At 41.7% G+C, this 133012-nt stretch overlaps 3 protein-coding genes and 2 long non-coding RNA genes across 8 annotated transcripts; 2 read left to right on the forward strand and 3 right to left on the reverse strand.

Moving 5' to 3' along the window:
• Nucleotides 1-14041: 14041 nt before the first annotated feature.
• Nucleotides 14042-19422, reverse strand: ppic (peptidylprolyl isomerase C). Of its 2 annotated transcripts, XM_031830477.1 has the most exons (6): nt 18937-19422; nt 18770-18819; nt 17861-17974; nt 17407-17500; nt 16914-17098; nt 14888-16640 (listed from the first exon to the last, which is right to left on the reverse strand). In XM_031830477.1, exons 1-6 carry the CDS (start codon nt 18941-18943, stop codon nt 16512-16514), a joined length of 579 nt encoding a protein of 192 aa, XP_031686337.1. In that variant the 5' UTR covers nt 18944-19422; the 3' UTR covers nt 14888-16511. The 2 variants fall into 2 exon arrangements, with proteins under 2 accessions (XP_020345008.1, XP_031686337.1); XM_020489419.2 differs by having other exon boundaries at nt 14042-16640; nt 18770-19246.
• A 12397-nt stretch (nt 19423-31819) lies between these two features.
• LOC109895043 (uncharacterized) lies at nt 31820-33745 on the reverse strand. The gene is made up of 3 exons (XR_002255929.2): nt 33605-33745; nt 33242-33424; nt 31820-32768 (listed from the first exon to the last, which is right to left on the reverse strand). It is a non-coding gene; the product is annotated as an uncharacterized LOC109895043 (long non-coding RNA).
• Nucleotides 33746-57489: 23744 nt separating this feature from the next.
• LOC109895589 (spindlin-Z-like) lies at nt 57490-105175 on the forward strand. Of its 3 annotated transcripts, none has more exons than XM_020489415.2 (8): nt 57495-57580; nt 58157-58217; nt 59006-59109; nt 95169-95361; nt 97647-97695; nt 97816-98063; nt 99638-99871; nt 100051-105175. In XM_020489415.2, the coding sequence occupies exons 4-8, from the start codon at nt 95310-95312 to the stop codon at nt 100248-100250; spliced, it is 783 nt and encodes a 260-aa protein (XP_020345004.1). In that variant the 5' UTR covers nt 57495-57580; nt 58157-58217; nt 59006-59109; nt 95169-95309; the 3' UTR covers nt 100251-105175. The 3 variants fall into 3 exon arrangements, with proteins under 3 accessions (XP_020345002.1, XP_020345004.1, XP_020345005.1); XM_020489416.2 differs by having other exon boundaries at nt 95253-95361; XM_020489413.2 differs by lacking the exon at nt 59006-59109 and having other exon boundaries at nt 57490-57580.
• A 12850-nt stretch (nt 105176-118025) lies between these two features.
• Nucleotides 118026-120124, reverse strand: LOC116374768 (uncharacterized). The gene is made up of 3 exons (XR_004210709.1): nt 119607-120124; nt 119139-119174; nt 118026-119028 (listed from the first exon to the last, which is right to left on the reverse strand). It is a non-coding gene; the product is annotated as an uncharacterized LOC116374768 (long non-coding RNA).
• An 8114-nt stretch (nt 120125-128238) lies between these two features.
• Nucleotides 128239-129371, forward strand: LOC116374749 (2-oxoglutarate dehydrogenase, mitochondrial-like). Its single transcript, XM_031829441.1, has 3 exons — nt 128239-128298; nt 128477-128624; nt 128878-129371. The coding sequence occupies exons 1-3, from the start codon at nt 128239-128241 to the stop codon at nt 129030-129032; spliced, it is 363 nt and encodes a 120-aa protein (XP_031685301.1). The 3' UTR covers nt 129033-129371.
• Nucleotides 129372-133012: the final 3641 nt, after the last annotated feature.

Raw genomic sequence — 133012 nt, forward strand, 5'->3', positions numbered from 1 at the left:
ACTTTAACATTAGAATTATTCCACAATACTGACGAGAGCTCCTGGAGAGATATTATCACCTATGGCTACAAATATTGAGGTGGCTAATTGTAATGCTTACCCTGTAATAATGTACTAATCAAGACATCCTTTCACACTTTACACATCATGAAATTTGCTCAGTGGACAGTTTATTGGGTACACCCATCTAGTACCGGGTCAGACCCACTTTACTTCCAGAACAGCCTGAATTATTCTGGGCATTAATTCTGCAAAGTGTGATGTTCAAACGTTGCTCAATTGGTATCATGGGACCTAACGTGTGCCAGGAAAACATTCCCCACACCATGACATCACCGCCACCCGCCTGTACCGTTGACACCAGGCAAGATGGGGCCATGGACTTGTACTGCTTACACCAAATACTGACTCTGCCATGGGGCATGATGCAAAGGAAACAGGATTCATCGGACCAGGCAATGTTTTTCCACTCCTCAGTTGTCCGGTGTTGGTGATCACGTGCACACTGGAGCTGCTTCTTCTTGTTTGTAGCTGATAGAAGTGGAAGCCAGTTCGGTCGTCTGCTTCAATAGCACATCTGTGACAAGGGCCAATGAGTTGTGCATTCTGAGATGCCGTTCTGTACACCACTGTTGTACTGCTCTGTTATTTGCCTGTTTGTGGCCCACCTGTTAGCTTGCATGATTCTTGCCATTCCCCTTCAACCTCTCTCATCAACAAGCTGTTTTCGCCCACAGGATTGCCGCTGACTGGATGTTTTGTTTGTCTCACCATTTTTAGTAAACCATAGACACTGTCATGCGTGAAAAGCCCAGGAAGCCGGCCGTTTCTGAGACACTGGAACCAACGCGCATTGCACTGACGAGGAATACCTTGATGCCTGTCTGCCTGCTTTATATAGCAAGTCATGGCCATGTGACTCACTGTCTGCAGGAGTGAATCATTTTTGTGAACGGGGTGGTGTACCTAAGACACTGTGTACAGTATATTGAGGCAAAAATTAGACAATGTACAAAATGCTAAATAAAACGTATGTAGCCTATAATGTATTTACCTTAACAAAGTCATTTCGGTTTTCATTTGAAGCATCTTTATATCCTTGCAAAGAAATTTGTACTTTTTGTCTGTAGGCAGGTTTCCATTAACCGAGGTTTATTAGACAAAAGCAATGTTCGCAAAAAAAATCTATGTGACATGTGTAATGGAAATGAAACATTTTCTAAAGATCGACAAAATTTTCATCCGTTTCATAAATGTTCTTTATTGTGACAAATTATGGAAACTGTTTTCAAATGAATGATTATTGCAGAAAACTTATGAAGGTATGCAGGGCATGTGACATAACTATATGCTCCACTCAACATTGAATTCTAAATGCCTACTGCTTTTTTCAATAAAAATGTTTCTTTGCAGGACAAGGATTGTTCTGACTTTCAAATTTTTTTTGCTTCGCTTGCTTTTCTGGTTGGCTGGCAAGTTTCACCATCCAATTATTTCAGATCTACCGAGACAAGTTTCACCATGGCATGGACTAGCCTAGGCATAGTGCATGCCCATGGGCGCTAGATCCGTGGCGATACGTTGGCACATGAGAATTATTAGAATATGGTATTAGTCAATGATATTAGTCAATTATTGATTTCTATCCATGCTGGCTTTCACGGGCTACCTGAGACATGAAACAGATAGGTGGGAAGGCATACTGCATGTCGTCAATTTATTTATGCGTATATTTGACTAAATGGGTATTGGGAACACTTTAACAACTACATTTTTATTTGATACTAGGTCTTTCTGAGAACCTTTGCGTTGTTGTTGATGTGACGTCATTACGTCACATCAACAACATTACGTCGACACGCACCCTTAGCAGGCAATTGTTGCATACACTTTTTTTTAGGCCAACTTTCTAAATGTCGACAACAAAATCACTGGACAAGTTCATGTAAACATAGGTACTGTCACATTTTTTTTGAAGTTATCGGTGGACACAGACAGATTAACATCTTGATTTTGTGTTTAGCAGAGATCTTCAGTATATAAAGTGACTTGGAAGGGAAAAAATGCTTCTAAAGATGTACTTAGCTGTTCTACGAGTGTGAACTAGTCATTTAATATTGAGCGTTTTCGAAAGCAATTTTTGAAACAATGGTTTTGGGAAACAGCTTGGAGTTCTAACTATGCTCCTACGAATGTTCTAACGATGAACTTATCCTTAAGACGCTTTTGGGAAACCAGGCCCAGCTAGCGATATAGCTTGGCTTACTAGCTAGTTAGTTGTCTATGACCTAACGTTAGTTAGTTAGATAGCTAATTTGCTAGTTAACATGTCCACTAATATCGGCGATACGTCACTATCCAGCGACAAACAAACAACTTTTTACCTTAACATAATAGCTAGTTTTTTATGTCTGGACATTCAACACTGGTAAAATAATCCAATCTCTGATGACCATCTAAAGCTACTACTCAATGGTTACTACTTCTTCTATAGTATTATGGCGGTCCGCAACAAATGTTAGAGGTGCATGCCACCACCTACTGGGATAGGTGAAAACTGATCAACTTTAATGTAGAAATAATACGAATTACAAAGGGTAAAACAGCCATGTTGTGGACACTGACGTCTTGCTCCCGGACAAGCTAAACACCTTATTCGCCCTTTTTGAGGATAACACAATGCTGCAGACGCGGGCCGCTCCTGAGGACTGTGAGCTCTCGTTCTTCATGGCTGCACCTACAATTCCACAGCTGTACTTTCTCTTTTAACTATTTCCTGCACCACTCTGTAAGAGACCTGTTGTACATCTCGAATCCTTGCAACTTCAAACTCATTTAGTCTACTAGGGCACTCCAGGAACTCGCCTATGTGATTTACACTACAATTGCTACACCGGACATCATCAGATTCTTCAACTACATGTTGATTCCGTTGACACACACTTGATATATGGCCATACTTTTTGAAAATTTGCCACTGTAATGGTTTATTTATGAAAGCTCTTACTGTATATCTCACTTACCCAATCTTGTAGGCAGATACTCTTCATCAAACATCAGGAAAACGAACTGACTATCTTCCTTCTTTCCATCCAATGTGCTTCCACCACTCCTGGAATATTTTTCTCAAGACATGAAGCCTCATTGTCCAGCGATACTGCTGATATCACACCTTTAATCAGTACCCTGCTCCAAAAGTCATGGCTTTCCACTTTAGATGTCACAACCTATGATTCTTCCGATACTCATGAAATCAGAACAAATCCACTACTGGTAACTGACTGATTTGTACCTTTCCTAACACATCTTTTTATCATATTTGTGACCTCAGACAAACTAAACAACTTCTTTACTCGCTTTTGAAGACAATACAGTGCCACCAACACGGCCCACTACCAAAACCTGCGGGCTCTTATTCACCGCAGCCAATGTGAGTAAAACATTTAAACATGTTAACCCTGGCAAGGCTGCCGGCCCAGACGGCATCCCTAGCCGCGTCCTCAGAGCATGCGCAGACCAGCTGGCTGGTGTGTTTACGGAAATATTAAATCAATCCCTATCCAAGTCTGCTGTTCCCACATGCTTCAAGAGGGCCACCATTGTTCCTGTTCCCAAGAAAGCTAAGGTAACTGAGCTAAACGACTATTGCCCCCGTAGCACTCACTTCCGTCATCATGAAGTGCTTTGAGAGACTAGTCAAGAATCATATCACCTCCACCCTACCTGACACCCTAGACCCATTCCAATTTGCTTACCGCCCCAAAAGGTCCATAGATGACTTAATCGCAATCACACTGCACACTGACCTAACACACTGACCTCCTGTGCAACTGGGTCCTGGACTTTGACATGCCGCCCCCCGGTGGTGAGGGTAGGAAACAACATCTCCACCCTGCTGATCCTCAATACTCAGCCCTCTCCTGTACTCCCTGTTCACCCATGACTGCGTGGCCATGCACACCTCCAACTCAATCATCAAATCTGTAGACGACACTACAGTGGTAGGCTTGATTACCAACAACGATGAGACGGCCTACAGGGAGGAGGTGAAGGCCCTCAGAGTGTGGTGTCAGGAAAATAACCTCACACTCAACGACAACAAAACAAAGGAGATGATCGTGGACTTCAGGAAACAGCAGAGGTAGCACCCCCCTGGCCATATCGACGGGACAGTAGTGGAGAAGGTGGAAAGTTTTAAGTTCCTCGGCGTACACATCACGGACAAACTGAAATGGTTCACCCACACAGACAGCATGGTGAAGAAGGCACAACAGTGCCTCGTCAACCTCAGGAGGCTGAAGAAATTTGGCTTGTCACCAATTTGATGAGATGTATGCAATAGCATATCCAACCCATACTGCCTTGTATCTACAGGCGTTATACTGTCTTTACACTTAGTACCATTGGTCTTGGTTAGCTGATCCCTACTAGGAGAGGGAGGTGCGAAACCAGTGCAGGCAACCATTCCTTCTGCCTGAGTGTTAAATCTGTGACACTCTGGCCTTGCAGCTTATGTCTGAACTGGGCTGCAGTCCTCCTGATTTGCTGAATATCCCTCTGGTGTTGGAGTAGCATTTTCCTGTGCCTCCTTGTTGAATTTATTATGGATTTATTATGGATAAATGAATAAACAATATCCCCATTTTAAATAGAATTGTATCTAGGTAAACTTATACTCTGTTATATAAGTAATAGACAATATGAGTTCATAAGAAGGAATTGTGTGACAGGACAAGTTAATGAACACCATTCCAACTGGGCCGGAACAAATGGGTTGTGGACTGTGTAAACACATAAGGTCGTTAGCCTATGGTTGACCCAACTGAAACTTAGCTCTGGGGTTTTTAGATAAGGCAGTGAGTGCATTCCTAGGGTTTCTGTTAATTAAAACTTTCAGTTCAGTGGTGATCGATAATGTTGAGGGGTCAAAAGTTATTTGGGAGTGTGGTAGTAAGTTAGAATTAACTTTTCACCTTACTTTGTCCCGGTCGAGAGGAGGGGATTCGGTTAAGGCAGTGAAATTACGTATGACCTGTATATAAACTGATGCATGTGTTTAAGTGGTTGCGCGCTCCGAGAATAAATTCTATTACCTATTATTTAATATTACCTATCATAAAATAGATTAAGGGCTTTCAATTGATGAAAGCACATTGGCATAATTAAATTATACTAACAATTGGTCCTTCGAGCCGGATTCCAAAAACTTCTCTGTCGTCCGAAGGGAAAAGCCGAAAACCGTGCACGACGAGGCTGGACTCGTAATTTAAAGTCCTGGCCTCCAGCAGAGGTTTAATAACAGGCCGGTATATATATCTTAGGTCGACAGAGAACGTGACGGAATCGAACCGGCATTGCTTTTCCCAGTCTACAGGACAAAGGTAAATAGTCTTTATTCTCGAATTTGGGAGGAATTATTTAAGATATTTTTGATTGAAGGTGCTAAAGGAGTTTGGATTTAATCAATGATAGTTGCTTGAATATTTTGAACAAATACAATGGGTTTCTACTTTGTGTGTAACCAAAATCGATAGGAAGGAAACGAGTCTGAAATGACTCGTGGTAAGGTGCACTACCGAAAGTAAACTAGGACTTAATCAATCTTGGCCTTGCAAACCAAAATATTTTTTAAGGGTGGGATATAGTAAGTATTGTTTGATGGGACGGTCATTTTGTACAAATAGGATAGCCATTAATTCAATAAACATACCTAAATAAAGTTTTTACCTAATAGTCTATCTGTATATGGGAAATAGTCTGACTGTGAAAAATAGCAGATAGATATATTAAAACAGGTGAGGATAAATTAGGCTTGGTGAGAAGGCAGGGCAATTCTAGGCGAACATAATAACTGAACCCATTCAATACTGAAAGAGATTAATATCCAGGGAGGAGAGGAAAGCCAATTCTAAAGTAGTGAGATATGAGATATTAACGTTGAAAGTCCCAAGGAACAATAGTTTATAATGAGCTTATAATTGTATACGGGTGAAATGTAATGTCCAAATCAAAAGTAATCTATAGATGAGGTTTCCAGGAAGGAGAATACATACTGATGGTCATTAAAGAGTCACACACATAGTCAGACAGAAAAGCAACAAAAGTAACTAAGTAACGGTAAATAGCAGATTCATAGAAAACACGCACATAGGTAAGTGATCAAATACCATAGCTACATAACAGTAAGGATTAAAGATGGGTATAAATTCCTCAAAGGAGGTGTCGGAACTAACGGGAGACGAGAGTTATAAAGTCGAGAAAAGTGGATAAGGTGAGTCAAAAGAAAAAGAGAAAAAGTTTTAATTGTAACAAAATTTGACATTTCGCCCGGGAGTGTAACACTCCCTGCAAAAGACGTCACCACCAATATTGTAGTTTAACTGAGGGAAAGGTCAGAGGCGACAATCGGGTAAAGAAAAAGAAAAAGAGGGTCAGATACAAAGGGAGCGAGATTAATGATAATCCTAACTGAGGGAAAACTTTGGGCGTTTAAATTAGTGCTATTTTCTGTTGTTCAGATGCCGGAGTAACAAATACAGATAACTGTAAATTGGGTCTATTTGCGGAGAATCTCAGTTCTATAGCATTGGTGGTATAGTGGTGAGCGTAGCAGTCTCCCAATCTGCAGTGCAGGGTTCGGTTCCCAGCTGAGGTGTAAAATATATATATATATATATATAAATCTGAGTTTTTGGTTGTAATTGTTTTGCAGAGAAAGTTATAGTCACTAGTATTGGTATAAGATATAAACTGAACATTTTAAATAGTTTGTTTGGTTCAAATTGAAAGACTAATTCATTCAACTTAAAATAAGAACGAAGCGAATTTTGATGCAAGACGATGTCTGTTCACTAAATGATCTGTTGGGAATAATATATTGGGAATAGAGTCGTAAATAAAATGCTAAATCAAAGACGAGACAGTAACTTAAATCAAATTAATTCTGAATAATAACGGGGAAACAATTACGATAGATTTGGGTCCATCGAAATGTTTTTATAAAATTAGCGAATTGAGAGATGTTGATTGATGTTGTAAACTCTAATTCAGGATTCAACAGATGTGATAAATCAGGTTTGGTTTATCGAACCCGAAATACTGTTGCTGCAGACAGCCAACCATTATTTACAATTCATTGAAAATCGTTGCGAATTGAGTCGAGGTTGAGCGCTTGTTGATGACATCACTCGCGAGGCTTCCGTCGCCACGGAAATGATGTCGTGACTGGGGGTAACGGAGAAAATTGTTAGTGTCTTTTAGAAGGAAAATGCGTTACATTTTTATTAAATGTCTGGGATTATAATCTTGGGGAGAATGAGGCCATAAACGACCAAATTGGAAAAGGCCTGGAAGTTTTGATTAATCATTAAGGTTTGAAAATATATACACATAAAACATTTGTTAGGACTATTTGTTTTGGTGCAAAGGTATTTTAAAGAGGCACGCTCAAATATGGAACTTTATGAGTTTTTATTTTATGAGTTTTAATTACACAAGTGAATTTTTTACATTTTTACCTTGACCACCAATAGCCTTTGTTGTTGTTTTTGCACACTTTGTTCTGCCCATATCAGCCTCTTGAGTCCTCAATAAAGAAGGGAAAAGAAATTAGATTAATTATTTCTTTAAAAAAGCCGATCTCATTTCTAGTAGTAGTACAAGTACATTTATCTTAGTCAAGATTACTTATTTTAAGCACAATATGCTATTTTTCTGTAAATTCCTGGGAATATTGCCTTATTTCAAGACTATTGCAATAGCATTGGATTCTAAATTTAAGCACATTTTCCTACATATTGAGAAAATAATTCTTAAATCTTTCTTTTTATCCAGACAAATGTACCTGTTTTTAGTGTAGCTGTACTGGTTTTAAGATATATTTACTAAACATATAGCCTTATTTCAAGATGATGGCACTAGCATTTGCTAAATTTAAGCACATTTTCCTACCGAGAGAAAATTATTCTTAAATCTTTTCTCGTATGCAGACAAATTACTTGTTTTTACTCTGAACGCACTAGGTTTACGATATCTGTGCATTCTTTGAGACTAGATATTTGTACTTTAAAAGATTCTTAGCAAGTAAAATGTTCCTGTTCTGTTTGCAGATAACTTTTCTGATTTTAAGTCATATTTCCCTCATTTTATAGCTTTTTTTCTTGTTTTTGAGAGCTGACCTTTTGCAGTGCAGTTCAATGTCGGGGGTACAGAGTTTCTCTCTTACCAGGATAATAATCTAGACATAATTTAATGTTGTAGCGTTAAGATTTCCCTTCACTGGTATTAAGGGGCCTAGCCCGAACAATGAAAACAGCCCCAGTGTAACGGTTCTCTTGTGGCGAAGGAGAGTCGGACCAAAATGCGGCGTGTAGATTGCGATCCATGTTTAATAAACAAACGTAAAACACGAATCAATACAAACACTACAAAAACAAAGAACGTAATGAACGTAACGAAAACCGAAACAGCCCTATCTGGTGAAAACACAGAGACAGGAACAAGGACACTAAGGACAATCACCCACCCAAAAACTCAAAGAATATGGCTGCCTAAATATGGTTCCCAATCAGAGACAACGATAAACACCTGCCTCTGATTGAGAACCACTTCAGACAGCCATAGACTTAACTAAAACACCCCACTAGCTACAATCCCAATACATACACACCACATACAAAAACCCATGCCCACACCCTGGCCTGACCAAATACATGAAGATAAACACAAAATACTTCGACCAGGGCGTGACACCCAGACCATTATTATTACCATTATTATTATTATTATTCAGACCCTTTGCTATGAGACTCGAAATTGAGCTTAGGTGCGTCTTGTTTCCATTGATCATTATTGAGATGGTTCTACAACTTGATTGGAGTCCACCTGTGGTAATTTCAATTGATTGCACATGATTTGGAAAGGCACACACAGTTGACAGTGCATGTCAGAGCAAAAACCAAACAATGAGCTCGAAGCAATTGTCCGTAGAGCTCTGAGACAGGATTTTATCGAGGCACAGATTTGGGGAAGGTTACCAAAACATTTCTGCAGCATCGAAGGTCCCCAACAACACATTCTTTAATGGAAGAAGTTTGGAAGCATCAAGACTTCCTAGAGTTGGCTGCCTGATCAAACTGAGCAATCGGGGGAGAAGGGCCTTGGTCAGGGTGGTGACCAAGAACCCAATGGTCACTCTCACAGAGCTCCAGAGTTCCTCTGTGGAGATGGGAGAACCTTCCAGAAGGACAACCATCTCTGCAGCACTCCACCAATAAGGCCTTCATGGTAGAGTGGCCAGATGGAAGCCACCTCTCAGTAAAAGGCAAAAAACTGCCCTCTTGGAGTTTGCCAAAAGGCATCTAAAGGACTCTCAGACCATGAAAAAACAAGATTCTCTGGTCTGATGAAACCAAGATTTAACTATTTGGCCAAGCGGTCTGAATACTTCAGAACAAACTTCCTTTAGATTTATTTGGGGTCTATCTGTTGTTCCATGTTGTGAATCTGTTATTCAATGCATTTGTATGGGCTAATAGCAGTAAGGCTAAAACTATTATTATTTGATACTTCAAGGGGTCTTAAAATGTAAAATCAAATAGCTAAAAGAACCCCCCCATCCCCTGCCTTAGACACTTATGGGTAAATTAAATATTTTCTGATGTATTTTTAGGGGGAAAGGGATTGGAAAACTTGGAAGACTACGAAACTCAAGGTAGTCAAGATATTTTGAATGTACGACAATGTTTTACCATTATTATAAAGCACCGTTTGTCCCAATGATGAACCGTTATATTTTTGTAAGTTTAATGTTAGTTTTCCCCCCAATAAAAGCTCCATGAGATATTATACAACAGTCCTGTAATTGAACTTGAAAGGATGTGTGGATAGGTCTGGAGGAGGCAACGGTAAGATTACACATTCATTTATCCCAAATGCACCCTATTTCCTACCAAATGCACTACTTTTGATCTCTACGGACCCTGGTCATAAATGGGGCCACTGCAGAGGGAATAGGGTGTGAGCTGAGAGGAGCACCGTTTTTTCTTCATTCGTCTCTGTGAGAAGAGTGTTAAATAATATTCATGTCAGGGTTAGTCATTACTTACCTCCGTTTGTACTGGCTCAAGTGATTTTATCAATCAATAGGGAATGCAGAACAGTACAGAAGATGATTCTGCCTGACATAATCACAGGCTTAAATAAATTGATTAGCACACCCTCTATCTTTAAAAAGATCTAGATGATGATGTTGATTGGAAGAAGCAGAGCTCTATCCATCTTTTTGATCTGCTGCTGAAATCCATCTGTGTTTCTATCAGGCCCTGGCTCTCTCCCGAGACCACAGGTTTTGGGATGGGGCCCAGGAATGTAAGACAACTCAGACTGAACTATTATTGGTCAATGGGCTGTGAAAATATACTGAACAAAAATATAAAACGCAACACACAACAATTTCAATGATTTTACTGAGTTACAGTTTATATAAGCAAATCAGTCAGTTGAAATCAATTAATTAGGCCCTTATCTATGCATTTCACATTCCTGGGCATGGCCGCCACCACGGGTGGGCCTGGGAGGGCATAGGCCCACCCACTTAGGCTCTAGGCCCAACCAGTGGGGAACAGGGCCCAGCCAATCAACATTAGTTTTTCCCCACAAAAGGGCATTATTACAGACGTAAATTCTCCTCAGTTTCATCAGCTGTCCGGGTGGATGGTCTCATATGGTCCCTCAGCTGAAGAAGGTGGAGGTCCTGGCCTGGCGTGGTTACACGTGGTCTGCGGTTGTGAGGTCGGTTGGACGTACTGCCAAATTCTTTAAAACAGCTTTGGAGGCGACTTATGGTAGAGAAATAACATAAAATGATCTGCCAATAGCTATGGTGGACACTCCTGCAGTCACCATGCCAATTGCATGCTCCCTCAAAACTTGAGACATTTGTGGCATTGTGTTGTGTGACCAAATGGCACATTTGATTAGTATTGCCCAACACATGTATTAATATTTTGTGTCACTGAACCACAGGATTCTTTGTTCTGAACCAGAGGTTTTTGCTGCTAAGACAACTGAGAACAGTAGGCCTTGCTTTAATCTGATTAACACTTTGTTACTTGTAGCATTTAATGTAATGTTCTCCAGCTATGTTTTTCACAGCTTGCTGCATCTAATATGGCCAGCCCTGCTTGATTATGCACTTGTTAATTGGTCATTTTCATTGATGGTTGTTAATTGGTCATTTTCACTGGTGGTTGTTATTAGAAGGGTAATTTCACTCTGGACGTAAAATCTCTGCAGAGCATGGCCACTCACTAAAGTCCATTTATTCCCAGGCCAAGTCTAATTACTCTGCCTGGTGTGCTGCAGGAATGGGCCGCCTTGATCCAAGCCACAGCACAGCACTGATAAGAAAATATTCATTGTTTGCTTTGTCTCCCAAGGGACCCGAGTCACTTAATAAAGAAAAATGATTCCTTCTTCTTGATTCGCCTACTATTCTGAAATTATTTGAGTTGGGCAGGCAAGGCGGAAGGAAATCTTTGCTCCTGTTACCGGCTGGGCCATTAACTTGAAACTGGCCAAATACCCTGAAAACAAATCTAGTAAATAAAGGGGGAAATAGATGATGGTTGCAGGACATTGTTCACTGAGAGTTGTATTTGTATTTGAAATGGATCCCAGTGGAGGCTGGTGACTTGAAAAAATGAGGAAGATGGGAGACCCACAGTACAGGCGCGTAACGCAAGGAGACGACAAAGTGTGTTTCATAAATCGTCAAAGAATAATTATTTTAACCTAAATCGTTTAATAAAGACATTTATAGTATATTATGGGGAATGGGAATGAGAGGGATACTTACACCGTGTTGGAAAGGGATCACAGCAGTGATTGAATGAGGGTATGAGGCATGAGTTGAGGTGTTCAGAGGCTTGACCAGTGCAGGACAGGATTTGACAAGGCTTCAGTTCATGTCAGGAGAAAGTTAACAAAGGTAGTGGAGTGGAGTAGTCATCACCTCTTAATAATCAGGGAACAGGAGAGGACTTAGCTGTAAATACAAATAGCAGACACATTCCATTACAGCTGCGCCATCGTAGGGTTTGAAAAACGAGTTTCTCTATGAACTAAGTTCTTTATGAACTTAAACTCAGACATCACAAAATTCATAAAGTCAAACAAACTGCGCATCTCGCCCACTTGACACATCAAAGTATCCCAAGAAACGTTCATGAATAAAGCCCTGATCATCCACATACTTGATGATAACTGACAACTGCAAGGTCCCAATTTTTACCCACTGGGGCGTGGAGTTTTTCCTTATATGTTAACCTAACTAGGAAAACTCGGGACGCTATACGGTTTGACAGTGATTAATCAGTTGTGAAAAGGTTTTATATGGGCTATGATGGGACCCTGGGGGAGTGAAAACCCTGTCAAACTGCGGCTACCTTATATTTGTTCATGTAAATTATATTTAAACTAGATTAGGAGGGGGATTTCCTCTACCCATCAGACAACTGATAGACAATAGAGCTCACAGAGCTGAGCTTGCTTTATGCATGTTTGCATCATGCAGGCCTATGCAACTGTAGGCCTTACAAAACATTTACTCACGTCGTCATCACTATTATGTTGATTCATTCATTCCAGTTAATCATTATGGATTAAAACGTATAGGCAGCCTAGCCAACCCAATTTTGAATATAAACCAAATTTGATCACATTCACATTTTCTCCTGACACACAAATGGACTATAAATACATAACGTTACCAATTAGTTTACCCTGAACAGATGGACAGGGCGCATAGGCTGTATTTCTGCTGCTCTTATTAGTAGCCTACAGTTGATCAGACTGAAAAATAGTCTAGTTTTCATCCCATACAGCATGTCAGATTTCCAATGTTTAGGTGTAGCCTAGGCTGCTGCAACATTTATATAATCTTTGCTAAATAAATACCAGAGGAAAGTGGAAAGTCTACTTGAGCGCACGTGGAAAAATGCTCTGCATCAAACTCTCTTTAATCTTTTAATGGATGATGCAATGGAAGCTATCAAATCATTCGGCATTGTTTTCGACATCCCAGAAAAGACAGTCGAAAGTTTGATAAGTTCAGCAAGTAAAGCATCGTAACGTGCAATTACCCCTGCAAGCGCCTTGTAGTTGCCCTTGTCTGCGGAACTTTCCATCTCGCTGTGTCCTCTAAAAGCAAATTCTTGCCTGCCCAAAAACGCAGGCAAGTCCAGCAATACAGGTGGCTTGATGAAAGGCTCCCTGTTAATTAACCAGCTATACTTTTGATACCAGGTGGTATTGACCACCCTCACCTTTTCATCCTTCTTCATGAAACTGATCTTAGGCAGAGATCGACGCTCGCTTTTAATTCATACCTTTTCCGTGTACCCCAGAGAATGAAAGGGGTTCTTCAACAAAAATTCCACAACATTTTCGGCAGCATTGGCCATTCTACCATTCTGGCACAGAAAACTGCACACTCACGCTGGTACAGTAGCTAGCTAGCTACTGAAGTTTGCAAGGCAAATTGATATAATTTGCACTACCTGGACACAAAAATAAAGTTATAAAATCAAGAAAACTATTTATAATATACCTCCTCAGTCTCCTGTAATTTGAAAAAATTATAATTAATAGTTGAATAATATCCCAAAAATGCTCAATTATCACTCTTCACTCTAAATCTCTAACCAACAATGTCACCAAGCTTCTCAACACATAAAACCCCCATAATGCCCTGTGGCACAATCACAATACATCTCAATGGGATCATTCTCTGATCCTAATTCTATGATTGGATGGACAACATTCTCTGATCCTAATTCTATGATTGGACGTCCTCCGGAAGTGGTCATAATTACCATGTTTGTCTATGGAAGGGGGTGAGGCCTATGAGCGTCCTAGGTTTTGAATTAAAGTCAATGTAGCCAGAGGAGGAGGATGGAAGCTAGCATTTCCTCCGGCTACACCATGGTGCTACCCCAGAAAGTGCTGTTGAAGTTACTGTAGACCTTCATTGTAGACCTTCATTGCAAAACATTTTTATTTAATCAATTATTTGGTAACATATGAATATATTTAATATAGTTTAATCTAAAAAAGATAACTTTTTAAATGTTTCACAATTTTTATTTTTATGAAATTTCACTGAGGAGGATGGTCCTCCCTTCCTCTGAGGAGCTTCCCCTGATGGATCCCCATTCGCTGCTGACTCTTCCTTGTATCATCATTAGCAGAGCCTATTTCCTCTAGACTCATTAGAGACTAAATTAACACCACACTCCCAATAGTTCTTAAAGGGGAATTTCCCCCTGGGGTAATCTGGTCTTGTTTTCATAATTTCTGAGGCATTTCTAGGACAGTGAGATGTAAATTGCCCAGGAGGAAGGCAGGTCAGTGATCCAAAAAGGAATGTAGTCCTGCTTCGTGGCATTTCACGAAGGCTCTTTTTTATACTGATCGCACTATATGTTTTTGTGGGTGTTAATATGGTTGTCCTTGTTCGATAGATCTATTGGACGTATTTCAGAGGTGTTCCTATCGGCGGATTCATTGATAAGTATACAAGCAGACACAATTTTTCCAGTCTCTGAAAGACTACAACTTGTGTTGGGCTGTGCTTTATGCTCTGGCCCCCGTTTCTCCCCCAAGGCGAACATTAAAACCTCTTAGATGTAATGGCAAAATATAGATTTCCGTCTAAATAGACATATCCAAAGGTAACTTGCTATTCATGTGTAATTACATGATTCTGACATGCCAAAACTTGGTGTATTTGGAAAGAATACATCTGGAAGATTATGAGGAAATGATCAGAAGATAGGAGTTACATAGTTCAGAATACACAAGATCAAGCACATACAAAATAACATTGTTTTTTCTTTTTTATGTAATCTTTAATTGACAAGCTATAAGTGAGTGGTTGAAAAACAAGTTTTAATGACTCCAACCTAAGTGTATGTAAACTTCCGAGTTCAACTGTATATGATATGCTTGTGGATATCTCTGAAAGACGAGCTACTGTTTCTGATAAGATTGATGAATTGCTCGATTTTTAAAACAACTATCTATGGATGAAAATTTTTAAATAAAAGGATTCCTATTTAACAAAGGGCCTTTCCATTTAAAAGGATCCAAGAGCACCAACATGTGAAGTTTATAGGAGCATGTCAAATTGGGTGTCAAATTAAAGCTAAGAGTCTATATTTTTGAGAAATCATGGCATATATATATAAAAAATACATTATTCCATCCAAAAATGTTGGACTTTGATTTCTGGTCAAACAGATGGAAAATTGGTCTTTTACAACATCTACCAGAAAAAGTACATCAAAACACAATAATGTTGAAGAGTGCTGAACATATCTACTTACTGTATTCTACTCTACTGTGCTATACTGTACTGCACTCTGGTCCGTGCCAACCAAATGCTCTTACAATAATAGCCAGTGTGTAGAATAACTCAAATAAGCAAAATGAGGATATTGCATATTTCTACCTTTGTGTACCTATTCAGGATACATCACCATGATGAGCATGATATTCATATCCTTCATTATGCATTTCTGTATAGTACAGATCAGGGATCCATGATGCAATTTCATTACCGTAATTCCGTTACCAAATGTAAATCCACTTCACCTACTGTAGTTCAATAACCAAAATAAATGATTTAAAACTCAAGGTGTCATGTCATAACTGACACCCCATTCTTTTTGCATACATATTTGAATCTTAATTATTGGAAAATGTGTTTGCATAAGAAACTGAGGGAGATTTTACCGTAATTCTATTACCAAACTTTGCAACTGCACAGTTCTTTTAGTAAATGTACGTGTAAATTGTTCAAAGTAGTCATTGTGAATGGAGTTATATGGTTTGTTAAACTTAGAAATCAATGTTTTTGTTTGGCATACATTTTAAAGTGATATATCTGAGTCAAAGTGTAATTCGGTTAAAGTGGAATTGCCCTGAAGTAATCACTAGCAATTTTCTATGCAAATTGTGCAATAGTTTTTTAAATATTAACAACTTTGCAGCTTGCTACTACATCTTCCAGATTAATCCCCACAATTTAATTTTTCATAAATAATAAAACATACTCACCATAACAATGCAACATGTTCACAAATGGGAACCTCATTAACATTTCACAACATACAGCTGCTGTGATTACATTTGATATGTCAAAATAAGTGAAGTATTATATACTTTGTGTAATCTTTCAACATTGTAAAAAACTGAAAGTTGTTTCAACTTAGCATGACAAAGTGCTGAGTGGATAGTGCAAATGACATACTGATCATTTTGGCAGTTAATGAGTGTAGGTTAAATAACTAAATTACAATGGTTTTAAGATATTAATTGTAAATGACATCTTCTCATAATGACTGAATTCAACGTATTCATTTTGTTAAAAGTTAGTATACACATTAGAGAGCCATAAACAACAACTGCATAATACTTCTCTGAATACAGTAACACACATAGTGATAATCCTACCAACCCTCCACATCCACAATAAATGGCTCTTTGACTTCTATCTTCCCACTGTTGACAATGACACACTCTGTGTAGGGCAGGTTCCGGTCATTTGTGTCTTGGAGCTCGATGGTATGAACCACAGACTGAAAAAATAACATTAGAATATGTATTAGTGTTGAATTGGACCACTATGTATCACCTGTGTGTGTGTGTGTGTGTGTGTGTGTGTGTGTGTGTGTGTGTGTGTGTGTGTGTGTGTGTGTGTGTGTGTGTGTGTGTGTGTGTGTGTGTGTGTGTGTGTGTGTGTGCGTGCGTGTGTGTGTGAGTGACAGATGATTTTCCAATGTCTGTGGCCACAAAAACAATTCAAACTCTAACAGCAAATTGTGAGCCTCCAGTAGTGTGCCTCTACTTACCATGCCCTCCAAGATTTTCCCAAACACCACGTGCTTCCCATCCAGCCAAGGAGCCCTGGACGCAGTGATGAAGAACTGAGAGCCATTGGTGTCTGGGCCCGCGTTGGCCATGCTGACCCAACCTGCTCCCATGTGCTTCAGCTTGAAGTTCTCATCAGCAAATTGGTTCCCGTAAATGCTTCTACCTGTGCCAGCAAATGAGTAAACAGCATTTAGGGACTGTGTGACAGATGGAGACACTGGGACTGGAGACTATGGGCCCATGTCAAAAGTAGTGCAATCTATAGGGAATAGGGTGCCCTCTAGGATAGACCCACAGAGAACTTTAAGGGAGTGCACATAACCACCTTTTCTGCTCTGTTGATGCTCTATGAGAAAAACGCTTTACAAATTAAATGAATTATTATTATTGTTACTATTCCCAACATTCAACATGAGATCAAATGTCTAAGACAGGTCAAACTCTACGTGATCATACTTAAATCTTTCTTACCTCCATTTCCATCTCCAGCTGTGAAGTCACCTCCTTGGATCATGAAGTCCTTGATCACCCGGTGAAATGTACTTCCTTTGTAGCCGTATCCTTTCTGCAAAAACAACGATTTTGGAAATCGAAATGAGTATCGCTTATCCATTTGCAATTGTGCAAGAAATATGCTGGTGATCTATTAGCTAGCAACCGTGTGTTAGAATCAAATACTGTAAATTGCACCATATTCCCAACATAGTGGACTACTTTTGACAAGAGCCCCTATGGGCCCTGGTAAAAAGTACACCATTTAGGGAATAGGGTGCCATTTGAGATGAAGACGGCTTGTTCAGTTTACTCTGCCAACGCAACATCATGTCAGCTCTTAAGACCTATGATCTATGGATGGATATTGGTATTCAGATGCTTTCCTTTGTGTTGTTTACTCACACAACAATAACAGGTTTCACAGGCTTACCTCCCCTGTGGCAAGAGCCACAAAGTTATTCACAGTCAGGGGAACAACATCTCCAAACAGGCCAATCACAATCCGGCCAACTTCATGACCTGCCACAGTGATGTCAAAGAACACCTGTGATAGGGAGACAAACACAAAACATACCAGCTTCAATTATGTATTCATATACTGTAGACTGTAGAGTGATACAGTACAGTTTATAGATTAGAGTTTGTTGAGATGTAAAACAGAAGTGATCATATTTGTGTCCTATGATATTTGATATATTGATGAACTGGAGAAAATATCTCATCTAGTTGCACAGGCTTAAAGTCACTTTATCTTAATGGTGGTGGGCACTGGTGGCATTTGAGAGTAGAACAATCTGAACCTTTGACGTTTTCCTAAATAGTCCCAATTTTTATTTATACACTTATAGATTGTAATTACTTATTGTACAAATTTGAATAGCTAAGATATCCCATAAACATAGGCCTACAAGCTGCATTTCTAAAGGATATTTTACTAAATGGTGCAATGGGGAATGAGTGTAGCATATTATGTGGAATAGCTTAGCTTTTATAGTCCGACTCATTCCATTTAATGCCTTGCCGATTTGGCAGTAGCCAGGCTACTTGTATATAAAACAAATAGGCTATGTTGAGTTTAATCTCCGGTTAACTATTCCTAGTTCCCGAGGCTCCTATGTCGATATGTGTAGGCTACCAAGCCGTTTAACGTAAGAATGTGATAAATACCGTGTGCTGTTATTGCGCTATACCTGTTATGAACATGTAGGTTCTCGTGCTATGTATTCAACAATGCAGCTGTTTTTGAAGGCTTCCATCGAATTCCCCCGTGAGGCAAGCTTGTGTTTGTGTATTCTCCGACGTCACATAAAATAACATGATAGCACGATGCTCTACTAACCTTTTCGGTCACTTTAGGTCCAACCCTTCCTCTAATACATCCGACATTTTCTGAAAACGCAAAAGCCAAGAAAACGAAGCAGGACATCATTTGCGGCTCCATCTTGCAGAAACAAAACAAATAATAATCTCAGTGTATCAAAGATGTCAGAAAAAAAATATTTGTACCATCCATCCTTCCTGCATGATTACAACCCCACTCCAAATTGAGCCGTGTTTTAGCGGAGAGGTTGGCTTTAGAATGGAGCCCAACCTTTGCTTCAACTCAGTGAGAAATGAGATAGATGCACCGAGCGCTCCTCAAATAGCCTCCCTTCCGACAATGCATTCTCTATAATTTCGTGTTAAAACAGGTTTACCAATCCAACAAAACCGTAGAGGGTTTTGTGTCCCGATCAGAAACTGCGCCCTCTGGCAATTTGGGAGACATGACACATCCAGCATCTGAAGCCGACTGGGCTATATACTCTTGATGTCGTTGGCTATTGTTTTATTTCCCCGTATACAAACCAATGTGAATAGGTTACACCATTCAGGACAAGGGTAGGCAATTATTATACTTTTTTTTTTAAAGTAACCTTTATTTAACTATGGAAATCAGTTATGAACAAATTCTTATTTACAATGATGGCCTACCCTGTACAACGATGCAATGTCTTAGATGCAGAGTCTTAGATCACTACGCCACTCGGGAGCCCTTCAATTGACTGAGCCAAAAACGATTTTATTCCAGTGGCCAAGATTTCTGAATGACTATTTAATGTATTTAATGTATAGTTGAAGTCGGAAGTTTACATACACTTAGGTTGTGGTCATTAAAACTCGTTTTTCAACCACTCCACATATTTCTTGTGAACAAACCATAGTTTTGGCTAGTCAGTTAGGACATTACTTTGTGCATGACAGAAGTAATTTTTCCAACAATTCTTTACAGACAGATTATTTCACTTATAATTCACTGTATCACAATTCCAGTGGGTCAGAAGATTACATACACTAAGTTGAGTATGCCTTTAAACAGTTGGAAAAATCCAGAAAATGATGTTATGGCTTTAGAAACCTCTGATAGGCTAATTGACACCATTTGAGTCAATTCCTACCTTCAAACTCAGGGCCTCTTTGCTTGACATCAGCCAAGACCTCAGAAAAAAAATTGTAGACCTCCACAAGTCTGGTTCATCATTGGGAGCAATTTCCAAACGCCTGAAGGCACCATGTTCATCTGTACAAACAATAGTACTCAGGTATAAACACCATGGGACCACGCAGCCGTCATACCGCTCAGGAAGGAGATGCCCTCTGTCTCCTAGAGATGAACGTACTTTGGTGCAAAAAGTGCAAATTAATCCCAGAACAACTGCAAAGGATCTTGTGAAGATGCTGGAGGAAACCGGTCAAAAGTATCTATATCCACAGTAAAACGAGTCCTATATCGACATAACCTGAAAGGCCGCTCAGCAAGGAAGGAGCCACTGCTCCAAAACCGCCCAAAAAAAGCCAGACTACGGTTTGCAACTGCACATGGGGACAAAGATCGTACTTTTTGGAGAATATCCTCTGGTCTGATGAAACAAAATTTTAACTGTTTGGCCATAATGACCAAACATAACGTTTGGTGTAACAAGGGGGTGGCTTGCAAGCCGAAGAACACCATCCCAAACGTATCGTACGGGGGTGGAAGCATCATGTTTTGGAGGTGCTTTGCTGCAGGAGGGTCTGGTGCACTTCACAAAATAGATGGCATCATGAGGCAGGGAAAATACATATTATTTATTGTAAGTTTAAATTTGTCATTTTTATTTATTTTATATATTCAAAATATGATGGTGTGTATTGCCATCTCACTTTAAAAGGAATTGGTTTAAAATGTAATCAATTTTTTTTAATGACAAAACTCTAAACTGCATTTGCTGTAGGCTGCTTTTAGAGTAATTTGTGGATATATTGAGTGGCCATCACAAAGCCCTGACCTCCATCCTATAGAAGATTTTTGGGCAGAACTGAAAAAGTGTGTGCGAGCAAGGAGGCCTACACACCTGACTCAGTTACACCAGCTCTGTCAGGAGTAATGGGCCAAAATGTACCCAACTTATTGTGGGAAGCTTGTGGAAGGCTACCAGAAATGTTTGACCCAAGTTAAGCAATGTAAAAGGCAATGCTACCAAATACCAATTGAGTGTATGTAAACTTCTGACCCACTGGGAATGTGATGTAAGAATTAAAAGCTGAAACAAATCATTCTGTCTACTAGTATTCTGACATTTCACATTCTTAAAATGAAGTGATGATCCCAACTGACCTAAGACAGGGAATTTTTACTAGGATTAAACTTCAGGAATTGTGAAAAACTGAGCTTAAATGTATTTGGCTAAGGTGTATGTAAACTTCTGACTTGAACTGTAATTACAGAGCAGCAGTAAGATAACAATAGCGATGTTTATACAGGGGGTACCGGTACAGAGTCAATGTGCAGGGGCACCGGTTAGTCGAGGTAATTGAGGTAATATGTACATGCAGGTCGGTAGTCATTACGGATCGGTAGTCATTTAGGCAAGTTATCTTGATGTTCTTGGGCACATGGACTATGGTGGTCTGCTTGAAACATGTTGGTGTTACAGACTCAGACAGGTAGAGGTTGAAAATATCAGTGAAGACACTTGCCAGTTGGTCAGCGCATGCTCGGAGTACACGACCTGGTAATCCGTCTGGCCCTGCAGCATTGTGAATGTTGACCCGTTTAAAGGTCTTACTCCCACCGGCTGGGGAGAGCGTGATCACACAGTCGTCAGGAACAGCTGATGCTCTCATGCATGTTTCAGTGTTACTTGCCTCAAAGCGAGCATAGAAGTTATTTAGCTCATCTTGTAGGCTTGTGTCACTGGGCAGCTCTCGGCTTTGCTTCCCTTTGTACTCTTTATTAGTTTGCAAGCCCTGCCACATCCTACGAGGGTCGGAGCCTATGTATTCCAATTCGTTCTTAGTCCTGTATTGACACTTTGCCTGTTTGGTGGCTCGTCGGATGGCATAGCGAGATTTCTTATAGTCCCATTCCTTGAAAATGGCAGCTCTACCCTTTAACTCAGTGTAGATGTTTCCTGTAATCCATGGCTTCTGGTTAGGGTATGTACATACATAAACTGTGGGGATGATGCCAATGACTGATGTGGTGTAGTCCTCAAGAATCTTGGAACATATTCCAGTCTGTGCTAGCAAAACAGTCCTGTAGTTTAGCATCTGCTTCATCTGACAATTTTTTTATTGACCGAGTCACTGGCGCTTCCTGCTTTAATTTTAGCTTGTAAGCAGGAATCAGGAGGATAGAATTATGGTCAGATTTGCCAAGTGGAGGGCAAGGGAAGAGCTTTGTATGCATATCTGTGTGTGGAGTAAAGGTGGTCTAGAGTTTTTTTCCCTCTGGCTGCACATTTAACATGCTGATAGAAATTTGTTAAAACTAATGTAAGTTTCCCTGAATTAAAGTCCCCGGCCACTAGGAGCACCGCCTCTGGATGAGCGTTTTCCTATTTGCTTATGGCGGTATACAGCTCATTGAGTGCGATCTTAGTGCCGGTCTATGGTGGTATATAGACAGCTAGAAAAAATACAGATGAAAACTCTCTTGGTAGATAGTGTGGTCTACAGCTTATCATGAGATACTATACCTCAGGCAAGCAAAACCTCGAGACTTCCTTAGACATTGTGCACCAGCTGTTGTTTACAAATATACATAGACCCCCACCCTTTGTCTTCCCAGAGGCAGCTGTTCTAGTGTATAACCCGCCAGCTGTATGTTATCCATGTCGTCGTTCAGCTACGACTCGGTGAAACACAAGATATTACAGTTTTTAATGACAGTCCAATTCAAGGTGAGTAATTGCTGCTCTGATGTCCAGAAGCTCTTTTCGGTCTTTTCGGTCATAAGAGACGGTAGCAGCAACATTATGTACAAAATAAGTTACAAACAATGCAAAAAAACTAACATATAATAGCACTATTGGTTAAGAGCCAATAAAACGTCAGCCTTCCTCTCTGGCACCATCCACATGCATTCATGATGTTGAAGTTCAATAATGTAATACAATACTCAAAATATAATTCTGTAAATATTGAAAATATTGGGGATTTAAGATAGAGTTGGAGAGTTGGTGAAGTATTTAGGTATTTTATGATCTTGTTGTTTTCCCACCATTTCTTTCACCTGAAGGTACTAATGAGCTACTATGCTGCATTCCATCTGGGGCTAAAGATGGTGAGTTCATAGTGGCCCCTTCCACCAGCGTCTGGTCTGGCTATAGGGGGTGGTGGGCTGAGGCTCTGCAGAGCACAAGTTGTTGTTCATCATGGACTGAAGGGTCACCCTGTGAGTATTTATCTTTTAAGCTTAAACTAATTTGGACATGGGTTGTACACGACTCACTGGGGTTTACAATCTTTATTTATTTTTGATGTAGTGCTATGAAAATGTAATAATACACATATCGAAACTTATGTATGTTGCCTTGGTGGAGTCATTTACTGTTTCAATTTAATTGAATGCATGGGATAGCCTATCCTGATACAATAACATAAACCTATAATAATTTGATCTGAAGTTAATACCCTACTGTCATCACCCTAGACAGTTTACAATAGGAATTCTTATTGGAGATGTCCTTCTCACCTAACATCCCATGCTGTTGAAATACTCTACATAAGTTAATATTGTGAGAGTCATATTCGAGCCTGGTGAGAGGGGTACATACAGTATAGCCCAGGGGTTCCCAACCAGGGGTACTAGGACGCCTGAGGCTTCTTGGCCTAACCACAGGGGGTACTTGAAAAGACTCATGAGACCATAGGCCTACTGGTAAACTGCACGAGGGGGTACTTCAGGGGTATTACGGGCAGAGAAAAATTCAGTTGGTGGTACAGTAACCAAAAAAGTTGGAATCCACTGGTACAGCCTATGCGCACAGTTGACTGTCTCTCTGCCTGCCCCGATCCTCACTCTCCCTCGCCTGCTCCCTTTATGAAAAACACTAGTGTGCGTTTCTCTTCGGTCTGTTGCGTGTTAAATAGCTCAGCATACTCATTGATTGCCCTTACTTTAGTGAACTTGCACGAGACAGAGACATTGCAAGCCAAGAAATTGCACAAAACATAATTTCAATACCCTAATGTCTTGTTTTGCACACTTTGTACAAAATAATACAATGCAGTACTACAGGATATTTCTTAACATAGCTAGCTATAACTGGCATGTTCACGTATCTTTAAAAAAAAATATATATATATTATAAATGTATTTTATTCATAATACAAAAATCAACTTACATGGCTACATCAAACATGACTAGCAAACCAAACACAGGTATTAACAATGCTCAAACATACAAAAAATATAAATAAAAATACAATACAAAAAAGAAACAATTTAAGTACAATTATATTCACTCTGAAAATATCTTATTATAATGATTCATGAAGATTTTATTCTTGTTGTTGTTCACTAGGGTTAGTATTTTAATAAGATAATTAAATTCAATCAGAAAAAATCGGTAATTTTGGTATAGAACTTTGGAATTTTTGTTTGTGTATAAAGTATTTGGCAACAAGAATAAAAAAAATTAACAAGTGGTTTTGTTATCATTGCAATAGTAACATATTATATATTTTATGTTAAAATTATAGGCAGTGTTCATAATGGTAAATAAGTACTTTGCAAGGTTTTCCCAAAATTCTGACACAAATTTACATTCAAAGAACAAGTGAGACAGATTCTCACCTTCTTTTTCACAGAAAATGCAGATATCATCAAGAGCCACAAATTTGGAAATCATAGAATTACATGGATATACAGTGGGGCAAAAAAGTATTTAGTCAGCCACCAATTGTGCAAGTTCTCCCACTTAAAAATATGAGAGAGGTCTGTAATTTTCATCATAGGTACACTTCAACTATGACAGACAAAATGAAAAAAAAAATCAAATTGTAGGATTTTTTATGAATTTATTATTTAAAAAATACTACAATGTGATTTTCAGTTTTTTTTTTTTTTTCATTTTGTCTGTCATAGTTGAAGTGTACCTATGATGAAAATTACAGGCCTCTCTCATCTTTTTAAGTGGGAGAACTTGCACAATTGGTGGCTGACTAAATACTTTTTGGCCCCACTGTATACAGTGCCTTGCGAAAGTATTCGGCCCCCTTGAACTTTGCGACCTTTTGCCACATTTCAGGCTTCAAACATAAAGATATAAAACTGTATTTTTTTGTGAAGAATCAACAACAAGTGGAACACAATCATGACGTGGAACGACATTTATTGGATATTTCAAACTTTTTTAACAAATCAAAAACTGAAAAATTGGGCGTGCAAAATTATTCAGCCCCCTTAAGTTAATACTTTGTAGCGCCACCTTTTGCTGCGATTACAGCTGTAAGTCGCTTGGGGTATGTCTCTATCAGTTTTGCACATCGAGAGACTGACATTTTTTCCCATTCCTCCTTGCAAAACAGCTCGAGCTCAGTGAGGTTGGATGGAGAGCATTTGTGAACAGCACTTTTCAGTTCTTTCCACAGATTCTCGATTGGATTCAGGTCTGGACTTTGACTAGGCCATTCTAACACCTGGATATGTTTATTTTTTAACCATTCCATTGTAGATTTTGCTTTATGTTTTGGATCATTGTCTTGTTGGAAGACAAATCTCCATCCCAGTCTCAGGTCTTTTGCAGACTCCATCAGGTTTTATTCCAAAATTGTCCTGTATTTGGCTCCATCCATCTTCCCATCAATTTTAACAATCTTCCCTGTCCCTGCTGAAGAAAAGCAGGCCCAAACCATGATGCTGCCACCACCATGTTTGACACTGGGGATGGTGTGTTCAGGGTGATGAGCTGTGTTGCTTTTACGCCAAACATAACGTTTTGCATTGTTGCCAAAAAGTTCAATTTTGGTTTCATCTGACCAGAGCACAGTCTTCCACATGTTTGGTGTGTCTCCCAGGTGGCTTGTGGCAAACTTTAGATGACACTTTTTATGGATATCTTTAAGAAATGGCTTTCTTCTTGCCACTCTTCCATAAAGGCCAGATTTGTGCAATATACGACTGATTGTTGTCCTATGGACAGAGTCTCCCACCTCAGCTGTAGATCTCTGCAGTTCATCCAGAGTGATCATGGGCCTCTTGGCTGCATCTCTGATCAGTCTTCTCCTTGTATGAGCTGAAAGTTTAGAGGGACAGCCAGGTCTTGGTAGATTTGCAGTGGTCTGATACTCCTTCCATTTCAATATTATCGCTTGCACAGTGCTCCTTGGGATGTTTAAAGCTTGGGAAATCTTTTTGTATCCAAATCCGGCTTTAAACTTCTTCACAACAGTATCTCGGACCTGCATGGTGTGTTCCTTGTTCTTCATGATGCTCTCTGCGCTTTTAACAGACCTCTGAGACTATCACAGTGCTGGTGCATTTATACGGAGACTTGATTACACACAGGTGGATTGTATTTATCATCAATAGTCATTTAGGTCAACATTGAATCATTCAGAGATCCTCACTGAACTTCTGGAGAGAGTTTGCTGCACTGAAAGTAAAGGGGCTGAATAATTTTGCACGCCCAATTTTTCAGTTTTTGATTTGTTAAAAAAGTTTGAAATATCCAATAAATGTCGTTCCACTTCATGATTGTGTCCCACTTGTTGATTCTTCACAAAAAAATACAATTTTATATCTTCATGTTTGAAGCCTGAAATGTGGCAAAAGGTCGCAAAGTTCAACGGGGCCGAATACTTTCGCAAGGCACTGTATATATCAACCACTTGCGTGGAATCCGTAATATTTTGAAAATAAAATCTTTATTTTTGTGTTGTAAGGGTAAGAGTCATAAATTGAGTCATGAAGCAGATAATACAGGGAGATGGGTTAATCTATTGGTTGATGTCAACCATGTTCAATTCATTGTTGTAAATACTTATGCTTCCAATAACAAGTCAAGTAACTGTATTTTAGACATTGAGAAGAAAATTTGTAAAGTTGTCTAAATTTACATGGCCAAAGTAATATGGGGTGGAGATTTTAATACAGTATTACATGATAATATAGATAGATGGCCTCCTAAGGATAGCAATTATGTTTGTGAGATAAGGAATATATGTCTAAGGTTAGGTGTTCTAGATATTTGGAGACATAAGAACCCAGATAATATTGTTTACATGGGAGTACCAAAGATTTATCTATACAATCCCGTACTGATTTCTGGCTGATATCTGAAGATATGGCTGACAAGGTTGATACAGTCTCGATTGAACCTTCGATTTTAACAGACCTGTAATGCTCCGGGTGTCGTGGGTGTGGAGTCAAATGCAGGAGACAGAGAGTTCAATGCTGTGCGTCTTTTAATAGCACCAACGCACCACAGGGTGCTCACAAAAGTTACGTTCCCAAACACAGGGAATCAAAATGTACAATGGAACAAATCACGACCAGGCACAAACACGTACCTCTACAACAGAGCCGAAGGTTACATAGAAATAATCCCGCAAAACAACCAGGCGGGCCGGCTGTCTAATAACGACAAACTAATTAACCATACACAGGTGCTACCACTAAACATACAAGGAGGGGGAGGAAAAACAATCAGTGGCAGCTAATAGGCCGGTGACGACGACCGCCGAGCGCCACCCGCCCGGGAAGGGGAAACACCCTCGGTCGGACTCGTGACAAGACCACAAAGGGATCTCAATACAGAGAAATACGCATGGTTTGTCAAGAAAAAAAAGTTAGTAAAGGTTACTGGAAAATGAACAAAACTTTACTAGAGAATGAAGTATTTAAGAAGGAAGTAGCAGGAATGAATGATAAATACTGGAATTGTGCCTGTGTTATGAATACATTTGGAAGTTACTGGGAGCTAATGAAATTTGATTAAGGCTTGGCTATTTCAATGGGGAAAGAAATTGCTAGTGCCATGAGAAAGAATATGACATTATAACGGGAATAATGGATTATACATTAAAAAAGTGAACTAACTAATCAGGAATTACTGGAGCTATCATCGGTGCAATTGCAGTTAGACTGTATCTTCGAAGAAAAGGCCCGGGGAGCGTTTGTAAGATCAAGACGAAAATGGATGGAAGAGGGAGAGAAAAATACAAAATATTTCTTTAATTTAGAAAAAAGGGCAGGCGAAAAGACTCCATATGTAAATGAATGATCAATAATACTCCCAATGAAAATTTTTAATAAATCTCACAGCACGTTGCCCAGTTTTATCAGAATCTGTATACATCAGCCCAGCCAACTTCCAATATGGATATTTTCTTAGACAATGTAGCAAACATTGCTAAGATAGATAATGATTTCAGGGATTTTTGTGATGAGTTATCTGAAATTGAGTTAAAAGACTCTATTAAAAGCCTTAAGGACAATAGGTTCCCTGGAAATTATGGTTTAATAAGCGAGTTTTATAAAGCATTCAATAATAAATTGATTCCTTTCATTCTTGCTATGTTTCAAGAATCAATAGAAAAAGGGGAGTTACCGGCTTCCTTAAAGCAAGGTGTAATTACTTTGATTCCCAAACCTAATATGGATAATCTTTATATAGACAACTGGAGACCCATTAGCCTGTTGAATAATGATGGGAAATTATTTGCCCTTGTATTTGCTAAGAGGTTGAAACAAGGCTTGCATCATATAATTGATGAAGAACAACCTGGTTTTATGCATGGTCGACAAATTAGTAATAACATCCGGCTGATCTTAGATATGATTGACTATAATGACCTCATCCTTAATGATAGTTTTCTTATGTTTGTTGATTTTTATAAATCTTTTGACACTGTAGAACATGAGTTTATGTTCAAAGCAATACGTTTCTTGGGGTTTGGTGATTTAAAAAAAAAAAACGGTCCAAACTATATATAGTGGTTGTACTAGCTCTGTAAAATTAGCTCACGGGACATCCCAAAGATTAGGCAGGGCTGCCCAATTAGTCCATTTGTATTTTTATTTGTTACTCAAATTATGGCTCTTCATATCAAGAAAAGGTATTTTCAAGGTGTTTCAGTACTTCACAAGGAATTTAAACTATGTCAACTGGCTGATGATACCACCATATTTTTAAGAGACAGGAATGACGTTTCTAAAGCAGTTTCCTGTATTGAAGACTTTTCCTTAGTTTCGGGTTTGAAATGAATAATAAGTCATTCTTATTTCCACTCAAGGATTGTGTTTTACAGGAAGTATATGATATCCCAATTAAAGATAATGTTACTTATCTTGAAATTGTTATATGCAAGGATGAAAAACAAAGGCGTGAATTGAACTTTAATCCCATTGAAATTGAACCTCTGGTTGATGAGAGATATATCGTTATAAGGTCGGGTTTTATTATCCAAAGCTGAAGGGTTATCCAGATCGCTTTATGACTCGTTATCTTACCCCCTAAAATTTTAAAGGACTTAGATAGGATTCTTTACAATTTTCTTTGGAGGAACCAGCTATCTATGAAAATATATTCTCACTAATACCCAAGAACAAGGAGGTCTTGAGGTTTTAGATTTCAATACTCTAAATAATACTTTTAAAATAAGTTGGATTCTGAAGTGTGTTAAGAACCAGACACGTATTTGGAATGTCTTCCCTAAGTATTTACTTGACTCTGTTGGTGGTTTAGAATTGTTGCATCAATGTAATTTTGATATTGATAAAATCCCAGTAAAGTTGGCAAAAATTCCATAAGCAGGAAATTTTAGCTTGGATGTTAGCATATAAACACAATTTTCCCCCTCATAGATTCTTTTAATGGAGCAACAAAGATATACGATTAAAAAATACGTCTCTTTTCGTAACTGGTTTGAGAATAAAATTATTTTGGTTGGTCAGTCACTGAATAAGGATCTACTCTCATATGGGGAATTTCTTGATAAGTTTATAATTCCAATAACCCCGACAAATATGCAATTGTTTTTGATGCGATTCCAAGGGGATGGATATCTTTTAAATTCCTCTGTGGTTGATGTAACTAACATAGATTTACATGAAAATATATTCATTTGCAATATTAACATCAAAAGATAAATGTAGTAATAAACAGATTAGGAATATTGTTTGTGATACTACAATTCCCCCAGCAAGATTATTTTGGTCAGATATCTATGGTGATATACAATGGTGGAAAGCATGGAAAATTGCTAACAAATATTGTATCAGTAACAAAGTAAAGGAAGTTTCATTTAAAATGTTACATAGAATTTATCCTGTGAAACATGTTTTGGAAAGATTCAAGCTGAATATAACTGATTTCTGTGGAATGGAGAAGGAGACCATTTTGCATTAGTTTTTTTCCTGTATTAGCAGAATGTTTGGGATTGACATACAGAATTTTGTTACAAAAAAAATAGAACCGTATATACTATAATGGTTTTGATATCATGATTTATTTCAGAAATTCTGACGTAAATAAAAATGTAGTATATTTAATTAACGTGCTAATAACAATAGGTAAGTTTCATATTCAAAACCTAACTGTTTTCACTTTATAAATGAGTTTCAACAATATGGCACCACTTTAACTAAAATGAAAAACAAAAAGGCAATTAAAACTTGTTGTATTATTAACGAATATGATTTGTTTGTTTAGGATTTCTGGCAATGTAAAAATATTGTTTGTATGCTTGGTTGCATGTGACTATTCCTCTTTTGTTTGATGATATTTGTTAATATTTTTTTTTATTTTTTATTACAAATATTTTTTAAAAGTACCCGGTAAAAATTGAAGTCATATTGAACAACCAGAGAGAACCTTCTCTACATAGGAATCGGATACCACATTTTTTCCCATACATCAAAATAATGCTTTACTGTCAATCAGCAATTACTTCCCTAAATAAGGCCTCAACAAGGCCCCAGTTAATGGTTGAAAATAACTTATTTCAGTGTCAATGAGTTACACTGAGTGGATAAAATATTAAGAACACCTGCTCTTTCCATGACATATGCTGACCAGGTGATTCCAGTTTAAAGCTATAATTAATCCCTTATGGATGTCACTAGTGAAATCCACTTAAATCAGTGTAGATAAAGAGGAGGAGAAAGGTTTAAAACAAAATTGTAAGCCTTGAGACAATTGAGACGTGGATTGTGTATATATGCCATTCAGAGGGTGAATGGGCAAGACAAAATATTTATGTGCCTTTCAACGGGGCATGCCAGGGGTACCAGTTTGTGTCAAGAACTTGCAACTCTGCTGTTTTTTTACGCTCAACAGTTTCCTGTGTGTATCACGAATGGACCACCACTCAAAAGACATACGGCCAACTTGACACAACTGTGGGAAGCATTGGAGTCAACATGGGCCAGCATTCCTGTGAATGTGTTGTACACTCAGTACATTAATAGTGTTGGTACCGTGTTCTTGCAGTAACCTGTAAAGCTGGAGCAGCCTGCAAGGCAGGGGGAGGTGTAGGTGATGCCGTTGTTTGAACACACAGGGTCCCACTCCCAAGCCAAGCAGGAGCAGTCTCTGTTACACTCTGACAACAGGCTGCCATCGTACACCAGTGGACCTGGGGAACAGAGTAAATGGCTGGCAATAATGATGTTTAAATCATTTCCGCTGAACTATCATTGACATAGGCACAGTGACAAAACTGCCAGGAATCCTGGCTCAGTAACATCAATACTGTATATTCCCACAAGAGGGAGCCCCGGCACAAGCCCATGTGTGTTTTGGTCTAACTCCCTCATATTCTACTGATCAAAACTTTTGTTTTCATCCACCCACCCACCCACCCACCAACCAACCAACCAATCAGATGTCATATTTACCCGTTGTAGGACACGGTCAGACCAGCCACCTAAACGTTGTCACACTTAGTGCCAGACAGCGGAAGGAGGAGGAGGTAGGCCATGAAGGGGGTGACAAAAGACAACTGGGCTCCAGACACAACGCCAAGCTTATACCTCTTCATCAGTAGACCTCCCAGGAATATCCCCACTTTCGTCACCCCCTTCATGGCCTACCTCCTCCTCCTTCCGCTGTCTGGCACTAAGTGTGACTCACCAGGAAAAGTTATACTCAGACGTCTTTAGTGCTACCAGTGTGCTGGAGTTTCATTTCCACTCATGTTCAACAAAACTACAGGGGATGGGAGAGAACAAAAAAAGTGTATTTAATGCCATTCAACATCAGTACTGACAGGAGGGAACATTTCAGCTGGAGCATGTCCAGGTTTCTATGGCTTCGTTGAGACAAGCAGCCCAATTCAGTAATTTTTTTGAGTAATTTGTATTTTGAGCAATCAGATATGCTCTGAAAAACAGCTGATGCGAAAATATCTAATGCGATTGTTCAAAAGACCTATTAGTGGAAAAAATATCATAATTGGGCTGCCTGTCTAAATGCATCCCTTGTCTCTCTGTCTCTGACCCAAACTTCAGTCCTTGCATCGATTACAGAGGGCTAAAAAGGATTACGATCAAGAATTGTTCCCCCCTACCCAATGTCCGCTGCCTTGGAGTTGGCCCTAGGAGCCCAATTCTTCACCAAACTGGACCTACGCAACGCTTAAAATCTGGTGAGAATCAGGGAGGGAGATGGGTGGAAAACTGTCTTTAACACCCCTAGTGGTGACTGAGTATTTAGTCCTTCAGAATATCGAACTCAATGGCAGTCTTTCAAGCATTGATCAATGACACTCTTAGGGATATGTTGAACCGGTTCGCCTTTGTTTACCTCGACGACATCCTGATCTTCTCCAAAAACTCTTCCGGAACACATACGGCCCTATCCCACCTCACTCAAGCAGGTTTTTGCAGGAATCCCGAGGCTGACAGGGCATTCATAGAGCTTAAGGGACGTTTCACCTTCGGACCCATCCTCGTTCATCCTGATCCTACTCGTCCCTTTGTGGTAGAGGTGGACGCCTCGGACACCGGATCTGGTGCGGTCCTTTCACAGCGGAATGAGGACAAGGAACTGCACCCATGCGCCTTTCTCTTGTCGTGGAAATTTCCTCTATTTACCAAATCATGAGAGCAAACCACACACAAGTCAGAGTTAGTTATCAAAGTCCATCTTTAATTATATGAGCTCTATCACAACCCTGTGACTCTCAGATCAATTCAGTGTCTATCAATGAAGCAATAATAGCAAAAAACACACATTGTCACACAGCATAGACATAATAAATCATTCAGCTTTGTCTCCTAAACTATGTTATTTTCTCAAACTCAGAACCATAAACCAATCCTCCATATCAACAGGCATATATCAAATCCATCCTATCTTGACAAGATCACAAAGACACACTGACTGGCACACAGACATTGTGGAGCCAAGAGATACACGCTTGACCTCTCCCCTCTCTCCGGCCCAAACAACTTAGTCTTGACATAGAACAGATACTGCAACCCGCCACAGTATTATGCAAAAATAACATTCTGATGAGAAGTAACTTACAAACATATGATGAATATAAAACATCTTACCTATGTTACCAACCAATTCTGATTATTCCCCAACACTCTCCAAGCGGTTCTCGCCAGCGGAAGGGAACTACGATGTAGGCAACCGGGAGCTCTTGGCAGTTAAGTGGGCCCTTGAGGGGTGGACACTGGTTGGAACCACTGCTTCATCTTCTGGTCTCTTCTCTGCATCTCTTAATCCCTTCTCTTAACATGTATGGCCCCAAAACATAATCAAGCAGCTGACCAATTACACAAGACTTTAGTTGTAAGTTAACTGAGATTAATCAACAACTGGATACATTTCTTTATTTCTAAAGTGAAACTATCCTCTGCATTGGAGCATCTCTACAAGTACAAATTTAACCAGTATTTAAGTTGTTTTACCGTCCCATGAAGAAGTGTGGCAGGCCTGTGAGGAAGGATCCTACAGCCGTTAGGAAACAGCCCATAGCAATCAGCCTGGGCCGGTGCAGCTTCGCCCCAAAATGGCTGACCACAGCCAGGAACAGCAGGTTACCTGCAAGAAACCACAACACTACAGTAGCCAGGAATCGCAAATTATAAACGCTGTTAAAAAAAAAAAAGATAAAAAAAATTGCATATCAGTTTGGATACTAGGCTGCAACAACATAGCATCACATAAAACAATGTTAGGGGTTTGACAGTAGAGTCATGGACAAACGCCAGTCAATCAATTAATAGGAACAACTATAAAACTGGACAGTATTGAGAGCAGACTGATTGAACCACAAAAAAAATGGATTATACTGTAGTCTGTAATACATTCAGCTTTAAGATAGTGGCTGGCACCTCCAGAAAATCGTCTCTCTCTCACTGTATGCACAAAAAGTCCACCAATCTGAGCGTGCTCGGCCAGTTTACCAGCTAGTGAGCACAATTTTACACAAAACATCCAAAACATGTAAAACCAACTCAGAAATCCCTAACAAATAGATTATTGATTTTAAAAAATATCCTAGACAAAATCCAGCACAAGTAAGCTACTCAGTAAACATAGTCTATGTGACTCGTAAATCGTTTTTTACCTCAGCTAGCATCAAGCTAACATATACTCTCACTCAATGTAAATCACGTTCTTCTCTCACTCAGTTCGACACAAAGCTAAAACAAAACCTTTCCTAACGTGATAATATCTTGACAAAGTTGTTAAATATCATGTTATTACATATTGTGTATATATTTGAACATTTGGAAGTCCTGTTACATACCTGTAATAGGAAAAAGAACAGACACAGTTTACCTCTGTAAAGTTCTGGTCCTTATTCTGCAGAATGGTGAGCGCTTGGCCAGAAATGGCTGTTTCTCCTGCTACAACAGTAGAACAGCGCCATCTATTGGCCTGATGGACTGCTAACGCAGTTTGTAGAAAATACCATTTAGATTCATTAAGACGAATACATAAACAAATTGGGGGGGATAAATAATAAATGGGTGTCTGTTTTTAGTGAATTTGTTTTCAACCCATTACACATGCACAATCGTACATGTTCATTTTAAAGCATTATTAAGAACCTTGAGTGTGGAACTGCAGTTCGTTTGGTGGCCTGCTTGTCAGGACACACATCTCCTGTTGTCTGGTCAGCTTCGCTCTGTCCTCTGCTGAATCACCCATCCTATCCAGTCAGATATGCAAAAACCACTTACATTTCTCATGTGAACACGGGAAGTGTTCCAAAACATGTTTTCACATGATTTCACATAAAATGTCAGTTGAAATAATGTGGTTTTAAGGTCAACACCTGTTGTATTCGGCCCATGTGACAAATACAATTAGATTTTTTAAAACTTTTGTAGGCTTTTTGAATAGCCTTCATCGGGCGAAAATGTAGCTCATTGGTCTTCAGTGCAAGAACGTCATAAATGGCATCTGGCAAAAGTAAATGAATTCACAAATATAATTAATATCTTAAATCAACTATTCTCAACTGGTGGGGAGGTTTTGAATGGGTCGTGAGGTGTCCAAAAATTAAAAGGTAAAAAAAAAATTGGAAAGCCAGGTAGAAAGTAATTACATTTAATCTCTTGAACAATTTTTCTTCAATCACAGTTATGACCTATTAGCAGGTTGATTTTGTGTTCTGAAACCAGTGAGTTTTTTACCATTTGTCATCCCAAATATTGGCAAAATTGAATTATTGTAGGCTATTAAAGGCTATTAAAGAATTATTGTAGGCTATTAAAGGCTATTAGAATTAATGACAATGAAAAAGGTAGGAATGTTGTTCCCTTGTCATATAATTGCTACATTTACTATCAATACAACGTGAAATTGTTTTCCAGATTACAGTTTGGGATCATTTTTTATTTTCTCCATGCATATATTGGGTTGCGACAGATTACCTGGTTCAATTTAGTTCCCGAGGCAAAACCAGTTGAGAACCACTGTCTTAAATGACTGCATTTTCATGAATTTCTAGATATAATTGGCCAGCCAATTAAAAGATTAGGAGACAACACCTGGAAGTATGACGTAGGATAACGTCACTTGTATAGCGTAGACTGATCGTTAATTAATTGTTTGGAATTGTGCTCATGGCAAGCCTTCTGTTCACCTTAGGTTCAATGTACAAGTTGAATATGCTTGTGCACGATAGTCATATCAAATAATTTAATTTTAACATGCTTCAGATGTAAACTCTTAGTGAAATGTGTCCTTTTCCAAAAATGCAGAGTCAAAGATAAGAAATAAGAAATAATGGAACAGTGAATGAAAAGAGTAAAAAATACCATGGCGATATTTAGGGTGTAGAAAATAGCATGTCAACAGTGCATTCAGAAAGTATTCAGACCCCTTGACTTTTTCCACATTTTGTTACGTTACAGCCTGATAAAAAAAAAATCTTCCCCTCATCAATCTACACACAATTACCCAATAATGACAAAGCAAAAACTGTTTTTAGAAAACGGAAATATCATATTTAGTATTCAGACCCTTTACTCAGTACTTTGTTGAAGAATCTTTGGCAGCGATTACAGCCTTGAGTCTTCTTGGGTATGACGCTACAAGCTTGGCACACGTGTATTTGGGGAGTTTCTCCTATCCTTCTGTGCAGATCCTCTCAAGCTCTGTCAGGTTGGATGGGGAGCATCGCTGCACAGCTATCTTTTGGTCTCTCCAGAGATGTTCGTTCAGGTTCAAGTCCAGGCTCTGGCTGGGCCACTCAAGGACATTCAGAAACTTGTACCGAAGCCACTCATTCATTGTCTTGGCTATGTGCTTAGGGTCGTTGTCCTATTGGAAGGTGAACCTTCGTCCCCAGCTTGAGGTCCTGAGCCCTCTGGAGCAGGTTTTCATCAAGGATCTGTATTTTGCTTTGTTACTCTTTCCCTCCATCCTGACTAGTCTCCCAGTCCCTGCAGCAGAAAAACATCCCCACAGCCAGGTTTCCTCCAGATGTGACCCTTGGCATTCAGGCCAAGGATTTCAATCTTGCTTTCATCAGATCTGAAAATCTTATTTCTCATGATCAGAGAGTCTTAAGGTGCCCTTTGGCAAACTCACTGAGGAATGGCTTCTGCATGGCTTCTCTACCATAAAGGCCCGATTGGTGAAGTGCTGCAGAGATGGTTGTCCTTCTGGAAGGTTCCTCCCATCTCCACAGTGGAACTCTGGCTGGGCCACTCAAGGACATTCAGAGACTTGTACCGAAGCCACTCGTGCATTGTCTTGGCTATGTGCTTAGGGTCGTTGTAGAAACATCTCAAGGATGATCAATGGCAACAGGATGCACCTGAGCTCAATTTCGAGTCTCATAACAAAGGGTCTGAATACTTATGTAAATACGTTTTATTTGTAATACATTTGTAAAAATATCTAAACCTGTTTTTGCTTTGTCATTATGAGTCTGAATGTGTGGCCAGGCCTTTTCTGGTGGTGTCGGGTGGAGATTGTAAGAGTACGTGGTCATTTAAGGCCAGATTGTTCTTCAAGATGTTTAAACATTCATTGATGACCTGCAGGGTCAAATAATCATCACACTAGTTTATAGAGGATGCAACAGGTCAGCACCTCAGGAGTGAATGTCAGTTGACTTTTCATAGCCGAGCATTCAGAGGTAGAGACAGCAGGTGCGGTGGAGAGAGTGGGAGAGAAAGAAAAGTGACTAGCAGCAGCATATATGGTGAGTGTGAAAGAGCGTGTGGCATCAGTATGTGTGTGTGTGGGTAGAGTCCAATGTAGCCTGCAATTGATGCTTGTAAAATATTATGACTGAAGCCATGCTCGTTTTAAAGTTTCCCCTTGTCTTTTGTTATGAGCGACGGGCACAGAACATTTGGAAACCTGTTGCAACAACACCACTTTTGCCGCTCATTCATTTAGACTCGCCAATATTTGCAAACTCAACCATCGCTAATCTAAATGAATAATTGTATGCTGGCCACAGACTCCTCTGAACTGATACATGTCAAGGAAGTACATTTTCTGTCTCTGTAATCACATAGGCCTAATTGGTAGAAGTTGCCCATCGACGTTCCAGGGTCAGATGTTTTTTGTTGACCTAAATAGGTCTGCAGATATCATATGTTATTTGTCACATGCGCCGAATACAACAGGTGTAGACCTTACAGTGAAATGCTTACTTACAAGCCCTTAACCAACAATGTAGTTTTAAGAAAATACATTTTAAAAAAGCAAGAGATAAGAATAACAGATAATTAAAGAGCAGCGGTAAATAACAATAGCGGGGCTATTTACAGGGGGTACCAGTACGGAGTCAATGTGTGGGGACACCGGTGTTGAGGTAATTGAGGTAATATGTACATGTAGTTAGAGTTACTAAAGTGACTATGCATAGATAATAAACAAAGAGTAGCAGGAGTATAATGCAAACAGTCTGGGTAGCCATTTGATTAGATGTTCATGAGTCTTATGGCTTGGGGGTAGAAGCTTTTTGTTGTACTTTGGACCTAGACTTGGTGCTCCGGTACCGCTTGCCATGCGGTAGCAGTGTGAAGAGTCTAAGACTAGGGTGGCTGGAGTCTTTGGCAATATTTAGGGCCTTCCTCTGACACTGCCTGGTATAGAGATCCTGGATGGCAGGAAGTTTGGCCACAGTGATGTACTGGGCTGTACGCACTACCCTCTATAGTAATAATTAATGTCTTAATTATGTCAAAAGTTATTGTACGTTTTTTATTTTGTTGTACAATAAGGGTCATGGAGGGAAAAGCATAATTGACCATTGGGATCAATGCTGCTTATTTTGGGCAGCCATCTCCTTCAATATCAGAATTACTCAATTATTCACTGTTTTAAAAGGGTTCAGTATTTTACAGCTTAATGTTAGATGGTTCCTCAATGTTTGATCTGAAACTAGTCTATGGGCCAGGAAACACTGTAATCCATGCAAAAGCCACCACAAACTTCAGAACTTTTGCAATCGCTAGCTAAAAATCAGTGGGAGTTTTTATTTATGTATTTTATTTCACCTTTATTTAACCAGGTAGGCTAGTTGTCCACATATTCTAAGTCAGAACCGTCCAGAGTAGTGATGCTGGCCGGTCGGGCAAGTGATGGCAGCGATCGGTTGAAGAGCATGCATTTAGTTTTATTTGCATTTAAGAGCAGTTGGAGGTAATGGAAGGAGAGTTGTATGTCATTGAAGCTTATCTGGAGGTTAGTTATTAACACAGTGTCTAGAGAAGGGCCAGATGTATACAGAATGGTGTTGTCTGCGTAGAGGTGGATCAGAGAATCACCAGCAGCAAGAGCGACATCATTGATGTATACAGAGAAGAAAGTTGGCCCGAGAATTGAACCCTGTGGTACCCCCAAATAGACTGCCAGAAGTCCAGACAACAGACCCTCCGATTTGACACACTGAGAAGTAGTTGGTGAACCAGGCGAGGCGGTCATTTGAGAAACCAAGGCTGTTGACTCTGCCGATAAGAATAAAATAAAATAAAATAAAATTTATTTATATAGCCCTTCGTACATCAGCTGATATCTCAAAGTGCTGTACAGAAACCCAGCCTAAAACCCCAAACAGCAAGCAATGCAGGTGTAGAAGCACAGTGGCTAGGAAAAACTCCCTAGAAAGGCCAATACCTAGGAAGAAACCTAGAGAGGTTGTGGGGTGGCCAGTCCTAGTGGGGTGGCCAGTCCTCTTCTGGCTGTGCCGGGTGGAGATTATAACAGAACATGGCCAAGATGTTCAAATGTTCATAAATGACCAGCATGGTCGAATAATAATAAGGCAGAACAGTTGAAACTTGGAGCAGCAGCACAGTCAGGTGGAAGTTGAAACTGGAGCAGCAGCATGGCCAGGTGGACTGGGGACAGCAAGGAGTCATCATGTCAGGTAGTCCTGGGGCATGGTCCTAGGGCTCAGGTCAGTTGAAACTGGAACAGCAGCATGGCCAGGTGGACTGGGGACAGCAAGGAGTCATCATGTCAGGTAGTCCTGGGGCATGGTCCTAGGGCTCAGGTCCTCCGAGAGAGAGAAAGAAAGAGAGAAGGAGAGAATTAGAGAACGCACACTTAGATTCACACAGGACACCGAATAGGACAGGAGAAGTACTCCAGATATAACAAACTGACCCCAGCCCCCCGACACATAAACTACTGCAGCATAAATACTGGAGGCTGAGACAGGAGGGGTCAGGAGACACTGTGGCCCCATCCGAGGACACCCCCGGACAGGGCCAAACAGGAAGGATATAACCCCACCCACTTTGCCAAAGCACAGCCCCCACACCACTAGAGGGATATCTTCAACCACCAACTTACCATCCTGAGACAAGGCTGAGTATAGCCCACAAAGATCTCCGCCACGGCACAACCCAAGGGGGGGGGGGGGTGCCAACCCAGACAGGATGACCACAACAGTGAATCAACCCACTCAGGTGACGCACCCCCTCCAGGGACGGCATGAGAGAGCCCCAGCAAGCCAGTGACTCAGCCCCTGTAATAGGGTTAGAGGCAGAGAATCCCAGTGGAAAGAGGGGAACAGGCCAGGCAGAGACAGCAAGGGCGGTTCGTTGCTCCAGAGCCTTTCCGTTCACCTTCCCACTCCTGGGCCAGACTACACTCAATCATATGACCCACTGAAGAGATGAGTCTTCAGTAAAGACTTAAAGGTTGAGACCGAGTTTGCGTCTCTGACATGGGTAGGCAGACCGTTCCATAAAAATGGAGCTCTATAGGAGAAAGCCCTGCCTCCAGCTGTTTGCTTAGAAATTCTAGGGACAATTAGGAGGCCTGCGTCTTGTGACCGTAGCGTACGTGTAGGTATGTACGGCAGGACCAAATCAGAGAGATAGGTAGGAGCAAGCCCATGTAATGTAATGCCATGTAATGCTTTGTAGGTTAGCAGTAAACCTTGAAATCAGCCCTTGCTTTGACAGGAAGCCAGTGTAGAGAGGCTAGCACTGGAATGTGGTGAATGTGGTGATTGTCAGAGTTGAAAGCCTTGGCCAGGTCGATTCATACGGCTGCACAGTAATGTCTCTTACCGATGGCTGTTAAGATGTCGTTTTGGACCTTGAGTGTGGCTGAGGTGCACCCATGACCAGCTCTGAAACCAGATTGCACAGCAGAGAAGGTACGGTGGGATTCGAAATGGTTGTTAATCTGTTTGTTAACTTGGCTTTCGAAGACCGTAGATAGGCAGGGTAGGATAGATATAGGTTTGTAGCCGTTTGGGTCTAGAGTGTCTCCCCCTTTTAAGAGTGGGATGATTGCGGCAGCTTTCCAATATTTGGGAATCTCAGCTCTTTCAGAACATCAGCTATTTGGATTTGGGTGAAGGAGAAATGGGGGAGGCTTTGGCGAGTTGCTATGGGGGGTGCCGGGAAGTTGACCGGGGTAGGGGTAGACAGGTGGAAAGCATGGCCAGCCGTAGAAAAATGCTTATTGAAATTCTCAATTATAGTGGATTTATCGGTGGTGACAGTGTTTCCTAGCCTCAGTGCAGTGGGAAGCTGGGAGGAGGTGCTCTTATTCTCCATGGACTTTTTTTGAGTTTGTGCTACAGGATGCAAATTTCTGCTTGAAAAAGCTAGCCTTAGCTTTCCTAACTGCCTGTGTATATTGGTTCCTAACTTCCCTTAAAAGTTGCATATCACGGGGGCTATTCGATGCTAATGCAGTATGCCACAGCATGTTTTTGTGCTGGTCAAGGGCTGTCAGGTCTGGAGTGAACCAAGGGCTATATCTGTTCCTGGTTCTACATTTTTGGAATGGAGCATGCTTATTTAAGATGGTGAGTAAGGCACTTTTAAAGAATAACCAGGCATCCTGTACTGATGGGATGAGGTCAATATCATTCCAGTATACCCCGGCCAGGTCGATTAGAAAGGCCTGCTCGCTGAAGTGTTTTAGGGAGCGTTTGACAGTGATGAGGGGTGGTCGTTTGACCGCAGACCCCTTACGGATGCAGGCAATGAGGCAGTGATCGCTGAGATCTTGGTTGAAAACAGCAGAGCTGTATTTGGAGGGCAGGTTGGTTAGGATGATATCTATGAGGGTGCCTGTGTTTACAGATTTGGGGTTGTAGCTGGTAGGTTCATTCATAATTTGTGTGAGATTGAGGGCATCAAGCTTAAATTGTAGGATGGCCGCGGTGTTAAGCATGTCCCAGTTTAGGTCACCTAGCAGCACGAGCTCTGAAGATAGATGGGGGGCAATCAATTCACATGTGGTGTCCAGGGCACAGCTGGGGGCAGAGGGTGGTCTATAGCAAGCGGCAACTGTGAGAGACTTGTTTCTGGAAAGGAGTAATGGGGGAATGCCAGGCCTGTGAAATATGTAATGTCCAAATAGCTCAATAATTTACTTTGATGTTACTTAAGTGGTTATTTTGGACCCTGTACATGGTCAGGTGTGCTTAGGTGCTACCCACTCCATCAATTCTGTTCAGAAAATAGAAAGTGACCTTTCATATGAAAGCTACAGCACTTTTCTTTTTGAAAATTGAACTTCAATCTTATTGCTGGCAATAAAGGCCATAAATCATGTGCAATGGTCAGTTAAGGTCAATTCACCAAAAGTGCAAAACAATTGTTTGAACGGAAAGGGTACACCCTGGTGGTCATCGCAATGCAGTGCATTTCTTTCTCCATATGCAGTACATGACCTTGAATCCTCCCTCCATATGCGGCGTTGATCTAGCTCATCGTTTACAATGGATAAGAAGTTAAGAATTTCCTCGGCGGTCTGTGTGTTATTTAAAAACATTATTGATACCATGAAATCCTCAATCGCTAGGTTCATTTAAGATGTCAGGCTTGAAAATACGTTCAGACATTGTCACAATGTGTCACTATCCAAACCAGACACATCTGGTTTCTTCTACTGCTATCAAGTAGACAAACTGGGAATCATACAGGAAATGAACTAACATCAATGTAAAGGTAGCAACTTCAGCTTTCTACTCGTACGATTTTAGCATGTAAATCTTGGTGGGGCAAAAAATTAAAAAGTGGGATGCATGCACGAAACAATACATTAATTGCACTATAACGGTGACAAACTGTGCCCACAAACTGTTAGGGCCTACATAAAGCTGTCCCAACAGCAGTCCCAACATCTTACCACTGCTTAACCTGGCTATCAGTGGAGCCTTGTCTGGCAGCGAAACAGTTAATTCAGCCTCATTTACTGCCTTTAAAAAAACATAGTGTCACGTTCTGACCATAGTTCTTGTGTGTTTTCCTTGTTTTAGTGTTGGTCAGGACGTGAGCTGGCCGGGCATTCTATGTTGTGTGTCTATTTTGTCTATTTTTATGTTTGGCCTGATATGGTTCTCAATCAGAGGCAGGTGTTAGTCATTGTCTCTGATTGGGAACCATATTTAGGTAGCCTGTTTTGTGTTGGGATTTGTGAGTGATTGTTTCCTGTCTCTGTGTTCTCTGCACCAGATAGGACTGTTTTTTTGGATTTTGTTTATTGTTTTGTAGTGTGTTTATGTTGAGTTTCTGTTATTAAAAAACCATGGACACTTACCACGCTGCGCTTTGGTCCTCTCCTTCCCATTAAGAAAGCCGTTACACATTGCTGATATGGCTGACTTGCTTAAACAAATGTGGTTTCAAATGACAATTGAGATGTCAACTATGGCATAAGGGGACGATCCGTCATTTTGATTAAGACATGAAAGAGCGAGCTAGGACGGATGTAGTCAATATAACTATTTGTTTATCACTTTTGAAATGTACAGCGACAGAATTCAGAACATGGGTCGTTCTTAGTGTTATCCCTGTACACCAAATCAGAACCATAAGATGGATAAAGGGGGCGTATAAGCAAATAATGAAAGCTCTTACAAAATGTGATGATTACATTTCTCTAAAACAGTCTATACGCTACATGTGCACAATCAAGTCAGAACAGTAGGCGAAATTAAGAGGGTTAAACAGACCAAATGATTAGGGTGTGGTACATGGGCTACTAACAGCTTACTACACAACATACACTTAGTATTCCCTTCTTAGCTACAGTATACATATATCTCTGACATATCACATTTATGCAATGAAGGTGACACAGCGGTCCTTTGTGGGCAAATTTTGGCATCAAGGTGTCACGTCTGCTCCTGCTCCTCCCCTCTGGCATACAACGTTGCCAGAGTACTAACTACCGGTCCTAGGATTCATCATTACACACACCTGGCACTTGTCATTACACGCACCTGTGAATCATTCATCATTTCCTCCCCTTTATGTCGCTCTCCCATGTTCACTTACCAGTTGGTATTGTTCTTGTGTATCGGCGTACTGTCTTATGTTAGTGTAGTGTTCATGGTTTATTAAAACGTTTCACCTGCACCTGCTTCCGACTCACCGCCCAATCATTACAAGTTCTAGCATTCTCTGGATTTATGGTGCTTTCAAGACAACTCGGGGGAAAAAACAAGGTCGAATCATGATGACATCATTGATCTTCAGGTCGTAGCTCTAGAAAGAGGCCCGAGTTCCCGACTTACAATTTTGAGTTGGATGACCGTTGAAAACTTATTTCCCAGTCGGAGCTCGTTTTTCTGGAATTCCCAGTTGTCTTGAACTCTGAGTTAAGTTGTTTTGTGCGCGGCACAAATCATGCTTCATTGACATGCCAATGTTGAATGTTTATAATTTTAAACTTGGAAAAGAGACACTTAATCCCAAATTTGGAACCACACAGCCACTCCACTGAATAGCAGGCTAGTGATTGCTTTCCCATGCTTGCAGTTAGCCACTGTCATTGATTCCTTCCAAACCAATCATTGTTGAATTTGCGATTTCTAACTTATTGTGTAACATTTGTGTCCAGTGACCGATGAGCACCTATACGTTTTATCTAGAATTTCTCTTCATATGACAAGGATTTAAAAGGATTTGCCAGTAGATTGTTGACTTGATTCATGATAATAGCTAGCAAAAACTCTGAAAGTATGATGTTGACATGATCAGTCCAATCAAAGCTACTGTAGATATAACGTGATTTGACATCATTTTATCTGTGGCCAATGACCTTAAGCCTTCTTGAATGGGCACTTCTAATGTAAATCTAGGGGCTAGAATGTGAGGTCTACCCTTAGACTTGGTTGTGATGTACTGTCCCCACCAGTGACAGAACACTACGCTAATCATGGCACTAGAGAACATTACCAACCCCACCACCACAGAAAGCACTGAGCTATGCTAAAACACCTGCATTTTGGAGCTGACTTACTCAAGAAAGCAAAAAAGAGACCACGTTGTATGCAGCTTTATACACTCAATGATAAAAAAATATATATATTTTTTTTTTAACATTATTTGCAAACTGTTATGTGACATGTAATAATGCACTCCTATTGCCTGGGGACTTTAATGCAGGGAAACTTAAATCAGATTTACCTCATTTTTATCAGCATGTTAAATGTGTAATCAGAAGGGAAAACAATTCTAGACCACCTTTAATCCACACACAGAGATGCGTACAAAGCTCTCCCTCATCCCCCATTTGGCAAATCTGACCATAATTCTATCCTCCTGATTCTTGCTTACAAGCAAAAATTAAAGCAGGAAGCACCAGTGACTCGGTCTATAAAAAAGTGGTCAGCTGAAGCAGATGCTAAACTACAGGACTGTTTTGCAAGCACAGACTGGAATATGTTCTGGGATTCTTCCGATAGTATTGAGGAGTACTCCACATCAGTCACTGGATTTATCAATAAGTGCATCGAGGACGTCGTCCCCACAGTGACTGTACGTACATACCCCAACCAGAAACCATGGATTACAGGCATCATTCGCACTGAGCTAAAGGGTAGAGCTGACTCTAGAGCGGGACTCTAACCCAGAAGCTTATAAGAAATCCCGCTATGCCCTCCGACGAACCATCAAACAGGCAATACATGACTAAGATCAAATCGTACTACACCTGTCTGAGTCTGTAATACCAACACGTTTCAAGCAGACGACCATAGTCCCTGTGCCCAAGGTAACCTGCCTAAATGACTACCAAACCGTAGCATTCACATCTGTAGTCATGAAATGTTTTGAAAGGCTGGTCATGGGTCACATCAACAACATTATCCTAGAAACCATAGACCCACTACAATTTGCATACCGCCCCAACAGATCCACAGATGATGCAATCTCTATTGCACCCCACACTGCCCTTTCACACCTGGACAAAAGGAACATCATGTGAGAATGCTATTCATTGACTACAGCTCAGCGTTCAACACCATAGTGCCCTCAAAGCTCATCACTAAGCTAAGGACCCTGGGACCAAACACCTTCCTCTGCAACTGGACCCTGGACTTCCTGACGGGCCGGCCCCAGGTGGTAAGGGTAGGTAACAACACATCAACGGGGCTCCACTACGTCAATGGGGCTGTAGTGGAGCAGATTTAGAGCTTTGAGTTCCTTGGCATCCACATCACCAACAAACTAACATGGTCCAAGCACACCAAGACAGTCATGAAGAGGACACGACAAAACCTATTCCCCCTCAGGAGACTGAAAAGATTTGGCATGGGTCCTCAGATCTTCAAAAGGTTCTACAGCTGCACCATCGAGAGCATCCTGATGGGTTGCATCCCTGCTTGGTATGGCAACTGCTTGGCTTCTGACCGCAAGGCACTACAGAGGGCAGTGCGTATGGCCCAGTACATCACCGGGGCCAAGCTTCCTGCCATCCAGGACCTCTATACCAGGTGGTGTCAGAGGAAGGCCCTAAAAATGGTCAGACTCCAGCCACCCTAGTCATAGACTGTTCTTTCTGCTACCACACGGCAAGCAGTACCAGAGCGCCAAGTCTGCCCCCCCTCCCCTGGAAAACTGCTGCTACTCTATTATCTATGCATAGTCACTTTATTAACTCTACCTACATGTACATATTACCTCAATTACCTCGACACCGGTGCCCCTGCACATCGATTATGTACCGGTACCACTTGTAAATAGCCCCGCTATTGTTATTTACTGCTGCTCTTTAATCATTTGTTATTCTTATCTCTTTACTTTTTAAAATTTCGTTAACTGCATTGTTGGTTAAGGGCTTGTAAGTAAGCATGTCACTGTAAGGTCTACTACACCTGTTATTTGGCGCATGTGATAAATACAATTCTATTTGAAAATAACGTGCAAAACAGGTAAGCCCCCCCAAATAAATAAACAAATTAAAAAATTTAATCTAAGTCTCAAAACAGGTATCGGTGCTGAATGACTGGTCGCCACTATTCCTGTAAGACACAAATTGAAGGCATGGTACATTGCACAAGCTGTGCACTTTTAAAATGGCTGTGTTTCTATGGGAATTTGTGCATGTTTGGATCGCCGACATTAGGTAAAAGACGTGACTTAATATAATAATAAACCATTCCTTTTGGACCTGCCCATCGAACATCTCATTCCAAAATCATGGGCATTAATATGCTATAACAGACTCCACTCTTCTGGGAAGCCTTTCCACCAGATGTTGGAACATTGCTTTGGGGTCTTGCTTCCATTCAGCCACAAAAGCATTAGTGAGGTCTGGCACTGATGTTGGGCGATTAGGCCTGGCTGACAGTTGGCGTTCCAATTCATCCCAAAGGTGTTCGATGGGGTTGAGGTCAGGGCTCTGTGCAGGCCATTCAAGTTCTTCCATACAGATCTCGACAAACCATTTCTGTATGGACCTTGCTTTGTGCACGGCGGCATTGTCCTGCTGAAACAGGAAAGGGCCTTCCCCAAACTGCCACAAAGTTGGAAGCACGCCATTGCATGCTGTAGCGTTAAGTTTGGCGGAGGAGAAATACTGGTCGAGGGCTGTTTTTCATGGTTTTCCTTCACTGGCCCCTTAGTTCCAGTGAAGGGAAACCATGCAAAACAGCCCCCGACCATTATTCCTCCTCCGCCAAACTTTACAGTTGCCACTATGCATTGGGGCAGGTAGCGTTCTGCTGGCATCCGCCAAACCCAGATTAGTCCGTCGGACTGTCAGATGCGTCATTCATCACTTTAAAGAATGCGTGTCCATTGGCGACGAGCTTTACACCACTCCAGCTAACACTTAACATTGCGCATAGGGATCTTAGGCTTGTGTGCAGCTGCTCGGCCATGGAACCCCATTTCATGAAGCTCCCGATGAACAGTACTTGTGCTAATGTTGCTTCCAGAGGCAGTTTGGAACTCGGTAGTGAGTGTTGCAACCAAGGAAAGATTATTTTTTAGACGATTTTTATACTAATACATTGTTAAATTACGAGCCTTGTTGGTTAAGCCACAGAAAAAGCTAGCAACCTTCCCACTAGCCTTGAATTGCTGAGATAATGATTGAGAGAGGAGTTTGAATTGGTCTGCCATATACAGTTGAATTCGGAAGTTTACATACACAAGGTTGGAGTCATTAAAACTCATTTTTCAACAACTCCACAAATTTCTTTTTAACAAACTATAGTTGTGGCAAGTTGGTTAGAACATCTACTTTGTGCATGGCTGTTACGACTTCCGCCGAAGTCAGCTCCTCTCCTTGTTCGGGCGGCGTTCAGCAATCGACGTCACCGGCTTTCTAGCCATCGCCGCTCCATTTCTCATATGTCCATTTGTTTTGACTTGTTCCATACACACCTGGTTTTCATTCCCCAATCAATCTACATGTATTTAGTCCTCTGTTTCCCATCATGTCTTTGTGTGTACTTGTTATTGTTACGTGGGATATTTGTCAGGCGCTGCACTTTTGTTATTAGACCGTGTTTTTGACACTAGTATGTTTTATGTGCTGTCGGTGTTGACTGGTATTAAAGTGTGCCTGTTTATTATACTCCGCTCTCCTGCATTTGACTTCGCCTCCCATATACACGCCTAACAGAATTACACACCTACTATGGAGTCAGCAGGAGCAGGTATCCCGGTTAGAGGAGTCGAGGAGTGCGTCCAGGAACATTCGGCTATGATACATCATCTTGGTGCCATGATAGATTGCGTTGTCCAGACTATGGACCACTGGGAGAGACGGGGAGTCTCTACAGTGCCTCGACCAGCACAATCGGGGTTGCCTCTACCCGTCCCATCCGGAGCCAGTCCCAGTGGGATACGTTTCTCCCTTCCCAGGGAGTATGATGGGATGGCCACACAGTGCCAGGGAGCAGGCTGGAACGACAGGGCCCTCATCGACCACTATCGATGCAGCCTGCGGAAGGACGTCCGACGTGAGCTGGCCTGCAGGGATGCCACCATCTCCTTCGACCAATTGGTGGATTTGTCCATCCGGTTGGATAACCTGCTGGTCACCCGCGGACGTCCAGAGGGGGCTCTGTTGGTGCCATCCTCTAGCACCCCCACTCTGCTGCCCATGGAGTTGGGAGGGGCTGCGCGTAGGGAGACTGTAGGAGCCATCACGTGCACCATCTCTGGCCACAGAGGGCACATTGCCGGTCGGTGCCGTGTCGGTTCCTAACAGGCAGGGCACTCTGGCATCACCCCAGGTTAGTCTGCACCACACTCATCCAGAGTCCTCTGTTGACCACCTGTTTGTACCTGTTTGTTTCCCTGATTTTTCCCCGCATTCCCAGCAGGCTCTCGTCGATTCAGGCGCAGCTGGGAATTTTATTGACAGAGCGTTAGCCCTTAGTTTAGGGATCCCCATTATTCCTGTAGTTAGACCTTTCCCGGTTCACGCTCTGGATAGTCGACCATTAGGGTCCGGGCTAATCAGGGAAGCCCCCATCTCCCTGGCCATGGAGACGCAGGGGAGTCATGAGGAGAAAATGAGTCTCTTCCTCGTTGACTGTCCTGCGTTTCCCGTGGTACTAGGCCTTCCCTGGTTAGCTCATCATAACCCCACTATTTCCTGGCAACAGAGGGTTCTCATGGGGTGGTCGCGAGAGTGCTCGGGGAGGTGTGTAGGGGTTTCTGTTGGTGCTACCACGGTTTCCACCGTGCGCATCCCCCCAGAATATGCCGATTTGGCTCTTGCCTTCTGTTAAAAGAAGGTGACTCAATTAGCACCTCATCGATGGGGGGAGACACTGCGCTTCCCAGGAGTCACGTGTATCCCCTGTCGCAAGCAGAGACGGTGGCTTTGGAGACTTATGTCTCTGAATCCCTTTGTCAGGGGTACATTCGGTCATCCACTTCACCCGCCTCCTCGAGTTTCTTTTTTGTGAAGAAGAAGGAGGGAGGTCTACGCCCGTGCATAGACTATAGAGGTCTCAATCAAATCACGGTGAGGTACAGTTATCCGCTACCTCTTATCGCCACGGCGATTGAGTCAATGCATGGGGCTCGCTTCTTCACGAAACTGGATCTCCAGAGTGCGTATAACTTGGTGCGTATCCAAGAGGGAGACGAGTGGCAGACAGCGTTTAGTTCCACCTCAGGGCATTATGAGTATGAGTACGGGTTGATGAATGCTCCATCAGTTTTCCAATCCTTTGTAGACGAGATTTTCAGGGACCTGCACGGGCAGGGTGTATATCGATGACATTCTGATATACTCCGCTACACGCGCCGAGCATGTGTCCACGGTATGCAGGGTACTTGGACGATAGTTGGAGCATGACCTGTACGTCAAGGCTGAGAAATGCCTGTTCTTTCAGTAGGCCGTCTCCTTCCTAGGCTATCGCATTTCCACATCAGGTGTGGAGATGGAGAGTGACCGCATTGCAGCCGTGCGTAATTGGCTGACTCCTACCACAGTAAAGGAGGTGCAGCGATTTTTAGGGTTTGCCAATTACTACCGGAGATTTATCCAGGGTTTTGGCCAGGTGGCTGCTCCCATTACCTCACTTCTGTAGGGGGATTCCGTACGGTTGCAGTGGTAGGCTGAGGCGGACAGGGCTTTTGGGCAGCTCAGAGCTCTGTTTACTTCGGCTCCCGTGCTGGTCCTTCCGGATCACACTTTGGCGTTCATAGTGGAGGTGGACGCGTCCGAGGCTGGGATAGGAACCGTGCTCTCACAGCGCTCAGGTACGCCACCAAAACTCCGCCCCCGTGCTTTCTTCTCGAAGAAGCTCAGCCCGGCGGAGCGTAACTATGATGTGGGACACGGGAGCTGTTGGCTGTGGTTAAAGCGTTGAAGGCGTGGAGACATTGGCTTGAGGGGGCGTTTACACCCTTTCCTCATCTGGACGGACCACCGCAACCTGGAGTACATCCGGGCAGCGAGGAGACTGAATCCTCGTCAGGCAAGGTGGACCATGTTCTTTAGCCCAATTGTGTTTACCCTGTCCTACAGACCAGGTTCCCAGAATACGAAGGCAGATGCACTGTCCCGGCTGTATGACACAGAGGAGCGGCCCATGGATCAGACTCCCATACTCCCGGCCTCTTGCCTGGTTGCGCCGGTCATGTGGGAGCTGGACGCGGACATTGAGCAGGCGTTGCATACAGAGCCTGCTCCCCTCCAGTGTGCGGTCGGGCGTATGTACGTTCCGTTTGCTGTCCATGACCAGTTAATCTATTGGGCCCACACGTCACCCTCCTCTGGTCATCTGGGGATCGGTGGGACGGTGCGCTGTCTGACTGGGAAGTACTGGTGGCCCACCTTGGCTAAGGACGTGAGGATCTATGTTTCCTCCTGCTCGGTGTGTGCCCAGTGTAAGGCTCTGAGACACATGCCCAGAGGTAAGCTACACCCCTTACCCGTTCCACAACAACCTTGGTAACACCTGCCTGTGGATATTTTTAACTGATCTACCTCTTTCATAGGGAAACACTACAATCCTGGTCGTTGTGTATCGTTTCTCTAAGTCCTGTCGTCTCCTCCCTCTGACAAACTTCCTATGGCTCTACAGACTGCGGAAGACCATTTTACTCACGTTTTCCGGCACTACGGACTAAGGTGCAGGAAGAGAGGGTCAACCAGGATGTGGGCAGGTTTCTGCGGTCCTATTGCCAGGACCGGCCGGGGGAGTGGGCGGCGTTCGTGCCCTGGGCCGAGATGGCACAGAACTCGCTTCGCCACTCCTCCGCTAACTTCTCCCCCTTTCAGTGCGTATTGGGGTACCAGCCGGTTCTGCCGCAGTGGCATCAGGGTCAGACCGAGGCTCCTGCGGTGGACAACTGGTTCAGGCGCACGGAGGAGACATGGGAGGCTGCCCATGTTCACCTCCAGCGAGCCGCGCTTCGCCAGAAAACCAGCGCAGACCATTACCGCAGTGAGACCCCGGTGTTCGCACCGGGGGACCGGGTCTGGCTCTAGACCCAGTTCAGGCACTGCGTCCAGTCCCGCTCCATGGCCGGAGCCTTCCTTTGTGCCGGTGCCCTGTCCAAGCACGGCGTCCAGTACCGCTCCATGGCCGGGATCTTCCTCTGCGCCGGTGCGCAGGGCGTTCATCCCGGCTTCATGGCCAGATCCGCGCCCTGAGCGGGTGCTACATCCCGCACTGGAGCTGCCACTGAAGCTAGTTGCCCACCCTAACCCACCCCATCTAGGTTCAGGTTTTGCGGTCAGAGTCCGCACCTTTGGGGGGGGTTACTGTCACACCCTGACCATAGAGAGCCCTCGGGGTTCCCTATGGTGTAATAGGTCAGAGCATGACTAGGGGGGTTTCTAGATAGTATATTTCTATATTGGTGTATGTGAATGGTTCCCAATTGGAGGTAGCTGAATTTCGTTGCCTCTAATTGGGGATCATACTTAGTGTGTCCCTTTTCCCACCTGCGTTGTGGGATATCGTTTTGTTTTATGCCTATGTGCGCTACGTACTGCACGTTCGTTAATTCTTTGTTGTTTTGAAGTTTCACTTTAATAAATATGTGGAACTCTACTCACGCTGCGCCTTGGTCCACTCATTCTTACGACAAACGTGACACCCTTTGAGCACATCTGGGACCTGTTGGATCGGAGGGTGAGGGCTAGGGCCAGATCTCCCAGGTAACAACATCGATCCAAAACCCATACTCTCAACAAGAACTAATCAGAATTAGGCTTGGATTTACTACATTCTACACGTGTTACGTTATGCTATGTTACATTTGAAAGCTGACCTCCGAGGCATGCGTCGAAATTCCTAAGCAGCTATCTTCGAAGCAGTGTGCCAATGCGTGTATCTACTTTATCAGAAGTATGTCATCAATGACGTCCGAAACTTCATTTGATCATGTGCTTTTCAAACCATGTGTTGCAAAATGTGAGATCCCACAGATTTCACCGTTGTTCCGGTGCTCTACTGGACACCATACTTACAAATATAGTTAAGATTTCGTACATACATTTTAATCTGATTTGTAGATTAACAGGTAAAGGAGGGAACTATTGAACATTCATCTGGACAAGAGGAATACCTATATAAGAATGCTGTTCATCGACTACAGCTCAGCATTTAACACCATAGTACCCTCCAAACTTGTCATTAAGCTCGAGACCCTCGGTCTCGACACCTCCCTGTGCAGCTGGGTCCTAGACTTTCTGATGGGCCGCCCACAGGTGGTGAGGGTAGAAAACAACATCTCCACCCAGCTGATCCTCAACACTGGGGCCCCACAAGGGTGCGTTCTCAGCCATCTCCTGTACTCCCTGTTCACCCATGTCTGCGTGGCCATGCACGCCTCCCACTCAATCATCAAGTTTGTAGACGATACCACAGTGGTAGACTTGATTACCAACAACGACCAGACAGCCTACAGGGAGGAGGAGAGGGCCCTCAGAGTGTGGTGTCAGGAAAATAACCTCACAGTCAACGTCAACAAAACAAAGGAGATGATCGTGGACTTCAGGAAACAGCAGCAGGAGCACCCCCCTATCCACATCGACGGGACAGTAGTGAAGGTGGAAAGTTTTAAGTTCCTTGGAGCACACATCATGGACAAATTGAAATGGTTCACCCACACAGACAGCGTGGTGAGAAGGCACAACAGCGCCTCTTCAACCTCAGGAAGCTGAAGAAATTTGGCTTGTCACCCAAAACCCTGACAAACTTTTACATTTGCACAATCGACAGCATACTGTCAGGCTGTATCACCGCCTGGTTCGGCAAGTGCTCTGCCCACAACCATAAGGCTCTCCAGAGGGTAGTGAGGTCTGCATAACGCATCACCGGGGGCAAACTTCCTGCCCTCCAGGACACCTACACCACCCGATGTCACAGGAAGGCCATAAAGATAATCAAGGACAACATCCACCCGAGCCACTACCTGTTCACCCCGCTATCATCCAAAAGGTGAGGTCTGTACAGGTCCATCAAAGCTGGGACCGGGAGACTGAAAAACAGCTTCTATCTCAAGGCCATCAGAATGTTAAACAGCCATCACTAACATTGAGTGGCTGCTGCCAATATACAAACTCAAATCTCTTGCTACTTTAATAATAAAAAATTGGATGTAATAAATAGTGATACACTAGTCACTTTAAAAATGACACTTTAAATAATGTTTACATACCCTACATTACTCATCTCATATGTATGTACTGTATTCTATACCATCTACTGTATCTTGCCTATGCCGCACAGCCATCGCTCATCCATATATGTACAGGTGAAGTCGGAAGTTTACGTACACTTAGGTTGGAGTCAATAAAACTCGTTTTTCAACCACACCACAACTTTCTTGTTAACAAACTGTGGTTTAGACAAGTCGGTTAGGACGTCTACTTTGTGCATGCAACAATTGTTTACAGACAGATTATTTCACTTATAATTCACCGTATCACAATTCCAGTGGGTCAGAAGATTACATACACTAAGTTGAGTATGCCTTTAAACAGTTGGAAAAATCCAGAAAATTATGTCATGGCATTAGAATCTTCTGATCTTCTGATAATCTTCTGATAATTTACATCATTTGAGTCAATTGGAGGTGTACCTGTGGATGTATTTCAAGGCCTACCTTCAAACTCAGTGTCTCTTTGCTTGACATCATGGGAAAATCAAAAGAAATCAGCCAAAACATTGTAGACCTCCACAAGTCTGGTTGATCCTTGGGAGCAATTTCCAAACGCCCGAAGGTACCACATTAATCTGTACAAACAATAGTATGCAAGAATAAACACTGCTCAGGAAGGAGACTTGTTCTGTATCCTAGAGATGAATGAACTTTGGTGCGAAAAGTGCAAATCAATCCCAGAACAACGGCAAAGGACCTTGTGAATATGTTGGAGTAAACAGGTACAAAAGTATCTATATCCACAGTAAAATGACTTTAATCCTATACAAGATTTGTGGGCAGATCTGAAAAAGCGTGTGCGAGCAAGGAGGCCTTACAAACCTGACTCAGTTACACCAGCTTTGTCAGGAGGAATGGGCCAATATTCACCCAATTTATTGTGGGAAGCTTGTGGAAGGCTACCGAAACATTTGACCCAAGTTAAACAATTTCAAGGCAATGCTACCAAATACTAATTGAGTGTATGTAAACTTCTGACCCACTGGGAATGTGATGAAAGAAATAAAAGCTGAAATAAATAATTATCTGTACTATTATTTTGACATTTTACATTCTTAAAATAAAGTGGTGATCCTAACTGACCTAAAACAGGGAATTTTTAACAGGATTACATGTCAGGAATTGTGAAAAACTGAGTTTAATATGTGAACTTCCTACTTCAACTGTATATGTACATATTCTTATTCATCCATTTACACTTGTGTGTGTACAAGGTAGTTGTTGTGAAATTGTTAGATTACTTGTTAGATTTTACTGCACTGTCGGATCTAGAAGCACAAGCATTTCGCTACACTCACATTAACATCTGCTAACCATCTGTATGTTACCAATCAAATTCTATTTGAATTTGAGATAGGTGTTCCTTTTTGTCCATGTGGGAAAGGGCAGTGTGGAGTGCGATTGAGATTGCATCATTTGTGGATCTGTTGGGGCGGTTTGCGAATTGGAGTGGATCTAGGGTATCAGGGAGGTTGCTGTTGATGTGAGCCATGACCAGCCTTTCAAAGCACTTCATGGCTACCGACATGAGTGCTACGGGCCTGTAATCATTTAAACAGTTTACCTTCGCTTCCTTGGGCACAGGGACTATGGTGGTCTGCTTGAAACATGCAGGTATTACAGACTCGGTCAGGGAGAGGTTGAACATGTCAGTCAAGACACTTGCTAGTTGGTCCGCACATGCTTTGTATACGTCCTGGTGATCCGTCTGGCCCCCGGCTTTGTGAATGTTGACCTGTTTAAAGGTCTTGCTCACATCGGCTACCTAGAGCATTATCACACAGTCATCCAGAACAGCTGGTGCTCTCGTGCATGCTTCAGTGTTGCTTTCCTCGAAGCGAGCATAAAAGGCATTTAGCTCGTCTGGTAGGCTCGCGTCACTGGGCAGCTCGCATCTCGGTATCCCTTTGTAGTCCGTTATAGCTTTCAAGGCTGTATTGACGCTTTGCTTGTTTGATGGTTCGTCTGAGGGCATACCTTGAAAGCGGCTGCTCTAGCCTTTAGCTCGATGCAGATGTTGCCTGTAATCCATGGCTTCTGGTTGGGATATGTATGTAAGGTCACTGAGGGGATGACGTCGTCGATGCACTTATTGATGAAGCAGATGACTGAGGCGGTATACTCCTCAATGCCACTGGATGAATCCCAGGAACATATTCCAGTTTGTGCTAGCAAAATAGTTGTGTAGTGTAGCATCCGCGTCATCTAACCACATCCGTATTGAGTAAATCCCTGGTACTTCCTGCTTTAGTTTCTGCTTGTAAGCAGGAATCAGGAAGATATAATTATGGTCAGATTTGCCAAATGGAGGGCGGGGGAGAGCTTGGTATGCATCTCTTTGTGCGGAATAAACTTTGACTGTGGTCAAATATGTTTGCCTGGGGCCTCTGGACACTATATGGTACTTATAAAGCACTGTGCAGGAAAAACAATTGATTGTGTCCATTAAACAATGGTCCAGTCTGCACTTTTGTACACTCGCTTTAAGGGCCGTAGAAACCTTTTACTGCAACATTGTATTTAAGATGATTTTTCCACTCTTTAATGGCTGCAGAAGGAGCAGCGACGCTCTTCTGGGTGTAAACTCTGTGGATTTGGAAACTAGAAGTGCTCCTGAGTAGAATGGGCCACCCTTTTACAGCGACACAACATACATCAAATTGTGCACGGTGCAATAAATGATAGTACACACACAAAAAACATTGTTGACCAAAAATACTTTTCATTAATCCATGTATAATAACTAGTATGAAATATAAAGATAGTTGTGCATATTTTCCATCATTTTCAGCCTAATTATTGATTTACAAAGTACACGGCAGGGTAGCCTAGTGGTTAGAGTGTTGGATTAGTAACCGAAAGGTTGCAAGTTCAAATCCCCAAGCTGACAAGTCATGGCTAAAGGTCAATCAGATTTGTGAACATGGTCCTTAGCTGTGTGTTGCCGCTCTCCATGTTGTCTGTTGTCTGTAGCTTGTGAGGTGTGGAAACACTTTGTTGCTTTTATGAATTTTGTCTTGCTGCTTTTTGTTTTATGTTGCTCTGTCTGCATGCTATGTCTTGCTTGTCCTATGTTGCTATGTCTTGCTTGTTCTATGTTGCTATTGTCTATATTGTAATTGTTTTTAATAACCTGCCCAGGGATTGCGGTTGAAAATTAGCCGGCTGGCTAAAACCGGCACTTTTACTGAAATGTTGATTAATGTGCACTGTCCCTGTAAAAATAAAAATAAACTCAAACTCAAACTCAGACAAGGTACAAATCTGTCATTCTGCCCCTGAACAGGCAGTTAACCCGCTGTTCCTTGGCCGTCATTGAAAATAAGAATTTGTTGTTAACTGACTTGCCTAGTTAAATAAAGGGTAAAAAAAATATATATAAAAAATACAGGACGGGACTCTTATTCTGAAGGATTTCAAAAATCCATGACCCGGAACTACTTAATTTTTCTTGCCTGCTTCACAGCGGTGGATTCGGTCATAGCTTTAGGGTTGCATACAAACGGAGCTGGAGGAAATGCGAGAGGGGACCAATTAATTCGATTTACAATTCATCGGGTAAGCAACCCTCAAACGAATCACTCGATTGATAATGAAATGCATGGCCTCAGACGACCACTAGTTTCCATGGGAGTTATGAGGGTGCATGGGATATTTGTGTATAAAACTGTTTTTTTGTTTGCATTTAAAATGCATGTCAAACAGACCATATACCTTCCCTTCCTTTGTTCGCCTGCGCCGTTTTTGCACACCGATGCGGGGTTTGTATGTACTGCTGGTTCAACATGGCTGACATTGTTAGATTCTAGTCAATCCACCTATTTGGCAATCAAGCGAATCATTGCTTCAGGATGCACATGTGTTTACAAATGCAACCGCAAGCAAATACTTCCTCCCTTTGACTTTATTTATTGTATAAATGGCAATCCTATACGTTCTTGGGTCACTACAGAGACTATTGAGTAGATTTTACTTAGCTATAACTGCTCTCCATGTCTGTTAAATAAAAGTATAGTTAGTTCGGGGGCAGCGAGAAAGATACACATTGAAACAATGTTATCTGTAGGTACATTTTTTTTGAAAAACCATGAATGAACTGGGTGGGGCTAATTCTAATCCCAATTGTGTTTTCAGGAATGACAGCCTATTAGGCTAGTGGCAAGGCTCCCACATTTTCTTGATACCCATACCCGAGGTAAAATAAACCATGTTTTTTCCATATCTCTAAGGTCTCATGTATGAAGTGGATGGTTGTGTGAATTTTTTTTTTACTGCAAAAGTGGTTAAATTGATAGATATTGTGACACATCCCCTTAACTCAAGCAGTGCTAAATGATCCTGTCTGATAAAAATACATACAGTAACACTTTTTATTTTATGTTGTGGCTATTGTAATCTACTCTAAAGAAAACACCCCCCTAAACTCAAAAAGTGCAGAATAAGGGAGTGGTATACATAAACTCATGTAACCCAATATTGCAAGCTCTGATATTGCTCTAATTTGGAATACAAGTATTCATCTGTCAGCCCTACATGCATAAACAAACAGCATTAGGCTTTCTGAATGCATCTTGAAAAAATTGACCTGTAAACACACAGATACAATAGGTGGAAATATCTATTATATATATATATATATATAATATTTATTTATGATTAATGTAAACTTCATTTTTTGGTAGCTATTCAATAGACAACTATCCGTGTAAAGTTTGCTCTCATTCAGTGCTGTATGTTCCTGCCTGACAAGAAAATTCAAACAGTAAGGCTACACGTTTTTTTCATGTTGTGACTATTATAATTGGCTCTAAGGAAAACAAATGGGCTCAGACATCAAAATATATTTTTTGGGGGTTTAATGTTCCTTAAAGGATTTTGTATCTTTTAGCCCCTAGTATTTCAATTAAGTCATGGGGCCATCACATATTATCTTTATATTTTGCCTCATTCAATATGCCATCCAAAATTCCTTTTTTTCCCCAGAATTGTGTAGTTTACAACACTTGACTATAAAGGCTGGTGTGAATCAATTTTATTCTGAATCCAATATGGCCAACATGATTACACTCCAACACCTTCACCTGCACGTAAGTAGCCCTTGTTCATTTTGTATGTATTATTCTGTCTTTAAAAATGGTTTCGTAAGGGTCTTGGTATATCTAACTATGAGTGGCACTGCCATGCCTCTGTGTTTGAATAGCCAAAGCCAACTTCAATGTGTTTGTTTTAATCTCATTCACACACTTACAGCATATCAACAATGGACAATTCTACAAAATATAATAACAAGCCTTTCACGACACAAACACACAGTAGCGTAACCAAGTTACAGGAAAGCAACCATAATACCACACTCAGCTACTCTAGTGGTGTATATGTACAGCCCTCTTTTACTCACTAAAATTAAGTGTGCAAGGTTGATCCAAAGTCTTTGAGGTCTCCATGAAATGAGTGTGTTTTTAATAAAGGGAGAGGAGACGAAGTAGCCAGTTGTGGTTGTAGTTCTGGGGCCTGATCAGCTTGCACAGCTAACTGGTCCTTCTGGGCAAGCTGCAGCGACATGGGTGGTATACTTCCTGTATGACTGGCGGGGTATTGGGGCTGTTGGGTGATCAGTTTCCATTTATACAGTTCACTATAGGCAGTCAGCAGATGCAGCTTGCATACCAAAGAGACCCATTGACTAACTGGAATGTTATCCCAGCCTGAATGACAATGGGGATACTCCAGTAGTGGAATGGTTGGTTGTCTGGTTGTGAGGGAAAGTCTGTGAAAGTGCTGTCACAGACTGACTTGCCTTTAGATTATCCGTGCATGGTTGGCATTGATTACGGACTGGGGCACGCCCAGCAGAAGTGGAGAGTGACCGAACCTGTGAGGGGGACCTAGCTAGGTATTTGTATTTATTAGGGAACCTCATTAGCTGCTGCCAAGGTAGCAGCTACTCTTCCTGGGTTCCAAACATATCAATGAACTTACATTACATGTGAAACAAAATATAAAACAGTACATCATATAACATTATTACTCCACTACATAGCTACAGTACTAAATGTTTAATACCACCATACAACAATTAGACCATGTGTGCATATGCATGTGTCTGTACTTTTGTGTGTGTGTGTCTCTTCACAGTCCCCATTGTTCTATAAGGTGTATTACCAGTTTTTTAAAATCTGATTCTACTGCTTGTATCAGTTACCTGATGTGGAATGTAGTTCCATGTAGTCAAGGCTTTATGTAGTACAAATCCTGGTATTGGAACAGTTTTAATTCTAAGTGATTGATTTTATATTAGTATGCATAATTTCTGCCTGGGCACACTTTTAAGATACTGGAACGGTCCACATCTGCCAACAAAACGAGTAATGATTAGAAAAGTCTGACAACCAGGGACTGATTTAGACTTGGGACACCAGGTGGGTGCAATTCATTATCAGGTACAGTAGAACAGAGAACCAGTAGGCTCCGGACCTCATAAGGTAAGAGTTGAATACCTCTGGTGTTGGATATAGGCAACTCCAAAAGCCTGCAAAGGTTGTAAAATATGAACACCAGAATTTTCAAATGCTTTTGAAAATACAGTATATATATATTTTTTTACAGATGTTTACTAAGGGTTGGTAACAGGCTGATTGGTTGGCTATTTGAGCCAGCCTGAGGGCACACACTTTCTAGTAGGCTTAAATTGAAGATGTGGCAATATCGTCCGTTATTATCCTCAGTCAATTTCCATCCAGATTGTCAGACCCCGGTGGCTTGTCGTTGTTTATGGACAACAACAACAAAAAATCACCTATTCCACACTGACTTTACGGAATGCAAAAGTTTCCTGTCATTCATAATTTGGTCAGATATATTTGGATGTGTGGGTGATTCTCATGAAATCTTGGTTTCAAAGATTTCAAACATGAAACATGAAATGCATGAAAAGACATGCATCAACACATTTCCTTTTTAGACATTAATAACAAGGTCTGAAGTGTTTGTGAGCATTAGTTAAAAAATATTTACTGACAATTTAACACCTTTTTGAACATATTTTCCAAAACAAGTCCTCTGAAAACGTTAAGACCGTTAGGAAAGCTAATACATTTTCAATTGATTTTTTATTAAGTCATGCACAGTTACTTGAAACTGTGAAATAATATCTATTTTTAAATTACACTTTTTATTTGATGTTGACTGATTTCTCTCACAACTTCCGCAATCTACAACCTAATATTTTTGATGTCCGGTTTCAGTGAAATATTTTCAAAATGATGTGGCAAGCCTGATAGAACGTAACGTATAGATTCCGCATGCATTTAAAAGCAAACTACTATTTCTTCCATTCATTAAATTAACATTAAATGAACACCTGTTGCGGTAATGATATATAGATTCGGAAATGAGGTTGATTTCAGTAATGATAATAAGTATACTAAGACTGAGGTATGGTTAAAAACACGATATTTAATGTAGAAAATAAATGAGATAATATTGGCACAATCATGGATTCAAGTTCAATCAATTTCAATTTGCAGTGCTTCAAAAGAACATAACATATATTGGCTAAAAACAGAGAACACATAAAAACAACACATACGAGAACATTAGAACAGTACGTCATCGTCACTACACACACTGGCCTGTACAGTGTCCCTTGGGGTTGATGTTTCTATGGCCACAAGTTGGTACAGCTTCATCTTCAAACCAAAGTTTTCATGTGTTTTGCAAGCACTTGTTTTTCTGTCTGTGACTCTTCGCAGGCCAATCCAAAATGGCTTAAGTTTAAAGAATTGAGCCTTGGAAAGGTTGTCCCTTGGATTCTCAGATAGAAGTCTTCTATGAAGATTTGCCATGGTGTCCGTTAAGGCTCTGTTGAGGAATATCTGTCCCTTTTTCCCGATTTCCCCGGATTTCCCATTTATTACAGTGAAGATTTCATCTTGACGAAGGAAGCGGCTAACAAGTTTGCGGATTATTCTTCTCTGGCTGTTATTGGATAATTCCTCTGGACCTCTCTGCCTTCCATGTTGACAATTACCTGCTTCCTCTTGGCCATCACTGTAAGTCTTTTCATGTATTTTCTTTAGGTTGACCATCTCCTTGATCCTCTCCAGCAGTTTCTCTTCTGTGTCGTGCAACTTTGACCTCAATTTTGATAGTGTTTTCTTGCTTCTGTTCCTCTTTTTGGGTGATTCCTTTGGGTTAGATGTATTCACTGGTCCTGGTGTCTCTTATTTTAGGAGTTGAGTTGATGGCAGGGACATTTACCTGCTGAGGTTAGAATGTCTGTTCTCTTGTCTGCTCTCAACTTGTTAATTTTTCTTCTTGAACATGTTGAAGTGTATCATCTTCTTTGCTTGATTGTGTTATGTCCAATACAGCTTTTAGATGTTTCTCTTTTCTGTAATACCTTTGAGTTTTCCTGCCACTGGTTTTTCTTCTTTTCATGTGGCTTCTTTGTCAGATCTGGAGTTTTCTTGATTTTGCTTTCGTTTTTGATATCTGGAGATTGAAAGGAACCATGACATGAAATGAGCATGTCTAGAAACATGGGAAAATCTTACTGTTATGGCCACGTCATCCTATAGCAGAGACTGAATGGCTTACTGACTGTGTGTGTACACATCCTATAGCAGAGACTGAATGGCTTACTGACTGTGTGTGTGTGTGTGTGTGTGTGTGTGTGTGTGTGTACACATCCTATAGTAGAGACTGAATGGCTTACTGACTTGTGTGTGTGTACACATCCTATGGTAGAGACTGAATGGTTTACTGACTGTGTGTGTATACACATCCTACAGTAGGGACTGAATGGCTTACTGACTGTGTGTGTGTGTGTACACATCCTATAGTAGGGACTGAATGGTTTACTGACTGTGTGTGTGTGTACACATCCTACAATAGGGACTGAATGGCTTACTGACTGTGTGTGTACACATCCTACAGTAGGGACTGAATGGCTTACTGACTGTGTGTGTGTACACATCCTATAGTAGGGACTGAATGGCTTACTGATGTGTGTGTGTGACCGTGCACGTGTGTGGTGGATGTGTGTGCGCGCATGTGTAGACTTCTAAACACTGTAGGGTATTGACTTCCTATAGACAGTGTATGAGGGCGTAGTCTCCCTATAGACTATATATATATATATATATATATGCTAATTACTCCTGCTGTAACTTCTCCAACCCCTAACATCTTCTCTCGCCTTCCTTCTGTACTCTTCCAGCAGTTCTGGGTTGGTGTAAACTTTTTTCTCAGAATTCAGTCTGGCCTTCGCTAAAACTAACTGTCTGCAATTAAACAGGACATAAAGCAAAATATCAACAGTTAATAAATCATATTTAAATTAATAGTTCATTATATATATTTTAAAAATATAGTCTGTATGATACAATTCTCATTACCAAAACAGAGGTTCTCTCTACCACAAATTGCAGCGGTAAGTGAGAATGGTGTTGCGGAGAATGAGGAAGCTTAGCATGTTTTGCTAACTATAGAGAAGACATGATGACTAAGCAAATTTTACTCAATGTACATAATTAGACATTAATGAAATATATTTTCATAGAACATTTTTAATCTAACGTTTTTCTAAATGTGGAAAACTACCTGTATCGGTAATGATAATCAATACTGTCATGTACGCAGTCTTGTGGCGAAATCTGCTCGGAGCCTTCACCGTGCGCTGCCACTTTAAGAGCGCATGAGCAGTAAGGAAGGAGGAGATAAAGAGAGCTCGTTCTTTGGGGAGGGGCTCTTGGGTGGCGCGACAGTTTGATTGTGTGTGCTGTGCTGCAGAAGTTTTGTTTGTTTTCAGCGTGTGTAGTTTATAGAGTATATAACTCAATCATCGGTGTAATCGCTCTAGGTCGTGGTTGTTTTCGTTTGGGACCGCGCCCGTTATGGATCGCATGGATTAGTAGGAACATTGTTGCGAAGCTTTGGCATACAAACCAACAAACCATCGGACAGTCAGACAGTACACCTGCACGCCTGAAGACCACAGCTAAGATCTCTTATCTTTTTCTCTTTCTCTTCCCTCTCATTCCAGTGCTTTACCCTGCAACAGACTCTCTATTTTTCAAATGCACTTCCCATGGAAGTTCATTAGAGCTGGACTATTATTTCCCTGCCAGAAGTGTTTGGAGGGACATTTTAGTAGGTTGCTTGCAAGTTGTAAATTATGTGAACTGTATTGAGGTGGGGTGTACTAATGACATGTGGCCGTGAAGACTGTGGACATTTTTAAGGCCTTTGTTGTGTCGATGAACACCCCCCACATTCATACCCTCTGCACTCATCCACTAGAAAATAATACAGATTATTGCAAATCCTATGTTGATGACTGGGTTCGTTCTTGTATGAAGTTGCTGTTGAATTGCTCTGCCATTATTAGTATTAATATTATTGTATGAGGTATTCTTGTTTGGGTTACCCCTGTGTTGTGATGTGGGTTTTATATGGTGTGTATTCTCTTTTCTCTCCACTGGCTATCTGGTAAACAGGCTACACTCTAGGCAGTCTCTTCTGCTGATGTGTGTGTGTCTGGTAGTGGTACTCTCTCTATTCTACTCTTTTCCTTTCGGCATGGTTAATACCTGCCTGGCGCCCGAACAAAATATTTCTTTACCCTCTCTAATAAATACAGCTACAGTCTGATGTGATTGTTTAACTTTTTAACTGTAGAAATATAAAGAGATCTGCTTACCTGGTAGCCATCTTGAAGTTACTGGCAGATGTGTTGCTTCATTCAAAATCAAACTCTTTTTAAAATTCTCAGTCCTTCAAAAATGTTGCGGAGGATGACAACATCAGTCACGGACACTTGATTTTTCCACTTTTTTCATTATCATACATGAATATTTAGTTAATACTTTTTCTGTCATTTGAAAACATCTATTAGAAGATCAATTTTTTTCAAAATATTAAAATTTTACTCTGTTTAAAATTACAACATAACATGAATTTTTTTATTTTTTTTATTTCACCTTTATTTAACCAGGTAGGCTAGTTACGAACAAGTTCTCATTTACAACTGCGACCTGGCCAAGATAAAGCATAGCAGTGTGAACAGACAACACAGAGTTACACATGGAGTAAACAATTAACAAGTCAATAACACAGTAGGAAAAAAGAGTCTATATACATTGTGTGCAAAAGGCATGAGGAGGTAGGCGAATAATTACAATTTTGCAGATTAACACTGGAGTGATAAATGATCAGATGGTCATGTACAAGGTAGACATAATGGTGTGCAAAAGAGCAGAAAAGTAAATCAATATAAACAGTATGGGGATGAGGTAGGTAAATTGGGTGGGCAATTGTTTTATATTTTTTTTTATTTCACCTTTATTTAACCAGGTAGGCTAGTTGAGAACAAGTTCTCATTTGCAACTGCGACCTGGCCAAGATAAAGCATAGCAGTGTGAGCATACAACAAAGAGTTACACATGGAGTAAACAATTAACAAGTCAATAACACAGTACAACACAAAGGGGGGGTCTATATACAATGTGTGCAAAAGGCATGAGGAGGTAGGCAAATAATTACAATTTTGCAGATTAACACTGGAGTGATAAATGATCAGATGGTCATGTAGAGGTAGAGATATTGGTGTGCAGAAGAGCAGAAAAGTAAATAAATAAAAACAGTATGGGGATGAGGTAGGTGAAAAGGGTGGGCTATTTACCAATAGACTATGTACAGCTGCAGCGATCGGTTAGCTGCTCAGATAGCTGATGTTTGAAGTTGGTGAGGGAGATAAAAGTCTCCAGCTTCAGCGATTTTTGCAATTCGTTCCAGTCACAGGCAGCAGAGTACTGGAACGAAAGGCGGCCAAATGAGGTGTTGGCTTTAGGGATGATCAGTGAGATACACCTGCTGGAGCGCGTGCTACGGATGGGTGTTGCCATCGTGACCAGTGAGCTGAGATAAGGCGGAGCTTTACCTAGCATAGACTTGTAGATGACCTGGAGCCAGTGGGTCTGGCGACGAATATGTAGCGAGGGCCAGCCGACTAGAGCATACAAGTCGCAGTGGTGGGTGGTATAAGGTGCTTTAGTGACAAAACGGATGGCACTGTGATAGACTGCATCCAGTTTGCTGAGTAGAGTGTTGGAAGCCATTTTGTAGATGACATCGCCGAAGTCGAGGATCGGTAGGATAGTCAGTTTTACTAGGGTAAGCTTGGCGGCTTGAGTGAAGGAGGCTTTGTTGCGGAATAGAAAGCCGACTCTTGATTTGATTTTCGATTGGAGATGTTTGATATGAGTCTGGAAGGAGAGTTTGCAGTCTAGCCAGACACCTAGGTACTTATAGACGTCCACATATTCTAGGTCGGAACCATCCAGGGTGGTGATGCTAGTCGGGCATGCAGGTGCAGGCAGCGACCGGTTGAAAAGCATGCATTTGGTTTTACTAGCGTTTAAGAGCAGTTGGAGGCCACGGAAGGAGTGTTGTATGGCATTGAAGCTTGTTTGGAGGTTAGATAGCACAGTGTCCAAAGACGGGCCGAAAGTATATAGAATGGTGTCGTCTGCGTAGAGGTGGATCAGGGAATCGCCCGCAGCAAGAGCAACATCATTGATATACACAGAGAAAAGAGTCGGCCCGAGAATTGAACCCTGTGGCACCCCCATAGAGACTGCCAGAGGACCGGACAGCATGCCCTCCGATTTGACACACTGAACTCTGTCTGCAAAGTAATTGGTGAACCAGGCAAGGCAGTCATCCGAAAAACCGAGGCTACTGAGTCTGCCAATAAGAATATGGTGATTGACAGAGTCGAAAGCCTTGGCAAGGTCGATGAAGACGGCTGCACAGTACTGTCTTTTATCGATGGCGGTTATGATATCGTTTAGTACCTTGAGTGTGGCTGAGGTGCACCCATGACCGGCTCGGAAACCAGATTGCACAGCGGAGAAGGTACGGTGGGATTCGAGATGGTCAGTGACCTGTTTGTTGACTTGGCTTTCGAAGACCTTAGATGGGCAGGGCAGGATGGATATAGGTCAAATCAAATTTTATTTGTCACATACACATGGTTAGCAGATGTTAATGCGAGTGTAGCGAAATGCTTGTGCTTCTAGTTCCGACAATGCAGTAATAACCAACAAGTAATCTAACTAACAATTCCAAAACTACTGTCTTATACACAGTGTAAGGGGATAAAGAATATGTACATAAGGATATATGAATGAGTGATGGTACAGAGCAGCATAGGCAAGATACAGTAGATGGTATCGAGTACAGTATATACATATGAGATGAGTATGTAAACAAAGTGGCATAGTTAAAGTGGCTAGTGATACATGTATTACATAAGGATGCAGTCGATGATATAGAGTACAGTATATACGTATGCATATGAGATGAATAATGTATGGTAAGTAACATTATATGAGTTAGCATTGTTTAAAGTGGCTAGTGATATATTTACATAATTTCCCATCAATTCCCATTATTAAAGTGGCTGGAGTTGAGTCAGTGTCAGTGTGTTGGCAGCAGCCACTCAATGTTAGTGGTGGCTGTTTAACAGTCTGATGGCCTTGAGATAGAAGCTGTTTTTCAGTCTCTCGGTCCCAGCTTTGATGCACCCTGTACTGACCTCGCCTTCTGGATGATAGCGGGGTGAACAGGCAGTGGCTCGGGTGGTTGATGTCCTTGATGATCTTTATGGCCTTCCTGTAACATCGGGTGGTGTAGGTGTCCTGGAGGGCAGGTAGTTTGCCCCCGGTGATGCGTTGTGCAGATCTCACTACCCTCTGGAGAGCCTTACGGTTGAGGGCGGAGCAGTTGCCGTACCAGGCGGTGATACAGCCCGCCAGGATGCTCTCGATTGTGCATCTGTAGAAGTTTGTGAGTGCTTTTGGTGACAAGCCGAATTTCTTCAGCCTCCTGAGGTTGAAGACGCGCTGCTGCGCCTTCTTCACGATGCTGTCTGTGTGGGTGGACCAATTCAGTTTGTCTGTGATGTGTATGCCGAGGAACTTAAAACTTGCTACCCTTTCCACTACTGTTCCATCGATGTGGATAGGGGGGTGTTCCCTCTGCTGTTTCCTGAAGTCCACAATCATCTCCTTAGTTTTGTTGACGTTGAGTGTGAGGTTATTTTCCTGACACCACACTCCGAGGGCCCTCACCTCCTCCCTGTAGGTCGTCTCGTCGTTGTTGGTAATCAAGCCTACCACTGTTGTGTCGTCCGCAAACTTGATGATTGAGTTGGAGGCGTGCGTGGCCACGCAGTCGTGGGTGAACAGGGAGTACAGGAGAGGGCTCAGAACGCACCCTTGTGGGGCCCCAGTGTTGAGGATCAGCGGGGAGGAGATGTTGTTGCCTACCCTCACCACCTGGGGGCGGCCCGTCAGGAAGTCCAGTACCCAGTTGCACAGGGCGGGGTCGAGACCCAGGGTCTCGAGCTTGATGACGAGCTTGGAGGGTACTATGGTGTTGAATGCCGAGCTGTAGTCGATGAACAGCATTCTCACATAGGTATTCCTCTTGTCCAGATGGGTTAGGGCAGTGTGGTTGAGATTGCATCGTCTGTGGACCTATTTGGGCGGTAAGCAAATTGGAGTGGGTCTAGGGTGTCAGGTAGGGTGGAGGTGATATGGTCCTTGACTAGTCTCTCAAAGCACTTCATGATGACGGAAGTGAGTGCTACGGGGCGGTAGTCGTTTAGCTCAGTTACCTTAGCTTTCTTGGGAACAGGAACAATGGTGGCCCTCTTGAAGCATGTGGGAACAGCAGACTGGTATAGGGATTGATTGAATATGTCCGTAAACACACCGGCCAGCTGGTCTGCGCATGCTCTGAGGGCGCGGCTGGGGATGCCGTCTGGGCCTGCAGCCTTGCGAGGGTTAACACGTTTAAATGTCTTACTCACCTCGGCTGCAGTGAAGGAGAGACCGCATGTTTTCGTTGCAGGCCGTGTCAGTGGCAATGTATTGTCCTCAAAGCGGGCAAAAAAGTTATTTAGAAAAAAAAAGTTAAAAAGTTATCACGGAACATCCTGTTCCGTGACTGGGCTGGATTTCTTCCTGTAGTCCGTGATTGACTGTAGACCCTGTCACATGCCTCTTGTGTCTGAGCCGTTGAATTGAGATTCTACTTTGTCTCTGTACTGATGCTTAGCTTGTTTGAAAGCCTTGCGGAGGGAATAGCTGCACTGTTTGTATTCGGTCATGTTACCAGACACCTTGCCCTGATTAAAAGCAGTGGTTCGCGCTTTCAGTTTCACGCGAATGCTGCCATCAATCCACGGTTTCTGGTTAGGGAATGTTTTAATCTTTGCTATGGGAACGACATCTAAAACGCACGTTCTAATGAACTTGCACACCGAATCAGCGTATTCGTCAATATTGTTATCTGACGCAATACGAAACATATCCCAGTCCACGTGATGGAAGCAGTTGGACAGACCTCAGCATGGGAGCCTCTTGTTTTAGTTTCTGTCTGTAGGCAGGGATCAACAAAATGGAGTCGTGGTCAGCTTTTCCGAAAGGGGGGCGGGGCAGGGCCTTATATGCGTCGCGGAAGTTAGAGTAACAATGATCCAAGGTCTTTCCACCCCTGGTTGCGCAATCGATATGCTGATAAAATTTAGGGAGTCTTGTTTTCAGATTAGCCTTGTTAAAATCCCCAGCTACAATGAATGCAGCCTCCGGACAAATGGTTTCCAGTTTGCAAAGAGTTAAATAAAGTTTGTTCAGAGCCATCGATGTGTCTGCTTGGGGGGGGATATATACGGATGTGATTATAATCGAAGAGAATTCTCTTGGTAGATAATGCGGTCTACATTTGATTGTGAGGAATTCTAAATCAGGTGAACAGAAGGATTTGAGTTCCTGTATGTTTCTTTCATCACACCATGTCTCGATAGCCATAAGGCATACGCCCCCGCCCCTCTTCTTACCAGAAAGATTTGTTTCTGTCGGCGCGATGCGTGGAGAAACCCGTTGGCTGCACCGCCTCGGATAGCGTCTCTCCAGTGAGCCCTGTTTCCGTGAAGCAAAGAACGTTACAGTCTCTGATGTCCCTCTGGAATGCTACCCGTGCTCGGATTTCATCAACCTTGTTGTCAAGAGACTGGACATTGGCAAGAAGAATGCTAGGGAGTGGTGCACGGTGTGCCCGTCTCCGGAGTCTGACCAGAAGACCGCCTCATTTCCCTCTTTTTCGGAGTCGTTTTTTTGGGTCGCTGCATGGGATCCACTCCGTTGTCCTATTAGTAAGGCAGAACACAGGATCCGGGTCGCGAAAAACATATTCTTGGTCGTACTGATGGTGAGTTGACGCTGATCTTATATTCAGTAGTTCTTCTCGACTGTATGTAATGAAACCTAAGATGACCTGGGGTACTAATGTAAGAAATAACACGTAAAAAAACAAAAAACTGCATAGTTTCCTAGGAACGCGAAGCGTGGCGGCCATCTCTGTCGGCGCCGGAAGTCTGTAACAGTTTGGGTCCAGGGTGTCTCCCCCTTTGAAGAGGGGGATGACTGTGGCAGCTTTCCAATCCTTGGGGATCTCAGACGATATGAAAGAGAGTTTGAACAGGCTGGTAATAGGGGTTGCGACAATGGCGGCGGATAGTTTCAGAAATAGAGGGTCCAGATTGTCAAGCCCAGCTGATTTGTACGGGTCCAGGTTTTGCAGCACTTTCAGAACATCTGCTATCTGGATTTGGGTAAAGGAGAACCTGGAGAGGCTTGGGCGAGTACCTGCGGGGGAGGGGGCAGAGCTGTTGGCCGAGGTAGGAGTAGCCAGGAGGAAGGCATGGCCAGCCGTTGAGAAATGCTTGTTGAAGTTTTTGATAATCATGGATTTATCGGTGGTGACCGTGTTACCTAGCCTCAGTGCAGTGGGCAGCTGGGAGGAGGTGCTCTTGTTCTCCATGGACTTTACAGTGTCCCAGAACTTTTTGGAGTTAGAGCTACAGGATGCAAATTTCTGCCTGAAAAAGCTGGCCTTGGCTTTGCGTGTATTGACTGCGTGTATTGGTTCCTGACTTCCCTGAACAGTTGCATATCGCGGGGACTATTCGATGCTATTGCAGTCCGCCACAGGATGTTTTTGTGCTGGTCGAGGGCAGTCAGGTCTGGAGTGAACCAAGGGCTGTATCTGTTCTTAGTTCTGCATTTTTTGAACGGAGCATGCTAATCTAAAATGGTGAGGAAGTTACTTTTAAGAATGACCAGGCATCCTCAATTGAAGGGATGAGGTCAATATCCTTCCAGGATACCCGGGCCAGGTCGATTAGAAAGGCCTGCTCGCAGAAGTGTTTTAGGGAGCATTTGACAGTGATGAGGGGTGGTCGTTTGACTGCGGATCCAGGCAATGATGAGGCAGTGATCGCTGAGATCCTGGTTGAGGACAGCGGAGGTGTATGTTGAGGGCCAGCTGGTCAGGATGACGTCTATGAGGGTGCCCTTGTTTACAGATTTAGGGTTGTACCTGGTGGGTTCCTTGATGACTTGTGTGAGATTGAGGGCATCTAGCTTAGATTGTAGGACTGCCGGGGTGTTAAGCATATACCAGTTTAGGTCACCTAACAGAACAAACTCTGAAGCTAGATTGGGGGCGATCAATTCACAAATGGTGTCCAGGGCACAGCTGGGAGCTGAGGGGGGTCGGTAGCAGGCGGCAACAGTGAGAGACTTATTTCTGGAGAGAGTAATTGTTTAAATTAGTAGTTCGAACTGTTTGGGTATGGACCTGGAAAGTATGACATTACTTTGCAGGCTATCTCTGCAGTAGACTGCAACTCCTCCCCCTTTGGCAGTTCTATCTTGACGGAAAATGTTATAGTTGGGTATGGAAATCTCAGAATTTTTGGTGGCCTTCCTAAGCCAGGATTCAGACACGGCAAGGACATCAGGGTTAGCAGAGTGTGCTAAAGCAGTGAGTAAAACAAACTTAGGAAGGAGGCTTCTGATGTTGACATGCATGAAACCAAGGCTTTTTCGATCACAGAAGTCAACAAATGAGGGTGCGTGGGGACATGCAGGGCCTGGGTTTACCTCCACATCACCCGCGGAACAGAGGAGAAGTAGTATGAGGGTGCGGCTAAAGGCTATCAAAACTGGTCGCCTAGAGCGTTGGGGACAAAGAATAAAAGGAGCAGATTTCTGGGCATGGTAGAATATATTCAGGGCATAATGCGCAGACAGGGGTATGGTAGGGTATGGGTACAGCAGAGGTAATCCCAGGCACTGGGTGATGATAATAGAGGTTGTATCTCTGGACATGCTGGTTGTAATGGGTGAGGTCACTGCATGTGTGGGAGGTGGGACAAAGGAGGTATCAGAGGTATGAAGAGTGGAACTAGGGGCTCCATTGTAAAGTCAAACAACGATAACTAACCTGAACAACAGTATACAAGGTATATTGACATTTGAGAGAGACATACAGCGAGGCATACAGTAATCGCAGGTGTTGATTGGGAGAGCTAGCTAAAACAGCAGGTGAGACAACAACAGCTAATCAGCTAGCACAACAACAGCAGGTAAAATGGCGTTGACTAGGCAGAGAGGGTCTGATTAACTACACACAGAGCCTGAGTGCGGCTGGGGCCGACAGATAAAAACATAAACAAACAGAATGGAGTACCGTGATTAATGGACAGTCCAGCAGGCATCAGCTATGTAGCCAAGTGATCAGTGTCCAGCTGGCATCAGCTATGTAGCCAAGTTTACAGCAAGGATCCGGGGGAGTATTGGACTCTAGCCGTGTATGAGTGTGGTTCGGGTGAACAGATGAGTAAGCGGGGAAGTGGGCCTCAGGGATAGCTTCGGTACTGCGTGCAAGCTAGCTGTGAAGATCAGAAGTAGTGGTCCAGGGATTAGGGCAGGAATCCGGCAATGTTGTGGAGAGAGACAGTTATCCAGGCAAAAAAAAATAACTGGCTGGCTGTGCAGAAGGTAAAAGCCGCTAGCAGTGGCTAACAATGACTAAATAGCTTGTAGCTAGTTAGCTGGTTAGCTTCTGGAGGTTCTTGAATGTGTTCAAAAAATTTAAAATAATAGCGATTCCGTATCACATTGGGTGAGGCAGGTTACCGGAAGGTATAATCGAATTAAAAATCGAAAAGAGATTGAAAATAAATATGGGTCCGGTGAGTGGTTGGGCTAGCTGGGGACACGGCGATTCAGACAGTTAGCAGGCCTGTGCTAACAAGCTAACAGTTAGTAGGCCGGGGCTAAACAAGCTAGCAGTTAGCAGACCGGGGCTAAACAAGCTAGCTGTCAGTAGACCGGGGCAGGCTAGCAGTCAGCAGGCCGAATTAGCAAGCAATCAGATAGCAAGGGCTCGAAAGTTAGCCATTGGGGGACGTCGCGATGGGGTTAAGTCTGTTTATGCCTCTTCATTCCGTGACATCGATAGACCGGTCGTGGGTCCGGATATTGTATCCTAGGAATATGCTTCGGTGGTAGCACAGGAGCTCTGGCCAGGCTAGCTTCAAGCTAAGTGGATGGAAACGCTAGCCAGGAGTAGTCATCCGGGGTTGCGGTTAGCTAGTTGTGAAGATTCAGATGAAAATGTTTCGTTTGCGGTGGGAATCCGGGGATAAAAATAATAGGTCCGTTATGTTCTGGTTAGAGTCGCGTTGTTCGAACTGGCGAGAGCTTTCCGAGCTTAAAGGTTAGCTTATGACCGCTAGCAATGGTTTGCTGACTGATAGCTCGTAGTTAGCTGGCTAGCTTCAGTTGAGGGGTTCCAGATCCATAGTAAATATAAATACTTTAGAAGGATAAAAAGCAGATCCATGCTACATTGGGTGAGGCGGGTTGCAGGAGAGTATTTAGATGTTGAGGTTTAGCAAAATATTTTAAAAGATATGCGAAGAAAACTATGTGAAAATGATATATACAAGGGACACGACAGGACAAGACGTCTGACTGCTACGCCATCTTGGATCATTCAGACAAATCAAATGTATTTATATAGCCCTTCGAACATCAGCTGATATCTCAAAGTGCTGTACAGAAACCCAGCCTAAAACCCCAAACAGCAAGCAATGCAGGTGTAGAAGCATGGTGGCTAGGAAAAACTCCCTAGGAAGAAACCTAGAGAGGAACCAGGCTATGAGGGGTGGCCAGTCCTCTTCTGGCTGTGCCGGGTGGAGATTGTGACAGAACATGGCCAAGATGTTCAAATGTTCATAAATGACCAGCATGGTCAATTAATAATAATCACAGTAGATGTCGAGGGTGCAGCAGGTCAGCACCTCAGGAGTAAATGTCAGTTGGCTTTTCATAGCCGATCATTAAGAGTATCTCTACCACTCCTGCTGTCTCTAGAGAGTTGAAAACAGCAGGTCTGGGACAGGTAGCAGAGCTGGACGAGACAGAGCTGGACGTGTTGCGGTAAATGAGAATTTCAGCAGATAATGCAATAAAATACAAAAATAATTCATTCCTATGTTGAAATTACTCTTTGTGCAAGGTAGAGAACACTTATCTTTATTATGATATTTTGTTATATTACTAAATTACATGTTTTATGTTTAAAAACATTACTGCCATGGTGTTTTAATGGTTTCATGAGAATTACCCGTGTAGTGTCAGCATTTTTGTTACTGGCATGTCATACCTAAGTTTGCTTATCTTGCCAATGAAAAAGTAATTAAAGTAGTTGGCTATATCAGTGGGTTTTGATGAATGAGCCATCTGATTCAATGAATGATGGCGGTGAGTTTGCCTTTTTCCCAAAATGTAATTTAAGGTGCTCTAACTTTTTACTATCATTCTTTATATCAATTATTTTTTGTTTCATAGTATAGTTTATTTTTATTTAGTTTAGTCACATTTCTTATTTGCAGTACGTTTGCCAATCAGTTGGGCTTTCAGACTTATTTGTCATACCTTTTGCCTCATCCCTCTCAACCATACAGTTTTTCAAATCTTCATCAATCCAAGGGGATTTAACAGTTGTTAGTTTTTACTCTTTTTATTTAGAACCTACCGGACAACTAGGACAAGCTCAAACCAAGTTTATTCACCCAATGGGTCAGACTGTTGAACAGCCAAAAGACATGTTCCCACCAGAACAAGTATGTATTCCCCACTTTAGGTGATGTCTCCTCCTTTTCTCTAAACATTACATCTTTATTGCTAGGCAGGAAGTTTAAGTGATGTGGGTAATAAACTGTTCCTTCTCCCTTAATGTGACCTAACCTCAGCCCCCATTCTTCACTAATCCACAGCTCTCCACCCTTATCAGTGACAACAACCATGTGATTGCCTTTTCCCTTACTTTGTAACATTCTAAGCCCCTGGCTCATATTCAACCATAATTGACCCCCATTCCCCCTACAGATAACCATTAACTTCTGGTGTAGCAAGTATTCCAAATTGCAACCCAACAACTGAAACCAGACTGTGGCCATTCTCCTTTCCATAGGATACCTGCTGTCTAACAATAACATGTTCTGACAGAATGTAAACGTTCTGCATTCCCCTCTCTCCCTTAGTGACTTGATTAAGGATATTTCAGGTTTATAGTCAGAAACCATCACAGTTTTTACAGTAATTTTCTTAATGGGTGCATGCTTATTATTAGCTGGAATAAGCAATTTCATAAATGTGTCGAGTGCAGCGTGTGGTTGCTCCTAATTAAACACCACAGACAAGCAAATATTCTTTACATCAACAACATATGAATCACTACAAAACATATTGTATGACCTCTTATTCACTATATTAGGCTCAGCCTTTGGAACTTTAGTGCTACTATATTGTGATCACTACATCCTATGGATTGGATACTGCTTTAAAGCAAATTTCTGCAGCATTAGTAAAGATGTGATCAATACATGTTGATGATTTAATTCCTGTGCTGTTTGTAACTACCCTGGTAGGTTGACTGACAACACCTTTTCTTGAGTGGGCAGCTTGATGAGAGCCAGTCTATTTAAATAAATTAAAATATACTTCTCTGTTGATATCACATGCATTTCACACACATTATCCAGATACTGACTGTTAGCACTTGGTGGTCTATAGCAGCTTCCCACAAGAATGGTCTTTAGGTGAGGCAGATGAATCTGTAGCCAATTAAAACATTTCCCCTCAATGTCGGTACTAAGGCAATTCCTCAAAATACACAACATGAGCAGCATCAGATTAGCAAAAAATGAAATGGCACATCATCTAAACAGGTTGTTGAATGGAAGCCTTTAGCCTAGTGTATTTACTTCACAAAAAGTCTGCATAAATTCAAAGCACACACATAATTGACACTGCCGGGCTGCACATGCGACCCAAATGCAGTTAACAAACCCTACAGGAAACCTCCTAGAGTATAGCTTATAAAAGAATGTGTGCCTCTTTGACCTGTCTCTTTAGACAGTCACACATTTGATAAGTCAATGAACAATTCACTACATATGCATCTCTGTCATAGACATGAAGTCTTTTAACAATACAGAGAGACATAAGGGAAAATGCTATCTTCACCTGTCCTAGAGCAGGACTTACCAAACTCGGCCCTGTCCTAGAGCCTAGGCTGTTTTCCTTTCCAGTCCCAATCTCACTAAAACCCCAAATCCTGACTCCCGTCTCACATGAAAAGCCTAACTTTATTCTGTAATATGTAGGTTGCATTATCAAAGCATGTCTCTCCCCTATGCATGTCAAAATACCTGTTAAGATACCTTGATATTTAAACTTTGTGCACTCTTCGTCTCTGTTATTCATGAGCTGATCTGCTATCTGTATAATCATCATTTATTTTTTGTCAAATACAGTATAGGAGAAGTTATTCTGTAATTCATTGGAGGTTCTCTAGCGAGCTTAGACACTTTAGTCATTTTACTTTTGTCATTTGACTGCCGTTACAACATTTGTATGATTCAACAATGCTATACTCTGAAATGTGATGAATTAACTGAGGAGCATAATAACGCTCTGAATTTGTGAATGGCCGGTTTGGCAATTCACAACAATGGCATTGGTGATCAAAGATAATTACTCCATCATTGCTATGGCTGTTACGGTGACCGTATTACCGCCACAACACACCGGTGGTAATGTCTACACACAATACCCCATAATGACAAAGCAAACAGGTTTTCAGGAATTTTTGCAAATGTATTCAAAATAAAAACATTTTAAGTATTCAGACACTTTGCTATGCATCCTGTTTCCATTGATCATCATTAATGTATCTACAACTTGAATGGAGTCCACCTGTGGTAAATTCAAATGATTGGACATGATTTGGAAAGGCACACACCTGTCTATGTAAGGTCTCACAGTTGACAGTGCATGTCAGAGCAAAAACCAAGCCATGATGTCAAAGGAATTGTCTGTAGAGCTCCGAGACAGGATTGTGACGAGGGACAGATCTGGGGAAGGGTACCAAAACATTCCTGCAGCATTGAAGGTCCCCAAGAACAGTGGCCTCCAATATTCTTAAAGGGAAGAAGTTTGCAACCACCAAGACACTTTCTAGAGCTGGCCACCCGGCCAAACTGAGCAATCGTGGGAGAAGCGCCTTGGTCAGGGAGGTACCCAGAAACCGATGGTCATGCTGACAGAGCTCCAGAGTTCCTCTGTTGAGATGGGATAACCTCCCAGAAGGACAACAATTTCTGCATAACTTCACCAATCAGTCCTTTATGGTAGAGTGGCCAGATGGACTCTCCCCTCCCTCAGTAAAAGGCACTGAGTTTGCCAAAAGGCACCTAAAGGACAAGGTTCTCTGGTCTGATGAAACCAAGATGGAACTATTTGGCCTGAATGCCAAGCGTCACATCTGGAGGAAACCTGGCACCATCCCTACGTGAAGCATGGTGGTTGCAGCATCATGCTGTGGGGATGTTTTTCAGAGACACGGACTGGGAGACTAGTCAGCATCGAGGGAAAGATGAACAGAGCAAAGTACAGAGAGATCCTTGATGAAAACCTGCTCCAGAGTGCTCAGGACCTCAGACTTGGGAGAAGGTTCACCTTCCAACAGGACAACGACCTGAAGCACACAGCCAAGACAACAATACGAGTGTTGAGCACAAGCCAAGACAAGTGGCTACGGAACAAGTCTCAATGTCCGGACTTGAACCTGATCAAACATCTCTGGTGAGACCTGACAATAGCTGTGCAGTGACCCTACCCATCCAACCTGACAGAGCTTGAGGATCTGCAGAGTAAAATGGGAGAAACTCCCCAAAATACAGGTGTGCCGAGCTTGTAGCGTCATATCCGCTTCCAAAGGTGCTTTAACAGAAGTACTGAGTGAAGGGTCTGAATACTTATGTAAATGTGATATTTACGTAGCTTTTTTAAATTAAAAACATTTACAAAAATGTCTAAAAACCAGTTTTTGCTTTGTCATTTTGGGGTATTGTATATAGATTAAGGGAAAAACTATTTAATACATTTTAGAATAAGGCTTTAACGTAACAAAATGTGGAAAAAGTCAAGGGGTCTGAATACTTTCCGAATGCACTGTGTAGCTCCACATTTGTATACAAATAAAGTAACATAAATAACTAAGCATAAGTGTACCTATTTCTTTGTTAACCGCTCAACACAGTATAGCCTCATGTGCACACTTCCTCAAATTGTTTGGAGAAAATATATTTTCTATTTTATTCAGCTATGTTCAATTGTATTCTTCATACTGTAATATAATACAATGTACATTTGAAGATACCTGGGCTTTTATGAACAGTAAAAGGGTTGTAGATGTGGAGCTGATCAAACATGGCACACAAAGACCACTTCCTCACAGTCAATCCCCAGCAACAATAAACAATCACATACAGCAAGTTTTACCAACCAAGGTGCGTCTTGTTTGCAGTAAATGGGGTTGTTCCACCTCAAAAAGCACGAGGATTTCGACACCCACCATCTCAGATTGTTCTGACAGTGTTTCTGTTAGAAATAGTTAAGATTAGCATTCCTGCAACATTTTGTTGAAATATAATTTGGTCTCTGAGAAGTTAAGCTAATTGATTGCACCCAAACTGGTTATTTTAATTTGAAGGATTCATACAGGCCTAATATTCAAGAAATATAAAACCTAACATCCGATTTGCACCTAACTTTTTTTCTAACAATAACCAGGTTTCCATCACAGGAGGTTGGTTGCACCTTAGTTGGGGAGAACAGGCTCGTGGTAATTACTGTAATTTGTGGAATGGTAACAAATACATCAAACGTGGTTTCCAGGTGTTTGTTGCCATTCCATTTGCTCTGTTCCGTTCATTATTATGAGCCGTTCTTCCCTCAGCGGCCCTCTGTGGTATCCATCCAACCTTTTTTATGCTCGTAAAATACATACATAAAAATGTCAGGACAAGCCTGATGGAAACAGAACATTTGTCGGTAAACTTTCAAACGTTGACAAAACAAAATACTATAGGGTGTGATCTTTTAGTGTCAGTAAAATTTAATTATGCAAGAATGTCGGTGGAAATGCTTTAAAGCGCAAATTAATATAACAACCATCATATTGAAGTAAACTTGGAGTCACACAATGACATGTTGGGTGGTCCTCCCACTACGACTCTTCGGGAAACCATGCAGTTTATTAGGCTACAGATGAAATGCGTTACGATGAACTTCACAGGGTGGTGAAAGTGCATGGTAATGAGCTTGATGCTCCTTTCCAATAAATATCGAGGGTCTTATTCTGGTGACATGATCATCAATGATTGGCTGCCGTTTGTTCATAATAATCTCATCATGTAGGCCAGGGGTTTCAAACTAATTCCATGGAGGGCCTAGTGTCAGCTGTTTTTTTTCTTTTTCCAATTAAGATCTAGACAACCAGGTGAGGAGAGTTCCGTACTAATCAGTGACCTTAATTCATCAATCAAGTACAAGGGAGGAGTGAAAACCCGCAGAGTTTAACACCTGTGATATAGGCTATACCCGCATTGTATCTGCGAGCTGTTGGCTCGGGTGCAGGTGCTAATACCAGAATGGGCACACTCGCTATATAACACAATATTTTTTGTGAGAAATCCATCAGTTGAAAATGCGGTGGAAACCCATTTAACTTGTATTCTTTTCGATACATGGGATTTTAACTGCAAAATGTATTTTTATGTGCACTACGTCATCACGCACTCAGCCTTTTTATCCACAACGAGGCAATTTTACTTCTGGCGCACATTATTAATCAAATCAAAATCAAATCAAATGTATTTATATAGCCCTTTGTACATCAGCTGATATCTCAAAGTGCTGTACAGAAACCCAGCCTAAACCCCAAACAGCAAGCAATGCAGGTGTAGAAGCACGGTGGCTAGGAAAAACTCCCTAGAAAGGCCAAAACCTAGGAAGAAACCTAGAGAGGAACCAGGCTATGTGGGGTGGCCAGTCCTCTTCTGGCTGTGCCGAGTGGAGATTATAACAGAACATGGCCAAGATGTTCAAATGTTCATAAATGACCAGCATGGTCAAATAATAATAATCACAGGCAGAACAGTTGAAACTGGAGCAGCAGCACGGCCAGGCGGACTGGGGACAGCAAGGTGTCATCATGCCCGGTAGTCCTGAGGCATGGTCCTAGGGCTCAGGTCCTCCGAGAGAGAGAGAGAATTAGAGAGAGCATACTTAAATTCACACAGGACACCGGATAGGACAGGAGAAGTACTCCAGATATAACAAACTGACCCTAGCCCCTCGACACACAAACTACTGCAACATAAATACTGGAGGCTGAGACAGGAGGGGTCAGGAGACATTGTGGCCCCATCCGATGACACCCCGGGACAGGGCCAAACAGGAAGGATATATCCCCACCCACTTTGCCAAAGCACAGCCCCCACACCACTAGAGGGATATCTTCAACCACCAACTTACCATCCTGAGACAAGGCCGAGTATAGCCCACAAAGATCTCCGCCACGGCACAACCCAAGGGGTGGCGCCTACCCAGACAGGAAGATCACATCAGTGACTCAACCCACTCAAGTGACGCACCCCTCCTAGGGACGGTATGAAAGAGCCCTAGTAAGCCAGTGACTCAGCCCCTGTAATAGGGTTAGAGGCAGAGAATCCCAGTGGAAAGAGGGGATCCGGCCAGGCAGAGACAGCAAGGGCGGTTCGTTGCTCCAGAGCCTTTCCGTTCACCTTCACACTCCCGGGCCAGACTACACTCAATCATATGACCCACTGAAGAGATGAGTCTTCAGTTGAGACTTAAAGGTTGAGACCGAATTTGCGTCTCTCACATGGGTAGGCAGATCATTCCATAAAAATGGAGCTCTATAGGAGAAAGCCCTGCCTCCAGCTGTTTGCTTAGAAATTCTAGGGACAATTAGGAGGCCTGTGTCTTGTGACCGTAGCATACGTGTAGGTATGTACGGCAGGACCAAATCAGAGAGATAGTTAGGAGCAAGCCCATGTAATGCTTTGTAGGGTAGCAGTAAAACCTTGAAATCAGCCCTTGCCTTGACAGGAGGCCAGTGTAGGGAGGCTATTTTTGGACAGAAAGTTTCTGATTTTTGCAATGTTACGTAGATGGAAAAAGGTGTCCTTGAAACAGTCTTGCTATGTTCTTCAAAAGAGAGATCAGGGTCCAGAGTAATGCCGAGGTCCTTCACAGTTTTATTTGAGACGACTGTACAACCATTAAGATTAATTGTCAGATTCAACAGAAGATCTCTTTGTTTCTTGGGACCTAGAACAAGCATCTCTGTTTTGTCCGAGTTTAAAAGTAGAACGTTTGCAGCCATCCACTTCCTTATGTCTAAAACACATGCTTCTAGCGAGGGCAATTTTGGGGCTTCACCATGTTTCACTGAAATGTACAGCTGTGTGTCATCCGCATAGCAGTGAAAGTTAACATTATGTTTTCGAATGACATCCCCAAGAGGTAAAATATATAGTGAAAACAATAGTGGTCCCAAAACGGAACCTTGAGGAACACCGAAATTTACAGTTGATTTGTCAGAGGACAAACTGATATCTTTCTGACAGAACATCTAAACCAGGCCAGAACTTGTCCGTGTAGACCAATTTGGGTTTCCAATCTCTCCAAAAGAATGTGGTGATCGATGGTATCAAAAGCAGCACTAAGGTCTAGGAGCATGAGGACAGATGCAGAGCCTCGGTCTGATGCCATTAAAAGTTAATTTACCACCTTCACAAGTGCAGTCTCAGTGCTATGATGGGGTCTAAAACCAGACTGAAGCATTTTGTATACATTGTTTGTCTTCAGGAAGGCAGTGAGTTGCTGCGCAATAGCCTTTAAAAAAAAAATTGAGAGTATTGGAAGATTCGATATAGGCCGATAGTTAAAAAAAATATTTTCTGGGTCAAGATTTGGCTTTTTTCAAGAGAGGCTTTATTACTGCCACTTTTAGTGAGTTTGGTACACATCCAGTGGATAGAGAGCCGTTTATTATGTTCAACATAGGAGGGCCAAGCATAGGAAGCAGCTCTTTCAGTAGTTTAGTTGGAATAGGGTCCAGTATGCAGCTTGAAGGTTTAGAGGCCATGATTATTTTCATCATTGTGTCAAGAGATATAGTACTAAAACACTTGAGTGTATCTCTTGATCCTAGGTCCTGGCAGAGGTGTGCATACTCAGGACAACTGAGCTTTGAAGGAATACGCAGATTTAAAGAGTCCGTAATTTGCTTTCTAATAATCATGATCTTTACCTCAAAGAAGTTAATGAATTTATTACTGCTGAAGTGAAAGCCATCCTCTCTTTGGGGAATGCTGCTTTTTAGTTAGCTTTGTGACAGTATCAAAAAGGAATTTCGGATTGTTCTTATTTTCCTCAATTAAGTTGGAAAAATAGGATGATCGAGCAGCAGTAAGGGCTCTTCGATACTGCACGGTACGGGTGCGGTCTTTCCAAGCTAGTCGGAAGACTTCCAGTTTGGTGTGGCGCCATTTCCGTTCCAATTTTCTGTAAGCTTGCTTCAGAGCTCGGGTATTTTCTGTATAGGGAGCTAGTTTCTCATGAGAAATGTTTTTAGTTTTTAGGGGTGCAACTGCATCTAGGGTATTGCGCAAGGTTAAATTGAGTTCCTTAGTTAGGTGGTAAACAGTCCTCTGGCATCCTTGGGTAGACAGAGGGAGTCTGGAAGGACATCAAGGAATCTTTGTGGTGTCTGTGAATTTATAGCACGACTTTTGATGTTCCTTGGTTGGGGTCTGAGCAGATTATTTGTTGCAATTGCAAATGTAATAAAATGGTGGTCCGATAGTCCAGAGTTTAACACCTGTGATATAGGCTATACCCGCATTGTATCTGCGAGCTGTTGGCTCGGGTGCAGGTGCTAATACCAGAATGGGCACACTCGCTATATAACACAATATTTTTTGTGAGAAATCCATCAGTTGAAAATGCGGTGGAAACCCATTTAACTTGTATTCTTTTCGATACATGGGATTTTAACTGCAAAATGTATTTTTATGTGCACTACGTCATCACGCACTCAGCCTTTTTATCCACAACGAGGCAATTTTACTTCTGGCGCACATTATTAATCAAATCAAAATCAAATCAAATGTATTTATATAGCCCTTTGTACATCAGCTGATATCTCAAAGTGCTGTACAGAAACCCAGCCTAAACCCCAAACAGCAAGCAATGCAGGTGTAGAAGCACGGTGGCTAGGAAAAACTCCCTAGAAAGGCCAAAACCTAGGAAGAAACCTAGAGAGGAACCAGGCTATGTGGGGTGGCCAGTCCTCTTCTGGCTGTGCCGAGTGGAGATTATAACAGAACATGGCCAAGATGTTCAAATGTTCATAAATGACCAGCATGGTCAAATAATAATAATCACAGGCAGAACAGTTGAAACTGGAGCAGCAGCACGGCCAGGCGGACTGGGGACAGCAAGGTGTCATCATGCCCGGTAGTCCTGAGGCATGGTCCTAGGGCTCAGGTCCTCCGAGAGAGAGAGAGAATTAGAGAGAGCATACTTAAATTCACACAGGACACCGGATAGGACAGGAGAAGTACTCCAGATATAACAAACTGACCCTAGCCCCTCGACACACAAACTACTGCAACATAAATACTGGAGGCTGAGACAGGAGGGGTCAGGAGACATTGTGGCCCCATCCGATGACACCCCGGGACAGGGCCAAACAGGAAGGATATATCCCCACCCACTTTGCCAAAGCACAGCCCCCACACCACTAGAGGGATATCTTCAACCACCAACTTACCATCCTGAGACAAGGCCGAGTATAGCCCACAAAGATCTCCGCCACGGCACAACCCAAGGGGTGGCGCCTACCCAGACAGGAAGATCACATCAGTGACTCAACCCACTCAAGTGACGCACCCCTCCTAGGGACGGTATGAAAGAGCCCTAGTAAGCCAGTGACTCAGCCCCTGTAATAGGGTTAGAGGCAGAGAATCCCAGTGGAAAGAGGGGATCCGGCCAGGCAGAGACAGCAAGGGCGGTTCGTTGCTCCAGAGCCTTTCCGTTCACCTTCACACTCCCGGGCCAGACTACACTCAATCATATGACCCACTGAAGAGATGAGTCTTCAGTTGAGACTTAAAGGTTGAGACCGAATTTGCGTCTCTCACATGGGTAGGCAGATCATTCCATAAAAATGGAGCTCTATAGGAGAAAGCCCTGCCTCCAGCTGTTTGCTTAGAAATTCTAGGGACAATTAGGAGGCCTGTGTCTTGTGACCGTAGCGTACGTGTAGGTATGTACGGCAGGACCAAATCAGAGAGATAGTTAGGAGCAAGCCCATGTAATGCTTTGTAGGGTAGCAGTAAAACCTTGAAATCAGCCCTTGCCTTGACAGGAGGCCAGTGTAGGGAGGCTATTTTTGGACAGAAAGTTTCTGATTTTTGCAATGTTACGTAGATGGAAAAAGGTGTCCTTGAAACAGTCTTGCTATGTTCTTCAAAAGAGAGATCAGGGTCCAGAGTAATGCCGAGGTCCTTCACAGTTTTATTTGAGACGACTGTACAACCATTAAGATTAATTGTCAGATTCAACAGAAGATCTCTTTGTTTCTTGGGACCTAGAACAAGCATCTCTGTTTTGTCCGAGTTTAAAAGTAGAACGTTTGCAGCCATCCACTTCCTTATGTCTAAAACACATGCTTCTAGCGAGGGCAATTTTGGGGCTTCACCATGTTTCACTGAAATGTACAGCTGTGTGTCATCCGCATAGCAGTGAAAGTTAACATTATGTTTTCGAATGACATCCCCAAGAGGTAAAATATATAGTGAAAACAATAGTGGTCCCAAAACGGAACCTTGAGGAACACCGAAATTTACAGTTGATTTGTCAGAGGACAAACTGATATCTTTCTGACAGAACATCTAAACCAGGCCAGAACTTGTCCGTGTAGACCAATTTGGGTTTCCAATCTCTCCAAAAGAATGTGGTGATCGATGGTATCAAAAGCAGCACTAAGGTCTAGGAGCATGAGGACAGATGCAGAGCCTCGGTCTGATGCCATTAAAAGTTAATTTACCACCTTCACAAGTGCAGTCTCAGTGCTATGATGGGGTCTAAAACCAGACTGAAGCATTTTGTATACATTGTTTGTCTTCAGGAAGGCAGTGAGTTGCTGCGCAATAGCCTTTAAAAAAAAATTTGAGAGTATTGGAAGATTCGATATAGGCCGATAGTTAAAAAAAATATTTTCTGGGTCAAGATTTGGCTTTTTTCAAGAGAGGCTTTATTACTGCCACTTTTAGTGAGTTTGGTACACATCCAGTGGATAGAGAGCCGTTTATTATGTTCAACATAGGAGGGCCAAGCATAGGAAGCAGCTCTTTCAGTAGTTTAGTTGGAATAGGGTCCAGTATGCAGCTTGAAGGTTTAGAGGCCATGATTATTTTCATCATTGTGTCAAGAGATATAGTACTAAAACACTTGAGTGTATCTCTTGATCCTAGGTCCTGGCAGAGGTGTGCATACTCAGGACAACTGAGCTTTGAAGGAATACGCAGATTTAAAGAGTCCGTAATTTGCTTTCTAATAATCATGATCTTTACCTCAAAGAAGTTAATGAATTTATTACTGCTGAAGTGAAAGCCATCCTCTCTTTGGGGAATGCTGCTTTTTAGTTAGCTTTGTGACAGTATCAAAAAGGAATTTCGGATTGTTCTTATTTTCCTCAATTAAGTTGGAAAAATAGGATGATCGAGCAGCAGTAAGGGCTCTTCGATACTGCACGGTACGGGTGCGGTCTTTCCAAGCTAGTCGGAAGACTTCCAGTTTGGTGTGGCGCCATTTCCGTTCCAATTTTCTGTAAGCTTGCTTCAGAGCTCGGGTATTTTCTGTATAGGGAGCTAGTTTCTCATGAGAAATGTTTTTAGTTTTTAGGGGTGCAACTGCATCTAGGGTATTGCGCAAGGTTAAATTGAGTTCCTTAGTTAGGTGGTAAACAGTCCTCTGGCATCCTTGGGTAGACAGAGGGAGTCTGGAAGGACATCAAGGAATCTTTGTGGTGTCTGTGAATTTATAGCACGACTTTTGATGTTCCTTGGTTGGGGTCTGAGCAGATTATTTGTTGCAATTGCAAATGTAATAAAATGGTGGTCCGATAGTCCAGGATTATGAGGAAAAACATTAAGATCCACAACATTTATTCCATGGGACAAAACTAGGTCCAGAGTATGACTGTGACAGTGAGTAGGTCCAGAGACATGTTGGACAAAACCCAGTCGATGATGGCTCCGAAAGCCGTTTGGAGTGGGTCTGTGGACTTTTCCATGTGAATATTAAAGTCACCAAAAATTAGAATATTATCTGCTATGACTACAAGGTCCGATAGGAATTCAGGGAACTCAATGAGGAACGCTGTATATGGCCCAGGAGGCTTGTAAACAGTAGCTATAAAAAACGTCTCTCACAGTTGAAGTGTACCTATGATAAAAATGACAGACCTTTACATGCTTTGTAAGTAGGAAAGCCGGCAAAATTGGCAGTATATCAAATACTTGTTCTCCCCATTGTATATCCCCCCCCAAGCAGTCACATCGATGGCCCTGAACGAACTTAATTTCTATGTAAACTGGAAACCCAATATCCTGAGGCTGCATTCATTCAACGCTTCAAGATTGCTTCGATCACGTGGACTGGGATATGTTCTGCATTGCGTCAAACAACATTATTGACGAATACGCTGATTCGGTGAGCGAGTTTATTAGCAAGTGCATCGTCGATGTCCTACCCACAGCAACTATTAAAACATTCCCAAACCAGAAACCGTGGATTGATGGCAGCATTCGCGCAAAACTGAAAGCGCAAACCACTGCTTTTTTATTTAAAAAAAAAAATTGTACCTTTATTTTACTAGGCAAGTCAGTTAAGAACAAATTCTTATTTTCAATGACGGCCTAGGAACAGTGGGTTAACTGCCTGTTCAGGGGCAGAACGACAGATTTGTACCTTGTCAGCTCAGGGATTTGAACTTGCAACCTTCCGGTTACTAGTCCAACTCTCTAACCACTAGGCTAGCCCCTTTTAATCAGGGCAAGGTGACCAGAAACATGACAGAATACAAACAATGAAGCTATTTCCTCCGCAAGGCAATCAAACAAGCTAAGTGTCAGTATAGAGACAAAGTAGAGTCGCGATTCAACGGCTCAGACACGAGGTATGTGGCAGGGTCTACAGTCACAATCACGGATTACAAAAAGATAACCAGCCCCGTCATGGACCAGGATGTCTTGCTCCCAGACAGACTAAACAACTACTTTGCTCGCTTTGAGGACAATACAGTGCCACTGACACGGCCCGCTACCAAAACCTGCGGACTCTCCTTCACTGCAGCCAACGTGAGTAAAACATTTAAATGTGTTAACCCTTGCAAGGCTGCAGGTCCATACGGCATCCCCAGCCGCGTCCTCAGCAGACCAGCTGGCTGGTGTGTTTACGGACATATTCAATCAATCCTTATCCCAGTCTGCTGTTCCCTCATGCTTCAAGAGGGTCACCATGGTTCCTGTTCCCAAGAAAGCTAAGGTAACTGCGCTAATCTCAACCACACTGCACACAGCCCTAACCCATCTGGACAAGAGGAATACCTATGTGAGAATGCTGTTCATCGACTACAGCTCATTTAACACCATAGTACCCTCCAAACCCTGGGTCTCGACCCCGTCCTGTGCAACTGGGTACTGGACTTCTTGACAGGCCGCCCGCAGGTTGTGAGGGTAGGTAACATCTCCACCCCGCTGATCCTCAACACTGGGGCCCCACAAGGGTGCGTTCCGAGCCCTCTCCTGTACTCCCTGTTCACCCACGACTGCGTGGCCATGCACGCCTCCAACTCAATCATCAAGTTTGCAGACGACACTACAGTGGAAGGCTTGATTACCAACAACGACGAGACGGCCTACAGGGAGGAGTTGAGGGCCCTCGGAGTGGGCTGTCAGGAAAATAACCTCACACTCAACGTCAACAAAACAAAGGAGATGATCGTGGACTTCAGGAAACAGCAGAGGGAGCACCCCCCCCCCCCCTATCCACATCGACGGGACAGTAGTGGAGAGGGTAGTACGTTTTAAGTTCCTCTGCGTACACATCACGGACAAACTGAATTGGTCCACCCACACAGACAGCGTGGAGGCTGACGAAATTCGGCTTGTCACCAAAAGTACTCTCAAACTTTTACAGATGCACAATAGAGAGCATCCTGTCGGGCTGTATCACCGCCTGGTACGGCAACTGCTCCTCCCACAACCGGCTCTCCAGAGGGTAGTGAGGTCTGCGCATTGCATCACCGGGGGCAACCTACCTGCCCTCCAGGACACCTACACCACCCGATGTCACAGGAAGGCCAAAAAGATCATCAAGGACAACATCCACCCAAGCCACTGCCTGTTCACCTCGCTATCATCCAGAAGGCGAGGTCAGTACAGGTGCATCAAAGCAGGGACCGAGAGACTGAAAAACAGCTTCTATCTCAAGGCCTTCAGACTGTTAAACAGCCACCACTAACATTGAGTGGCTGCTGCCAACATACTGACTCAACTCCAGCCACTTTAATAATGGAAACATTTATGTAATAAATGTATCACTAGAATCTTTAAACAATGCCACTAAATATGTTTACATACCCTACATTACTCATCTCATATGTATATACTGTACTCGATACCATCTACTGCATCTTGCCTATGCCATTTTGTATCATCTCTCATTCATATATTTTTTTGTACATATTCTTCATCCCTTTACACTTGTGTGTATACGGTAGTTGTGAAATTGTTAGGTTAGATTACTTGTTGGTTATCCCTGCATTGTCGGAACTAGAAGCACAAGCATTTCGCCAGACTCACATTAACATCTGCTAACCATGTGTATGGGACAAATAAAATTTGATTTGATTTTTTATTTGAATTTTATGTAAACAATGTCTAAATGCACATCTTTATATCTTCGCATGAAAATCTGTTGCCAATTGGATGGAAGCCTAGCTAATGAGTTGACATGAGGAATCCAAAGAAATTGTCAAAAGCCTACCACGGACCCAACACATCCCACCCCACAACTAATACTGTATATAGTATCAGTTCTCTATGTCTGACAAGTTGTATATAGCTGCGGCTCAGATTATTGTTTATTCATCCAATGTAATGTATTTCCAGTGAATTTTGTTCCCCCCCCCCCCCCCCCCATGTTCTGAGAAATTAGTAATTGAATCGGTTACAATTCTACATCCTGATATTACCAAGTTCTGTGCACTACATGGTGCTGTTCCAGTGTTTTAAAGAACCCCCCCCCCCCCCCCCACCCATTGGATTTGTGCATTTGAAACATTGGTCAGGTAAACAACCAAAGCATGGGTTACTGTCATACCTTGTCCATAAACTGCTAACAGGGTAAGGAAACCAGTATGTGATTTGGTGAACTATCCCTTTAACATTGGGGGTGGGGGGTGTAATCTTTAAAAATAAATAACATAGTAGGAACAGCACTATCTAGTGGTCAGAATCTGTTAATGACAGTATGTAGGATGGGACATGAAATGAAATGAACAATTTCTCTGAAAAGATGGGGGGACACACCAAATTTACTGATAATACATTACATAGGATGAAGAAACAATACTCAGAGCTGCAGCTCCATACTACTTATTAGACATGGAGAACTGATTGATACTGTATACTTATTCTCACGATGGGTTGGGGGTCCATAGGTGGCTTTTGACAATTACTTTGGATTCTTCATGTCTTACACATAGTAAATAAAATAAAAAAGGTGGTCCAAATTGGATGTTAGGTACTATATTTATTGAATGTTATATGAATCCTATAAATTTAAAATATATATTTTGGGTGCAATCAATTAGCTTAATTTTTCAAAGCTCAAATTATATTTCAACCAAAAAATGTTGCAGGAATGCTTATCTTATCTAACTACAGAAATTACTTCAGAACAATCTGAGACGGTGGGTGTCATGGCTTGCTGAAATGACAGGATGTTGGGATTATTGCAGTGTAACTATGCATTTTTGTCAGGCAGGACCATACAGCACTGAATGAGCAAATTTGACTTTGCAAGCTGTATATTGAACCGCTACCAAAAAGTAAAGTTTACGTTCATCATGGATATTCATATTTAATATTTCTGACTGTTGTATCTGTGTGTTTACAGGTCTATTTCCAAGATGCAAATAAAATGTTATTCGTTGCATGCTTCATAAAAAACAAGTGAAGATCAACAGTGAAATGCTTATTTAAGGGCCATTCCCAACAATGTACAGAAATAAAGTAATAACTTTATGACAATGAGTAACGGTAACTTTGCTATATACACGGGGTAGCAGTACTGAGTTGGTGGAGAGATTTGAGGTAGATATGCGCAGTTGAAGTCAGAAGTTTACATACAGGTTGGAGTCATTAACTCGTTTTTCAACCACAACACAAATTTCTTCTGATCAAACTAGTTTTGGCAAGTTGCTTCGGACATTTACTTTGTGCATGGCACAAAAAACATTTCCAACAATTGTTTACAGACCGATTATTTCACCTATAATTAACTTTATCAACTTTTACATACACTAAGTTGACTGTGCCTTTTAAACAGCTTGGAAAATGAAAATGTCAAGGCTTTAGAAACTTCTGATTGCCTAGTTGACATAATTTGAGTCAATTGGAGGTGTACCTGTGGATGTATTTCAAGGCCTACCTTCAAACTCAGTGCCTCTTTGCTTGACATCATGGGGAAATCAAAAGAAATCAGCCAAGACCTCAGAAAAAAATGTAGACCTCCACAATTCTGGTTAATCCTTGGGAGCAATTCCCAAACGCCTGAAGGTACCACGTTCATCTGTATAAACAATAGTACGCAAGTATAAACACCATGGGACCACACAGCCGTCATACCGCTCAGGAAGGAGATGCGTTCTGTCTCCTAGAGATGAACGTACTTTGGTGGCGAAAAGTGCAAATCAATCCCAGAACAAAGGACCTTGTGAATATGCTGGAGGAAACCGGTTCAAAAGTATCTAAATCCACAGTAAAACGAGTCCTATACCGACATAACCTGAAAGGCCATTCAGCAAGGAAGATGCCACTGCCTCAAAACTATAGTGAATAAAAATATAAACGCAACATGCAACATTTTCAAAGATTTTACTGAGTTACAGTTCATATAAGGAAAACGGTTAGGCCCGACTCTATGGATTTCACATGACTGGGAATACAGATATGCATCTGTCCCACTCCTCTTCAATGGCTGTGCGAAGTTGCTGGATATTGGCGGGAACTGAAACACGCTGTACTACACGTCGAGCCATAGCATCCCAAGCATGCTCAATGGGTGACATGTAAGCAGGCCAGCTTCCAGGAATTTTGTCTGTAGCTTATGCCTGCCCAACCCCATAACTCCAACGACTCCATACACGTGGTCTGCGATTGTGAGGCCGTTTAGACATACTGCCATTTTCTCAAAAAAGACATTGGTAGAGAAATGGTCATACAATTCCCTGGCAACAGCTCTGCTGGACATTCCTGCAGTAAGCATGCCAATTGCACACAACCTCAACTTAAGACATCTGTAGCATTGTGGTGTGTGACAAAACTGTGTCTATGAACTTATTAATGAAGCCGATGACTGACTGATAACTCCTCGATGAATTACGGAACATATTCCAGTCCTGATAGGCTAGCAAAACAATCCTGTAATTTAGCATCCGCTTCATCGGACCAATTGTGTTTGTTGTCCGTAGCTTATGCCTGCCCATACCATAACCCCACCACCACCGTGGAGGTCCTGGGCTGGCATTTTTACACATGGTTGTGATGCCGGTTGGACGTATTGCCAAATTTTTTTAAACGACATTGGCTTATAGTGGAGAAATTAACATTTAGTTTTCTGGCAACCGCTCTGGTGGACATTCCTGCGGTCAGCATGCCAATTGTTTGCTCCCTCAAAGCTTGAGACATTTGTGGCATTGCTGTGTGAAGAACAAAAAAGTTTACCTGTGTAATGATCATGCTGTTTAATCAGCCTCTTTAATGCCACACCTGTCAGATGGATTAATTATTTTGGCAAAGGAGAAATGTTCACTAGCAGGGATGTAAACACATTTGTCATCATTTGAGAGAAATAAACTTTGTGCATATGGATGATTTTATGGGATATTTTATTTCATCTCATAAAACATGGAACCAACACTTTACATGTTGGGTTCATATTTTTGTTCAGTGTAAATGGTCTCAGTATGGTTAGGCTTACCTGGTCTCTGTACTGTAATTATGACTCACTGAATCTATCTTATTTATATATATATATATATATATATATATATATATATATATATATATATATATATATATATATATATATAAATATATATATATAAATATATATATATATATATATATATATATATATATATATATATATATATATATATATATATATATAAATTAACTGGTTTCCTATGGTGTGTTAGACTTAAGGGCTCTACACAGTCTACGCAGCGGCTCCGACAGAGGTTTGTTTACGAAGCTCTAAGTAGTTCTACGTATTGTTTTGCAGCAGAATTTTTGGAATGCGATACAAACTGTACTCTGTAGCTCCGCTTGCATAGACTGTGAAATCACTGTGGATGGCGCTGCAATGGATAGTTGCTTTGTTACGGGCACACAATTCTGTTGTGTGTTTCGTTTCCTACGACCAAAAATCGCTTCTGGACATCAGAACAGCGATTACTTACCTTGATTTGGATGAAGATTTTTACCAGTGGCACAGGACAAACTGCTCACCCTGGACCAGGCCCTAATCCCAGAGACTCGGGAAAGGAAAATACGGCAAAAGAGAGGATGAAACTAAGTCGGCAAATAAATAATCTGCCTCTACCTTCCGTTCTATTCGCGAATGTACCACCACTGGAGAACAAACAGGACGAACTCCGTTCGACACTATCCTATCAACGGGACCTGAAGAACTGTAATATCCTAGGTTTCTCTGAGTCGTGGCTGGACATGGATAATATACATCTAGCTGTTTTTTTCTATGCTTTGTCAAGACCGTACGGCAGCGTTGGGTAAGGTTAAGGGGGATGGATGTGTCTCTTTGTCAACAACAAATGCTTGTGCACGATCTCGAATATTAAGGAAGTTCTCAAGTTTCTTCTCTCCTGCGTTTTAGAATACTTCATGATAAGCTGTAGACCATATATTTACCAATAGAGTTGATCTATATTTTTAGTAGCAGTCTATTTACCACCACAAACCGATGCTGGCGGTGAGACAAAACTCAACGAGCAGTATTAGGACATAAGCAAACAAGAAAATACTCTCAGGGAAACTGAAATCCATTTTACCTCATTTCTACTAGCATGTCACCTGCGCAACTAGAGGACCTTTACTCCACACACAGAAACACATACAAAGCTCGCCCTCCATTTGGCAAATCTGACCATAACACTATCCTCCTGATTCCTGTTTACAAGCAAAAACTCAAACGGGAAGTATTTGAACAGGAAGAACCAATAATGAAGTGGTCCGATGAAACAGATACTACTAGGCTACAGGACTGTTTTGGTAGCAAAGAAGGGAATATGTTCTGGGATTCATCCAATGTCATTAAGGAATTTACAATATCAGTCACTGGCTTCGTTAAAAAGTGCATTGATGTCGTCGTCCCCACATTGACCATATGTACATATTCTATCCAGAAACAATGGATTACAAGCAACAGCCGCTAAAGGATGGAGCTGCCGCTTTCAAGGAGTGGGTCACTAATCTGGATGCTTATCCACACTGCCCTCTCCCACCTGGACAAGAGGAACACCTATGTGAGATTGATGTTCATTGATACAGCTCAGCGTTCAACACCAAAGTGCCCTCCAAGCTCATCACTAAGCTATGGACCCTGCATCACAGCTTGGTATGGGAACTGCTTGGCATCCAGCCACAGAGGGTAGTGCATACGGCCCAGTACATCACTGGGTCCGAACTCCCTGCCATCCAGGACCTCTATACCAGGCGGTGTCAGAGGAAGGCCCTAAAAATTGCCATTCAAGACATAAATTATTATTTTTGTTACCGCACGACAAGCGGTACTGATGCACCAGGACTCTGAACAGCTTCTACCCCCAAGCCATAAGATGGATAAATAGTTAGTCCGGGTAGCTATTTGGTTAACTATTTAACTATCTGCATTGACCCTTTTTGCACAAACTTTTTTGACTCATCACATACGCTGCTGCTACTGTTTATCTATCCTGTTGCTTAGTCACTTTATTCCTAGTTATATGTACAAATCTACTTCGATTATCTTGTACCACTCCACATCAACTCAGGACTGTTACCCCGTGTATATAGCCAAGTTATTATTTCTTATTGTCTATGTATTATTACTTTTATTACATGTTATTAGTTTTCTATTATTTCTCTATTTTTATCTCTGCATTGTTGGGAAAGGCCCGTAAATAGTTTACTGTTAGTCTACACCTGTTGTTTACGACACAAAACAGTTTGATTTGAAAGCCCTTAAGTAACACTGCAACAAAATGATTTACTGTTCTGCCATTGTTTTTAGGTAGCTAAACTATATGATTGTGTAATTGCTGAAGGATATGTCTATAGCACACATGAGTCAACATGACTGACTGTGTTCATATCAGTTAAATTTGGAGATAATTGCTAATTATGGCATTTTCTACACCAAAGTTATTTATCATAATGTTGCAGAGTTTCTCTGTGCCCCATGTTTAACACATGTTCATTTTTCAACAGTCTGCTTTCCTGCACTGGATGGGAGTGATCCTCCCACCTAGTGCCACCACCTGCATTATGTCCCTCTCTCTCCTGATTCCCTAGTAGATACATTGTCACCCTATAGTCTGGTAGCCTGGCTGCTCACCTACATGTATATCAATGAAGACCCCATTTGGAAAGATGCCAGGCCAGCGCCCCAGAGCTGATGGGGGTGAGAGAAACTCACGGCTTATGTACATGAATGTAGCCGAAAAATTACACATGACAGCCTACAAAACCATATGGTTTTTTTAAGATATAAGTATGATACAGTAATATGCACTGCCTTCAGAAAGATATTCACACCCCTTTTACTTTTTCAACATTTTGTTCTGTTACAGCCTGAATTTAAAATTGATTACATTTAGATTTTTTGTCAATGCTCTACACACAATACCCCATAATATCAAAGTGGAATTATGTTTTTACAAATGTTTACAAATGAATTAGAAAATGTAAGCTGAAATGCCTTGATAAATGTAAGTATTCAACCCCATGTTCACAAAAATGTGCTTAACAAGTCACATAAGTTGCATTGACTCACTCTGTGTGCAATAATAATGCTAAACATGATCTTTAAATTACCTCATCTCTGTACCCAACACATACAATTATCTTTAAGGTCCCTTAATAGTGAATTTCAAACCGATTCAACCACAAAGACCAGGGAGGTTTTCCAATGCCTTGCAAATAAGGGCACCTATTGGTAGATGGGAGAGAAAAAATATATCCCATTGAGCATGGTGAAGTTAATAATTACACTTTAATTAGTGTATTAAAACACCCAGTCACTACAAAGATATAGGCGTCCTTCCTAACACAATTGCCAGAGGGGAAGGAAACGACTCAGGGATTTCACCATGAGGCCAATGGTGACTTTAAAACCGAGTTTAATTGCTGTGATATGAGAACTGAGGATGGATCAACTACATTGTAGTTACTCCACAATACTAACCTAATTGACAGAGTCAAAAGAAGGAAGCCTGTACAGAATAAAAATGTTCCAAAACCTGCATCCTGTTTGCAACTAAATTAATACTGCAAAATATATGGCAAATCAATATATATTTTGTCCTGAATACAAAGTGTAATGTGTGGGATAAATACAACACATTACTGAGTACCACGCTACATATTTTGGTGGCTGGTATGCTTGTAATCGTTCAGGACTGGAGTTTGTATGGCAGAGTTACAATTTATTTATTTTTTACCCCTTTTTCTCCCCAATTTTGTGGTATCCAATTGTTTTCGTAGCTACTATCTTGTCTCATCCCTACAACTCCTGTACGGGCTCGGGAGAGACGAAGGTTGAAAGTCATGCATCCTCCGACACACAACCCAACCCAGCCGCACTGCTTCTTAACACAGCGCCATCCAACCCAGAAGCCAGCCGCACCAATGTGTCTGAGGAAACACCGTGCACCTGGCAACCTTGGTTAGCGCGCACTGCGCCCGGCCCGCCACAGGAGTCGCTGGTGCGCGATGAGACAAGGATTTCCCTACTGGCCAAACCCTCCCTAACCCGGACGACGCTAGGCCAATTGTAACCGGACGCGAGTCCGGTTACAACAGAAGAATACCATCCCAACTCTGAAGCATGGGGGTGGCAGCATCATCTTGTGGGGGTGCTTTGCTGCAGGAGGGACTGATGCGCTTCACAAAATAGATGGCATCATGAGGAAAGAAAATTGTGGATATATTGAAGCAACATCTCGACATCAGTCAAGAAGTTTAAAGCTGGTTGCAAATTTGTGTCTTCAAAATGGACAATGACCCCAAGCATACTTCCAAAGTTGTGGCAAAATGGCTTAAGGACAACAAAGTCAAGGTATTGGAGTGGCCATCACAAAACCCTGACCTCAATCCCATAGAAAATTTGTGGTCAGAACTGAATAAGCATGTGCGAGCAGGGAGGCCTACATTCCTGACTCAGCTACACCAGCTCTGTCAGGAGGAATGGGCCAAAATTCACCCAACTAATTGTTAAACAATTTAATTTAAGCAATGCTACCAAATACTAATTGAGTGTATGTAAACTTCTGACCCACTGGGAATGTGATGAAATAAATAAAAGCTGAAATAAATCATTCTCTATTATTCTGACATTTCACATTCTTAAAATAAAGTGGCGATCCTAACTAACCTAAGACATGGACTTTTTTTCTTGGATTAAATGTCAGGAATTGTGAAACACTTAGTTTAAATGTATTTGGCTTTAAGGTGTATGTAAGCTTCCGACTTCAATTGTATGTATTTCATTTTCAATACATTTCTCAATTTCAAAAAACATGTTTACACTTTGTCATTATGGGGTATTTAGGAAAAATATTTAATACATATATAATTCAGGCTGTAACAACAATTTTGAATAATCCAAGAGCTGTGAATACTTTCTGTAGGCTGAATTATTGTAATTTTGGGGAGATATTTCATGCACACGTTTGTTTGCCATTTTAGGTAATACTGGGGTTTCTGCAAATCTGATCAAGAGGAAAAATTCCCACAAGTAAGTTCTCATTGTGTAGACACATTATAAGACCAAAAGCAGGTTGCCTTCCAAACAGACAGATGTGTGGATATATTGATTTGACATTACGTACTTCCTTCCAAATTGGGATCTCTATAGGAAGCAGAAGAATGTTGGTCCAAGCAAGCCTATTGCCCAACCCAGACGAAACATAGTGGGTTGCAGGATAACGCACCAGTGGAAGGAAGATACCAAGGTTTCCCAGTGGAAAGGAACAGTTCTCGATCAAGTCCCTGTCAACCCATCTCTCTACCTGATCAAGTATGATGGATTTGACTGCATCTATGGACTTGAGCTTCACAAAGATGAGAGGGTGCAAGGCCTGGAGGTTTTACCAGACAGAGTTGGTAGGTATTGTGAAGACATGACAAAAATATGCCATAAGCATATTACATTTGTCTGTATAGTATGAGTGTGTAAGAACAAATGCACTCGTGCTAGATGTGTATTTGATCATGCATACCTTTATAAACTCTGCAAAAAAAGAAACGTCCTCTCACTGTCAACTGTGTTTATTTTCAGCAAACTTAATGTGGAAATATTTGTATGAACATAGCAAGATTCAACAAGTGAGACAAACTGAACAAGTTCCACAGACATGTGACTAACAGCAATTGAATAATGTGTCCCTGAACAAAGGGGGGGGGGGTCAAAATCAAGAGTATCTGGTGTATGGGGTGGCCACCAGCTGCATTAAGTACTGCAGTGCATCTCCTCTTCATGGACTGCACCAGATTTGCCAGTTCTTGCTGTGAGATGTTACCCCACTCTTCCACCAAGGCACCTGCGGGTTCCTGGACATTTCTGGGGTGAATGGGACATTCATAGCCCTCACCCTCCAATCCAACAGTTCCCAGACGTACTCAATGGGATTGAGATCTGGGCCCTTCGCTGGCCTAGGCAGAACACTGACATTCCTGTCTTGCAGGAAATCATGCACAGAACGAGCAGTACCGCTGGTGACATTGTCATGCTGAAGCATCATGTCAGGATGAGCCTGCAGGAAGGGTACCACATGAGGGAGGAGGATGTCTTCCCTGTAACGCACCGCATTGAGATTGCCTGCAATGACAACAAGCTCAGTCCGAGGATGCTGTGACACACCACCCCAGACCATGACGGACCCTCCACCTACAAATCGATCCCGCTCCTGAGTACAGGCCTCGGTGTAACGTTCATTCCTTCAACGATAAACGCAAATCCGACTAAACCGCGACTCGTCAGTGAAGAACACTTTTTGCCAGTCCAGCGACGGTGGGTTTGTGCCCATAGGCGACATTGTTGCCTGTGATGTCTTATAACAGGCCAACAAGCCCTCAGTCCAGCCTCTCTCAGCCTATTGCGGACAGTCTGAGCACTGATGGAGTGATTGTGAATTCCTGGTGTAACTCGGGCAGTTGTTGTTGCCATCCTGTACCTGTCCTGCAGGTGTTGTTACACGTGGTCTGCCACTGTCCGTCCTGTGTCCCTGTAGCACTGTCTTAGAGTACAGTACGGACATTGCAATTTGTTGCCCTGGCCACATCTGCAGTCCTCATGCCTCCTTGCAGCATGCCTGAGGCACGTTCAAGCATATGAGCAGGGACCCTGGACATCTTTCTTTTGGTGTTTTTCAGTCAGTAAAAAGGCCTGTTTAGTGTCCTAAGTTTTCATAACTGTGACCTTAACTGTTAGTGTCTTAACGACCTTTCCACAGGTGCATGTTCATTAATTATTTATGTTTCATTGAACAAGCATGGGAAACAGTGTTTAAACCCTTTACAATGAAGATCTGTGAAGTTATTTGGATTTTTACAAATTCTTTGAAAGACAGGGTCCTGAAAAAGGGACATTTCTTTTTTTGCTGAGTTTGTTACAAATTACTTTACATCTTTTCATAGCCATATTTACTATTCATTTGAAACTGCTCTCTGTAATGCAGCTCCAGCTCGCGTCAGTGATGCACAGCTAGCAGAAACCATGATAGGCAAAGCAGTGGAGCACATGTTTGAGCAAGATGAAGGACCAAAGGAGGAGTGGAGGGGCATGGTGCTAGCACGGGCTCCCATTATGAACACATGGTTCTACATCACTTACGAAAAGGACCCTGTTTTGTACATGTACCAGCTCTTGGATGACTACAAAGAGGGGGATCTCCGGATAATGCCTGATTCAAGTGAGTCCATCAGAAGTAATATTTTGTGTTAACACTGTAGGCATTGTTTATTGTCTCCATACCACTCTTTCTTTAAAAACATGTAATTCTAAGTTGTATTACGGTAGATACAATCATACTACATAAATGTTGTCAACAAATTATCTCACTAAAGCTGGTAATATTCTATGCTTTTGCAGATGACTCAACCCCATCAGAGAGAGAGCCAGGCGAAGTGGTGGATAGCCTTGTTGGCAAACAAGTGGAATATGCCAAAGAGGATGGCGGCAAAAGGACAGGCATGGTTATCCATCAGGTTGAAGCCAAACCCTCTGTGTATTTCATCAAGTTTGATGACGACTTTCACATCTACGTCTACGATTTAGTAAAAACGTCTTAGGGCATTGAGAAAATCATTGATTCACAGACCGTGGCAAATGTTTTCAGGATTTCTTTGAGACGAGATCAATTTCCAGATAAATGGACAATTCCTTCACAGGCTACGAATGTGAAACTTGTCATTTGTGTCACTGCTTCCAATGCGAAAGCTATTAGTGTACTTTGTCTGAAGTCCACTTTTGTTTGAAAAGAAGAGACCTCTGCAGAATTCACCATGTCTGAACATTTACTCTGTTCAATTGGGCCAGACACCAGGAGCCTAATCCAAAGTTTTTCTTAACATGAAAGAAAAGTGAGAATTTTGTGGGGGGTTTTCTTGTCTATGATGCTGTAAATGAATTATTGTGAGGTTCTCGTAAACATGTTTCTACCACTTTTGTTGACTTGTGGGTTTAACATCCTCAGAATTTAGCATGCATTGGTAGAGCAGGGTAGTGGATTCGATTCCCCCCCATCCATATGTCAAATGTATGCACGCGTGACTTAGTCGCTTTGGATAAAAGCGTCTGCTAAATGGCACATTACTGTATCAGTCAAACACCCTAGTAATCAGTTTAAAAAGAAAGGTATTACATGAAATTCTGTGATTTAATTTTATTCCTTAATTCTCTACTTGTATGAACTGCCATTGTGAAATTTTCCTTCACATAAGGCTAGTTTCTGAGACCAAGGAAATCCAAGAGCTTCTTCCTTTTAGTTTTTAATCAGTGTTATTTTATGTCGGCCACACTTGCATTCTCCCGAAATGGGTGTCTAGACCTTTACTACTCTGTCAAATCGAAATTGTATTAGAGTAATTTGGTTGATTGGTTGTGCAAAGTTCATCAATTATTTTAATTCGAATATTTTTTGTTTACTGTGGCTTTTAGATTTGATTTTAATTTCCTTCAACCTGAAATTATTAGTTTTGTTATGTAATACTCTATCATCCAAATCTGATTTCAAATTTGTATTATCACATTTCACTCTTACTCCTTTGCTAGGGCTACTGTATTGCAACTTTGTTGTCAAAAACACTAAAAGGATAATGATTGATACACATAACTAACTATACACTGAGTGGACAAAACATTAAGAACACCATCCTAATATTGAGTTCCACCTACTACCATACCCCGCCCTGGCACCTACTAACCTTGTCCATGGGCACTTAAATGGGCACTTGCCTATTCACCCTTTGAATGGCACGCATACACACGCCATATCTCAAGGCTTAAAAATAATTTTTTAACCTGTCTTCTCTTCATCTACACTTGTGGTGTATTGAACAGGTGACATCAATAAGGGGATCATAGCTTTCACCTGATCAGTTTGTCATGAAAAGAGCAGGTGTTCTTAATGTTTTGTATACTCAATGTACATGAAAGACTATTATAAATGTGGCTTACAATAAATGTGGCTTACAAGAAATATAGTGTATCAATTATCTTGTTAGCATTGTGATCCATTTGGAAGTATTTTTACGACTTACCTTCAATTCTTCATGCCTGTTTCATGTCTATGTGCCATATATTTTCAGAGTGATAGATCTCAGAAATGTTTCTATCAAAGAATGTGTGGTCTAAATTGATTAAGCAAAGGGCCTGTTAATGTTCTAATGGATGTTGGGTCATATGCCACTGAGCCACCTACCATCAATGAGGTTAATTTTGAAAATGTCATTGTTTAATTGAATTCAGCATCAATCCAATCCATACGTTTATTTCTCATTTAAGCAAATATGAATTGTTTGCTGTTTTCTGACCTGAGCCTAGGTTGATTTCATGATTTAACTTGATACTGTATAATAGTATTATACATCACTTGCAACATTTTGAATTTCATCCAAGGATTTAGAAAGATATTTAAATGGTCAACATGTCATGGTTATTTTAGAATTGCTGTATTGTTAGCATGTTCAAATTGTGTTACTGAAGCCTACAGTGCATTTGGAAAGTATTCAGACCCCTTGACTTTTTCCACATTTTGTTATGTTACAGCCTTCTAAAATGGATTAAATATTTGTTTTCCCCTATTCAATCTACACACAATACCCCTTTAATAACAAAAGCAAGAACTGTTTTTTAGAAATGTATTAAAAATGGAAACATCATATTTACATAAGTATTCAGACCCTTTACTCAGTACTTTTGTTGAAGCACCTTTGGCAATGATTACAGCCTCAAGTCTTCTTCAGTATGACGCTAAACGCTTGGCACACCTGTATTTGGGGAGTTTCTCCCATTATTCTCTGCAGATCCTCTCAACCTCTGTCAGGTTGGATGGGGAGCGTCACTACATAGCTATTTTCAGGTCTCTCCAGAGATGTTTGATAGGATTCAAGTCCGGGCTCTGGCTGGGCCACTCAAGGAAATTCAGAGACTTGTCCCGAAGCCACTGCTACGTTGTCCTGTTGGAAGATGAATCTTCACCCTAGTCCTGAGCGCTCTGGAGCAGGTTTTCATCAAGGATCTCTCTGTACTTTTTTCCTTTCATCTTTCCCTCAATCCTGACTAATTTTCCAGTCCCTGCCGCTGAAAAACATCCGCAACACATGATGCTGCCACCACCATGCTTCACCGTAGGGATGGTGCCAGGTTTCCTCCATAGGTGTGACGCTTGGCATTCAGGCCAAAGAGTTCAATCTTGGTTTCATTGGACCAGAGAATCTTGTTTCTCATGGTCTTCGAGTCTTTAGGTGCCTTTTGGCAAACTCAAAGCGGGCTGTTGTGCCTTTTACTGAGGAGTGGCTTCCCGTCTGGCCACTCTACCATAAAGGCCTGATTTGGTGGAGTGTTGCAGAGATGGTTGTTCTTCTGGAAGGTTATCCCAAATCCACAGAGGAACTCTGCAGCTCTGACCATTGGGTTCTTGGTCACATCCCTGACCAAGGCCCTTCTCCTCCGATTTGCGCAGTTTGGCCAGTAGGCCAGCTCTAGGAAGTCTTGGTGGTTCCAAACTTCTTCCATTTTAAGAATGATGGAAGCCACTGTGTTCTTGGGGACCTTCAATGCTGCAGAGATTTTTTTGGTACCCTTCTCCAGATCTGTGACTCGACAGAATCCTGTCTCGGAGCTCAACGGACAATTCCTTCGACCCCGTGGCTTGGTTTTAGCTCTGACATGCACTGCCAAATGTGGGACCTTATATAGACACGTGGGCATTTCCAAATCATGTCCAATCAATTGAATTTGGAGTCCACAGGTGGAATCATGTTCTAGAAACATCTCAAGGATGTTCAATGGAAACAGAATGCACTTGAGCTCAATTTTGAGTCTCATAGCAAAACAACTTTATTTTTATTTTTATACATTTACCTGTTTTTGCTTTTGTCATTATGGGGTAATTGTGAATAGATTGATGATTTAATACATTTTAGAATAAGGCTGTAATCTAACAAAATGTGAAAAAAGGGAAGGGGTCTGAATACTTTCTGAATGCACTGTATGTCTGGAGCTTCTGCAGGTTTGCTTGCCATCACTAGTCACTCTCCCGCACAAAGATGAGATCCTGCTAACCTCTGTAGTATTATTAAGACATCTTGAAAGCGGGCAACAGGTCTATTTAAAATCCTTGATTGCCCCTTCATGATTTCCAAAGTATGGAAATCATCATATGTTGCCAATGGCTGTGGGAGTCGAGGCATTTAACATTTTACATTACTATTGTAATGTACTGTGTATACTGTCAGTTCCACTTCTGAAAAGCAGACTTATGTCGCATGCATATAGCTAAATGTACATTGATGTGAGTTGCATATCAGTTTCTTTTCAAAGTTATTAGCGTATGTCAATTGTGACATTTTGTTGTTTTTGTACTGTGCATTACATTAACCAATGCACTGATAATTCTAAATGAGTGCCAACTAAACGTGCCAGTCTTGTACAGCATTTAAGGGGTGATAGTTCTAAATAAATCATTTGTCAGTTTATTTTAAAAAAAAGTTACTGGCTTATTTATATGTATCCATAAAGAACTTTCCTTATTTGATTGGGAGAAATGTGTGTGCATGTAAGGATGGACCTTGTGCGTACATATTCAGTCAGTCGTTATATGTTAAAATAGGATTAACATATTTTGAGTTGAAATGGAAGAGATTTCATTACGGGACAGTACTTTTCTGCTATTTGTATATGTTTATATATCAAAATATAGAGGTAAAATTATGTCTTAATGGCCTTGTGTTCTAAATAATATTTTTTTAAATAAATGGTTACAGTTTAGTCATCTGTCACAAACACTTTAATGTTACTGAATTCTGTAAGAAAATTTGATAATGGACTATCCTGAATATTAAAATAAATAAGTAGGCCTATGTAATGTTTATTTTTTTAATGTTATGTTTCCTTTTAACACAACACTGGAAGATCCTGTATTTGTGTGGTAGGTATAGTAGTCCAAATGGGGTCCATGGAAAAGCTTTCATAATATTGAGTGTTGCAGAACACACATACTAGCCATTCCCTTTGTCATGCAAACTCTGAGAAATATTCATATAATTACATACATAATATAAATGGTAGGATCTTTGTATTTAGCTGCAGAATATTTTCAAAGCGGGTATAATTTATTAGCTGATTACTTTTATAAATACGTATGCATATCGTGAGTAGAAACAATAGTCTAGCAGCTAGGCCTTAACTACTGCTTAAGTAGTTTTTTGGGCTACATTATTTTACTATTTTATATTTTTGATAACTTTTACTCCACTACATTCCTAAAGAAAATATGTACTTTTTACTCACATTTTCCATGACACCCAAAAGTTAAATTTGTAATGTTCAGGCAGGACAGCAATAAGGTCCAATTCGCACACCTATCCATATAACGCGTTGTCATTCCTACTGCCTCTCATCTGGCAGACTCACTAAACACAAATACTGCGTTTGTGATGTCTGAGGGTTGGACTCTGGCCCTGGCTGTCCATAAATAAAAATATAAAAACAAGATAATCGTGCCGACTGGTTTGCTTAATATAAGGATGTATAATATTTGAGTACTTTTTCCACCACTGTACTTATATTTAAAACCAGAAACTTTTACTCAAGTAATATTTTACTGGTGGACTTTTACTTGAGTCATTTTAGTTTTTTACAGATATTTTGTTAAATATAGTACATTATTCATATACTTTACATACATGGTACTTTTATATACAGTATTACATGATTGGAATACAGTTTGACATACACATGAAATGGTACTCATCATTACATTCTCTTGCAATAAGTGCCATGAGATCTTTAGTGACCAAAGAGTTGGGACACCCATTTTAAGACCTGTCTTCTTCAAGTAACATTCCATTTTTAGTTAGTACTTCAACATTATTAAAATGAAATACATTTTGTACAAATGTATGGTATAAATTACAGTGATCTGTCGTAGAAATGACTGCCGCCTTGTTCATTTCAGCGGCTTATTTCTCTTTGGCTTTTGCCTTTCCCCAGGTGGCATTCATGTCTTTGTGCCCACAACTTGAAACGGAACACCATTGAATGGGAGACTTTTACTCTCCCAACTTTGTTTTTTTTCCTTCCAAAGGCTGTGCACGTGTTGAAGGTCAAGATTGTGATATTACTATCGTGCTTCTACACCTGCATTGCTTGCTGTTTGGGGTTTTAGGCTGGGTTTCTGTACAGCACTTTGAGATATCAGCTGATGTACGAAGGGCTATATAAATACATTTTATTTTATTTGATTAGAATGAAAGGCTTGTATGGAACCTAATAACCTAACTCTATCAAATAGAATAACTCCTCTGTGCTTGGAATGGAATCCCTTATGTTACACTAGCTAGCTAGCTCACTCATTTTAGATAACTAGTAGCTAGCTTTTGCTACTCTTATCTGAAAAAGAAAAGACAACTGAATTGTGAAATATGGCGGTGGAAACGCTTGATATAACACATTTTCTGACAAGCAAGCGCTTAGATATGGACATTTTTACGTTTACATACATTCATAGAATGTTTGGGAATGTTTAGCAATATACTGTGTGAATTTGTGTGCATTTGGACAATTAATAGACACTGCAGTAAATAAACCTAATAAAAACATCTGTCTTGTCCAGGACCAGAGTCTACACAGGCTGATGGGCCATAGCCAATCAGAGCTATAGTAGGCCTTTATGGCCCAACAGTAGAGATGTCATAATACCCATAAAACCTAGTGGTCAAACAGGGAAATGGTTCCAATTGTTTTTCCACCATTCATTTTTCACATAGGGTATTTTAGAAACGCTTAAAATAAGGGGTGTGTTTTGTGTAGGCCTACCTTGGAATGACGTTTTGATAAACATGTATATCTCGAACAAGGTGACTTTTGTCAATGTATTTGGTCCCAGATTTGAAAATGCTAACTAGTATCAAAGTAGACATCATGCAAAACTACAAATCCCTGCAAGCTCTTGCACGTCATCTCTAGCTGATACCTTTGCTAATAGGTATTGTAAATTTAAAACTTGCACAAGAAAATTCACTGAATTGGCCATTTAAAGAAATGTAGACTATTCATTAATGACTACGGTTAGCTAACATTACATAAAGTGCATTCGGAAAGTATTCAGACCATCGACCTTTTCCACATTTTGTTTTTATCTACACACAATACCCCATAATGACAAAGCAAAAACAGGTTTTTAGACATTTTTGCAAATATATACAAAATAAATAACATACCTTATTTAAATAACTATTCAGTCCCTTTCCTATGAAACTCGAAATTGAGCTCAGGTGCATCCTGTTTCTATTGATCATCCTTGATGTTTCTACAACTTGATTGGAGTCCACCTGTGGTAAATTCAATTGATTGGACATGATTTGGAAAGGCATACACCTGTCTACATAAGGTCCCACAGTAGACAGTGCATGTCAGAGAAGAAAAAAAAATCTGCAGCATTGAATGGCCCCAACAACACAGTAGCCCCCATCATTCTTAAATGGAAGAAGTTTGGAACCACCAAGACTCTTCCTAGAGCTGGCCGCACGGCCAAACTGAGCAATTGGGTCTTTATGACCAGACGGAAGCCACTCCTCAGTAAAAGGCACATGACCGCCCGCTTTGAGTTTGCCAAAAGGCAACTAATGAACATGATTCTGTTGTCTGATGAAACCAAGATTAAACTCTTCGGCCTGAATGCCAAGCGTCACATGTAGTGGAAACCTGGCACCATCCCTATGGTGAAGCATGGTTGTGGCAGCATCAGGATGTTTTTCAGTGGCAGGGACTGGGAGACTTGTCAGGACTGAGGGAAAGATGTACGGAGCAAAGTACAGAGAGATCCTTGATGACCCTAAGCACACAGCCAAGACAACGCAGAAGTGGCTTAAGGACATTCAGAGACTTGTTCCGGAGTTGCACAGCCAGAGCCTGGACTTGAACCCGATCTAACATCTCTGGAGAGACCTGAAAATAGATGTGCAGCGACGCTCCCCAATACAATGACAGAGCTTGAGAGGATCTGCAGAGAAGAATGGTGGAAACTCCCCAAATACAGGTGTGCCAAGCTTGTAGTGTCGTACCCAAGAAGACTCCAGGCATTAATCGCTGCCAAAGGTGCTTCAATAAAGTACTGAGTAAAGGTTCTGAATACTTATGTAAATGTAATATTACATTTTTGATGTTGTATAAATGTGAAAAGAATTCTAAAAACCTGTTTTTGCTTCGTCAATATTGGATATCGTGTGTAGATTGATGAGGGATAAAAACTATAATCCATTTTAGAATAAGGCTGTAACGTAACAATGTGGAAAATGTCAATGGGTCTGAATACTTTCCAAATGCACTGTAGTTAATCCAGAGATTCTTACCATTGCCTCAATTTGGAAGTCTCATCCAGATCATCGTGGCATTTGTATTTCATGATAACCATAATAACAGCAAATTAGTGTTTCATTTTGGGGGGTAAATACAGGCGAATATACTGATAAAAGTTATCTTGTCCTAGAGAGATTTACACGGTTATTTAAATTCAGGCCAGGGTAAATCTACATGAAACACATCCCTTATTTGAGCTAAACGACTATCCCTTAACTGAGCTAAACGACGTAGCACTCACTTCCTTCATTATGAAGTGCTTTGAGAGACTAGTCAAGGATCATATCACCTCCACGCTATCTGACACCCTAGACCCACTCCAATTTGCTTACCACCCCAATAGGTCCACAGACAACGCAATCACAATCACATTGCCCTAACCCATCTGGACAAGAGGAATACCTATGTAAGAATGCTGTTCATCAACTACATCTTAGCATTTAACACCATAGTACCCTCCAAACTCGTCATCAAGCTCGAGACCCTGGGTCTCGACCCCGTCCTCTGCAACTGGGTCCTGGACTTCCTGACGGGCTGCCCCCAGGTGGTGAGGGTAGGAAACTCCACCTCGCTGATCCTCAACACTGGGGCCCCACAGGTGCGTTCTCAGCCCTCTCCTGTACTCCCTGTTCACCCATGACTGCGTGGCCATGCACGCCTCCAACTCAATTATCAAGTTTGCAGGGAGGAGATGAGGGCCCTCGGAGTGTGGTGTCAGGGCAACTGCTCCGTCCATAACCGTAAGGCTCTTCAGACAGTGAGGTAGTGAGATCTGCACAACGCATCACCGGGGGCAAACTGGCTGCCCTCCAGGACACCTACACCACCCGATGTCACAGGAAGGCAATAAAGATCATCAAGGACAACAACCACCTGAGCCACTGCCTGTTCACCCCGCTATCATCCAGAAGATCAGTACAGGTGCATCAAAGCAGGGACCGAGAGACTGAAAAACAGCTTCTATCTCAACCACTAACATTGAGTGGCTGCTGCCAAGACACTGACTCAACTCCAGTCACTTTAATAATGGGAATTGATGGGAAATTATGTAAAATATATCACTAGCCACTTTAAACAATGCTACCTAATATAATGTTTACATACCCTACATTATTCATCTCATATGTATACGTATATACTGTACTCTATATCATCTACTGCATCTTTATGTAATACATGTATCACTAGCCACTTTAACTATGCCACTTTGTTTACATACTCATCTCGTATGTATATACTGCACTCAATACCATCTACTGTATCTTGCCTATGCCGCTCTGTACCATCACTCATTCATATATCTTTATGTACATATTCTTTATCCCCTTACACTTGTGTCTATAAGGTAGTAGTTTTGGAATTGTTAGCTAGATTACCTGTTGGTTATTACTGCATTGTCGGAACTAGAAGCACAAGCATTTCGCTACACTCGCATTAACATCTGCTAACCATGTGTATGTGACAAATAACATTTTATTTTATTTTGATTTGAAGTTGTCTTTGTTAAAAAAAAGCTTACGAGGCTATAGTGATAGCCCTCGTAAGCTTCACAGTCATTTTGTTGTTTTTTGTTTTTGTTGGCGACATTATAAATAAAGAAATGTACGCTCACCATGCTGAACTTTGGTTCACTTCTTCAGACGGTCGTGACACTTGGCAGCAAGAGCCTCTCGGTGGATGCTGCAGTGTACCCAAGTGCCGTCGGGAGCAACTGCTTGCCCACGCTTTACCACTCCACTATGTCTCCCTGTCATGGCTTTTGCGCCATCTGTACAGATAGCAACATGAGCAGCACCTACGTTTGGCTATATGCGGACCATTAGTGGAAATTTCCACGAGAGAGTAACAGTTAATGTGATTGGATGTTAATTATTTGACTAGGCTACTTGTATTTGACATTGTGTTGTTATTTCACTGAACACTAGATGGTTTAATTTTGGGGGGGACAGTGAAATGAGGCTAATCAGGTGAGAAAATAACCTCACCCAAATGTATAGCCCCATTTGAAAATGTGAAGAATAAAAAAAAAATGTTTTTATATATATATATATATATATATATATATATATATATATTTATTTAAAAAATTGTAATGTGAATCACGTTTTTTTTTCTTTTTTTTTCTCCAAACGATTTCCAAGAAGTGCGCACATGCAGCTATTCTGTGTTGAGCGGTTAACAAAGAAACAGGTCCTCCTATAGGCTTCATTTTTAGTTATTTATGCAACTTTAGTTGTGATACAAACGTTGGGCTGTATGTTTTGATTTTTAATACATTGGCTGCATGACACAACTAATAATAATTTGAAAAAAGTTGCATGAAAGGCATGAGCTCAGATTTATTTTATGTAATGCTTTATTATAAAGGTGCATTTTTATGATGAAAATTATCTTCCCCAAACTTGAAACTCACGCACCACCTATGTATGCCAGTTAGGCTCTACACCGGTTGTGTAAACGGATTAACGTGATTATTTTTAAGAAGTTGTTTGTCACGTTCTGACCATCGTTCGTGTGTGTTTTCCTTGTTTTAGTTCCTGTGTTTGTGGCACCAGATAGGACTGTTTTGGTTTTTTCACATTTCTTGTTTTGTAGATTGTTGTACTTTCATCTTTATTAAAGATGCACAAAACTAACCACGCTGCATTTTGGTCCGCCTCTCTTTCCCCAGAAGAAAACCATTACATTGTTTGGCCGCTTTAGTTATGTTACAAATCTTATCAAAACATATAAGCCTATGGGCTAGACTGCATGACGTGTGCGACTATGATTTGAAAAAGTCAACAACAAAAAAGCATGCTCTGTTTCTTGCCTTACTGCACATGCTGGATATCATTCACAAGTGATAATACATCATTCACAAGTTATAGGCTAATATTGTGTGGTGGCTAATTTCTGTATTACCAAATGAGGAGAAACAAACTTCACACACCAGTCAGAGTTATACTTAAACTAAATGTTTAATAATAAGAGCTTTGCAATAGCAATTTGACTTTCAATGATGCGCCATTAATAATGAACTATTGAAAGTGACAACACAAAAGTACAAAGATCTTTTATAGCCAAGATACACCCCTCTCAACCTATATGATGAACAGCAGATACATAGAATGGTCACAAGGTTAAGATTTGTATGAAATATATCTATAAAACATAGCAGACAGTTACTGCTGTATCAACAGTTTTCATTGTAAAGACCTGTGTCTGGCCCTCCTACTCCAAACTGGAATCGTCTCTCCCTGGTACGGTATAGAACAGAACTATTAGCTCATGTTCTCTGGAATGCTCTTTAGGTTTTATTACCCAAAGACATCGTAAATCTCCTCTGTCAGTGCTATCTCATAGAGGCCCTCCTCAGTAAAACACACACACAATAGTTAACAGAACACTCTATTCTGTCAAATAAAACAACCATTATAATACAATACAAATATTATAACATAATCTTGTGTATCGGAGGACGCATGACTTTCGACCTTCGTCTCTCCCGAGCCCGTACGGGACTGTAGCGATGAGACAAGATAGTAGCTACTAACAATTGGATACCACGAAATTGGGGAGAGAGAAAACATTTAAAAATGAATGAGGCTACGTGGTCAACAGTTTTTTTATGAGATGTCTGCATTGTATATACAAAAGCTATTAATGCCACAGCTGAGGCTCAGATGTGTAGATGTGGTTGAAGAGGGTATCATAGAGCACCTGGGCCCTGTTGTACTGATGGAGATCAACAGATTAGAAAATGTAGGCATAACATGCCAGCAACAAATGCTGACACTACACATCCAAATATATCTGACCAAATTATGAAAGACAAGCACTTGTAATTTAAAATTCCGTAAAGTTAGTGTTGAATAGTTGAGAAAATTATTGTTGTCTATCAACAATGACAAGCCACCGGGGTCTGAAAACATGGATGGAGAATTCCTGAGGATAATGGCGGATGATATTGCCACTCCTATTTGCCACATCTTCAATTTAAGGCTACTAGAAAGTGTGTGCATTGAGGCTTGGAGGGAAGCAAAAGTAATTCCAGTACCTAAAAATAGTAAAGCCCCCTTTACTGGCTCAAATAGCTGACCAATCATCCTGTTACCAACCCTTAGTACATTTTTGGAAAAAATTGTGTTTGACCAGATACAATGCTATTTCACAGTAAACAAATTGGCAACAGACTTTTAGCATGCTTATAGAGAAGGACATTCAACAAGCACAGCACTTGCACAAATGACTTAATTTTTTTATTTCACTAGGCAAGTCAGTTAAGAACAAATACTTATTTTCAATGACGGCCTAGGAACAGTGAACTGCCTGTTCAGGGGCAGAATGACAGATTTTGTACCTTGTCAGCTCAGGGATTTGAACTTGCAACCTTTCAGTTACTAGTCCAATGCTCTAACCACTAGGCTACCCTGCCGCCCCAACTGATGATTGGCTGAGATAAATTGATGATAAAAAGATTGTGGCGGCTGTCTTGTTAGACTTCAGTGCAGCTTTTGACATTATTGATTATAGTCTGCTGCTGGCAGAACGTATGCGTTATGGCTTTACACCCCCTGCTATATTGTGGATAAAGAGTTACCTGTCTAACAGAACACAGAGAGTGTTCTTTTTAATGAAAGTCTCTCCAACATAATCCAGGTAGAATCAGAAATTCCCAAAGGCAGTTGTCAAGGCCCATTACTTTTTTCAATCTTTACTACTACTTTTACTACTACTTTGAGGAAAGTCAGAGTGTCTATGTATGCGGATGACTCAACACTATACACGTCAGCTACTACAGCGACTGAAATTAGTCAGTTTCAGAGTGGGTGGCAATGAATAAGTTAGTCCTAAATAATTCTAAAACTAAAAGCATTGTATTTGGGACAAATCCTTTACTAAACCCTAAATCACAACTAAATAATGTGGAAATTGAGCAAGTTGAGGTGACTAAACCGCTTGGAGTTACTCTGGATTGTAACTGTCATGGTCAAATCATATTGATACAATAGTAGCTAAGATGGGGAGAAGTATGTCCATGATAAGGTGCTGCTCTACCACCTTAACAGCACGGTCAACAAGGCAGGTCCTACAGGCCCTAGTTGACTACTGACTACTGTTCAGTCATGTGGTCAGGTGCCACAAAAAAGGACTTAGGAAAATTGCAATTGGTTCAGAACAGGGCAGCACGGCTGGCCCTTGGATGTACAGAGAGCTAATATTAATAATATGCATGTCAATCTCTCCTGGCTCAAAGTGGAGGAGAGATTGACTTGCCAAGAAACTGAACATCACGTACAATGCTGTGTACTATTCCCTTCACAGAACAGCGCAAACTGGCTCTAATCAGAATAGAAAGAGGAGTGGGAGGCCCCGGTGCAAATCAAATCAAAATCAAATCAAATGTATTTACAGTGCCTTGCGAAAGTATTCGGCCCCCTTGAACTTTGCGACCTTTTGCCACATTTCAGGCTTCAAACATAAAGATATAAAACTGTATTTTTTTGTGAAGAATCAACAACAAGTGGGACACAATCATGAAGTGGAACGACATTTATTGGATATTTCAAACTTTTTTAACAAATCAAAAACTGAAAAATTGGGCGTGCAAAATTATTCAGCCCCTTTACTTTCAGTGCAGCAAACTCTCTCCAGAAGTTCAGTGAGGATCTCTGAATGATCCAATGTTGACCTAAATGACTAATGATGATAAATACAATCCACCTGTGTGTAATCTAGTCTCCGTATAAATGCACCTGCACTGTGATAGTCTCAGAGGTCCATTAAAAGCGCAGAGACCATCATGAAGAACAAGGAACACACCAGGCAGGTCCGAGATACTGTTGTGAAGAAGTTTAAAGCCGGATTTGGACTGTGGTTCATCTGACTGCTGGCCTTAGACATGTCCATTTTGCATAGACCTGCCGGGAGTTACCTCCAATGGGCATAGCTCTGAGGAATCATTAAGGTACTCAAGCCCCGTTTCCACGACAAGGTGAGAGTCGAAAAATCATCAATACAAATAGGCAGCTTCTTGGTTAGCACTTCTTTCTAGGACAGCTCTGTCTGACTTCTCTGTCTGCAGGCAGCCAAGTACAAATTGAACCGTCACACAGGATGAAATGACATTAGTTACGGAGCCGATAAACCTACTGAAGCCGTTCATGTTTGAGCTGATCGTTGCCCTAGATCAAATAGTTTGTTCTCGTAGCATTAACACAGATATGCTGCCTGAAACACCTCAGCTAGACGGTCGGCGTAGCGGTGACACAATCTGGTGTGAGTGCAGATGCTGCCAGATAATGTGTGTGTGTGTGTTTTGTAGAGAGATGGTGGCGATACAGCACAACATCCCAGTGGATGGTGGCTGTATTTCTTCCAGTCAGAGGTTCCTGTCAATCTGTGTGGATGGCGATATATTTTTGGGACGTGTCACTAATCCTTATGAAGCACTTCCTGGCATAAGAGGTTAATCGACCAATTTTGCCAAACAGCGCTGGTGATAAACATCGTTACAGGATACTGAAGCATATACAGTTTAAGTTGGAAGTTTACATACATACACTTAGGTTGGAAACATTAACTAGTTTTTCAACCACTCCACAAAAGTCTTGTTAACAAACTATAGTTTTGGCAAGTTGGTTAGGACATCTACTTTGTGCATTACCAAAGTAATTTTTTAAATAATTGTTTACAGACAGATTATTTCACTTACAATTCACTGTATCACAATTCCAGTGGATCAGAAGTTCACATACACTAAGTTGACTGTGCCTTTAAACAGCTTTAGAAGCTTCTGATAGGCTAATTGATGTTTGACTCAATTGGAGGTGTACCTATGGATGTATTTCAAGGCCTACCTTCAAACGCAGTGCTGCTTTGCTTGACATCATGGGAAAATCAAAAGAAATCAGCCAAGACCTTCACAAGTCTGGTTCGTCCTTGGGCGCAATTTCCAAAAGCCTGAAGGTACCACGTTCATCTGTACAAACAGTAGTACGCAAGTATAAACACATGGGACCACACAGCCGTCATACCGCTCATGAAGGTGATGCGTTCTGTCTGCTAGAGATGAACGTACTTTGGTGCGAAAAGTGCAAGTCAATCCTAGAACAACAGCAAAGGACCTTGTGAAGACCTTGTGAAGATGTTGTATCTATATCCACAGTAAAACGAATCCTATATCGACATAACCTGAAAGGCCGCTCATCAACATAGAAGCCACTGCTCCAAACCGCCATTAAAAAAGCCAGACTATGGTTTGCAACTGCACATGGGGACAAAGATCGTACTTTTTGGAGAAATGTCCTCTGGTCTGATGAAACAAAAATAGAACTGTTTGGCCATAATGACCATCGTTATGTTTGGAGGAAAAAGGGGAGGCTTGCAAGCCGAAGAACAACATCCCAACAGTGAAGCACGGGGGTGGCAGCCACACGTTGTGGGGGTGCTTTGCTGCAGGAGGGACTGGTGCACTTCACAAAATAGATGGCATCATGAGGAGGAGAAATGATGTGGATATATTGAAGCAACATCTCAAGACATCAGTTAGGAAGTTAAAGCTTGGTCGCAAATGGGTTTTCCAAATGGACAATGACACCAATAATACTTCCAAATATGTTGCAACATGGCTTAAGGACAACACAGGCAAGGTATTGGAATGGCCATCACAAAGCCCTGCCTTTAAAGGCAATGCTACCAAATACTAATTGAGTGTATGTAAACTTCTGACCCACTGAGAATGTGATGAAAGAAATAAAAGCTGAAATTAATCATTCTCATCTATTATTCTGACATTTCACATTCTTAAAGTAAAGTGGTGATCCTAACTGCCCGAAGACATGGAATTTTTACTAGGATTAAATATCAGGAATTGTGAAAGACTACGTTTTAAATGTATTTGGCTAAGGTGTGCGTAAACTTCCGACTACAAGTGTGTTTTTCCCCTATCACCAGCTCTGTTTGGTGCGATGGATACACATTTACCTTTTGATTAGATGACCGGAGTTTGAATCGCAGACAGTATCATGATTCATGAAATCTCATTCTAACCAATAATGGGGCGTGCTCATTAAAAATACATTGATTTAGTTTTGGTGTCAGACTAACTTTTCTTATGATTTCGTTTGCAGTGCATACTGGCTGGACATTTATCGCCAGTTCACCCTATGGGCACATGGGAGAATTAGAAGAGGTGTACGGCGTCTCATCCCTCCGTGTCATTTCTTCCATAAGGCGCACATACCCATAAGCAAAGGGTTTGAATAAAACCAGTTAATTTAGTAAATCTAGCCTGCAGTAAACCTAATGCTTGCGCCCTATGTAAAAATTGTATTAGTTAGCTTGTCCGCTATAACGAGTTCAAGCGTAACCAGATGATAATAGTTTTAATGCGCATCTTGTGTCCCTGTCGCTAGAGAAGTGAGTTCAACTAGATTTGGCTGCCATCTATTGGAAAGGAATGGTATCTACACTGGGCAGTTAGTTGGCAGAGTCATAGTAGACTTTTAATAATGTGCCATTTATCAGACACCTTTATCCAAAGCAAACTGTGTACATGGTAGTGGAAACAGATCATAGAAACAGGATTTACAATGTTGATATCATGGATGGTCAGTCCTTGCATCTATAGCCCTGCCCATGAATTTGAATGGTTACATTTCTCCAGCCCCATCCCTCAGCTTTTTACTGAAAGAGGAGCAGGGAGGCACTTTATTGTTCCTACTGCTGATTGCCACTTTAAGAAGTTAAGATGCAGATTAAATACACACCAAAATATGTTACAGATAGGGATGCACCGATATGACATTTTTGGCTGATACCGATATCCAATATTTTCCTTGCCAAAAAACCCTGATACCGATGTGTAAAATTTTAGCGGCCTTTTAAGCATTCTAGTAGTTATGGAATGTGCAGAAGTGGAATGTGTGTATGTGGGAGGGATGGGGACCATTTGGTTATGTACTAGTATGTTGTTGTACTAGTATGTTGTTGTGGACAATTTATGAAGTTGTTTCTATTTTCTTAGGGAATTCAAAAGGTGGCTGATGTTTTTCTAAGTTCATTGGCTATCACGTCAATTGTAAGAAATATAATTAGTTTTTTTATTGTACATTTCATCAAGTGTGTATCTGTTTTCCTATTTTAAATAGTTGTATACAATGTTTTGTTGTAGATTTGTTTAGTTGTATTAGTTGCGCTTAGTTTTTAACTGCTTTCGTTCTAAGTAGTCGCTGAACATCTGGGGGTGATCCACTTTCAAATGACTAATTAGGTTTGTGGTATTGAAAGACTTCACTTTCTCCCCTCGGGAAATAATAGCAGCACAAATGTTGCATGTGGCCTTTTTATTTTCTAACTTTGCAACTTCAAAATAGATCCACACTGCAGACATTGTGGAATAGGTTAGGAATGCTGTGTGCCGCTGTATTTTTTTTGTGATGTTATTATGTCATCTACCTCCGTTATATACTTAAAATAACATCAAATTGATCATAAATACAGTGTTGACATTGTTAATATTGTAAATCACTATTGTAGCTGGAAACGGCTGATTAAAAATGTATCATAGGCGGACCATTATCAGCAACCATCACTCCTGTGTTCCAATGGCACGTTGTGTTTGCTGAAAAGAAACTGAAGAGCCCGAACAACGCTGTGTTCTACTCTTTTCACAGAACAGCACAAACTGGCTCTAACCACAATAGAAAGGAGTGGGAGTCCCCGGTGCACAACTGAGCAAGAGGACAAGTACATTAGTGTCTAGTTTGGGAAACAACTGGCAGCTTCATTAAATAGTACCCTAAAACACCAGTCTCAACGTCAACAGTGAAGATGTGACTTCGGGATGCTGGCCTTCTAGGCAGAGTTGTAAAGAAAAATCCATATCTCAGACTGGCCAATAAATAGGAAATTAAGATGGGCAAAAGAAAAGACACTGGAAGATTGGAAAAAAGTGATATGGACAGACTAATCTAAGTTTGAGGTGTTCGGATCACAAATAACATTTTTGAGACAATGAAAAAATGCTGAAGGAGTGCTTGATGCCATCTGTCAAGTATGGTGGAGGCAATGTGGTGATCTGTGGGTGCTTTGGTGGTGGTAAAGGGAGATTTGGTGGTGGTAAACTGGAATGCCAAAGGTCTGCAAGGCTGTAATTGCTGCAAATGGAAGTTTCTTTGACGAAAGCAAAGTTTGACGGACACTAATTATTTCAATAGAAAATTATTATTTCTAACCTGGTCAATGTCTTGACTATTCATTCTGCAACTAATTTCTGTATGTTTTCATGGAAAACAAGGATATTTCTAAATGACCCCAAACTTTTGAACGGTAGTGTCGGTATGCACGTCAGCTTTGACGTCGGTTTTGCATATTGCCGTTAAACTAGACATCAGGCCGATGTTGTCATTTTTATCTAATATCGTCCGATTCCGATATCGTGCATCCCTAGTTACAGGTACTATATAAATGTCCCATCACTCAGACAGTTAGTGAATACACAGCATCCAGCGCAGCAATCAATCAAATGTATTTTACTAAAGCCTCTTATTACATCAACAGAATAACCACAGTGGTTGTAGAGGGTGCATCAGTTCAACACCTCAGGAGCAAATGTCAGTTGGCTTTTCATAGCTGAGCATTCATAGGTTGAGAGAGTCAAAACAGCAGGACAAGATAGCACACATCCTTCTCCACTTCTCCAGAACACCAGCCAGCTCCCCCAAAGTGATCGATCGTATGTCTTGGCTCGCACTGTGATGATTGAGATTCTGAGCTCTCAGGTTCATACAGCAAGTTATGCTCTTCACTGATCTCACTCTCCGTCAGCTCCATCTGTGGCGTATAGGGGCAGGACTCGGTTGTACACTGATGGTTGTGAGCTTAATCTAGCTGGTCCTCGAGCTCTTTAGGGATGGTCCCGGTGGACCTCTTCTCCACCGCAGCACAGGAACACTCTGTCACCCAGGGGTCAGTTTGGCATGCTGTACTAACTGTTCTTTCCTGTTGGTAGAAACAATTAAGGCATCTATTAGGCTATAGTTATATTCAAGAATCGCTGCATATACTTGAAATAAACAATAGACTTAGAAATAACATGGATTTGCATGTACCTCCTCTGCCTAATTTTCAGGGATGAAGATGTCATCCTGAAAACAAACCTTTTTGTTAAGACAACTGAACCCAAATATATCATTTGGCATTAAAAAGCTACCTGTATTCTATGATTTGTCAACACACATACACACACACACACACACACAGCAAATACAGGGACATTTTTTTAGCAAACAATAGCTTTGTCAACTTTAGTCTAGCTAAATGAGGTGGAGCTAACAAAACATTACAAAAACAAATGTCAACAAAATGTATCCCAGTAACGTTACTTGACAATCTGAAGTGGAAGCTAGTTACAGTAACTCCCTAATAACGGGTACACAGAGAAACTGTTGCAGTTTAGTTGCTTGCTAACGTTATTTGCTGGGGGGTGTTACACAAAACACTTCAGACGCAATTAGCTGGTTACCTTCAACTAGAGTTGCAACAAAGTTGTCCAGTTTCTAATGACCGGTTAACGTTACCTCAGGCTTCATTGCATTGACTCGCGTCGCCTCCTCTGTTCAGTCTTATTTGCTTAACTCCGAAGTAAGCGATGTTGATGATGGTCGGTCGGTCTGGTCGGCCGGCCGGTCGGTCGGACGGTTACCCCTGCACCATAACCCTCAATATAAAATGGAGGTGTAAGCAGAGGGCTTCAACGTAGGCCTATGACTCCTTTCCATTCGGAAACTCCCAGTTGCCGCATCGAAAGTGCCCTTCATCGCGAAGTGCTGTTTGCAGATCCTGCTAGCTCGTGCTGACACGTTCTTCCTCTCAGGACATGGAGCCACTTCGAAAGTTGTGGGTCCTTGGGCAGTCGATCGTAGTTTACCCAGGGATTTACCAAGGGATACAGCCTGGCGCTATACAGTTCATGTTTGAATTACTACTTGTTGCCATCTTCGTTGTCTGCACCTAACCTCACTCTCTTTGATTCACTCTACGCTCAAACTCAATACCACAGATAATTTGATTCCTGCCAGTGACGCACTGGTGTCAATCGTTACTATGGCAACTGCCGCTGACCATAGCTCAAATAAACCTTGTTTTTATGTTAAATGCACATCTTCATGCTTAGTAATGGTGGATTGAATACATCTCTTTGCTTAGATTTACTTGTTAAGGTGTTTCCATTCTTAAAACAATAAGCTCCTCTATATGTCAGTGTACTTTTCACATTTTAGTGCAGTGTGTTTCTCAGTCCTGCTCCTGCAATAGTTCTCCTATAGTGCTTTCCTGTTGTTGCTCCAGCTTAGTGGAGTAGTCAATAGGCTTATTTAAATCTATCCAGTGCCTTCAGAAAGTATTCATACCCCTTGACTTATTCCACATTTTGTTATAGCCTGAATTCAAAATGGATTAAATAGATATATTTTTCTACCCGTCTACACACAATACCCAATAATGACAAAGTGAAAACATGTTTTTAGAAATGTATTGAAAATTAAATGCAAAAAGATCTAATTTACATAAAGTAGAATGCACTTGATAAACAACTAGTGATGTGGGAAGAAATCGTTGCATTATTTTTTTGAGAATATCACTATTTTTGCGCTAGTAGGCAGTACCTGCACCCAAACTCCAGTATTTTTACTACATAGCTTGTTCTCCGTCTTTCAGAACTTATTTCCATGACCGATCAAAACAATTGTTTTTTAAATTTACATAAATATTCACACCTCTGAGTCAATACATGTTGAAATCACCTGGCAGCGATTACAGCTGTGAGTCTTTCTGGGTAAGTCTAAGAGCTTTGTACATTATTTCCACATTATATATTTTTGTATTCTTCAAGCTCTGTGAAGTTGGTTGTTGATCATTGCGACACTGCGACCATTTTCAAGCCGATTTAAGTGAAAACTAACTAGGCCACTTGGGAACATTCAATTTCGTCTTGGTAAGCAACTCTAGTGTTTATTTGGTCTTGTGTTTTAGGTTATTGTCCTGCTGAAAGGTGAATTTGTCTCCCAGTGTCTGTTAAGCAGACTGAACCATGATGATGCATGGTTCAGCCATCACCATGCTTGTAAATATAAAGAGTGGTACTCCGTGATGTGTTGTTGGACTTGCCTCAAATTGTGCCTTGATCCATTGTTGATCCATCCTCAGTTTTGTCTTATCACAGCCATTAAACTTTATTAAAACAGTTAAAGTCAACATTGGCCTCGTGATGAAATCCCTGAGTGGTTTTCTTTCTCTCCGGCAACTGACGTTGGAAAAGACACCTGTATCTTTTGTGTTGACTGGGTGTATTGACATACCATCCAAAATGTAATTAACTTGACCATGCTCAAAGGGATATTCAATGTGTTATTTTTTATTTATTTCTATGGATATACCAATAGGTGCCCTTTGCAAGGCATTGGAAAACCTCCTTGGTCTTTGTGGTTGAATCTGTGTTTGAAATTCAGTGCTCGACAGCGAGACCTTACAGATAATTGTATGTGTGGGGTACAGAGATGAGGTAGTCATTCAAAAAAGTATTTTTAACGCTATTATTGCACATAGTGAGTCCATCTAGTAATGGCGCCAGTAGAGGATGGCTGCCGTTTTTATTGGCTCTTAACCTTTTTGGGATAGGGGGCAGCATTTTCACTTTTGGATGAATAGTGTGCCCAGGGTGAACTGCCTCTTACTCTGTCCCAGATGCTAATATATGCATATTATTATTAGTATTGGATCGAAAATACTCTGAAGTTTCTAAAACTGTTTTAATGATGTCTGTGAGTATAACAGAACTCATTTGGCAGGTGAAAACCTGAGAAGAATCCAACCAGGAAGTGGGAAATCTGAGGTTTGTAGTTTTTCAAAGCTTGGCCTACACATCGAGATATGGATAAAGTTGCACTTCCTACGGCTTCCACTAGATGTCAACCGTCTTTAGAAACTTGAATGAGGATTCTACTATAAAGGAGGGGCTTTTTGAGACCTTTGAGTCATTGGTCTGGCAGAGTGCCTTGGTCTCATGATGCACGCTCCCAACAGAGGTACCTCTCGTTCCAGTGCTTTTCTGAAGACAAAGGAATTCTCCGGTTGGCACACTATTGATGTTTTATGTTAAAAACATCCTAAAGATTGATTCCATACATCGTTTGACATGTTTCTAAAGGATTGTAACGGAACTTTTCGAGTTTTTGTCTGGATGACGTGCCTGCACCTCATGAAGATGGATTACTGGGCTGAACACGCTAACAACAAGTGGCTATTTGGACATAAATGATGGACTTTATGGAACAATGTACTGGATAATAAATTGGTTGAACTAAATGCACGGGTATCTTACCAACGGAACATTAAAAACTGAGTAGTGGCTGAACAACGGCATTAACACAGCTGGCGGGTTATACACTGTATCGGCAGGATAGAACAGCAGTCTCTGGTAAGGTGGTCTATGTATATTTGTAAACAACAGCTGGTGCACAATATCTAAGGAAGTCTCGAGGTTTTGCTCGCTTGAGGTAGTATGGACTACAGCTTATCATGAGATACTCTATCTACCTAGAGTTTATCAGTATTTTTCGTAGCTGTCTACATACCACCACAGACCGATGCTGGTACTAAGACGGTACTCAATAAGCTGTATGCCGCCATAGGAAAACGCTCATCAAGGCGGCGCTCCTAGTGTGCCGGGGACTTTAATGCAGGGCAATATCTACCAGCATGTTAAATGTGCAACCAGAGGGAAACAAACTCTAGACCATCTTTACTCCACACACAGAGTACAAAGCTCGCCCTCCATTTATCCTCCTGATTCCTGCTTACAAGCAATAATTAAAGCAGGAAGTGACTCGGTTAATAAAAAAAAGTGGTCAGATGAAGCAGATGCTGAGGTACATGACTGTTTTGCTAGCACAGACTGGAATATGTTCCAGGATTCTTCTGATGGCTTATTAGCACACCACAACAGTCACTGGCTTCATCAATAAGTGTATCGATGACGTCATCCCCACAGTGACCGTACGTACATACCCCAACCAGAAGCCATGGATTACCGGCAACATCCGCACTGAGCTTAAGTGTAGAGCTGCCACTTTCAATGAGCGGGACTCTAACCCAGAAGCTTATAAGAAATCCCGCTATGCCATCCGACGAACCATCAAACAGGCAAAGTTTCAATACAGGACTAAGATCGAATCGTACTACATCGGCTCCGATGCTCCTCGGATGTGCCAGTGCTTGAAAACTATTAGACTACAAAGGGAAGCACAGTGGAGAGCTGCCCAGAGACGCGAGCCTACCAGATGAGCTACATAACTTCTATGCTTGCTTCGAGGCAAGTAACACTGAAATATGCATCAGCTGTTCTGGACGACTGTGTGATCATGCTCTCCGCAGCCAATGTGAGTAAGACCCTTTAAACAGGTGAACTTTCACAAGGTTGCTGGGTCTGGCGGATTACCAGGATGTGTACTCCGAGCATGCGCTGACCAACTGGCAAGTGTCTTCTGACATTTTCAACCAGTCCCACTGAGTCTGTAATACCAAACTGTTTCAAGCAGACCATCATTGTCCCTGTGCCCAAGAACACAAAGGTAACCTGCCTAAATGACTACCAACCCCTGGCACTCATGTTTGTAGCCATGAAGTGCTTTGAAAGGCTGGTCATGGCTCACATCAACACTATTATCCCAGAAACCCTAGACCCACTTCAATTTGCATACCTTCCCAGCAGATCCACAGATGATGCAATATCTGTTGCACTCCACACTGCCCTTTCACTCCTGGGCAAAAGGAACACCTATGTGAGAATGCTATTCATTGACTACAGCTCAGCTCAGCGTTCAACACCGTAGTGCCCTCAAAGCTCATCACTAAGCTAAGGACCATGGGGTTAAACACCTCCCTCTGCAACTGTATCCTGGACTTCTTGATGGGCCGCCCCCAGGTGGTGAGTGTAGGTAACAACACATCCGCTATGCTTATCCTCAACATGTGGGCCCCTCAGGGGTGCATGTTCAGTCCCTTCCTGTACTCCCTGTTCACTCATGACTGCACGGCCAGGCACGACTCCAACACCATCAACTTTGCCGATGACACAACAGTGTTAGGCCTGATCACATACAACAACGAGACTGCCTTTCGGGAGGAGGTCAGAGACCTGACCAACAACCTATCCCGCAATGTGATCAAGACAAAGGGGGTGATTGGACTACAGGAAAAGCGGGACCAAGCACGCCCCCATTCTCATCGACAGTAGTGAAGCAGGTTGAGAGCTTCAACTTCTTCGGCATCCACATCACCAACAGAGAATCCTGACGGTTTGCATCACTGCCTGGTATGTAAACTGTTCGGCCTCCGACCGCAAGCTTCGCTAGCGTCCCACCTCGCCAACAGCCAGTGAAACTGCAGGGCGCCAAATTCAAAACCAACAGAAATCCCATCATTTAAATACAAGTATTTTACACCATTTTACACTTGTTGTAAATCCAGCCACAGTGTCCGATTTCAAAAAGGCTTTACGACGAATGTAGGGTCAAACGACATCCAGAGGGCTGGCTCGGGACATTTCGAAAATGGATTTTAAAGAATTGATTTTAGCATTAAGACTCCAAAAAACGGCCAATAATTTCAGGTCCAGTACCATCGTTGGGCTGTGGGTGTGAAAGATTCTAGACTGCTGGCATTACACATCTGGCTTAAATACTACTGTAGCTCTGCTGGAGTCACTTTAATTGGTAACTTTGACACCATCTGGAAATAGAAGATACTCTACAGGAATGACGGAGTCCATCCATATCATCTCGGCTCCTGGGCTCATTTCAATGCTGCGTTGAAACAATGACTGGTAAATGATCAAGATCAGCTCAATTAATCCTTACTATTGTGACAATGAGTCGTCATAATGCTGCATCAAATATACATGATCTTAGGGGCATTGGCAAACACAATGTAAGTAGTTTAATTTATGTTGCCCCAATTGCACCGAATTCATCTGTTTATCCTACAGCTATTGTAAAGCAGTAATCATGAGGCTATAAACCAGAGTTGCACTGTTAGCACTGAGGCGGTGTGCAAAAGTAGGAAGACCACTTTATGCAGTTCACTACATGCAGTTCACCTTGCACTATCAGCTCAAATGTAAATAACATGAGTAAGTCTACCTCTAAGCTTCCCAGTAAAGCATTGAAAACAATCAAGCAACCCAGAAAAGTGCTAAAAAATAGCCCATATTAACATATGTAGCCTAAGAAACAAGGTCCATGAAGTAAATAAATTACTTGTAACAGATGACATTCATATTCTGACTCTCTGAAACTCACTTAGATAATACCTTTGATACAGTGGTATCTACTGAAAAGACAAATGCCAACTGAGGCGGTGTTGCTGTCTATATCCAGAACCCAATTTACAGGTTCATCTGCCTCACCTAAAGTCCGTTCTTGTGGGAAGCTGCTATAGACCACCAAGTGCCAGCAGTCAGTAGTATCTGGTTAATATGTGTGAAATGCTTGATAAAATATGTGATATCAACAGAAGTATATTTTCTGGGTGATTTTTAAATGATGACTGGCTATCCTCAAGCTGCCCACTCAGGAAAAAACTAACCAGTGCCAGCAATTTGTATCACGTTGTCAGTCAACCTTCCAGGGTAGTTACAAACAGCACAGGAATTAAATCATCAACATGTATTGATCACATCTTTGCTAATGCTGCAGATATGTGCATTAAAGCAGTATCCAAATCCATAGTGATTACAATATAGTAGCCATGTCTAGGAACCAAAGGTCCAAAGGCTGGGCCTAATGTAGTGTAAGAGGTCATACAATACGTTTTGTAGTGATTAATATGTTGATATAAATAATTTTTGCTGGTCTGTAGTATGTAATGAGGAGCAACCAGACATTTCCTGTATTTACCAAATCATGAGAACAAACCACACACAAGTCAGAGTTATCATAAAGTCCATCTTTAATTATATGAGCTCCATCACAACCCTGTGACTCTCAGATCAATTCCGTGTCTATAAATGAATTCTCTGAGAGTCCTTACACATTGAAACTGAGATCCTTTATAGCAAAGACACACATAGCCAGACAGCATTGGCCATAAATTATCGTTCAGCCTTGTCTCCTAAACTATGTCCTTTTCTCGCTCTCAGAACCATAAAACAAAACCTATCAACAGGCATATATCAAATACCCCCTCCTTGACAAGATCACATAGACACAGTGACTGGCACACAGACATTGTGGAGCCAAGAGATGCACGCTTGACCTCTCCCCTCTCTGCGGCCCAAGTAACTTAGTCCTGACAGAGAACAGATGACTGCAAATGGCAAACAGTATTATACAAAAATAAACATTCTGATGAGAAATAACTCACAAGCATATAATGAATATAAAACATCTTACCTATGTTACCAACTAATTCGGATTATTCCCCAACACGCATTTATGAAACTACTTATTCCAGTTACTAATAAGAGCGCGCACCCATTAAGAAAATGACTAAAAACTGTTAAATCCCCTTGGATTGATGAGGAATTTAAAAATTGTATGGTTGAGAGCGATGAGGCAAAAGGTATAGCAATTAAGTCTAGCAGCCCAACAACAATCACTTACACAAATGACTGATAATTGGCTGAGGGAAATTGATGATAAAATTATTGTGGGGCTGTCTTGTTAGACTTCAGTGCAGGTTTTAACATAATGGATCATTGTCTGCTGCTAGTATGTGTCATGGCTTTGTATGTGTCATGGCTTTACATCCCCTGCTATAAGTCCTACAGGCCCTAGTTTTGTTGCACCTTGACTACTGTACTGTTCAGTAGTGTGGTCAGGTGCCACAAAAAAAGGTCTTTATGAAAATGTAAATTGCCTCAGAACAGGGCAGCACGACTGGCTAAAAACAAAGAACTAAAATGCACTGAACGCCACAAGCTATATGATTAAGAGTTACTGAGTGCCTCTTTATTTCATTTAATTTATTTTCGTTATATATTCGCTATATATTCGCTATATCACGGATTTATGTGTCTGTACACATAGCTAATATTAATAATACGCATGTCAATCTCTCCTGGCTGAAAGTGGAGGAGAGACTGACTTCATCACTTTTATTTATGAGAGGTATTGACATGCACCTAGCTGTCTGTCTAAGCTACTGGCACACAGCTTGGACACCCATGCATACCCCACAAGACACGCCACGAGGTCTCTTCACAGTCCCCAAGTCCAGAACAGACTATGGGAGGCACACAGTACTACATAGAGCCATGACTACATGGAACTCTATTCCACATAACTGATGCAATCAGTAGAATCAGATTTTTAAAAACAGAAACACCTTATGGAACAGCAGTGAAGCAACACAAAAATTGGCACAGACCCATGCATGCACACACACACACACACACACACACGACAACATATGCACGCTATACGTACATATGGATTTAGTACTGTAGATAAGTGGTGGAGTAGGGGCCTGAGGGCACACAGTGTGTTGTGAAATCTGTGAATGTAATGTTTTATAATTGTATGAACTGCCTTAATTTTGCTGGACCCAAGGAAGAGTTGCTGCTGCTTTGGCATCCATAATAAATTCAAATACAGCGTGTCAACGAGTGCCCCATGGTGATGGTATGGGCAGGCATAAGCTACCGACAACGAACACAATTGCATTTTATGGACGGCAATTTGAGTGCACAGAGATACCGTGATGAGATCATGAGGCCCATTGTCGTGTCGGTTATCCGCCGCCATCACCTCATGTTTTCGCATGATAGTGTACAGCCCCATGTCGCAAGGATCTGTACACAATTCTGTACACAATTCCTGGCCTGCATACTCAGACATGTCACCCATTGAGCATGTTTGGATGCTCTGGATCGATGTGTACGACAGCGTGTTCCAGTTCCCGCCAACAGCAACTTCGCACAGTCATTGAAGAGGAGTGGGACAACATTTCACAGACCACAATCAACAGCCTGATCAACTCCATGCGACGGAGATCTGTCGCGCTGCATGAGGCAAATGTTGGTCACACCAGACACTGACTGCTTTTCTGATCCACACCCCTACTTTTTTTTAAGCCATCTGTGACCAACAGATGCATATCTGTTCATATTTCCTTATATGAACTGTAACTAACTAAGTAAAATAATAATGCCAAATGTACAAATGGCATGACTTTTCTGTGTGTAGTCTCCAATGGTATACTGTGACAGAGCAGGTACAGTTGCAAGAAAAAGTTGGTGAAACCTTTGGAATGATCTTGATTTCTGCATAAATTGGTCATAGATGAAGATCAGATCTAATTTTAAGTCACAACAACAGAAAAACACAGTCTGCTTAAACTAATAACACATTGTCGGACCCCGTAGAGTGTGTGTGTTGTAGGTTGTGAATAGTGTGCCTGTTTGTGTGCAGGTTTTTTCAACCTCGATGGCAAGCCCAAGAGCTTGACCTGCCCGACAACCGGCCTGATTGAGGAGGAGCTGATCCACATCGGACAGGTGGCCTCTTCAGTGCCAGTCGACGACTTCACCATCCATGGTGGTGGGAAACCCTCGTGACCGTAGCATAAATATTACATAATAATATATGTATTTCTTGAGGTAGGGAGGACCAAAAGAGTGAACACATGGTTTTTCAATAACTGGCTTTGAACACATTTGACGGCACCTTTGTTTTCTGTGCATACAGTAACATGTACACACCATAAGATTAGAGCGGTTTTAGGTGAGGACAGATTCCAAAAAGACTGCCTCGTTACCTGGTGATGAACGTCTGGTTTTCTGCTACTCCGCAGGTCTGAGCCGTATCTTGAAGGCCCAAGGGGAGATGATCAAAAACCGCACAGTGGACTGGGCCCTGGGGGAGTATATGGCATTTGGCTCACTGCTCAAAGAGGGCATCCATGTTCGCCTCAGCGGCCAGGATGTGGAGAGAGGCACCTTCAGGTGAGGAGAGGGAGAGAAGGGGTGGAAAGTCTCTCTTAGACAATGGTTTACATTTTTGAGTGTGTAAGAGTGTGTTATTTGGATGGAGCCCTCATTGAGCCGAGTCCCCGCTTATAAATATCTGGATTGACAAAAAGCCATCTTTCAAAAAGCATCTTGATTGGTTCAATAATAGGAATAGGTCATGCCTTTCATTAATCCCTATGATGTCCAGAGCCTGCAGGTGTTCTGTTCTACTTGATAATTCATTGCACGCACCTGGTGTCAAGGTCTGGTTTTCTGATCCAGGCCCCTGCCTTTTTTTTAAGGTACAGTATCTGTGACCAACAGATATACACTTGAAGTTGGAAGTTTATATACACCTTAGCCAAATACATTTAAACTCAGTTTCTCATAATTCCTGACATTTAATCCTAGTAAAAATTCCCTGTCTTAGGTCAGTTAGGATCACCACTTTATTTTAAGAATGTGAAATGTCAGAATAATAGTAGACAGAATTATTTATTTCAGCTTGTATTTCTTTCATCACATTCCCAGTGTGTCAAAAGTTTACATACACTCAATTAGTATTTGGTAGCATTGCCTTTAAATGGTTTAACTTGGGTCAAATGTTTCAGGTAGCCTTCCACAAGCTTCCCATAATAAATTGGGTGAATTTTGGCCAAGTCCTCCAGACAGAGCTGGTGTAACGGAGTCAGGTTTGTAGGCCTCCTTGCTCGCACATGCTTTTTCAGTTCTGCCCACACATTTTCTATAGGATTGAGGTCAGGGCTTTGTGATGGCCACTCCAATATCTTGACATTGTTGTCCTTAAGCCATTTTGCCACAACTCTGGAAGTATGCTTGGGGTCATTGTCCATTTGGAAGACCCATTTGGGACCAAGCTTTAACTTCCTGACTGATGTCTTGAGATGTTGATTCAATATATCCACATACTTTTTTTCCCCTCATGAAGCCATCTATTTTGTGAAGTGCACCAGTCCCTCATGCAGCAAAGCACCCCCACAACATGATGCTGCCACCCCCGTGCTTCACAGTTGGAATGGTGTTTTTCGGCTTGGAAGCCTCCCCCTTTTTCCTCCAAACATAACGATGTTCATTATGGCCAAAGAATTCTATTTTTGTTTCAACAGACCAGAAGACATTTCTCCAAAAAGTACAATCTTTGTCCCCCAATGTGCAGTTGCAAACCATAGTCTGGCTTTTTTAATGACTGTTTTGGAGCAGTGGTTTCTTCCTTGCTGAGTGGCTTTTCATGTTATGTCGATATAGGACTCGTTTTACTGTGGATATAAATACTTTTGAACCGGTTTCCTCAAGCATCTTCACAAGGTCCTTTGCTGTTGTTCTGGGATTGATTTGCACTTTTCACACCAAAGAACGTTCATCTCTAGGAGACAGAACGCATCTCCTTCCTGAGCGGTATGACGGCTGTGTGGTCCCATGGTGTTTATACTTGCGTACTATTGTTTTTTTATTTTTTATTTTTTATTTCACCTTTATTTAACCAGGTAGGCTAGTTGAGAACAAGTTCTCATTTGCAACTGCGACCTGGCCAAGATAAAGCATAGCACTGTGAACAGACAACAGAGTTACACATGGAGTAAACCATTAACAAGTCAATAACACAGTAGAAAAAAAGGGGCAGTCTATATACAATGTGTGCAAAAGGCATGAGGAGGTAGGCGAATAATTACAATTTTGCAGATTAACACTGGAGTGATAAATGATCAGATGGTCATGTACAGGTAGAGATATTGGTGTGCAAAAGGCTGTATCTGTTCTTGGTTCTGCATTTTTTGAACGGAGCATGCTTATCTAAAATGGTGAGGAAGTTACTTTTAAAGAATGACCAGGCATCCTCAACTGACGGGATGAGGTCAATGTCCTTCCAGGATACCCGGGCCAGGTCGATTAGAAAGGCCTGCTCACAGAAGTGTTTTAGGGAGCGTTTGACAGTGATGAGGGGTGGTCGTTTGACTGCGGCTCCGTGGCGGATACAGGCAATGAGGCAGTGATCGCTGAGATCCTGGTTGAAGACAGCGGAGGTGTATTTGGAGGGCCAGTTGGTCAGGATGACGTCTATGAGGGTGCCCTTGTTTACAGAGTTAGGGTTGTACCTGGTGGGTTCCTTGATGATTTGAGTGAGATTGAGGGCATCTAGCTTAGATTGTAGGACTGCCGGGGTGTTAAGCATATCCCAGTTTAGGTCACCTAACAGAACAAACTCTGAAGCTAGATGGATCAATTCACAAATGGTGTCCAGGGCACAGCTGGGAGCTGAGGGTGGTCGGTAGCAGGCGGCAACAGTGAGAGACTTATTTCTGGAGAGTAATTTTCAAAATTAGTAGTTCGAACTGTTTGGGTATGGACCTGGAAAGTATGACATTACTTTGCAAGCTATCTCTGCAGTAGACTGCAACTCCTCCCCCTTTGGCAGTTCTATCTTGACGGAAGAGGTTATAGTTGGGTATGGAAATCTCTGAATTTTTGGTGGCCTTCCTGAGCCAGGATTCAGACACGGCAAGGACATCAGGGTTAGCAGAGTGTGCTAAAGCAGTGAGTAAAACAAACTTAGGGAGGAGGCTTCTGATGTTGACATGCATGAAACCAAGGCTTTTTGGATCACAGAAGTCAACAAATGAGGGTGCCTGGGGACATGCAGGGCCTGGGTTTACCTCCACATCACCCGCGGAACAGAGAAGGAGTAGTAGTTTGTACAGATGAACGTGGTACCTTCAGGCGTTTGGGAATTGCTCCCAAGGATTAACCAGAATTGTGGAGGTCTACATTTTTTTTCTGAGGTCTTGGCTGATTTCTTTTGATTTTCCAATGATGTCAAGCAAAGAGGCACTGAGTTTGAAGGTAGGGCTTGAAATACATCCACAGGTACACCTCCAATTGACTCAAATGATGTCAATTAGCCTATCAGAAGCTTCTAAAGCTGTTTAAAGGCACAGTCAACTTAGTGTTTGTTAACTTCTGACCCACTGGAATTGTGATACAGTGAAATATAAGTGAAATAATCTGTAAACAATTGTTGGAAAAATTACTTGTCATGCACAAAGTAGATGTCTTAACCGACTTGCCAAAACTATAGTTTGTGGAGTGGTTGAAAAACAAGTTTTAATGACTCCAACCTAAGTGTATGTAAACTTCCAAATTCACCTGTTCATCTTTTTCTCAATTGCCTGAAGTGCTGTCAATCAGCTACCAAGTCAGTTTTGCTATCCTTGGCCCAGGCCTGATTTCTCATCATAATGAGATCTGAAAGTTCCATAGAGAACTCGGTCTGTGTGTGTCTGTCTCGGTCTGTGTGTGTCTGTCTCGGTCTGTGTGTGTGTGTCTGTCTCGGTCTGTGTGTGTGTGTCTGTCTCGGTCTCTGTGTGTGTGTCTGTCTCGGTCTCTGTGTGTGTGTCTGTCTCGGTCTCTGTGTGTGTGTCTGTCTCAGTCGCTGTGTGTGTGTCTGGTCTCGGTCTCTGTGTGTGTGTCTGGTCTCGGTCTCTGTGTGTGTCGGGTCTCGGTCTCTTTCCTGTGTCGGGTCTCTGTCCGGTGTCGGTTTCGGTCCTGTGTGGGTGTGTAGGTTTCGGTCCTGTGCGTGTCTGTCGGTTTCGGTCCTGTGTGTGTCTGTGTGTGTCTGTCTCTGTGTGTGTCTGTCTCTGTGTGTGTCTGTCTCTGTGTGTGTGTGTGTGTGTCTCTGTGTGTGTCGGTGTGTGTCTGGCTCTGTGTGTGTGTGTGTGTATGTGTGTCTGTGTGTGTGTGTGACTGTCTGTGTGTGTGTGTGTCTGTCTACGTCTGTGTGTGTGTGTCTGTCGGGCTCTGTCTGTCAGTCTCTCTGTGTGTGTGTGTGTGTGTGTGTGTCTGTCTCTGTCTGTGTGTGTGTGTCTGTCGGTCTCTGTTTATCGGTCTCTGTCTGTCGGTCTCTTGACTGTCGGTCTCTGTCTGTCTGTCTTCTTCTGTCGGTCTCTGTCTGTCGGTCTCTGT

The sequence above is a fragment of the Oncorhynchus kisutch genome, linkage group LG8 (assembly GCF_002021735.2).
Source record: "Oncorhynchus kisutch isolate 150728-3 linkage group LG8, Okis_V2, whole genome shotgun sequence".
Lineage (NCBI taxonomy): Eukaryota > Metazoa > Chordata > Actinopteri > Salmoniformes > Salmonidae > Oncorhynchus > Oncorhynchus kisutch.

Bases quoted from the DNA above. Each gene is read 5' to 3' on its own strand.
- ppic (XM_020489419.2), bottom strand. From the start codon at position 18,871: ATGGAGCCGCAAATGATGTCCTGCTTCGTTTTCTTGGCTTTTGCGTTT. The intron at 17,501-17,860 runs GTAAGCCTGTGA...TTGTTTTTGCAG, and splicing joins TGGCTCTTGCCACAGGGGAG to AAAGGATACGGCTACAAAGG. The intron at 17,099-17,406 runs GTAAGAAAGATT...TTGCTGGCACAG, and splicing joins AGCTGGAGATGGAAATGGAG to GTAGAAGCATTTACGGGAAC.
- LOC109895589 (XM_020489413.2), top strand. From the start codon at position 95,310: ATGAAGACCCCATTTGGAAAGATGCCAGGCCAGCGCCCCAGAGCTGAT. The intron at 97,696-97,815 runs GTAAGTTCTCAT...GGATCTCTATAG, and splicing joins AAGAGGAAAAATTCCCACAA to GAAGCAGAAGAATGTTGGTC. The intron at 98,064-99,637 runs GTAGGTATTGTG...TCTGTAATGCAG, and splicing joins GGTTTTACCAGACAGAGTTG to CTCCAGCTCGCGTCAGTGAT.
- LOC116374749 (XM_031829441.1), top strand. From the start codon at position 128,239: ATGTACAAATGGCATGACTTTTCTGTGTGTAGTCTCCAATGGTATACT. The intron at 128,299-128,476 runs GTACAGTTGCAA...GGTTGTGAATAG, and splicing joins GGTATACTGTGACAGAGCAG to TGTGCCTGTTTGTGTGCAGG. The intron at 128,625-128,877 runs GTGGGAAACCCT...GCTACTCCGCAG, and splicing joins CGACTTCACCATCCATGGTG to GTCTGAGCCGTATCTTGAAG.